Here is a 144179-nt window from a genome sequence, read left to right as displayed (position 1 = left end):
TCCTAGTTTTTCTTACTTTGTACGAGTTTCAGTACCTTTTCGGTGTGGAGTCAGCTACCTTCAACATGCTGTTGTGTAACAGGTGTGACCAACACATGTCCAGGATGGCTAGATCCCTGTTAGATTTTCCGAACAATTACATAAGACAAATTGACATTTACATAGTACATACATAGTAGGTATTATATACAGTACATAGTACTTATAGTACATACTAGGTATTTGTCGAGTAAATCAGGCAAGCAGGCAGTTCTCCAGGACCTGTGGTGAAATCCCTGTTCTAAATGCACTCTTTTGTAGTACATTCTGTAGAGCTCCAAACTGGGTAATAGAGGTGCCCACATCCAAGGCCGGACTGGCCGTACCGGGCACAGGATTTTCCCCGAGAGGCTGGAAGGGTGGGGGGAGGGGCACTTTGGTTACTTGGGGCCGGTTTTGTAGCAGTGCAGCAGTTTTATAAACACTTCATAGTTCCTTGTATATCCAACGGTATTTAGGCCAAAATAAAAGTGCCAAGATAACTCTGGTGATTTAATGTACCTGCTGCAGAGAGATCAGAGGTTGGTCAATTGGCAGTTCTGAGTCATCTAAGGTAGCGCAGAGGGTTCATAAGCCTCTTGCAAAGAATGTGTATTATACAGATCACAGAACAGTATTTAATGTGCAATGCTGAGTAGGAAACTGCTTTTGTCGTAGAGCTCCTTTGGTACTGTGCACTTCATAAGTTACAACCATAATTTAGCACAGTGAGCTATGAACTGCCATGAAAGAGCTGCGTGCAAACTGTGAGGTACAAGTTAGAAAGTTATGTTTTTACTGGTCTTTGATTATCCTAATTTTGCTAAAAAGAATTTGTTTGGTTAGAAATTAATTATTAGTAAAAGTCAAACCTAGCCTCTGTGTTATGTGCTGAATCTTGAGATTTATGCTTCTCCAGACCAAGTACTCTTAAAAAAATGCCTACGACTATGGATGACATGTGAATCCTACACCTTGTAGTCCTCTTTGTCTTATGTAACATATCCTATACACTGATTTACAGGCATATGAGTCATTGTCTCTGTATTTGTGTGTGAAGTAAAGTGCTCCAACACTAAAAACATGGTAAGAGAGGCGCTATAAAAAAAACATGCAATTCGTGGTTGGGAGTGGGGCTATAAAGAGATGAGAGGCTCTGTTAGAGGGCAATGGCGAGGGAATCATTGAAGAGCCCCAATAAAGACTGCTGTATTCTGGTGCACTGTAAGATCATCATTTACTATGCTTTAACAACTAATACAATTGAATATATAATGAAACATGTGTTGTAGAATGCAGTTTTGCCATTTATTACCAAATTTTCTTGGAGGGGGAGTGAGCCCCCTATGCCCTATTGTAGTGATCAGGCATGCTTGCTATGCACCCAATGAGGGCTGGTGTGAGAAAATTTGCCAGGGTTTCTTTGGGTTCCCAGTCCTGCCCTGCATACATTACTTGGCTGATAGTGACATGCGCACGGTCTACTCCGCTCTACGCCAAAGGCGAGGGTGAGGAATGTGATAAGATCCTACCACAGAAGGATGCACCTAAGCAATGTCATAGTGTCACTCCTTGTTGGCAGACTTGGGATCGATTTGATGGAAATCTTCAACAAGTACTAATAATTGCCATTTATTTTTGCGTTTGGATCTATGTTTCTTCACCATGTAACAAGCAGAGGTGTGTTGGCAGATGTTTAGTGCATTTGCGAATAATTTTAGTGTCACATGTATACACATCGATTAATAGCCAGATATTTATAATGACCAATAATCCACCTTCAGAACTGACTTTCGTGGTATATCTGGGAAAATCAAAGCACAGCGTAGAGAATTTTCATGATCCCATTGGGTGAAATGTGATGATGTTCTCCTTAGTTTTCTTTTCCTGCCCTGTTCCTCTTCTCTTCTTGCGATGTGGACACTTCTCTGATTGGAGCAGACGTCTCCAGTGAGTAGCTCATGAGCTACCAGCAGCTCTCAAGCTCCCTGTGAGTAGCTTTCCTGTGTGCAGCCCTACTATTACAAAAAAAATATATATCGATGTTTGAGGGATTTATTATTCACATTAATATCTTGGTGACAGGGTTATGCAGAAAAAAATAAAAAATAAATAAAATATATATATATATATATATATATATATATATATATATATATATATATATAAGTTTGAGAGATTTATTATTCACATTAATATCTTGGTGCCAGGCTTATGCAAAAAAAACACACATATATATATATTTATTTGTTTGAGATTTATTATTCACATTAATATCTTGGTGCCAGGGTGTTGCAGCTACGGCTATTATGTATCACCTATTTGGAGGCAGTCAAGCTTTCCTAATGCACTGTTGCGATCACTACTTCATCACTAATATTAGCAGCTCAGGAGGATTTTCATTGAACATAAGTAGCTCTTGTTACAGAAAAGCTTGGGACCTCTGGACTAGAGAGTGTCCTCTTACTTTGCTGAGTAAGAAACACGATGAGCGGGGAAAGGCAGGAGATGAAGAGAGAGGTTAAAAGAACAGTACAGCAAGAGGGTGAAAGGAGAGGAAGACGGCTGGTGGAGAGATAAGGGAGGTATGGAGTGACCTAAGGTGAAGCGAGAAAGGTGGCATAGCCAGAAACAACAGTATAGAGGCGAGGAAAGACAAATCAGTAGGTAGAAAAACAGGTGTAATTGTTTGGGGAGGCAGGGCCAGAGAGAGGTGGTGGTGGACCAGTAGACAGATGCGGTGGTGAGAGAAGTTTATAGAAAGCAGTGAGGTAGCGAGAGCTGGGTATAGAAAGGCATGTCATGTTACTAGACCAGTAATGCAGAGCGAGAGGTATCGAGAAAGCAGTGAATGGTAGAAAGACCAATGAGTTGTAGTGGGAAAAAAGGTGAGGTACAGAGGCCGGGAAGAGGCAGAGCATGGGTACTCCCAAATATTTTCCCAGTGGGAAACAAGTTTGGTCTGTGATGTACCTGAGGGCCGCATTGATGCCAGCGGAATGGTGGTTGTGAGAGGGGGTTGGGGGGATTGGTGGTTAGGTATGGGTAGAAGTGAAGGATGTACATCTTGTGGTTGAATTAAGCAATATGAAACCAGAAAACCTGGGATTAATCTCGTCTTCCCCACTTTTCCAAATTGCGTGATCCTAGGCAATTGCTTAATTTCACTTTCTCTCTTTTTTCTTCATTATCACATATGAGGACAGCGAAATTTCAGGGTCTGCACTGTACACATCTGCTCCTGTGTTTGATTTAATAAACTATAATGTTGTTCATTTATCCCCCAGGCCGTTCAAAAAGTGCACATAACATCTGACTTGCCTCTTTAATTAATTATTGGCGTATTTGTCAGGGTAGGGGTAAGAATTAAGGTTTCTATATTCTGTTTGAAAACTATCAATTTTAAATCAATACTTCTCATTGCACTGAAATAATAAATGATAGTAAGGTGAAAAGGTTCCGCAATGGAACTCATTACACTTTTTGAATTTTGAAGCAACTGATATATTTTTACACTTTTTCTGCAAGATGTCTTAAAAAATGAATGTGTTTCTAAAGTGAAGTTCAGGACTCCCTAGTGACTTCCTTTCCTTAACACCAGTTGACCTTGAAATAAAGGATTGCCTCTCTAGTTAACATATTTTTATTGTTAGAGCATTCGTCCCCCGGGCCGTACTTTGAGTACCCATGAGGTAGAGCGGTGAGAATGGTACAGAGGGACAGAGGAGAGTTTTGTTAACATATGCTTTTCAGAATAAGTAAGCCAAACCTACAGCATTTCTTGTAACTCCTAATAATAAACAGACCAGATCCACTGCATCTGACATAACTTTCCCAGTGAATCAATCGGGTCTATTGCCTTGACCATCAGCTTGTTACCCTAACCCACCCAGGACTAGGCATACACTTTCCAACAAGGCAAGGCGTCTATTACAAGCACTATCTTATGGAGGAAGCACACACCTTCTACCCAACCAAAAGCAGGTAGAGGAGATCAGTATGCGGACAAAGCATAAGCCCCTCCCTCAGTGCTGCTTCATAAACCTCTTCTTCTGGTCATCACATAAGGTGATGCAACCACTGCACTGTTCAGCCAGACCTAAAAGTCAGAGAAAGGGATAGAGGTGGGGAGAATGAAGGCAGGTAGAGAGGTGAGGCAGAGGGAACAGAGGTAGAAAGAGAGGAAGCGGAGGAGAGCAGAATTCCTGAACCAATGGTGAAGTAAACGGAGACGCTTTGGAGGGTGTGAGCGACTGGCAGTATACAAAGAGCTAAGGTAGGGTGAACATTGTGAGGTGGGGAGAGGGGAGAGGTAGAGAGAAGGCTGATAGAGACGTTATGTAAAGAGAGAGCTAAGACTGAGAGTGAGGTGAAGCAGATGGAGGGGAGATACAGGGCGCTCAATCGAAAAAAGTGTAGTGAGGCACAGAGAGAAGGTTGACGCAGAGAGAGTGGAGGTAGAGGGAGGTAATAAAGAGGCAGCAATGTTGCGAGAGGCCCAGAGACTGAAACAGAGGTAGGTGGAGCACAGAAAAGTGTACTGAGAGAGAAAGTTGAGATAGACATAGGTGAGATAGAAAGCTGAGACAGAGAAGATGTACCCAGAAGTACTGAGATAGGCCAGGAGGCAAATAGATAAATAGAAAAGGTTGAGATGGAAGAAGGGAGGCAAAGGAAGGCAAGAAACATGAGCCAGAAAGTGTGTTCCTTAAATCAAATGGCCATCAACTGCCTCAGAGGGCGAAGTTTGAGGTTGGCAGCTGTTCTTTGAAGGATGCATGCCTAACAGTCAAATTTAAAAAAACTATTGTTTTTTCTGCACACCACTATTACAATTACAACAGTACTTAAGAGCATTTGCTCATCCCGAACAAACACTCACTAAAGTTGAGTTTTAATTGAGTCCGACCAGCCCAGCACCCATTAAGCCTCACCAGCGAATCCATCTACAAATAAGCTCTAAATCAGTACTCAACTGCACTACACAACATCTTGATCTTTGCAGTTAAAAGATCACAAAGAACCATAGTGTAGAAAATGAGGTTACGTTGGGGGTTTAAAAAAGTCCTCAAGTCAAGTACCCTGAGAATATCAGTGGGATTTACAATGCCTGTAGAGGTAGGAGCCTACACCAGGGACTGGATACTTAGTGTCAGTGCTTAATTTGTCAATTAAAACGTGCCAGTGCTCTAAACCCTTCTATTAAACATGCGGCTGCTGCAATGAAATGTGGGACCACGGAATACTGAGGCAGCGTAATCCTGAAGCCATCTCAGGCCGCTTCAATCCATTTAAAGCCACTCCCTGCCCCTTCAGCTCACTCTTGCAGCTTTCTGCATTCTCCCATTGTAACGCTTTTTAGTTTTTCTCTTCCTCCGTCTTTCCCATATGTGTCTTTTTCTCACAGCAAATGCTTGAGGCAGAAGAATAAGCCCCGGCCCTCTAAAATAAGTGCCGGTGCTCAGCACCGGAAACAGCAAGCACAAATTAAGCACTGCTTGCTGTCCTATGACAATGATCACTTACTGTCCTAGAAGAGGGCAGGAAGAGGTGCAGTATTACGACAGACTGGCCACAAAGTTCTACGAGTGGAGGTAATTTCCTCCACAATTTATTCATTTAGGATTTAGTTATAATTCAGACACCTGTTTTCTGTGATATGTCTAACACATGTGTTACCACTGGTGTAATGTGGAAATAAAGGAACTTGGCAGAGATGTACAACTTGCTGGGATCAAATGCGTACAGAGTACTCATTTAACACTTTTGTTGGAGTAACTCATTCACTTTCCATAAATAATACAGAAAAGCACTTTGGGGCATCGCATGGGGTATCTAAGCTCTATGGAAATATCTATACAATACAATACTTGGGCCTTATAAGTGGTAGGAAAACGCTATATAAAAACCAACAGAATATAATATAATCCTTGCTGATTTTGAATGAGCCTGCATCAAATACAGTATTAGGAGGTGAGGTATTTCTGTGTTCACACTGAATGGCCCCACATTACTCATGCCATGCATGCTCTTAGTGAAATTCATTGAAAATCCTTTTGCAGTCTAATTGTTCCATTAGGCCTGGGAGACTCTCTAGCCCACACACTCAAAGTTTCCATCTACACCAGTAGGAACACTTTTGACCTATTTCGCCCTAATTATCCTGATGCATTCTTTTATGTTGCAGAAAAGGGAGAGACATTTCAATCTGTGAATCAAAGAAAAAAATGTGCTGTCTTGAAAGAGAGAAAGAGAGTTCAAGATGACACTGTTCACTCACTCTGAAAGGTCCAATAATGTCTTGTTCCATGATAAGTGCAGCCGCTGTTTATCGGAGACAGGCGCCCCACACGTGTTATGCTTCAGGCGCTGTGGAGGGTCCCCAGTGCACACGCCTAATAATGTGACTGCAGATGCATATGCTGTGCACAGTACAATTTATGTAATTTTTAAATTTATGTAACTTTTGAATTGTTTGAGTTAGAAACATTTTTTGGGGTTAAAATCTGCAAATTTTTTATTGAGGGAGATTATGCCTCTTTCACCTTTCCATAGGAAGTCAGATATCAAAGATTCTATGTTTTTGAAGAAGTTGGTTCAGGGTTAGAGAAGTAGCATGGGGGGTCATGAAATCAATTTGGGATGCGATCATCATTTTGATACATTCTCCTCGTCCCTACCAGGTCATCAATTTAGGCCTCCACATAGAGAGCAGTTCTTTGACTTTTTGGAGGAGCCTAACTTCAGCTTGTTTTCTTGTGTTTTCCAGATTGTTTTTGAATTGTATCCTTCGGTATTTTATTTGGGACAAATTACAGCATAGTTTCATATTATTTAATAAAGAGGGTACAGATAAGTTAAGTGGGAAAGGTTGCATTTGTCAAGGTTTAAAGAGTATCTTGATACTTGTGCATATAATTTAATTTCGTCCAGTATTGCCGCAATATCAATCTCTGCTGCTTGTGAAGATATAAGTATGTCCTCTGCGTTCGCAGCGGATTTGCATGTGTTGTTCTCACAGTGTATTCCTTTTTGGGTTGGACCTGACTCCTGTGAGGAGGGTTTCAATGGGTATCAGAAAAAGTAAAGGGGATAGTGGGCAACCTTGTCTTGTCCCTTCTGAAAGGTGTATTTTGTCTGAGAAATAAACGTTAACTCGAATGCAGGCAGAGGGTTGTGTGTAAAGGGCAAAGACCAAGCTGATAAAATTCTCACCTAGATTTAGTTTGGACATCATTGAGTGTAAGAAGGGCCAGGAGACTTTATCAAAGGCCCTCTCTGCATCTAAGGCCATGGTAATAGTAGGGCATGATAGTATTTTTGCCCTTTTTTGCAGTACAGTATAACATTGTCAGATGCTAGTCTGTCCTTGACAGATTAAGTTTGTGTTTGGTATATGAGCAGGGGCAGGACTTTGTCCAGTCTAGCGCTTAAGGTTTTGCGTAAATTTTACAGTTGAAATTAATCAGGGAGAAGGGTCTGTACTTTTTGACTTCTAGAGGGTTTTTCCATCTTTATGGATATCTGCAATCATGACTTCTGAGGCCATGTCTATGTAGGCTTATAGGTTCTCCTGGAAGTTTCACAGGCTTGACAGAGTTGATTCTCCTTTTAATTTCTGTGGTGTGGTGGAGATGGGTTTATTGAGTATTATGTTACTGGAGTCATTGAGGGTTGGTAGTTGTAGTTTGTCAAGGTATCTTTGACAATTACTAGGTGAGGATGTTGATTCTGGGTTGTATAATTCTTTGTAGTACTTATTAAAGGACTTGACATTTTTTATTGGATCAAGGACTGTATCTCCTGATTTAGTCTTAATTGCAGTAATGAGAGTATTGTTGTTTTAAAATTTTAAGTTGTTTGCTAGATTTCTACCTGCTTTATTAGATTCTTTAAATGTTTTAATCCTATTATTTTGGAGACAAGCGTGTGTCAGGGTGCTGATTATTTAACTGTATTTATATTTCACGGATTTCAGTTGGGATAGGATCTCAGGATTTCTTAATTCAATAACTCGAAGAATTTAATAACTTGAAGGCTGCCTAAATATCTCCAACTTCCACAAAAGCCAACTGGCCTTTTCAATTAGACAAGCTGCATGTTGGTCTCAACCCTATGCTGACGATAAACCCCTATGGCTACACATCGAATAATATCTCACAAAACCATTCTCTCTATTGTCAGTACTAACAATGAAAATCCGTAACACACATCGCCCCAATATCTTTATCAAGGACACCATCTCAGCCCTCAAAACCCTTAACAAAAAACTCTCCAGCAAAATCCAGTAATTGGAATACACCTCTCTGTAAAGCAACACAAAAAACAAAATAGAAGCAAAGTCCCCCATCTGGGTGAATTGAGCAATCAACAGCATCCTATATATCAAGGACCTTGGTTCCTCTGATAAGCCCAAAATATTTACAGAATACAGGCCACCCATAACCTAAACAACATTAACTTCTACAACTTCCTAGAGCTTAAGGTATCCCGAAATAAATGTAATAAACCACGTAAATCAGACCTCATCAACCTCCTTACAAAGCTTTCCAGCCTACCACAGGCAGCAGCCAAAAGGTACAAGACCTTAAATATCAGCAATGCTAATAGTAGGTCAACAACAGAGATCCAAAACAAATGAATAAGTCCCTATACAACAACCTGTCCCAGGGCTGTAACTGAAGACTCCTGGAGGAAGGTCAGGAACTTCTCCAAAAGGAATAAGATACCTCCCATCCTCTCCCACTGCAAAGTTTGGACTCTACGTTAGGCCCACTGGAGAGCTGAAAAACGTTTTAAGATTTTAAGATGGGCCTCCTAGATTCAGGCGAATGCTGGAACTGCCACGAAGCACCAGGCTCTCTCAATCAGATGCTATTTCACTGTAAGAAGTAGAGAACATTCTGGGAATCCAAAACATAACAAAATAAATCTCCGACATGGAGATATCTCTCTACTTCCACGCAGTGACTTTAAGCCTACGGCCCCAAGCACCTGCTCAGAAAGTGAACCCCCAAGACAAGAATCTTTTAGACCATCTATTAATGATAGTAATCAAAAATATTCTGTGTGAGTGGAAATCATTTCTAAATCTATCCCCCCAAACATGGTGGGCGTAGGTTTGTTTTGTAATAAGTGCAGACAGCTCACTACCCAACAATCACTGTAACACCCACGACACACACAAACTATGTAATGAACTTGATTTATATATTTAAAAAGTAAACCTACCATAAACAAACATCCTAGCCACCACCTTAACACCTCCTTCCTTCAAATGAGCATTAACAAGTAAGATTGCAATAAGCGATATAATACAAGGAGGGGTGAGGAAGGTCTCGACACACGCACATTTTAAGCTTGCACACTATAATGTGATTCATCTAACTTATCTCACACTGCAGCAACTGTGGATACACCCCACAAAAAGGGCAGAATGCCTGTGATGCGGATACACGCCGACAGACTTCATCCATATGATATGAACCTGTCCACCCATTAGAGACTACTCTTAAAGCAATCTCGGGCCTCTTCAATCCATATAAAGCCACTCCCTGCCCTTCAGCTCACTCTTGCAGCTTTCTACTTTCTCTTATTGTGACACTTTTTCGTTTTTCCCCTTCCTCCGTCTGTCCCATATGTGTCTTTTGCTTGCAGCAAATGCTTGAGGCAGAAGAATAAGCCCCGGCCCTCAAAAATAAGTGCTGGTGCTCAGCACTGGAAACAACAAGCACAAATTAAGCACTGCCCTGGGCAAGAGACAATAGTCATTAAGTGAGTAATTGGCTATGGGATATGACAGAATGGGCCGGGCAGAGGAGGTCCACATGAAAACAGTCAGACGTGAGGATAAACTTTACAGTTAATATGTTTACATATATTTCCACAAGGTTCGCCATGAATGTCACAATGTTTTTTTCCTTTCAACGAATAATGAGTGTGACTGTAATATTACTTCACATTCTCTAATGTATTGCTAACTGCAATCTAGACGTCAACAAAATAAACATACAAAAACATTGCCCACATGCCACACCAAACCAATTATTGCCACCTCTCGTTCACGTTGCTGAGCACAACTCATTCCGCACGTCCATTGCCTCCTTCCCCCACACCAATCTTTTTCTTTTTTCTATAATCTATTACATTCTAATTACAATCAACAATGCTTTGTCCAAGATCTTACATACTTATGTCACACCTTTGAGACTGATTAAAATGCCTACTTTTTCTTGCATAAGATTTAAGCCAGAGGTTTTCAATCTGTGGGGCGCTACCCCCAGGCGGGCGTGGAATCATGGGAAGGGGGTTGCACATTCCCTAGCCTTACTGTCAGCACAAAAAGGATTTATGGAAAACTGTTCTCCTACTTTCTGTAAAACAACCGACAGGGTGCGATTAATTCCAATATTGTAAATGCTTCTGCTGAAGTGTCATTCAGGGAGTGTCCTGCGTATGAAACCAAAGCCTGGCAGAAAGATAAACAACTTCCTGCCCGGGTGCCTGCTGACTGAAAGAAATTGAAATGTGCACTAAGAATTAGTCTGCAAATATAAAGGGTGTTTGGGAGACAGGACTAGATTTAATTGATCAAATCTTCGTGATAACAAAAATGTATTGAGTGGCATTGCAGTTAACAACTGAGCTGTGATGTAAGTGCTTTTAATTGTAATTGCATTTACATAGAGCTTACTACCATGCGTAGGTGTTGAAGGGGCAGGTATGTAAGAAAAATTGCATTACAGAGTCTGGGAATTATTAAAATCTATATTTTGGAAGCACTAATTTATTGTAAAACTTTGAATGCATTTTGTAGCTGTAGCTTTCATACTGTGTGTAATGCACGTTTAAAATAATAACTTGCATATTCACAGTGCTTTCTGTCACAGGTTGTGACCTCGTAGCACTAAAAATACACAAGTCACTATGTTCCACTGCAGCAACTAAGATTTAATTGTGTGGCTCTCTGGTTACACACAGGCCTTTGCAGTGTATTAACTAATAAAGGTTTCATAACGTACTATTGAGCATTTCCCAATAAGCAACTTTTTAAATGTAATTTCCTTTTAGGCTGTGTGTTATTTTATATGTGGCTACCTGATAGTGAGAGACCTAAAAAACGTACAGAATAATTTGTTTTTGGCCACACCTTTGACCCCGCCCCCACACTCACTGATATCACCCCTATCGCATGCAGCATCTCAGTTCCCATACTTTGTTATAATGCACTCTGACAGCTGGTTGACCTGGCTGCCCATTCCTGTGCGGATGGTGGGAGGTTGACAAGCATTGGAGCACTGCACTGCACACAGCACTGACACCTCAGTGAGTACACTTGACTCATCACAATATAACTGGCATTGGTCGAGCTGGCTGCAGCACTCTGACCACAGCTGAGACTCACTCAGCCAGGACAGCAAGCAGCAGTTATGTTTCTTTTTCGCACTGCTGCCTGTGCCTCCAGTTTGGTGTTTGCCTCATTGACAATGTGCAACCACTGACTTAATTTTGGGCTAAGTTGAACCCTGTATATGTGTTTTTGGAATGTGAAGAGCACTTCAAGTCGTGCAGACTTGCACTGTCCTACAGTACTGTGCTAGCTGCTGCCACAGCTGCTTTCCCGCCCAGGCAGTGCCTGGCTCAGCATCTGGCTGCACCCCTGCACCTAGGCCAACTCTCACTCCCGGGCAACAGCAGAAAAAGAAAACAGTGTGTCGCAGGTGCAGACATTAATTAAGTCCTATATTGCATGGGGGCATAGGAAGTTATACCACTGGGTCGGGAAGCACTATCACATGGTTCTTCGTGCTCAGACTCTCATGGCCCTCCAGCCTCCCCCCCAAACATGACTGAAGCCAACAACAGCAGCAAACTAACATAACTAGGAGTAAGCTACAAAACATTGGTTTGCTAAACACTGACTAATATTATTTCTCTACTGTAAAAATGATTTGCTGAGGGAATTGGAGGCATTTACTGTTGTCGATGACAAGGAGTACCAGGTTCAATAATTTTTTGTCACAAGGGGGTCCTTACGCCTAAAATTTTTTGACAGGGAGGTCTCTGCATCAAAAAGATTGAAGACCTTTGATTTAAGCATTATATACATTCTGAATGTTTTTATATCCTTGAAAAGTCACAACAAATTATTATGTTCCAGATGATGGATTATGTGGCAAATCCATGCTTATGCATAACTTGCCATAGACTCTCATAATTCCAGTGGCACTTACACCTATTGCTTCCTCATACCAGTGATGTAACAAGGGTGCCTGTTATAAACATGGAAAATGGAGACACGCCATCGACTGGTTGAATAGTAAAATGAAGTCATAACTTGGTTGCAGTGGGGCCCAAACACCCGCCGCTAATGTCACTGCACCTTTTGCATTATTGTTAGTAGGCCCCTGCCTTGTAGGTCGCTCACATACTCCGCGCCCCGTTATAAGCCAAGCTGCTTCTGTCCACTGATAATACCAGAAGGTAAGTCTCCGTACAGCAGGCGAGGTCAGCTCGCACTGTAAAATGAAAAATCCGTTTCTCACGTCAACCTTTTACCAGAAACCATTCTCCCGAAAAATTTCGGTTGTTTTTCACAAATTAAATGTTCCTACTTACTGTAGACAGGAGGGCAAAAGCTGCAGAAAATACGTAAAACCTTGGTCGCCTGGTGTGGACAAATAAGTCGGCAATTTCTATAAATGCAGATGTTTTGTTCCAGAAATAAATCAGTAATAGCAGGCAGGAAATTGCTAGGATGCGGCTCACACAACAATGATAAACCACGGGTCTTTGATACGCTCGTGCTGACAGCGTGTTGCACAACGTGACTGAGCTGAGAGGCCTGCTGCCATCTAGTGGTGGGAGGAGAGGCTGCAGTGCAGAGCTACTGCTGAGTTCAGCGTCACATCTGAACAGCTTCCTCCCTGGCCTCGATAATGTGCTTCGACCGAACGATGTCCTTTAACCAAATGTCAGGCTAAATCCTGCTGTTCCTGCTGGTTGCAATCATAAAATATCCTGCTCAGACTGTAGACGGCTAGCACTGAAAACGTGAAATAAAAAATGGGCTGACACGTTAAGCTGCTGCAAATGTTAGCGGTGGAATAGCTTCTGATGGGTGTTTGGAGAGTGACACCCACCAAACAAATGTATTCTTAGCTGACTAGTTGAGCCTGGGGCCCCAGGATCGGGTCTGCTTTGTCTGTATTGTTTTACTTCTCATTTTACTAAGAGTTTTTTTTATTTTTGTATTTGTTTTGTAGTGGGAACTCATAAATGTATATATCAGGGGCAGTTCCTCCGCTAGGACGGAGGAGCATTGCAACCCCCCCACCCCACCCAGCAGCAGCAGCTGCAAACCCTTTAATACAAAACGATAATCAACTATGTTTATTATCGTTTTGTATTAAAAGGGGCGGGGTCATGGACTGTGATGAGCACTGAGGGGAGTGCACTGTGCAGTCCCCTCGGAGTGCATGTGTGTTTGGCCGGTCGCCCTGGGCCGGCCAAACACACATGCGCAGTGTGCTCTCTCCAGCCTGGCACCGTGTTGCCGGGCTGGAGAAAAAAGCATGCATAGGGTCCCAGTCTGGCTGGGCGCTCCTAGCCAATCCTAACGCTGCTCTAAGCAGCGTCAGGATTGGCCACAGGGCAGGCTGGAAGCCTGTGCCTGCTGCAGTCCACTTGAGGACGGAGAAGCGGAGCAGCACGGCGCGAAATTAAGGTACTTTTTTTCCTTTTTATTATTTTCTTTTATCTCGCTCCCCACCACTTTTACCTCCTACAAGCCGCCACTGAGGTACATATATATAGTGAACTGGTTTACCCAAAAAGTGGTAAATCTGATCTGCTCCCATAGAAGTATTTGTTAAATGCCTAAAGATGTATTCATTTTTTTAAATTCACAAACATTGACAGTAGTAGGCTCGAAAAGCTAGCCATGCCATTCTTAGGTTTCCAGGCACACGGTTGGTAATCAAACACCCAAAAGTGATGGGATGAATGCTTGGAGATCGTCTAACCACTGGCAATCGCTGGGGACAGTATTCAACCCAGGGGCGGCACCTCTGCTATGGCAGAGGAGTGTCACTCGCCCGCCGGCAGCAACTGCAGCAAAACCTTTACAAGAAAAGAATAATAAACTATGTTTATTATTCTTTTCTTGTAAAAGGGGCAGGGCCACAGGCTGTGATGAGCGCGGAGGGGGAGTGCACAGCACTCCCTCTCAGTGCTCATGTATTTTTAACTTGCCGTCGACGGGCCGGACAAACATAGATGCACACTAGGGCTGCATTGCTGGGTTGGAGACAGCAGGCAGAGACTTTCAGTCTGCCTCGGACTGCCCTGGCTGGGCGCACAGTCCAATCCTAATGCTGATTTAATGTTGCCAGCAGCATGGAAGCAGCATTAGGATTGGATGCAGGGCAGGCAGGGAGCCTGTGCTTGCAGTGGAAGAGAGGAGCGGCGCAGATCAGAGCGGCGAGTAAGGAAAGTATTTTTTTAAAAATATTATATTTTTTTTGCTACCCTACGCCGCCACACACTGTGCTACCCCTTTTTCCTCCCGCAAGCTGCCACTGTTCCAACCCATCATTTTCTTCCCACTGCACTACTCTAGACAGAGGCCCACCAAAAATAAATTGGTACTGACACTGTTCCTTATAGGAATAGTCCATCCCGAAACTTGATCATCTCACCTGTCCACCCTCAGGGTACTGTTTTTTATCTGGGAAATTTGAGATCCCCATCCAGGGGCGTAGCTTCAGAGGGGGTGTTTGAGGTGTTACACCTCCCTAATAAATGTATTCTCTGATGAGCAGTTGAGTACAGACACCTTCAATTTGCTTGAGATAATTTTCGTTGCAGTCACCCGGCGGGCTGGACTTTACATGATAGCTGCATATTATTTTAAAGTTTTACTCCATCTGTGGGGATGACAAGAGAGTTGTACAGGTTCATCCAACACAATGTGTCAATGCCCACAATATAGAAAAAAAGAAACACTATAAGTTACGTAGTGTCTTTATCTTTAAAACACTGATGCTGCATTGAATTAAGAAGTATTCTTCATGCAGTTTGTGTGTTTCAAGTATCTCTTATGCAAGTATTTTACCTGCTGTGTGCCAGAGGCCTTTTTTCCAGGTCAATCAGCCCAACTTCTTCATCCCAGACACAATTACACACACGGAGACGCAGTCTGACACACACACAATATCTCAAACACAGCGCCATGCCAGTAGACTGCCCCAGACTGTATCATGACCCAGGTGTGTGTGTGTGGGAGTGTGTGTGTGTGTGCATGTCCGTGCGTGCGTGAATGCGGGTGTGTGTTGCGTGTTGTATGTGTGTGCATGTATGGATGTGTGAGTGCGTGTATGTTGTGATTTGTGAATGCGTGTGTGTTTGTATTTATGTAAGTGTGTGTGGATGTGTGTGTGAATGGATGTCTGCATGCGTGGTTAAATGTGGGAATGAATGTGTGAATGCGTGTGTGAATGAATGTGCATGAGTGAAGAGGGATCTGGATGGGGGTGGGGGGAAACCAGGGGAGGGGGAGGGGGAATGGGAAGGGAAGACCCCTATCAGTGGCAGGGAAGTGATTCCCTCTCACTGATAGTGCCTACCGTTATGGTTTTCGTGCCGGTAAGGAAAAAACGAACACCATGGCGGTAGGCAAGGTCATAATCCCGCAGGCGGCCTAATGATGGCCGCCGGGCTGGAGACTGAAGTCTCCAGCCCGGCGGTTGTTACATCGTGGCAGTTGGTGTGGTACATTGGCAGTTTGGCTTGAGCCAAACCGCCAATGTCATATTATGGAGAAAAATACCACCAGCCTGTTGGCAGTACTTTTCACCATTTTACTGCCATCCGCCGGGGTCATAATGACCCCCATGTTCTTTAAAGGGAGGACATTTTGAAGTGGCTTTCCTTTACAGACAAATTAATTCCCTTCAGACTTGTTGTGAGATGAGAAACTCCTGAGGATATTCGGAACAGGAATTGATGGAAATACACCCATGCTCCTACAGTCAGTGTTAAGAGGTGGGGATATGTCATGCGTTCATGGGTGAAATTAACTCCCCACAAACCTCCAGGAAAACATCCATGAAACAACCAAAGGGAACAAAAGAAAGAAAGTCCGGCAGTAGCAAGAGTGAGGCAAAAAGTATATAACAACAGGCAAAGGAGTGAAAAGAAAAGGGTAGGGGATTACTGTTATGACAGAGAAGCTGACTGCATTCCTAAAATGTTTTCAGGATTATCAATGGGATAAAGGGAAACCTTTTGTCAACTACTTTACTGTGAAAGTAGTCTGTATGTCAGACAGTCGACTCTACATATCCAGCAGAAAATGAACAATGACTGCTTACTGGGAAAAAACAACCAATGCACCTTTAACAAACAGTCACAAGAGATCACTCAAGGAATGAAGAAAATGTAGATGGCCAAGATTCCCTAATACAGAAACCACAGGATAATAGTCAAAGACCACAAGTTCCTGGTGGGATAGATAGGGCAGGAGAAGAAAAGATGGTAAGGTGAAAAACATAGGACATTGAGCATCAGTGCAAGCTGCAGGAGGAGGACAGGACACCAGGAGCAGCAAAGGGACAGCGGAAGGTATGTCATAGCAGCAAAAGCACCTAAACATATTCTGAGCAGGTGGAAATTATCAGGGCATAGGCGAAACTGAAAGAAAATTGCTGAATAAAAATGTTACTCTGAAAGGCATGTCTCTGGGAGTAAAACCTAGCTGAGCGTGTGTCAGATGATCCTCCCCCCTCCCTCTCTGGGTCTTGGTAAACATAAGGGAGGTAGAATAACACCTGAATGCAGTAGCAGCAATGTAAATTCTGACTTGTAAATAAACTAGACGATCCATATTCCTCCAAGACTAATTTCCAGAAATCCTAAGAACTCATGACAGTTAACCGTCAGACAGACAGGGAGGGGAGGGGTGTGCAGGAAGAAGACTCGCTTTCAGTTGTACTATAGAGGACCACAATTTTGTAGAGCCAAAATATTGTGCCAAAAACAATGAGGACCAAAATATTGAGAGGGTAAGTGCATACAGGTAAATTCAGATTTGCTATTCTAAACACCACATCAAGGTACTTTGAAGACATATAAATCATCAAGGAACATATATGTGAAGTTATGTATAAAACACCTATGCTCACCTATATAAACTTAACTGCACAATCTTTTGGTCCTTGGTAATCTTACCATGACTTTTTGGCCTTATGTTATTTTGTAGTTGATATTTTAGTCTATCAAACTGCTTGCAATGAAGTTATGCCTCTGAAAGGGCCTCTGGACTGACAAGAGAGCCTTTGTTGAAATGATCAATGGAACAATTGAGAAGAGTATATGGGTTGGAGAAGGATGACATTCCTAGGAAGTGCCTTTGATCAGCCCACAGAACAGTGTACGTATATTGTCAGAATGTGTCTCCTGCTATCAGCCGTTGGCTTAGTTACCAATGGCACCGACATATGGAGATATCAATTTCCATTCAGTATCTGGGGTGTTAGGCATTGAGAGTGATGGAATGTTGCCTGTTTGCTTTCATGTCCACTTCCGGTAGCGAAAAACAGAGGCGAAGAAGTAAAAAAGAAGTCCTACAAGGTGCCCCCACCTTCCGTCCAGAGGGCCGCTGTCAAATGCCTCTGCACACCAAGGTGTGCCCCATGGTGCCAGGACCTCTGCACCCGAGGTTGCCAGTCTGATACCCAGTCAAGAGATCTACACATGCTTTGTCTGAGATACACACTCGTCTGAATATCCACCTGCTCCATAGCTCCCAGAAAGACTAATTCTGGTTTCACTTTAAGTCCAAGTGAAACCATAGCTCGTCTAACTGACATCCACAAGGTGATCACACCGTGGGAGTCAGTGTTACATTTTTTCTTGTGTTGTCTCTTTTCATGTGACTAGACATTGAAATGGAGGGACTCCCTGTGGAGCGCCTCAGGAGAGGGCGTATGTTCCTGAACAGCAGGGCTGATGAAAGTAGCGAGGCTGCCCCAAGTGGCGTCAATGTTTTTTCTGCCTGGTATGCATGGCAGTCAAGGGGTGTAGGGTTGGTTTCAACCTCTATGCATTGTAACTGACTACCGATGTACCCCTTTGTTTTAGGAAAATCTGTAGAGGAAAGCTTGTGTACCCCTGAGTCTACCATCACCTCCCGCACTCCACATAGTCTCACCGGTGATGGTTTGCCCAGTTCCCTGGCTAGAGCCCGGTGATGGTTCACCTCTGTCTTTGAAGTGGCAGGTTAGGCCAGTGTTCATGTGTGCCACAGAGGATGCTTTGGAAATCTAAAGTGAACACTTTTCTTTTATATCACTTCTTTCCTATGAACCCAGGAAGGCTCTTCCGCATATACTGCAAAAATTAACCTGGGACTGCCTAGTGATCACATCAACATTGGTGAACCTTGATACCTTGAGGAGGCTCTTCCAACAATGAAAATTATCTATTCGGTACTTCACATGATCCTGATTCCCATAGTATGACAGCATCAGGCCACTACATGATAAAATCCACTAGAATGCACTATCGCCCTTATTTATTACTCCGTGTGTAACACTGTATTAAAATATATGGTCAATCACCTTCATCAGCACAGAGGATCTTTGAGAAGCCTCAGTGTGCATCATGTCTGACACCGTAATCTGGTGCCCTCACTGCCAAAAGAGGAGAGCGACAGCCTAGCATGCACCAAATATGTCTAGAACTGCTTCGCAATGGAACAATAGTTTTGTAAATAATATTTAAGCTACAATACTGTAGTATTATTAACATTCTGACAAGCAATCGCACACACAGAAAGCACATACATTCGTGCTTGCTTGTGTATGAGTGTATGTTTTACCTCTGTGTGTTCTCGGTGCATATTTATTAAATATGGATGAAAAATGTACATAGTCTATTGTGGCTCTTCATAAACTCTTTTGTGAGGGACCTGTTGCTGATGATCCATCACTCTCTAACCTGAAGTCTAACTTCTCCTACATGCTCTTCTACTTGTGGTCTACCCACCTCCTGTGCTGCCCTATTTATAAGTAAAGGTCAGCATGAATGTCAGATCAACTGGCAGTAGTTAACTAATATGTCTGTAAACAACATTTAGGATGCTATATTTTGTGAGTTGATATTTACACAATATTCTAGTACCACACGGTGTGTGCATGTACGCATGATGTCTTGGGCCAGTTTGTGCCTGGGCATCTGTTACTTTTGTACATATTCTATGTGCCTATTAATCTTCCTGAATCATTTATGGTTTCTGCATGAAAATGTGTGTCTGGATCCCCAATTTAGACAGACCTATTCTAATGATGACTCATATTTTTAAAAAATACAGGGATTATAATAATTTTTATATAGCATGTCTACCTTTTCTAAGCACTGTAAGTAACAGTTGTAATTAGTACTGAATTTAATGGCACTCAGGTTACTGAATTGCAGAAGACTATGAGGCCCTCATTACGACCCTGGCTGGCAGGGGAGAAGTGGCGGTAATTCCGCCAACAGGCCGGCAGGAAAAATAATGGAATTATGACCATGGCGGTTACCGCCATGGTCATCCGCCACTTCTCCACTCCGACCGCCAGGGCGGTGATGACCGCTTGGCTGGAGACTTCGGTCTCCAGCCCAGCAGCTGTCACCAAACCGCCGGCAGTATCAGGACCCTGCATACCGCCATGGATTTCGGGTGGTTTGGAACCGCCACGAAATCCATGGCGGTAGGCACTATCAGTGCCAGGGTATTCCTTCCCTGTCACTGATAGGGGTATCCCCCCCCCACCCACCCTGAGTCCTCCCCCCATAACCCGACCCCCCTATCACACCCCAAAGGTGGCAGGACCCCCCTCCCCACCCACAGCATCAACATACACACACCCCTCCCCACCCCACTCCCAACATACACCCCCCCTACACACACACATACACTACAACAACACATACCCGCACACATACAGACATGCAAACCGACCGACCCGCACACATTTTCCAGACACACAACACGCATGCATACACACACTCACACCCCCTCTACACACTCACATGCACACACCCATGCATGCACACAACACCCCCCCACCTCCCTCCCCTAACGGATGATCACCTTACCTTGTCTGGTGATCCTCCGGGAGGGACAGGATCCAGGGGGGCTGCTCCGCTGCCAGCTCTCTGTCACCAGAACATCGCCACACCGAATCCTGGGTTGGGATCCGGTGGGCGGTGTTCTGATGACGGGGCGGTGAAAGTGGAGCAGCCTCCTCTTCCCCGCCGACACCCAGTATGGCTGCTGGCGGCTCTCCGTCCGAAAAAGGATGGAGGGCTGCCAGCAGTCATGATTCGCTGCGCGGAAAAGCGCCTGCACTGGCAGTCTTCAGCACAGCGGTACCTCAGCGGTCTTGGAAAAAGACCAATGAGGTTGTAATGAGGGCCTGAATCTTTATTACCAGGATTTGGACCTGTGACCTAAAGATCACGTATATTTCAGTGGGGTATGCTTATCTTACTGAGCAAGCATTGAGGAAGCCCCAATCGCCCTGGCATTTTAGCAGGCCAGTACTACTGTAAGTACCAATAGTCAGTTCCCTACATGAGCACAGACACCAAATACGATCTGCCAAACTCCCTGGAAAAGTGTTGGAATAATTCTGGATGGATCTCAAACAGGATAAACATCTTCAAATTCCTTCCCGGAGAGGATAAACCCCAGTGAAATTTACTCCCAGTCAGCATGTCGCCATACAACATACACATCCACACCGGAAAAATATTAATTCTGGCACTATTAGCAATTACACGTTTAGGGTGTTGTTTAGGGTGTAGATCAGAAACTGCAAAATCACTCTAGACTTTTGGGGAATTTACTTATGAGGACGGCATAGGGTGTGAGATCTAATGGTCCCCAATAATCCACTAGGCTACAGTCCCTCACCAGCAAAACAAATCGGCACTGTCACATGCTAGGCAGTGCAGGCCAATGAGTTGACTCTGAAGAAACAGCCCTAACATTCTTCCAGTAATTCGAGCAGGGAAGTGGGCAGAGGCACACACACACATATGCACAGTCACTGACTCACACCCACATATTCACACACATACACACCAATGCACAGCACACCCTCACAAACACATGGACATTCGTACATACAACTCTACATGCATGCATCAGACATTAAAACCGGGCAACAGAGGTGGTCTTAGAGGGAAGCCTTGGTGGTTCCTGATGATTGGGACTGCCACTTCTTATTGGCTGATCTTGTTATTGGCCAGGCAACGAGAGAAGGCAGTTGTCCCTTACTCATCATAGAGTAAGGTGGGGTCAGTGAGACTGCAGATCCCAAGCCACTCTATTATGGTGGTCACTGATGGACACCTGGACCTGGGCACTTTAGGGATTAAAATGGAAGCACACAGGTTCGAGGCTATCAGTGACACTCCCCCTTGCCATGAGGGGGAGGTCCACCAGGCTCTTTTCTGGGCTGAGGAGGTCAAGCACACAGGGCTGTGACATCTTCAGCCCAGCTCCGGCAGACAGGCACCTGTGCATTTAGAGCATTTAAAGGTCATCTTGACAGAAGAGTGTCAAGATGACCTTTGCTCAGCCTGACAAACATTCTTTACGTTGGGAAAAGGGTGGGCGCAGAGTCTGTCCGTCATTAAGGACTGGCTGCCTCTGCATTCTTCCCTAGTGAAACCTACTACAAATGGGCTGTCAAATTCTTACTTGAGGATATTTCCAAGCAGGATAAGCAAGTACCTATAGAGGACATAGCTAGTGGTTGGAGTTGCACACTGGTCACAGGTCTGTCCTAACACTCCTCAGTGTATCATGGTAAATGCTATTCAATGCAGTCCATAGCTTCTATTTTTTCTTGTAGTCACTTGAGTGTTGAAGCACAACCAGTGTTGTCAATCCTTGACATCAGCCTTTCATTCTTTTAAACTCTTCAGGTGGGCAAAGGCCCTTGGGAAAATGACCTACCAGCTGCTTAAAGTCTGGATCAGCACATTGGGAAGAGAATCATCTACTATTTGCACACCATAGGTGCAGCAGGTGCAGTGGCATAGGCATAAAGCCGACTGGCTGGTCCCAAACCCGAGGAGACCCTTGCTAAGCTTTTGGTTGCAGGCAAACTTTGGGCACCCCCATACACCCACCTGGGGAACTACACACATTCTGAGCATTGCAACTGCTAGGCCCCAGTTGCGCAATCCCTACTGTCCCTACACAAAGTGCGTCATGGGCCCTAGTTCAAGGAAGGAAATGGGCCACCCGGCCGCAGTTTAAACTGTGAAATAAAGTAATAATCAGGGTTCAGTGCCCCTCCTAGGCCTCTGGGCCCCGGTGCCACTGCACCTGCTGCACCAATGGAAGCTGCATGCCAGAATCCAGCCTCACTAGGCCGCCAGCAGCACTGCCACCTGCGGTGACCCTCCCGGGAAGGAGGTGCGAGCCATGGATTGAACCGAGCACTAGAGCGCGTGGTTTGAGAGACACCTGATGTACAACAGTTTGGCAGGCTGCCTGCATGTCTGTGGGGGAAGTTGATTTGGATCCGGGAAGGTTACCCAAGGTGCTTTTGGGAAATGATAATGGCAGCGAAAAGCCACTTTTTGCTGTCAGACTAAACCCTGAGGTAAAAGACGGAGCACCATTAGCTCAGGGTTTGTCTAGTTAAAGACCACGATTAGGGTTATAATACATACAAGTCATTTTCGGTCAGACTTGGGCAATTGTTTTGTCAGTTATAATTGATCTAATTTTTGCAACAAAGAAGTGACCTGAAATGCTTCAGGCCTGTCTGGCTGGCAGCGTTTGGCGGGCAACAAATAAGGAGAATGGGAAATAATTAGCAATATTCTGTGGCTTATGGGCGGAAAGCTGGTAAGTGCTGTTGTCCTGCACTGCCCTACAAACAGCTCTGGCTTATTGAGTCCTCCAAAGGAGACTGCAAGCCCTGTCATATCAGGCCACAGATGTCAGAATATCCTTACAAGAATCTCAGCTGAGCCAGGACAAGAGACAAGGGCAAGGAGGGGTTACCTCACTGCGAGGTGCCACTGACTCTGCCCCACCCCACAGGCAGCAAGAGCTGCTCTCAGACACTGCAGGCCCAGCCTCACTTTTGCCTGCTTTTCTCCACCCTCCCACTAGGGGCATAGCTTCTGGGGGAAATAGGGGGGGGAGTAGTGTTTGGGGTGTTATCTTCCCATTAAACATGTTTTCTGATAAATAGTTGGGTACAGGTGCTCTGAGTCGTGTATGGTGAGATGTCTGTCGGATTTCACCAGAAATGTTTACATGCGCACAGACAAAACCGCGCACACTCTCTCCCTCTCTGTATTGGAAGTCCTGAAAAATGTTGGTTAATTTGCAAATTACTGTGTTTCTCTCTCTTAGCACACCTACAAATCTGCATTCCTGTCCCTTGTCATTGTCTCCAAGGCCACTCTTGTGCACCCTGCTTGTCCTATATTGTATTTTAACATTACATGCCAACATGGATGTTGGAAAATATGAAGCTATTACACCCCCCCCAGTCCTACTGACCAAGCTACGCCCATGCCTCCCACTAGAGGGCATGGTATGAGCAACCAAGCAAGTCTACATAAACTCTCCTTAGAGAACAGTGGTTCCCTTTGTTGATGGGAGGGTCGTGGCAGGTGTATATTTTTTCTTTACTAACCCTCCCTCGCCCAACCTCACATCTTAGATGTGAAATTTTCAAGCTCTAATATTTAACTAAATGAAGAAGCATTCATGTGTGAAGGGAGAGATGCAGAAGAAAATGAAAAGGAAAAGCCATGAAATATGGAAAGGGAAAAGGGTCAATAAATAATTTTGTACGGTAACATTCTGAGCAGGTCAGGCTCCCTTTGTCCATGGATATTTGCATGCCCTGAATTTACATCTTATAGGCTTCCAAAGAAGAAAGATGGCACAAATTATAGACCATGGCTACAAATAGAGCATTTAGGGAGCTATATAACAGTGAGAGCAGATGGTCTGTGTTCATCAGTGCCAACTTTATTTCTGGCAGGAAGGCTTTAACACCAGTGGTGGCTGGCACTGAACGGTGGTGTCGGGTTGGAACAGGGCGCGTAGGGATGGGTGAGGGGTGCTTAAAAAAATTAAATAAAAAAAACAAATACACCTTTGAGAGGAGACGCGTTTGTCTCCCCCACGGTCTTCTTCCTCTTCCCGGCTGCACGTGCTCCCAGCCAATCACTCTGCTGCTGACAGCAGCGTCATGATTGGTCTGAGCGGCCTTCTTCGCCGCTCAGACTGGGAATAGGAGCCGGTGCATGTTCTCTTCCCAGCTGTGCTATACAGCCAGGTAGAGAACATGCAAAGTGTGCATGTCTTTTTGACCGGTACTACAAAAGTTGTTTGTGAATAGGCCCCCAGGGGTTCTTACCAGTTTTAAACTTAAGGAATGAACCCTGCATTGATGTAATTGAAAGCAGACAAGAGCTATGCAAAAGCAAGTATCTGAAATACATGGCAAAATGGAAGGAGTCATAGAGTGGCATCCAACAGCAGAGAAAATACCTTATTTAGAGTTTTGTGGACAAGACCACCATCACAACCATGGCAGGTGTCCTGTATGTCAAACTACAAGTGGCATTGACTACAGTGCACTTGTAACATGTCTGTCCGCCATATTCTGAAGGTCCCCAGATCTTAATCTGCAGAAGTAAAATGAGCGAATGCTGGAGACGCACGCCAGATGTTCAGAGCAGAGTAACACTTAGTACGAGTTAGCAGAAATCACTTAAATGTAGTGAAACATTTTTCTGGCAACAAACAAACATAGATGTATTTCTCTATGTTAAAAATCAGCAGCAAAGTCAAGGGAAAGATGTTTCTCATCTACAAACGTTTGCTCTTCAATAAGATTTGTGCCCCATGCCAAGCCTGTACAAGTAGCTGCAATACTTGGTGGGGACAAAGCACACTCCTTTCAGAAGAAACTCGTTTGGTTCCCCTTCAGGGGTGCCCGGATGCAATCATGCTACATCAGGAAGTACAAAAGGAGAAAATAAATAATCACTATGAAAACTAAATTCATGTATAATAAATCCAAGCCATCTTTTTAGTGAATTTTGATGCTAACTCCAAGAGGGAGTGGGGAGGGCTGGTCCACTACTGTCACTCCAGGTCTGCGATTGATTCAGAATGTGTAGAAGCACACCAATGTATTTAAAATGTTACATCCTTGCTTGTAATGCATGGATGACACAGATATTTTTTCCTTGAAGTAAATCATTCAAGATATGGCACAAATGCAAATTCTTCAAGAAAGTAGACTGTGGCCCTCATATCATCTGTTTAGAAAGACTGGTTTTGTCAACCAAACTGAGCAACAATTTGTAAGAAATTGGACTCTAAGTTGAGGGTTGCGAGAGCCCCACTTAAATAATAAACACAATCCTTGTCACAGTGAACCACAAAAGTCACTAAAGAAACCTTTACTTAACCCTCTCGTAGCTTACAACAAAAGCAGTCATGTTGGACTTAGAGACACTGTATAACATGTTTAAGCAGCACTCAAACAATAATAAAGTGACAACAGAACACCAGAAAATTTCCAAACCAATTTGGAACAATAGAGTGAATCATATAAATCAAATGACACAAAATGACAGAAATCTAATTGCTAGAACTGAAGATTTGATTTTTAAAATGTTCAGGTTAAAATACAGTAGTGTCAAGAAGCATGAAGCTCCAATCTCACTTATTTGGTCTCACTGGACTGGGCTGAAGTCAAAAGTTTAGGCCAACAACAATGGAGTGGGCGTCGCATAGAGGGACTAGGTTTGTCCCAGTGAAGAGTTTACCTTCTCAGTCTGTCAAGTCTGTCAAGTTCCACAGGGGAGCCTCAGCCGGAGCTTTGCTTTGGCGGGTGGTGCAAGGAGATCACTGGCGACATGAAGAGGATCTCACCGTCGAAGCTTTGCATTGAGGGGAGACGTGGGCGGTCTTTGTTAATGTGAAGAGTGGGTCACCTTCAGAGCTTCGCGTTGGTGGAAGACATAGGCAGTCGATTCTGAAGCTAAGAGCACATAACCTCTGTATTGCACCAGTCCTTGCAGTTTGCAGGTTGGAGAAGTATACTCTGACACTAGCCAGGGGTCCAGAACCCGGGGAAGCAACCCTTGGGTGCCAGGACTCACTCCAGCAGAGGCCAGCAGCAGGGCCCAGACTGGTCCAGTTGGAGCTATTCTGCAGGGAAGCACCCGGGAAGCTTGTTGTGTCCCTGTAGCTTTAACAGGAGGTTAGCCCACTGACCCCTGGACTCACTTCTGGGTTCTATGGCTCAAGGCAAGCAGGTTCAGACTTCCTTCTTCAGACAGATGGCAGTCATCCTAAACCTTCCACAGGTCCAGACGTCTTCTAATGAGAGGGTCTGAAGTTGCCACTTGTATACCCACTGTCAGCCTGTGTGTGTCTGCCCCTTTGTCTAAGCCTAACTGGTTCTGGTCAGTTCTTCCGCTTCCCATAGTCTGGATCCCCTTTGTCTAGGGTAACAAAGAGCAGGCAGACCCAATTATGGGCTGCATTTGCCAGTGAGAGGACAGTCCTTCCCCACATCCAAGGCAATGTTGTCCCCTGTCTGGAAGGAATACACAGCACAGCTCAGCAGAGCCATTATCAATGATGTGACTCTGGACACTAGCAAAAAGGCACATTTGGTTTAGGCAGAGAAATGCCAGCTTTCTAAAAGTGTAATTTCCAGAAAAGCTACTTAAATTCTGACTTTACCATTAAAAAGATTTTAAATTACAATTCAAATGAGTGGAAGACGTACTCCTCTAGCTACCCTCAAACTGAAGATATCATGTATTAAGTGTAATAAGGTAACCAAGTGTTAGTCTACGAAGAGTTAGCTTTGCTACAGTGAAAAACAACTTTGGGAATTTTTCACTGCCAAGACATGTAAAACTTAAATACACATATCTGACTTTTTAAATAGTATACCTCCTGCCCTATCAGCCTATAGGGGCCTACATTAGGGGTGAAATATGAGTATTAAAAAGAAAGGTTGAGACATTGCAAAAGTGACAGGTGAAATGGCAGGTTCAAACTGCACTATAGACTGTACTGGGAGGCCTGGGAGATGTTCTACAGCGCTACATTAGTAAGTGGCACAGTGAGTATTGCAGCACACTGGAGCATTTAATTTACAGGCATTGGGTGCATATGTTACAATTAACTAGGGGGTTAAAGTAAACGTATCAGTTCAGTGTATACCGATGTTGCCATGTTTGAAAGGGAGCGCACAAGCACTATAGCACTAGTTAGGAGTCCGAATGCCCACAAAAATGGGTTCAGCAAAATTAGAGCAGGGAAGGCAAAAATCTGGGAAAATACCACTCAGTGGTTCAACACATTTGTTCCAGATTTATATTTTCCAGACTCTCAGAAGATATTGCAGCATGGATTGGCAAATTTTGTAGTACCAAAAGTGGAACTTTTTTGGCATACAATTGTGTTTTGGTGAAATTTTGTGGCACTTTGGTGACCCAAATCTGGTTGTCCTATTCAGAGAAACACAGAGGATCGAGTTAATCAACTTTATACATCTATCCCCGTATTTCCCACGTGTAAGTGTAGCAGTAAGCACACCAGTAGGCATAAAAGCAGCTGTAGATCCAAAGTGTACAGAAGAGGCCAGTGAGAAAGTGATGAGGATGGAGACACAAGCACTTCAGTCAGGCTTCTCACTGCCAGCTCTGCAACTCATGTTGGAATGGGAGCAGGGTAGGAGGGACACATTTCATCCTAATTATTGCTGATTTTTAATATCGACCCAAGGGCCAGGGCTATGATTTTCATGCTTGGAGGAATTTCCATCGGACCTTGCTATTCCACTGACTGTGACTAGAATTGGTGAAAAAAAGACCCAAACACAAGCAGCATTCGCTGTTACAGTTCTGTCATTTCTTCCCTCCCCTGTCAAATTTTTCCTTTTTCTTCCAACTGTGTTTCTTGTTTACCTGTGGCATCCCACCCTGCATCCTTCACTATCCTTTTATGTGTAAGCCACCGCCACACTCCCTGTGCCTCTGTCCCCTTTCATTATGCCACCCTTCCCTATTACCAGTGCTTCAATTTCAATTCAATTTCAATTACATGTTTCCTAAACCCCTCACTTTCCCACCCGCCTCCCTCACTCCTGTCTGCCCTGACAGATTTCTGATACATGTGCCGGACTGAGCTTCTCTCGCGCCCCTCCAACTGCAGGCCTCTGAGTAAGGGGTACAGTGCATTCTGTGTGACAACTCAAACATCGTAGGTCGAATCAGGGCATGCAGGCTATTAGACCAGGACTCCTCTCCTCGAAGATTAGAGCACATCCTGGGTATGCGCAGGAGAGAGGAGGCGGTCAAATACGACTTCTCTGGCGAGTAGCCACATTATTTTGTATTACTGCTACATGTGGCAGCTGTAGCTTAATTTGTGCCAGTGGTTGCAACTGGTGGGTACTGGCACTTATTTCTAGAGACCAAGGCTTGGTTTTTATCATAAGACTGACCCGGAACCACAGAGGGAAAGGCAGAAAATGGAGAAGGAAGGGGAGGAGAAAGATAGGAAAACCAAGCCAAGACAAGGGGAGAAACCAAGGACTTAAAAGAACACGTAGAGTAAGGAAATGTGGGCGGTGGAAGAAAGTGATGTGATGTGGCATCAACTAGGCTGCTTTGTTATTTGGCAGTGTAGGTCGTGAATGCATGAGACAAATATTGGACTTCAGCACTGTTTGAATTAATCATTGGACAGCGATGATTGTTAGGATCAATGTGTGCATCCAGTGTTGCTCCTCTCCGCCACATTCAGTGCCTCCCTGCTCTTGACTCCACTTCAGCGTGTGGGACATGATGACCCTCAGATAAAACACAAAGGGGGTCATTACAACATTGGCGGTAAAAGCCGCTTACCGCCGTGCAGAAGACTACCATTACACCGCCGCAGCCGGTGAATTCCGCCACAGCTATTATGACACACATCTTGGAATCCGCCGAAATCCAGACACCCACACAAGTCCGCCACACCAAAGGTCAGTGATAAACTGGCAAAAACAATTCCTCCACCGTCACGCCAACAGAAACACGCCCATGCTATCACGACCCACGAATCCACGCAGCGGTCTTTCAACTGCAGTATTCCATTGGCGGTACACACCGCCGCGCTCAAAATACACATACATCTCCAAAACACCGCCACATTGGACAATTCCAAATACACACACCTGATACACATACAAACAACACTCCCACACACCCAACACTATATAAAACACACACCCACATCACCCACAAACCCCTACAACCAGAAATCTTGAGGAAGCCGAGAGACAGAGAGCACAGCAATTGAGAACCCCACCACACAGAGGCACACAACACCATCACCCATACAACATTCCACGCACAAAACACCACACACCACTACACATCACCACACACATCAACACATACACCACCCGACACATCACCCACACCACCCCATGTCACGCCAAAGACACCCCAGGTTTTCCGAGGAGGAGCTCAGGGTCATGGTGGAGGAAATCCTACGGGTAGAGCCACAGCTATTTGGCTCACAGGTGCAGCACACCTCCATAGCCAAGAAGATGGAGCTATGGCGCAGAATCGTGGACAGGGTCAACGCTGTGGGACAGCATCCAAGATATCGGGAGGAGACCAGGAAGAGGTTGAACGACCTACGGGGGAAGGTGCGTTCTGTGGTCTCCAGGCACAACATCGCGGTACAGCGGACTGGCGGCGGACCCCCACCTCCTCCCCCACAACTAACAACATGGGAGGAGCAAGTCTTGACCATCATGCATCCAGAGGGCCTCGGAGGAGTCGGTGGAGGAATGGACACTGGTAAGTCAAATCTTAACTATCATATCCCCCACCCTACCTGCATGCTATCACACACCCCCACCCTCACCCCCTCCCCTATCACTCCAACTCCTCATTAATGTACTAATAACACAAACCACACATCCCAACACCAAGCCCTGAATGACACAACTAAGCATGGTCACCCCTCACTAAAGCATGCTCACTGCACATACCAATAACAACCCCCTAAACCATCATCACACAAACCCCCACACAGGAATGCTTGCACTGGGGTACACGCACACCCACCCATTGCACACCATGACACACACACATGCAATAATCCTGCTCTTATACCCATGCAGGACCACTACAGAACGTCACCACACAGGAGGGTCCAGACATCTCCACTCCACCCACAGAAGAGGCCCACAGTGACGACAGCAGCTCTGGCCAACTGGATCCAGATGACCAGCCCGGACCATCGTGGGCCTCGGGACAGTCGGTTCCCCTTGCACAGGCACAGCCCAACACTGACCTTCCATCCTCTGGTAACACCAGCACAGCACCCCCCCAGCGGGCCCATACCTCCGTACCCAGGACACGTCAATCAGCGGTGTGTCCACCACTACAGGGAACCCAGGATAACTCACCACCCCAACAACAGGGACCTGGGGGCAGTGGTAGTGGGCACACGGTCCAGGGGACGGAGGCACAGGAACACAGGGGAACTGGGAGGGCTGCTGTGCGACAGGGGGCGGACAGGCCAAGGGAACCCACTCACCACGAGGCCCTCTCCTCCATCATGGGAGCAAACCACCACTCCCAGGAGACGATGGCGACGGTCCTGGCCAAGTTTCAGGAGACCCAGCGCCTGCAGGAGGAGCAGTATTTGGGGTTCAGGGAGGAGCTCAGAACCATCAGCTCCGCCCTGGGCACCATCGTAGGGGTGCTGAAGGACATACAAAAGACCATGAGGGACACCGTGGCACTCCAAGGGGCCCCTGACACTAGCATGGACGATGAACTGCCCACCACCTCTGCTGGCGCTAGTGGACAGGACGTCCCGCCACAGGACCACCACACCAGCACCCCACCCCCTGCAGACGGACAACCACCCCGCAAGCGGTCCCTGAGATCCAGGAACAGGACAGAGCAAGATGGCAAGACCCCGCCAGGAAATGAGACCACCCTGATTGTCCTCCCACTGTCCCACTTTGTTACCCTGTCCACATTGGACCTGCCCCAGCTCAACTTCCTATGCCCATATGGGCAAAGCACCTGTGAGACGAATAGACTGGACTCTGCCATGGACATTCCTCTACCATCAACCATCACCATTTTACAACCCCCCCTCCATTTTTGTGCACTTAAATAAACACCCTTGAAGCACAAAACAATCTGGAGTCAGTCTGTGATTTGGTAAATTTGTATTATCAATGACAGTGTCAAAATGCGTTTTCAATTGTAATGTCAACATACCTATGTCACACATCACAAGTCCATGAAGGATGCAAGCAGATGACACACGTTGGTAACCACACCTGTGAAACCGTAATGGAAAGGTACAACTCAGTTACCAAATACTGCTACTAAATGACAGACAGGATAGAGGTAGAAGTGTGAAAGTGAATGTAATAGTAAAAAAAAATATTCTCACCTGTGTGTCACTGGAAATATTGCTGTATGACTGACTCCCTGTTGTCTATGTCTTCTTCCTCAGCTTCCTCCTCATCACTGTCCACAGGCTCCACAGCTGCCACAACACCGCCATCTGGACCATCCTCCTGCAGAAAAGGCACCTGGCGTCGCAAAGCAAGATTGTGAAGCATCGAGCAGGCGATGATGATCTGGCACACCTTCTTTGGTGAGTAGAATAGGGATCCACCTGTCATATGGAGGCACCTGAACCTGGCCTTCAGGAGGCCGAAGGTGCGCTCGATCACCCTCCTAGTCCGCCCATGGGCCTCATTGTAGCGTTCCTCTGCCCTGGTCCTGGGATTCATCACTGGGGTCAATAGCCATGACAGGTTGGGGTAACCAGAGTCCCCTAATAGCCACACACGGTGCCTCTGGAGTTGACCCATCACATACGGGATGCTGCTATTCCACAGGATGTAGGCGTCATGCACTGGGCCAGGGAACATAGCATTTACCTGGGAGATGTACTGGTCTGCCAAACAGACCATCTGTACATTCATCGAATGATAACTCTTCCGGTTCCTGTACACCTGTCACTCCTGCGGGCGGGACCAGAGCTACATGGGTCCCATCAATAGCACTTATGATGCTGGGGATATGTCCAAGGGCATAGAAGTCACCTTTCACTGTAGCCAAATCCTCCACCTGTGGGAAAACGATGTAGCTCCTTACATGTTTCAGCAGGGCAGACAACACTCTGAACAACACGTTGGAAAACATAGGCTGGGACATCCCTGATGCCTTGGCCACAGTTGTTTGAAATGACCCACTTGCAAGGAAATGGAGCACTGATAGCACCTGCACATCAGGGGGGATTCCTGTGGGATGGCAGATTGGTGAGATCAGGTCTGGCTCCAACTGGGTACACAGTTCCTGGATTGTGGCACGGTCAAACCTGTAGGTGATGATTAAATGTCGCTCCTCCATTGTCAACAGGTCCACCAATGGTCGGTACACCGGAGGATTCCGCCATCTCCTCACATGTCCCAGCTGACGGTGCCTAGGAAGGACAACAGCGACCACAGAGTCAACAAATTCCCAGGTATGTACCCACAGCTACACAGAACACGACACCAAATACAAACCTCTTCCTGTATGTGTGTTGAGTGTAGGCCTAGGTATGTGTGACGCAGTAGAAAATGAAGCCATGTGGGCCCCTGAAATGGCAGCTGCCTGACCTCTAAAGTGGGACAATGGGATGTGAGGTATCTGCGCTGGCGTTGTACACCGTCGCGGTAGGCGGTCGTAGGCCGCAGCGCAGTGCTGCATTGGTTAACATTGGACCCTATGGGTCCCAGGAGCCAATGATGAAGTGCGCCGGCGGTGATGATACGCACCGCCGCGGACGTCACCGCCGCGGACGTGACTGCCATTTTCTATCTGTTCAATCACTCGATACCTGACCTTCGACAGCAGAGGACCTACACTGCAAGTGCTGCTGTGACCTCGGTCTGGAAGAGACAATGGCTGCTGCGTCTGGGGAAAGGGCCCCTGCCTTCACTGCTCAGGAGTTGGAGAAGCTCGTGGACGGGGGCCTCCCCCAGTACACGCTACTCTACGGTCCTCCAGACCAACAGGTAAGTACACAGGGAGCACGTTGTATGGGGTATGCCTGGGTGGAGAGGGCTGGATGTCAGTAGGAAGGGGGCAGAGTTCAGGGAACATGGAGGACTGTGAATGCATGTGCCACATGGCAAGGGTAGGGATGGGGGCCACCCACTTCGACGGTGCTGTTGTTAATGACTTCTCTTCTTCCCCTGTACATGTCATGTAGGTCAGCGCCCACCAGAAGAAGGACATTTGGCGTGCCATCGCCAAGGACGTCCGGACCCTGGGGGTCCACCAGAGACGGGGCACCCACTGCTGTAAAAGATGGGAGGACATTCGCCGCTGGAGCAAGAAGACGGCAGAGGCTCAGCTGGGGATGGCCTCCCAAAGTGGGAGGGGTGCCCGTCGCACCATGACCCCCCTGATGTTGCGGATCCTGGCGGTGGCCTACCCTGAGTTGGATGGGCGCTTGAGGGCATCACAGCAGACACAAGGGGGTGAGTACACTCTCATTCTGCGGACTTTGCGCGCAGTGGAGGGGTCTGGGTGGGGGAGGAGGGCTGTGGGTTTCCCTAGGCCAGGGCAAGTTCTGTAGGCTAGGCCCCTCCATAATGCAGGCCATGTGCCACTCCACCCCACCTCTGTAGAGTGCCAAGTACAGGTAGACATGCCCCTGTGTCATCTATGTGTGCAGATGACCACCATAGCCATGTAGGCCAGATCCCAGGAATTGCATCTGTAGAGGCCAAGAGCACGGCGTAGTGCAGGGGGCTGCTGTGTCTGTATTGTCCGCAACGGTAGCGGTAAGCCAGGCACTCAACCTGAGTTTTCTTCTGTCGCCCCCCCCCCCTTTTTGTGCTCTCCCTGTTCTTGTGTGCATCCGCATCATCAGGCGGAGGTACAGTGGCACGGGAGCACGAGGGAGCTGCACCCCACATGGCCATGGAGGGCCACACCACAGACTCTGAATACACCAGTGGGACGGAGGGCGAGGGGAGCTTCACGTCGGTCACCGGATCACCAAACAGCGACATGGACTCGTCCGCCGATGGGAGCTCCCTTGTGGTGGTGGCACCATCTGTGCCCCCCACTTCTACAGGTACAGCCGCCACCTCCCCTACCAGCACGTCCTCCCAGCAGCCCCTAAGCCTTCGACCCGTGCCCGCTCACCCAGGAGGGTGGGCATCACCTTCGCCCCAGACACCTCAGCCCCTGCCCCAGTCACCTCTGCTGCCCTCAGTGAGGAGGCCCTTGGCCTCCTCAGGTCACTCACTGTTGGGCATTCTACCATTGTGAATGCCATCCAGGGTGTAGAAAGGGAGTTGCAACACGGTAATGCATTCCTGGAGGGCATTCATTCTGGTCAGGCTGCCCTTCATCGAACCCTGCAATCTCTGGCCTCAGCACTGATGGCAGCCATTGTCCCTGTGTCTAGCCTCCCCCCTCCAACTTCCTCCACCCAGACCCAGTCCCCTGTACCCCAGCCTATCCCAAGCACACCATCAGACAAGCATGCATACACCTCAACACACAAAAGTAGCTCAGGCAAACAGAAGCACCACACAACCCACAGGCACTCAAACAAGCATCACCCACATACAGACACAACAACATCCACTGCCTCCACTGTGTCCCCCTCCTCGTCATCTCCCTCCTCCCTCCCAGTGTCGTCTACACTCTCACCTGCATGCACTACATCTACAGCCACTAGGACTCGCACCAGAACACCCAGCACCACACCCCGCTCACCTGCACTCACCACCCCCACTACCATTTACACGTCCCCTGTGTCCACTCCCAGTGTGTCTGTGACGCCCCCTCCCAAAGTACACAAACGCGGGCACCCACACACCCAACATCCATCCACCTCACAACAGCCTCCAGTACCTGCACCTGCACCCAAATCACCTAAAGTTACACCTCCTACAACCACCTCCTCTTCCTCCACTCCCAGACCCCCTCCAGCTACCCATCCCAGTCTTCGTCAGCAACTCTTCCTCAGCAACGTTGACCTCTTTGCCACCACCCCCACCCCTCCAATTCATAGGTCCCGTAGTAGCACCTCAGCCAAAAAAAAGTCCAGTACCAGTGGTGCGTGTTAAAGGTGTGTGGAGTGCACCGGCCACCAGGGCAGCCAGTGTGACACAGAGCCAAAGCACAGCCAGTCCACCCCCTGTAAAGCACCTTAAGTTGGAACGTGGCCGACGGGACAGGGTTAAGACTCCTGGTGGCAAAACTGCTCACAAGGGTCCCAGGGGGAGTGCCGAGTCAGCTGTGACTCCTCCAAAGGTGGTGAAGGGCCAGAAGAAGTCTGTACAGTCTGGGAAGAGCAGCACGGCGGAGAAGGGCACCATCCCCCCGGCGGCCGGGACGCCACCGCTAGCACAATCGGCACTGGTCAGGAGACCACCACCAGAGTCATTGCCCAGGAGGGCAGCACAATCGTCACTGATCAGGAGACCACCGCCGGAGTCATTCCCCCTGAGGGCAGCACAATCGTCACTGGTCAGGAGACCACCGCCGGAGTCATTGCCCAGGAGGGCAGCACAATCGTCACTGGTCAGGAGACCACCGCCGGAGTCATTGCCCAGGAGGGCAGCACAGTCGTCACTGGTCAGGAGAGCACCGCCGGAGTCAGTGCCCAGTAGGGCAGCACAATCGTCACTGGTCAGGAGATCACCGCCAGAGTCATTGCCCTGGAGGGCAGCACTGTAGTCACTGGTCCGGAGAGCACCGCCAGCGTCAGTGCCCTGGAGGGCCCCGGCAGCCACAGCCCCGCTGGGCAATGAGGGACCGTCATGCCACACACCAATGCACAGGTCAGACAGCAAAGTCAAGCACCGCTGAACAGGGCACAGACCGCCATGGCAAAGCACCGCTGAACAGGTCAGAAACTGCAGTCAAGCACCGCTGAACAGGGCACAGACCGCCATGGCAAAGCACCGCTGAACAGGTCAGAAACTGCAAAGTCAAGCACCGCTGAACAGGACAAAGACCGCCATGGTGAAGACCGCTGAACAGGGCAATGCAGCCCTGAACAGGTCAGAAACTGCAAAGTCAAGCACTGCTGAACAGGGCACAGACTGCCATGGCAAAGCACCGCTGAACAGGGAAAAGACCGCCATGGTGAAGACCGCTGAACAGGGCAAAGCACCGCTGAACAGGTCAGAAACTGCAAAGTCAAGCACCGCTGAACAGGGCAAAGACCGCCATGGTGAAGACTGCTGAACAGGGCAATGCAGCGCTGAACAGGTCAGAAACTGCTACGTCAAGCACTGCTGAACCGGGCACAGACCGCCATGGCAAAGCACCGCTGAACAGGTCAGTGTAGGAGGCTAGCCTGGTTTGTAGTGGTACCAAGGGGTACTTACACTCTGCATTAGGTCCAGTTATCCCTTATTAGTGTAGAAGAGGTGTCTAGCAGCTTAGGCTGATAGAAAATGGTAGCTTTGCAGAGCAGCTTAGGCTGAACTAGGAGACATGCAAAGCTCCCACTATACCACTGGTGTCATATGCACAATATCATAAGAAAACACAATACACAGATGTACTAAAAATAAAGGTACTTTATTTTTATGACAATATGCCAAAAGTATCTCAGTGAGTACCCTCAGTATGAGGATAGCAAATATACACAAGGTATATGTACACAATACCAAAATTATGCAGTAATAGCAATAGAAAACAGTGCAAGCAATGTATAGTCACAATAGATTGCAATGGGAGCACATAGGTATAGGGGCAACACAAACCATATACTCTAGAGGTGGAATGCGAACCACGAATGGACCCAAAACCTATGTGAGCTTGTAGAGGGTCGCTGGGACTGTAAGAAAACAGTGAGGGTTAGAAAAATAGCCCACCCCAAGACCCTGGAAAGTGGGTGCAAAGTGCACTTAAGTTCCCCAGAGAGCACAGAAGTCGTGATAGGGGAATTCTGCAAGGAAGACCAACACCAGCAATGCAACAACAATGGATTTCCAGACGAGAGGACCTGTGGAACAAGGGGACCAAGTCCAAGAGTCACAATCAAGTCGGGAGTGGCCAGATGCCCAGGAAATGCCAGCTGTGGGTGCAAAGAAGCTGCCACCGGATGGTAGAAGCTGTGGATTCTGCAAGAACGAAGAGGGCTAGAAACTTACCCTTTGGAGGATGTATGTCCCACGTCGTGAAGAGTCGTGCAGAAGTATTTTCCTGCAGAAAGACCGCAAACAAGCCTTGCTAGCTGCAAGGGTTGCGGTTAGGGTTTTTGGATGCTGCTGTGGCCCAGGAGGGACCAGGATGTTGCCAATTGCGTGAGGAGACAGAGGGGGCGCCCTGCAAGACAAGGAGCCCACTCAGAAGCAAGCAGCACCCGCAGAAGTGCCAGAACAGGCACTACAAAGAAGAGTGAACAGGAGCTCACCCGAAGTCACAAAGGAAGGTCCCACGATGCCGGAGGACAAATCAGGAGGTAGTGCACTGCAGGTTAGAGTGTCGGGGACCCAGGCTTGGCGATGCACAAAGTAAATCATGGAAGAGTGCACAGGAGCCGGGGCAGCTGCAAATCATGCGGTACCCAGCAATGCAGTCTGGCGTGGGGAGGCAAGGACTTACCTCCACCAAACATGGACTGAAGAGTCACTGGACTGTGGGAGTCACTTAGACAGAGTTGCTGAGTTCCAGGGACCACGCTCGTCGTGCTGAGAGGGGACCCAGAGGACCGGTGATGCAGTCTTTTGGTGCCTGCGGTTGCAGGGGGAAGATTCCGTCGACCCACTGGAGATTTCTTCAGAGCTTCTAGTGCAGAGAGGAGGCAGACTACCCCCACAGCATGCACCACCAGGAAAACAGTCGAGAAGGCGGCAGGATCAGCGATACAAGGTTGCAGTAGTCGTCTTTGCTACTTTGTTGCGGTTTTGCAGGCTTCCAGCGCAGTCAGCAGTCGATTCCTTGGCAGAAGGTGAAGAGAGAGATGCAGAGGAACTCTGATGAGCTCTTGCATTCCTTATCTAAAGAATTCCCCAAAGCAGAGACCCTAAATAGCCAGAAAAGGAGGTTTGGCTACCTAGGAAGGAGGATAGGCTAGCAACACAGGTAAGAGCCTATCAGAAGGAGTCTCTGACGTCACCTGCTGGCCCTGGCCACTCAGAGCAGTCCAGTGTGCCAGCAGCACCTCTGTTTCCAAGATGGCAGAGGTCTGGAGCACACTGGAGGAGCTCTGGGCACCTCCCAGGGGAGGTGCAGGTCAGGGGAGTGGTCACTCCCCTTTCCTTTGTCCAGTTTCGCACCAGAGCAGGGCTGGGGGATCCCTGAACCGGTGTAGACTGGCTTATGCAGAGATGGGCACCATCTGTGCCCATCAAAGCATTTCCAGAGGCTGGGGGAGGCTACTCCTCCCAAGCCCTGACACCTTTTTCCAAAGGGAGAGGGTGTAACACCCTCTCTCTTAGGAAGTCCTTTGTTCTGCCTTCCTGGGCCAGGCCTGGCTGGACCCCAGGAGGGCAGAAACCTGTCTGAGGGGTTGGCAGCAGCAGCAGCTGCAGTGAAACACCGGGAAAGTGATGATCCCCCGGGTCTGTGCTAGAGACCCGGGGGATCATGGGATTGTCTCACCAATGCCAGGATGACATTGGGGGGGCAATTCCATGATCTTAGACATGTTACATGGCCATGTTCGGAGTTACCATTGTGAAGCTATACATAGGTAGTGACCTATGTATAGTGCACGTGTGTAATGGTGTCCCCGCACTCACAAAGTCCGGGGAATTTACCCTGAACAATGTGGGGGTACCTTGGCTAGTGCCAGGGTGCCCACACACTAAGGCCCTCATTCCAAACCTGGCGGTCTCTGACCGCCAGGGCGGAGGGCAGCGGAAGCACCGCCAACAGGCTGGCGGTGCTTCCTGGGCTATTCTGACCGCGGCGGTAAAGCCGCGGTCAGAAAAGGGGAACCGGCGGTTTCCCGCCGGTTTTCCCCTGGCCCAGGGAATCCTCCATGGCGGCGCTGCTTGCAGCGCCGCCATGGGGATTCCGACCCCCTTCCGGCCAGCCTGTTTCTGGCGGTTTTCTCCGCCAGAACCCGGCTGGCGGGAACGGGTGTCGTGGGGCCCCTGGGGGCCCCTGCACTGCCCATGCCACTGGCATGGGCAGTGCAGGGGCCCCCTAACAGGGCCCCACAAAGATTTTCACTGTCTGCTTAGCAGACAGTGAAAATCGCGACGGGTGCCACTGCACCCGTCGCACCCCTGCAACTCCACCGGCTCCATTCGGAGCCGGCTTCCTCGTTGCAGGGGCTTTCCCGTGGGGCTGGCGGGCGGCCTTTTGGCGGTCGCCCGCAGGCCCAGCGGGAAAGTTGGAATGGCCGCCGCGGTCTTTTGACCGCGGGCGGTCATTCGGCGGTGACTGCATGGCGGGCGGCGACTGCCACCCGCCGCGGTCAGAATGACCGCCTAAGTAACTTGGCACCCAACCTTCACCAGGTGAAGGTTAGACATATAAGTTACTTAAGTGCAGTGTAAAATGGCTGTGAAATAATGTGGGCATTATTTCACTCAGGCTGCAGTGGCAGGCCTGTGTAAGAATTGTCAGAGCTCCCTATGGGTGGCAAAAGAAATGCTGCAGCCCATAGGGATCTCCTGGAACCCCAATACCCTGGGTACCTCAGTACCATATACTAGGGAATTATAAGGGTGTTCCAGTATGCCAATGTAAATTGGTGAAAATGATCACTAGCCTGTTCGTGACAATTTTGAAAGAAATGATAGAGCATAACCACTGAGGTTCTGGTTAGCAGAGCCTCAGTGAGACAGTTAGGCATCACACAGGGAACACATACATATAGGCCACAAACTTATGAGCACTGGGGTCCTGACTAGCAGGGTCCCAGTGACACATAACAAACATACTGAAAACATAGGGTTTTCACTATGAGCACTGGGCCCTGGCTAGCAGGATCCCAGTGAGACAGTGAAAACACCCTGACATACACTCACAAACAGGCCAAAAGTGGGGGTAACAAGGCTAGAAAGAGGCTACTCTCTCACAGTCAGAAACTGCAAAGTCAAGCACCGCTGAACCGGGCACAGACCACCATGGCAAAGCACCGCTGAACTGGTCAGAAACTGCAAAGTCAAGCACCGACAGTGCAAAGACCGACACGGCAAAGCACCGCTGGGCAGGGAAAAGACTGCCAAATCAAGCATCGTTAGCCCATGTGCAGCTGGGACAGTGACGGAACAGGAACCGTCACGGGGAGCCTGATGCAGTCTGGGCACCAGTCCCCCTCCAGAACCAGTGGAGAGTGATATCCACTTCAGAGACTGTGGCTTTGCACTCCCCAGGATGGTACAGTGGGCAAACCACCCACTGTAGAGACTTGAGAGACTGTGGCTTTGCACTCCCCAGGATGGTACAGTGGGCAAACCACCCACTGTAGAGACTTGTGAGACTGTGGCTTTGCACTCCCCAGGATGGTCCAGTGGGCAAGCCACCCACTGTAGAGACTTGAGAGACTGTGGCTTTGCACTCCCCAGGATGGTCCAGTGGGCAAGCCACCCACTGTAGAGACTTGGGAGACTGTGGCTTTGCACTCCCCAGGATGGTCCAGTGGGCAAACCACCCACTGTAGAGACTTGTGAGACTGTGGCTTTGCACTCCCCAGGATGGTCCAGTGGGGAAGCCACCCACTGTAGAGACTTGTGAGACTGTGGCTTTGCACTCCCCAGGATGGTCCAGTGGGCAAGCCACCCACTGTAGAGACTTGAGAGACTGTGGCTTTGCACTCCCCAGGATGGTCCAGTGGGCAAGCCACCCACTGTAGAGACTTGAGAGACTGTGGCTTTGCACTCCCCAAGATGGTCAAGTGGGCAAACCACCCACTGTAGAGACTTGAGAGACTCTGGCTTTGCACTCCCCTTGATACATCAATGGGCATGGAGCCCCGTCGTGGATCTGGCGTGGTGCTGTAATCCGGCTGAGGTCCCCCCCCTTCCGTTCCCCCCGAGGTGCCTGTTGTATTTCTATCTGATGCCCCTGCAGTGTTCTCTCCGTTTGTGGACAGGTATCTAGTGTGGGCCTCGCCCATGCAATTTGGGCCCAGTGGTGCACGGACATTGATATGTACATACCTGCACTACTAATCGTCATGTATCAATTCTGGAATGTGTAAATATATCTGTATATAATAGCTTACTGTATTTTGATACATTACAATGTTTGACCTGATTTCCTTTTGTCTTTGCATTCTTCTGGGGGAGGGGGGTGGATGGGGGTTGTTAGTGTGCTGTTTGGACATGCATTGGTGTGTGTGTTGTAGTGGGTGAGGGTCGGGGTGGGGGTGTTGCGTGTGTGTCCCCCTGACTTTTACCTCCCCCCTCCCCTATGTCATAGGTGCAGTACTCACCGCTGTCTTCGGCGCCTACGTAGATGGTGATCGTAGAGCAGCAGAAAGACAAGCGCAGGGAGTATTTGTAGTTCGGGCTCCATGGTGGCCTCCTTCGTCGTGGAGTGTGTTAAGGTGAGCGTTTTCCCATTGCAAAAGCTGTTTCCGCCGTGTTTTTATCCACGGTGAATCCGCCCCGGAAAAGGTGGGTTGGCGGGTTGTGATACTGTGGGCAGTACTTTGTCTTCCGCCTGTCTGTTGGCGGTGACCGCTGCGCTGTTTGTCTGTACCGCCGTGGCGGTCGGAGTGTTCAAGTGGCTGTCTATGTTGCCGGTTTCCGCCACGGTCATAATTCCCTTTTTTTTTCCCCCGGCCTGTTGGCGGTATTACCGCAGCTTTAACACCGTCCGCCAGGGTTGTAATGACCACCAAAATCAGTTCACCATTTTCATTAACTACACTTTTTGGGCAATGCATGCAGTATACCTACCACTAGCCGGCCTTGAGAGCTACGAGGAAATTTCTCAAATTGACCATTGGGTAGGCATTGATTACTTTTCGTAGTGTTACAAACATACATGTTTCCAACCAAAGACAATTTGTTAATTTATAATTAGATTTGCTTAACAAGTAAAGGCTCACCTAAGCCCATCTTACCAGCCCTTCAAACTATTCCTGTCCATTTTTGTTGGTAACAGACACTGAGGGTTCCATTATGACTTTGGCGAACAGAAAAGGCCGTCCACCAAAGTCCCGATGGGCAGTTTTCCGCTGGGTCAGAGTTTCCACCCACTGGCCCAGCGGGAAACGGCCGACATCATTGTCTCTGGTTCATAATAGAGCCGGTGGCAATGCTGTAGTGCGTAGGGTGCACCAACACCCGTTGCAATGTTCACTGTCTGCAAAGCAAACAGTGAACATCGCGACAGGCCTTGCTAGAGGGGCCCCTGGACTGCCCATGCCAATTGCATGGGCGTGCAGGGACTCCCCTGGGGATCCCTGCACTCTGTCGTCACCAGCTGTTTCTTGGCAGTGCCTCGTGGATTAGGAGCGCCAGCATCGCCAGTCCATCCTGTGGCGGCAGAGTGGCGGTCCGACCATGGCACCACCGCTGCTGTCATAATGTGGCTATCGTACCACACATTGGTGGTGGTCCAACCGCCACCGTAACCCTGGCTATCTTAAGACCGCCAGAGTAGTAACGAGGGCCTGGGTCACATTACTAAACAAAAATACACACTACTTAATTTAGAAATGTGAAGCCTATTTTGGATGCGAGCATGGAATAGGATATATGCATTCACAGAAAATTATTTCATTGTGAGTGCTTGCACGTCAGATGATTTATGAATAGACGTTTATGTTTTATCGGCGCTGCATATCCCAGTGGGTCGACAAAAAAGGCTGCACAGATTAAAAGTGAACAGATAATTAACAAGCATTGGCCAAGCCATTAGGTTTCACCTTTGTTTTTTCTTTTGCATTCTATCTTACTAACTGGATTATAAATATTTGGAAAAGGTTATAGTAATGTTTGTTTTAAATTAGATAAACCGTTAATAGTTGTTTATGTTGTGATGTGTTCCAAACTTGTAATTTGTACCTTATTTATTAGTTCATTGTATTAGAGTATAGTAATGTGTGGTTAGTGAAGTGCCCCTGCGCCATTCAAATCATGCCCCTTTTAACTGCAAGGGACCCACAATTGTGACTGCCTGCTTAGTAGTAAAGTAGAGCACTATTTGGTGTTTAGAGGCGCTATGATAACTTTTGGCCCCAGTGCCACTGCACTTGCTTCACCATTCAAATCATGCCCCTTTTAACTGCAAGGTACCCACAATTGTGTCTGCCTGTTTAGTAGTAAAGTAGAGCACTATTTGGTGTTTAGAGGGGCCATGACAACTTTTGGCCCCAGTGCCACTGCACCTGCTGCACCATTCAAATCATGACCCTAATGCCTGCAATATAGCTGCACTTGTGACTGCCTGTTTAGTAGTAACGTATAGACATATTTGGTGTTTACAGGGGTTCCTAGAACTTTTGGCCCCGGTGTCACTGCACCTGCTGCACCACTAAAATTATGACCCTAGTGCCTGCAAGGTAACAGCACTCGTGAGTGCCTGCTTAGTAGTAAAATTTAGCAATCATCTGTGTTTAGAGGAGTTCTGACACCTTGTGGCACTGGTGCCACTGCACCTGCTGCACCATTAAAACCATGTTCCTAATGCCTGCAAGATAACTGCAATTGTGACTGCCTGTTCAGTAGTAAAATATTTCAACAATTGGGTGCTTAGAGGAGTTATGATAACTTTTGGCTCCAGTGCCACTGCACCTGCTGCACCATTCATATCATGACCCCAGTGCCTGCAAGATAATTGCACTTGTGACCAATGTTCACTCTAACTTTTTTTGTCTGTGTGTGAAAGTGTGAAATCTCTGTGCACTGCAACCAAGGCTATGTGTACCAGGAAATGATCATACATACAAGAGGTATCTGGGGTTCCACTTTAGGCCAAACAGTCATGTACTCATGTTTCTTTATTAGTATTTGTTACGCTAAACAGGTTTATAAACCCACATTGTGGGCTACTTCTTCTGTGATATAGCTTTTACCTGGCATTTATGCTGCACGAGAGGTAGAGCTATGCAAGCCTGGAAATTCATAGGGAGGATTGAGCCAGATGCAATCCTTTAGAATATAATGCATGAAATGATACAGCAAGTGGCATGCAAGAAATATGGCCATGACTTTTTCAAATTAAAAAAAAGGTTACTTCGTTAATAGTTGCATTTCAATTTATTTGTAGTACAATAGATGACAGCACAGCAAATTGAGAATGCAGGGTTTGAAACTAGAGGAATTCGGCAGCAGACTGCCACAAAAACATAACATCAGACTGTTTCATTACTCTGAATATGCAGCATCAGATTGTAACCCCAAGAACCATTCTTCAAACTCACACCAGGTTCCTGAGACCATAGTGAAAGAATAGAGTATGTGGTGTACCACAAATGTACTTTCCCACCATCAGTATCTAGGGGGAGTGTATGAACGTGTCTCCCTGGCCCTATGTGCATAGGCAGTGGAGTTGAGGAGGATACAGGCAACATGATGGTGCCCTTCAGAGGGAGTCCTTACAGTATTGCACATATGCAGTAGTACTTTAGATGGACTGAACCTGGTGAGGAATCTCTAAAAGGGGCATGGCAAAAGAAGTGTAACTAAGCATCCGTTACAAGAGATTATGGCTGAAAACTTGTGAACCAGAATCCTGAGCTTTACCCTGCAGCAAATTTAACAAGAAGATGGGTGCCTTTGGGATTTTTCTGCTACTACATCCAGGCATAACACAGCATTGGACCTGCTCCTAAAACAAGCCAGACCCATTGCTTTGCCAAAGCATGTTAGCTGTATCACACAAATGAGTAACAATGATTTTATTGAGATACAGTGAACTGATAATGTCTGGCCTTCACACCAGTGTTCTCTTCAGTCTCTCACGTTGTTAGACACCCTTTTCTCCCTATGCTTTCTGAAATCCTCAATATGCATATCTCACACGTCATCTCTTTCCTCTTGTACACCATTTTTTCACTCTCCGCTGAACATACTTCATTTCACCTCCTCTGTTTCAAAACCTCTTCCCCCCCCCCACTCACCACTCACCCACTTACCTGCTGAAAGCGCTGCATTTTGTTTCTTTTTGGTGGTCATATTTGGGAAGTTGCGTTACTCTTCCAACCATTTTTCCACAGTTAGTTAGCCTACATATAAGCATCGCTCTCTACGGTTTGCAGAGAGGCCAACATTGGAGGTACTTGTAGTCTGAACAACTTTAGAACTCACAGACGGGCACTGTGAGAAACTGTCACTGCATCCTGCCTGAACTACAGAGCTTTCAATCACATCCCATCATAATCACACATCCACAGCTTCTACTCAGTAAGACACATGGATGTGACTCAGTTCACAGTGTGCACCGTACAAGAGTCACATATATTGCATTAAAAACTGCAAATGCATAAAAATGTGTAAAACCTCATCCTCTCAGGTAATGCACAATGGAATTGTACATGAAGCATTCATGCATCAAAGCGTATTTTATTTAAAATGGGAAGGTAATGGACTAAGGGGGTCATTCTGACCCCGGCGGTCTCAGACCGCCGGGGCCAGGGTCGACAGGAGCACCGCCGACAGACCGGCGGTGCCCCGCAGGGCATTCTGACCGCGGCGGTTCGGCCGCGGTCAGACAAGGAAAACCGGCGGTCTCCCGCCGGTTTTCCGCTGCCCTTGGAATCCCCCATGGCGGCGCAGCTTGCTGCGCCGCCATGGGGGATTCTGACACCCCCTACCGCCATCCTGTTCCTGGCGGTTCGCCCGCCAGGAACAGGATGGTGGTAGGGGGTGCCGCGGGGCCCCTGGGGGCCCCTGCAGTGCCCATGCCAATGGCATGGGCACTGCAGGGGCCCCCGTAAGAGGGCCCCACTGTGTATTTCAGTGTCTGCAATGCAGACACTGAAATACGCGACGGGTGCAAACTGCACCCGTCGCACCCCTGCAACTACGCCGGCTCAATTCTGAGCCGGCGTCCTCGTTGCAGGGACATTTACTCTGGGCCGGCGGGCGCTCTTTTGGAGAGTGCCCGCCGGCCCAGAGGAAATGTCTGAATGGCCGCCGCGGTCTTTTGACCGCGGTGCGGTCATTTGGCGGCTCCCTCCAGGCGGGCGGCTCCCGCCGCCCGCCGGGCTCAGAATGAGCCCCTAACTGTTGATGTAAGAATGCTTGTGGTGTGTATTTCCAAAACACTTGGATTGATTACTGTATGTACTGTACTGTGATTATTATGAGTGCAACATTTATAAAATCAAACTGTGGTTGTCAGTGAAACAAACGGAAAACTTTATTTTAGGTTGAAGGGAAGCCAGCATGAACCAAGAAGAGGTAGGCAAACATTTCCTACCTGCTCAGACAGAGGTGCTGCAGTTATACATAATGTTATTGTTATCTGTGCGAGGTCCTGAGCAAATTCACTTTCCAGTCAAAAAGTACCATCCTCCATCATTGCTAGCAGTGGCACTTAGCTCAGGTGTATGCATATTGTGAAAAGACCAGGTAGTAGGAAGTAGCTTAGCAATTCCATGATCTTTGGAGCAAGGAAGGAGAGTGGCCCCTTTAACCGCTGTTAGGATAGGAAAATATGGAAGTTTACATTGTTTAATGGTCTCTGGTGCCACTGCACCTGCTGCACTAATGTGTAGTTACTCCCCTGGTAATAACGACAGCTCATGCACTACATAGAAATAGTGAGCTGGTGCCCCTAAAAGAAAATACTACATTTAGGTGGTCATTCTGACCTCGGCGGTCTTTTCTCCAGACCGCCGAGGCCGGGGGAGACAGAATACCGCCATTGCCGGCGGTATTCATGCCTCTCTATTCCGACATTTCCGCTGGGCCAGCGGAAATGGCACATCAACATTGCCGCCGGCTCATAATAGAGCCGGCGGCAATGTTGATGTGCAGCGGGTGCAGTAGCACCCGTCGCGCATTTCACTGCCCGAAATTCGGGCAGTGAAATGCGCGATGGGGCTATGCCTGGGGGCCCCTGCACTGCCCATGCCAAGTGCATGGGCAGTGCAGGGGCCCCCAGGGGCACCCCCAGTCCCCTTACCGCCAGCCTTTCAATGGCGGTGTTTACCGCCACGGACAGGCTGGCTGTCGGGGACTCATAATCCCCAGGGCAGCGGTGCTTGCACCGCTGCCCTGGGGATTATGCCCGCCAGGCGGAAGCCTGGCGGGAAAGTGGAGGGGCCGGCGGTATGACCGTGGCTTTTCCGCCACGGTCAGAATTGCTGGTGGAACACTGCCAGCCTGTTGGCGGTGTTACCGCCAACATACCGCCGGCCGCCAGGGTCGGAATGACCCCCTTAGTGTTCTGCAGATGCATAGCTTCCATTTATGCAGCAGGTGCAGCGACACCTGGGTCCAGGGCTAGACGTTTCAGCTCGCCAGCCGGCCTGGTCACTGTTGCACAAAGAATGATCAGGCTGATCTTTATCCATGAGTGGAATGGCTGGGACAAGAACAGCAGAAGCCCTCACTGCAGGAGCATCAGCTGTCACTTTAAGCAAAACATTATTACCAGGCCTTAGAGTCATGCCCTCGGATGCCAGCAATGCCAATGTGTCCAAAATACATTAATCAGAGATTCCACTGCTGCCTGTATTTCCCTGTAGCCGCTCCCACATCACCGAAACTAATGAAGCAAGTGACGTGCCCGGAAGCCAGTTGCTGCGCACCTTGTGACTCTGCAGCCCCCGGCACTTCTCTGCCACAGTGAAATTCTCCTCCACACTAGATTGCATCCACTCCTCTCTGTGGTTATCGAACACCCAAGTGACCTATGTTTTCGTGCTTCTCGCATTTGTGAAAGCAGCTGAAAATTGTATTTTGCAAGGTTTGTGAAGTGTGCGCACTTTCCAATCTAGACTGCGCCTCGGAAAAGTAAAGGTGCGCCGGCGCTCATGCGCGCACCTTAAAGGGAACACTGCTTGTGGCTGTCTGTTTAGTAGTAAAATATTGCAGTATTTGATGCTTAGAGGAGTTATGACAGCTTTTGGCTCCCGCGCCACTGCACCAGCTGCACCATTCAAATCAAGGCCCTATTGCCTGCAGGGTAACTGCACTTGTGACTGCCTGTTTAATAGTATATTTTGTGTATTGAGGGGTTCCTAGAGCTTTTGGACCTGGTGTCACTGCACTTGCTGCACCACTAAAATCATGACCCAAGTGCCTGCTAGATAGCTGCACTTGTGACAGCCTGTTTAGTTGTAAAATGTAGAAATAATCTGCGTTTAGAGGGGTTCTAAAACTCTGTGGCCCCGGTGCTACTGCACCTGCTACACCATTCAAATCCTGACCCCAATGTCTGCAAGGTAACTGCACTTGGGACTACCTGTTTAGTAGTAAAATATAGCAATATCTGGTGTTTAGAGGTGTTCTGACAACTTTTGGCCCTGGTGCCACTGCACCTCCTGCACCATTCAAATCACGACCCTATTGCCTGCAACATAACTGCACTTGTGACTGGCTGTTAATAAGTCACTGAGAGAATAACAATTTTCAATAAAACACGTACATTTTCGTAAAATGGTAGTTGTATTATACACCCTTTCGTATTAGCAAAACGTTCCATCTGTGTCAAAGGAATATTTCAGGTGTAAGCATAGTATGGGAGACTGGCTACACGTATGATTTCCCTGCCCTACACTAGTAGATTTTTGGGAGAATGTTTTTCAGTGGATTAGTGCTAAACTCCAGGTATATATATCTTCAGACTCCCTGGGGGCTCTTTTTTAGAATCCCAAGCTGCGAAAACCTTTCTGTACGACATAAACACCTTTTTTCATAGCATCCCTAATAGCAAAGTCATTCATATTACAACAATGAAGAACGGTAATATCCCCATTATATGAGCTTTGGGAACATCAGATTAAACAAGTACAGTTAAGAGCAGAATTTTATGCACATAGAACAGGGGTAATCTGGAAATTTCGGAACATCTGGGAGGATGGGTTGAATCTGCAAAACCTAGAAGAGACAATGGGCCATATGTACGAACACATTTTCCCATTGACACAGAATGGGAAAAACCCTTTGCTACATCTGGCCCAATATGAACTAATTGAGGACTCCCTGTATTATTTTGTTTGTACTATGTGAGTATAATGAATTATGAAGCGAGGATGGGTTGAATCTGTAAGTACTAGAGGAGACAATATGAAGAAATTCGATACTTCAGGTAATATTTTGTCTGTACTATGTGAGTATAATGAATTATGATGTTATAGATCCTTTCTACCTGGGTATTTCAATAAAAAACTAAATTTTTTAAAAAAGTTAGTTTAATTATGCACCCATTCCAGGACTTTAAAAATATTGCAGGAAATGTGTGAATAGTGAAATCTCAATATAATACAGGGCCTGATTTTTGGTTACATGTAATAGACTGTTTCTATGTTCTTCAGTTTACAAACCAACTTTAGAGAATTAGCTGTAATCCACCATCAACAAATGCAGCTCTAAAAAAATAAGTAACTTCTTGGTGAAGGTCAATCAGTTTTTAAATTCTTGCCCACCCCAATACTTGGATTCAAAATATGTAGGTATTCTTACAGTTAAACAGAATGTGAACACAAGTGGCCTCTTCAGCTTAAGGTGTGTATAATGATTAGACGTTTCTATGTAAGGTGTACTTTCAGGATGTGTGGTGGCAGAGCGCCCAGAAAATGCATTTATGGCTTCACAGTTGGGTGTGGGAAGTAGAGATGGTAGTGTAAGTGCCTGTTTGGTTTCTCATTGGATCAATAGCGTATGATACACAAACACATGTCAAACAGAACACTGGAGGTGTTAATTTGACCAACTCCACCTCCTCTGCTGATACTTACAATTGGGCGGAGAAAACAAAGGCGGTCATTCTGACCGCGGCGGTCGCTGCCCGCCAAGCGGTTCCCGCCGAAAGACCGCAGCGGCCATTCTGGCTTTCCCGCGGGGCCGGCAGGCGACCGCCAGAAGACCGCCGGCCGGCCCAGCGGGAAAGCCCCTTCAACAATGAAGCCGGCTCGGAATGGAGCCGGTGGAGTTGCAGGGGTGCGACGGGTGCAGTGGCACCCGTCGCGATTTTCACCTTCTGCAAAGCAGACAGTGAAAATCTTTGTGGGGCCCTGTTAGGGGGCCCCTGCACTGCCCATGCCAGTGGCATGGGCGGTGCAGGGGCCCCCAGGGGCCCCACGGCACCCGTTCCCGCCATTCTGGTTCTGGTGGTGGACACCGCCAGAAACAGGCTGGCGGGAAGGCGGTCGGAATCCCCATGGCGGTGCTGCAAGCAGCGCCGCCATGGCGGATACCCTGGGCCAGTGGGAAACCGGCGGGAAACCGCCGGCTCCCCTTTTCTGAATGCGGCTTTACCGCCGCGGTCAGAATCGCCCAGGAAGCACCGCCAGCCTGTTGGCGGTGCTTCCGCCGCCCTCCGCCATGGCGGTCATGGACCGCCAGGGTCAGACTGACCCCCAAAGAGTTTGATAAATTGTCAATGGGCCCTATTCAGATGTTCTTATGTTTTTCGGGAAGGTATAGTTGGAAAGTACAATAAAAGTGCACAACAACTAAAGCCTTACCACAACTGATGCCACTATTCCACCATCAACTATCCTGAATGCGCTGATGGATGCACAAATCTATGTAGACTACCAGATCACCAGTGGAAGGAGGGAGGCCTCTCCTGCTAAACACTGAGAGGTGTTCAATGCCTGTTTCCTAAGGATTGTTGATGATATTGAGTGTCATGAGTGGCCAGCAGAGGCCAGACCTTCACCTCACCCTCCATTTTAGACTCTGGCTGACCAGCTGTTCCCAGAGAGAACTGAGCACTAGAGAAAGTTAACTGCATGGACCCCCAACTAAATCCTCATGCCGTGCATCAAGGGCGGCTGGTCAGTCAGGAGGCTCCAACCGATGTACATGCAAGCGAAGGAACAGGCCATCTTTTCTCTCAGAAGCATTCCCCATTTCTCTCACACACCCCTGTAAAAATGTGCACACATACAAGCATCATCAATTTTACTATGACATGATCGGGCCATGTTTTAGGAACTCGCAGCCTCTCCTAACTCTATCCACACAGGTCGTACTGCAATCACACACCTCTCCAATGAATCATACAGGCAGGAGCATATTTACCATTTGATACAGCAGAGGCACCAGGACCAGAACCCTGAGAGGTCAATTGAACCCTGACAATTGCTGTATTTTACTACCCCAACACAAGTTCAAGGGTCCATTTTCCTTCAGACGCTTGAGGGTCCATGGCACTCTTGCTATTCTACTGCATACAGATCTACTTATACTGCTGCAGACTGTGAGAGAGCTAAGATTTCATACTAGAGCTAGTTGTGTGCTATGCAAATACTATATCACATAATGCACCATATGAAGCATAGGTCTATTGCTTTAAGTAGTCGTTGTTTAATCTGCCTCTTAAAACATGTACCTAAAGTTACCAATGGGGGGCTGAAGGTCTATATATCATTGCTTCCTGCTTCCTACGAGACCATCACAAAGCACCAAATGTGACACTGGAACTAGGCCTGTATCTGTTCACTGTCCTATGGGAGGAAGGTAGCCTTTTGGCTACTGTTTTTCAAAAAATATTGCATTGTTTCAGCTAGGACAGCAGGATGGCACCAATTTGGTAGTTCATATTTTGTTCAATCTAAGTCCAGCTCTTCTTTGACCTGTGAGCCTTGCAAATACATTTTATCTATGTTTCTACAAATTAACTTTGCTAAAGAGTTGTCACACACTGGTCAGAGCTGTGTCTCAGTCCTCCCCATTGCATCACGGTAAATGCAGTCAAGACAGTCAATAACTTACAGTTTTTCTAATGGCCCTTTAGGGGGGACTATGACGTGCTGTTTACTGTCTGTGGTTAATGCCAAACAGTTCCCCGCTACTGACTTCAGGCTCTCAAGGCAAGCATAAGCTCTGCCAAGGGACAGGATCCAGTATCTAGATTGCTACGTGTGGAATCGCTCACTGGTCACAGGTCTGCCCGGGTCTTCCGCAGTTCATCATAGTAAATGCAGTTCAAGGCAGACCATACTTTATAATTTTTATGAGAGTCATTTGAGTGTTGAAGCGCAGCCAGTGTTAGCTCTTGACACCAATTTTTGTTTATTATGACATTTCAGAAGGTAAAACAATCCTTTGTTTGGAACTTGACCTGCTGCTTAGTGTCTGTTGATGAGTGCCAAACAGCAGAACAAACAAGTGCAAATTTCTGACTCTGGAAACCGATCAACAGCCCGCATAAGACGCAGGAGCTTGTATATACATTTCTAGGGGTGAAGCTGTACATAGGTCACAGATATGCCCCAGTCCTTCCCATTGCAACTTGGTAAATGCAGTTTAAGCAGTCCATAACTTACAATTGTTTGTGATCAGTTGAGTGTTGAAGCACAGCTAGTGCTGGTAATCCTTGGCACCAGTGTTTTGTTCTTCTGCAATCTTCAGAAAGACAAAGAGTCCTCAGACCTACATCTACCATGTCCCACTGGGGTGCACTGGAGCAGACCTGTGAACAATATGCAGTCCCATCCTTGTCAGTCCCTGTTTCAATCTCCCATGTCTGGTCCCTTTCCAAGCTCACCCCTCTCCATTGCCCTCCCTACCTCCATTACCTTTACTCTCACCTCGAGCAAGAACCCTTTGAACTAAAACAATAGTAGCCAATAATAGTGGCAACAACAGTCTCCTTTGCTTTCATAGACAACACCTAATTCAACCTCTTGGAATACGAGCCGGTCGGCAAAGTGTGTTGCTTGAGTACACTACGTGCAGTTTAGGTCCGCGTTGGGACAGCAGAGCCTGCAGAATCCTAGGCAGTCTGTTGTGTCCTGCTATACAGTTACCTTTGTGAAGATATGCCCTGCATTCTGCCTACAATGACATTATAAGAACGTGTATGCCAACCCTTGCCACCTGTGAGAAATCAGATTCTTCCTACTATTTTAAGTCTTTTTACAATGTCTCAGGTGGGCCTTCATGATTTCTGGATGCTTGGTCTCATCCCACTGACACTTTCCATTTCAGAGAAATGACCTGCAATCTGCCTTTCTCTACATCAGAAGATGAAAGTATGCCAAGAAGTGCCAGCCACTGAAAAGTTACCAACCCCCAGAAAGGTGGTAGCTCATTCAATACAGGGAATGTGTCCCTTTGGACCCTTTCCACTATTTGACTTCTGGAACATTTTCTGTGGTGTATGGTAGGCAGTGGTTTAGGAGACCACTGCCAAATCTCATATACAATTAGAAATAGAACCTTTTTCTGTTTCCTATAGGGAAATTGGGCTGCATTTCAAAAAAGTTTATTTCTCTTAAAGCATTCACAGATATGGTGGCCTGCTGACCCTTATAAGTCACAATCCCTGTGACTGTACACAATAGGTGTGAGTCGAAATTATGTAGATCAGAATGTGAATCACCCCAATTTCAAATTTTATGAACTGACTCATGAGTATATAGGTTGCTTCACAAAATTCCATACTGGTCACAGACATATTGGCTTCAAATTGTGACACTTTTGTTTATGACCAGTATAATGCTACAACTGATCTTAAGTTCTGTTCATGATTAGTTTTCACAGTTTCCTTATACTATGTACGCCATAACAAGCAAAATAAGTTGCATTTATTTTTTAACAATGGTTATTAACTCCTCAAATCTCCCACATCCCAGTACCTGCTAACTGAGGTGTGCCCACTTATTTTTACCTCAGACTCCGAGCCCAGAACTGACCAGTCCACCCTTGGACATGTAACCAATTAAATTAACAAAAATATAAATAAAAAGAAATGATAGGCAAAGAAACCTGGCCCAGCCAGATTCACGCATCTGTGTCTGCAGAAATCTAACAGCAGGGCCATTTGAGGGGGTTCAATTCCTTTATGGCCCTCTTTTATTAGCATTTTCTGAAGTAAACACATCTGGCATAGAAACACAACACATCTTAATAAAGAGTCAGGTATGGTAAGCAATATGGCCACACATGGCGTGCATAGTACCACAGATGCAGGTGAGCTGTCTCCGCTTTGTGTATTGTGCTCTCCAACCCATATTTGTTGCTGTGTGCTGTCTGACTCTGAGAAGACTACGTAGTGAAGGAAACGAGCAACTAGCTGAGCTAATCAAAGGTATGCGTCCATAGGTCAGAGTCAGGGGAGAATACCCCAGCTCCTATGCGGGATGGGGTCCCGGGTCATGGAGGAGAGACCTCACAGGGTGTTTGGGGTAGGCAGGAGAAGGGAGAAAGAAGGAGGGGGCGTGGAGGAGCAGAGGCGTGTACCTCCTGGATGGAGAAGGCAGGCTCTCCTTGCAGGGTGGGAGCATAGATCAGAGGAACGGGAAGTGCCCCCTGGTGTTCCCAATGGCTGGTGAAAAGCGTGAGCATGTACCATGTACTTAGGACTTCAGGTTGGCCTCTTCACTGATTTGGCCTCCATTGTCTCTTCCTCAAACTTGATAAAATTGGCTTAAACCTGATTGCCCTAATAAATGTATTATAAGTCCCAAGTAAAGTGGTTAACATATACCCAGGGCTGGTAAGCTAAGTGAGACTTATTGTGCCACTGACTTAAGTAGACTTTTAAACATGTCTCAGGTCTGCCATTTGCAGCCTGCAGTGAATTTTTTAAACTCCAAATTGACTTGGCAAGAAAACTCCTTTACAAAGTACGAAACTTCATTTGTAATACATATAAGTCCCCCCTAGGATAGGCCCTAAACAGCTCATAGGGCAGGGTGCAGTGAATTTAAAAGGTTGGTCATGTACTTTTAAGTTTTACATGTCCTCGTAATGAAAAACTCCTAAATTTGTTTTTCTGTACTGTGAGGTCTTCCTCTCCTATAGGATAACATTAGGTTACCTTTATACATTTAACAAGTATTAACGTTTGTTTGGGAACAGGTACAAATGTAATTTTTGGAGTCTAAAGAATTGTAGTTTAAAAACCTCTTTAATGGCAAAGTTGGATTTTAAGTCACAATTCTGAAGATACAACTTTTAGAAAGTTGGCATTTTCTTGTCCTAACCATTTTGAGCCTGCAGGATGTTCCTGGGTCACATGACACGGTGTAATTGGCAGTTGGCCTTTGTGTATTCCTCCCAGACAACCATGCAATAGAGAAACTGGGTACTCTTGCAGGATGGGATGTGGGGTCAAGTTGTGCATAGCCCCACACACAAATTACTTCACAACAGTCTATTGTGACTCCAGGAACCTGGGACAAGGACAGGGAGGCAGGATATTCCAGACACTTCTGTGGGGGAAACCTCCAGAAGTTTGCCCCACTTCAATGCTGACACCAGGTATAAAAATAGGACCCTTAGATCCACTCTTCAGTTCATTCCTGGTCCTGCGGAGGACACTTATATGACTGCCTATGATCTGCTGTGTACTTTAGAGGACTGCTGTGCTGCTCCTAGAGTACTGCCCTGCTTCCTGAAGCCCGCCCTGTCCCCTCAGAGGACTGACCTGTGGCTTGAGATATGCTGTTCTCCTTGAACCCAGTACTTCTAGAGAGACTCCAGGGGCTAGCTGGATAGTCTCCTGATGAGACGCTCATGGACAGAAAAGGCTCAAACCATCTTGAACCTGCACTTGAACTCAACCTGAGTGAGTCATGACCTTCCAAGTGGTGCTCCTCCAGGCCTTGACCCTTGGAATGGGTGCTAAAGGTGCCCAGATAGGCCAAATCAAAAACTTAGGGCAAAAGGTGCCCTGATAACCAGGAGAAGACTGAGGCCCAAATGCTCGCCCATCCACCCAAGGTGCATCCCCTCACCTCATCCTCAAACACCACTGGCTGCCTTGCTCGGCTGAACTTCACTGTCTCAGACATTTGTTTCATCAAACATTCATCTAAGTACAAAGGTAAGCTGAGACCAAGCGTTATCTACTCTATGTATCAGAACAGGGCGTAATTGAGGATGGCCTTAATATTCGACTTTGCCCTGGTCTTACACAGCCAGCTACCGTGGTTGGCGCTTTACTTTTTGGTGCTATTTTTCACTGAAAACTTTAAAATTCCATAAGCCTGGTTCTACAGATTGGACATTTGTCGTTTTGGTGTCAAATAATTTATTAAAATGTACTTTATTTTTCTAAATTTGTGTGGGATTTTTCTTATGCTGTGTTTTCAGTTCATTAGTGTTTGACTGCTGCATAAACACTTTACACATTGCCTCTAAGTTAAGCCTGACTGCTTTTGTGCCAAGCTACCAGAGGGTTAAGCACATGTTAATCTTATGACTTTTGTTGTTCACCCTGACAAGGACAGTGGCTGTTGCTTGAGAAGGGCTCACCTCCCCCCCAACCAACAACCTAATTTCTTACACTCTTGTTACATGAGGAGCCTTAGGGGATGGTAAGCGTGAGTGGAAGGAAGCATGTTTCAATTTTTGATGGGTGATGTAGTGTCTGCTGGTAGGAGGTAGAGGTAGCTCAGTTGGTAAATACTTGGGAAAAGAAGGATACAATATGCGTTATGTTTAACAAAGGGTCTTGCTAAACCCTTTTCCTAAGGCACAGATAATTCACTCTCTGTGAGGGATGTTGGACGATGGGTGCTTAAGTCAAGTATTACCTACTTTTTACAATTTCAAGTTACTCACTTTTATGCATCTATGTTGATGACTGAGTATAGCATTGCTCATTCACAGCCTGAAGTTTAAAAGCATATAGGTAAAGATAAATGAGATCTTTTGTATTTGCAAACTGCTTGATTTGCAGTATACAGTTGTTTGCAAGCACAAATAGACTTTTTATTAGGTATGGAACCCAAATTGCAATTGAGTAACATGTTACCAAATCACAATTTTGGTTTGCAACAAAATACCGACTTGGTATTTGGAACAGGTGTGTTTAGGGTATCCCTTCGAAATACCAAATCGAATAGAATGTAGTAATGTTTTGTGACCAAACTCCTGTTTCAAAACATTAATACTTTACCAACTACTTAAAAATAAATGTGAGGCATTTGCAAATGGAAAGTGGTCTTTAAGTGACCTATAGGAATATGAGGGGATAAGGGGCAACTGCCTACTTTATGAAGTGTGTGCAGTGGTCCTCAGGACCAATGTCTACTCTTAAAAATGTTAGTGATGTTAGTAACATTTTTATATTTCTTAAAACACATCCTGTTTCCCTTTAAGGAAAATTGGCTACACTTAAAAAATGCACTATTTAAAAGCAATCCAATACATGGTGCTCTATTGGTCTTTCGTTGATGGCTGGGATTCCTAGTGGACCTACCTCATTCATATTCATGAGGCAGGTCAAATTGTAACCCACTTGGAATTGGTATTTGCAGACCGGCCTATTGTATATAGGTTGGTTTGCAGAATACCACACTGGCCCAAAGAGAGTGCTCGCACATTGCGGCCAGTATTTTTTTAGCAGTGCTGCATACATCTGGCTCACATCTTGAGATGTTGAAACAATAATGGGATGCATTTGATTACAGTATTTTGGCCACCATACAGTAATCTGGTGGGGTGTACTTCTGTCTTCCGACAGAACCAGTCGTGGCTCTCTGGAGGGGAAAGAGGCGGCACAGCACATGGCGGAGTACGACAAAAAATATATAATCATTTTTAAAACGTACCTTTTCCCCGATCCGATCCGCTCTGCTCCGGTCTTGCATTGCAGGCACAGGCTCCGAGCCTGCCCTGCGTCCAGTCCTACCACCGCTTTCATGCTATTGGCAGAATGAACTCAGACTTAGGAATGGACGCAGCTCCTTGCCAGGACGCTCTGAGGCAGAGTGGGATTCTCTGCCTGCTCTCTCCAACCCGGCACTGAGTTGAGCCTAGTGTACATGTATGTTTGGCCGGCTTAGACAGCTGGCCAAACATACATGCGCACTGCCGGGGAGTGCTTGTGCACTTCCCCTCTGTCCCTGTCACGCACATGGCCCCACCCCTGCTACAGTAAAAACATAATAAACATAGTTTATTATGTTTTTACTCAAAAAGTTAGGCGGATGCTGCTGCTGGCAGGGGGACGGCACACCTCCATCATAGCGGGGGAGCCTACCCTGGACATAACATATATTGTTATAATCATTGGCAACGCCCTCCCATAAAAACGCATGTATAGCCTCCAAAAACGCATGTGAAATAAATAAGCCAAATACCTCGCATGTAGTTCAACAATTATTTCACAATCTATTTTGTTCGTTTTGGCTTTGGTACAAAAATAATTTTGTTGCAGTTTCAGGAGCAAAATCTATTTTCACTATTTCCTATTTCCTAAGCAGCAAAAAAGGTGCTGAAGAGCAATTGGGCCATGTTTGCTCTCTGCAATGTTTATATAAAATGTACTTAGTGCACCTCAAGTACTCTCTGAAGATCTGCAAATAACACTGGCCAACAGCAGAGGGCAGTGCAATTCTTCTACGCGAATAATTTAGCACGGTACTGCTAATGTAGAACACATGCGTTCCGGGAAAGTAAACTGACGTCAGCGGTAAGGAAAATGTACAATCGTTAGAAATGAGCCAACAAGATAGCAGAGCCGGGGTCTGGCTTTACTGTAAGAGCCCCAGCACGAGACAAGCCCTGAAAATCTCAGCCATGCAAATAGTTAAACAAACTCAGTTCAAAACGATGATAAAAAGTCTTCAAACCTGAAACAATAGTATTTCTTTAAAACGAGGGATAATTTCACCTTAGTCCTTTAGATTATATCACTGCCTTCAGAAGCACTAGCTTGTAAACATTGATTTAGAAACATTCATGCCCGGCGCCTCTCTGACGGCAATCCTTTTACAGAAATTAAGTCAGTTCTATTGGCAAGTGCACGCTATCTGTGGCCTATATTCGTTTTATACATGGACCAACTTTATAATTTTAGTATATCGACTCAAACACGAGAGTGTTTAGTACAGCACACATCCTAGGCCCAAGGTGAAAGTGCTCTCATATGTGGTCTTGAACAAAAACAGAAGTCTCGCAACAAACGTCAGTTCGTTTTTTGGCAGAGAGAGAGAGATTTGCCAGGATTCACAGGATGCTGAGCAGCAGCTGGGATTCAAATTGAGTCCCGCAAATTATTTTTGTCGGCATCTGTAGACAACGGGCCGAATAACTTCCGTGAAAACGAGGCTTGATTTGGGCGTGGCGCCCGAAAAGGACCTCGCAGTGAGCCGTAGCCAAGCGCCTAGCATGTACCAGGCTCGAGCTTTCTGCTGCGCGCGCCCCCCCCCCCTTTATCTTTATGTTTAAGGCACTATGCCAAAGTTACTACAAAATATTTTTTTCACTAACTGATTTTTGCTTCATAAGTAAGTATAAAACACTATAAAAGCCAAATTGTTTCATCAGTATTTTATATAGCACAGGATCATATCGATATTTATTTTGATCTATTTTTCTTTAGATTTAGATATTTTAGAAACTGCACTACAAACACTTCGCAATACCTGCAACCCCCACAAACAGTCTTGAATGTTACACCTTCCATAGATCCAACAGCAATTTACACTTTGGGATAACATTTACAAGAATACAAGTGGTGCTTTGTTGGCTGGTCTTCTGCCATCTGGGTGAGTGTTTATTCTTTTTATTGTGAGGTCAGGTAGCTGTGGTATGACACATTTAACGCTTGAGTTACTCAATGACCAGAGACCCCCTAAAAACATTTCTGAATATCGCTTTCTTGATCCTGAATAGGATCTAGTGGGGAGTTGCTTTTTTAAATCAATTACTTGGGGTCAGAAAAGGCTTTGTGCCCATTAATACTTAATTTGTCTAAAATAAGTGCCGGAGCTCAAAGATTTTAATAGGAACAAGCACTTGTCATTTCCAAAAGAAGATTTTACCAAATACCAAGCTTCCTTAGTCTTGGGTCAACCTCATGTCTCTTTCTTCCACACTACATTTCCGGTCTCTTTATCTCACTTTGCAACATTGATTTCAGCTTTATTTTTGTCTCCTTGTCACTGTTTTCCTATTTTTCTCTTTCCCTGTCCTTCTCATTTTTCTGTCATTCTGTCCCTATGTGAAAGTCTGATGATGAAAAAATAAGTTCTGAAACCCACCGACACCCACAATAAGTGCTAACTGGGGCAGTGGGAGCAGCTGACTCCCCTTTGGCCCCCAAGGAAATGAAAGATATAGATTTCCAGTGTGGGCACCTGGACACCCAAAAAAATGAATAAGAAATTAGAGTCTTGAGCCTCTCATTTAATATTCACTGCTCTGGCATGGAACGCCCCATAATACTGTAGTAGTGGGAGTAGCACCACAAAGCATTTTTTGTATTGTTGTGGGAGGCTGCAGGGTGTGCAGCAGCTCCCCAGCACTGTTAAAAAAACAGTAAGTTTCCTAAGTCATTAAATCCTTGACCCAATAAGAGCTTACCATATTTTTTAAAAGTACCCCACGCTGGAGCTATATGCTCTTCAGCTGGAGTGCTGTGACCTCTAGTAGCTGGTTCTATTGTTGTACTTTGTGTCTTGAAAATGTTAAAAGAAAGACTCAGAGTAATGTGTTCTTTTAGAAAAAGGATCTATTAAAGTATTTTACCTTGTTGGTAATCGTCATTACTTTAAATCCTACTTTTACTCGTCACTTACTTAGGAGGTGGACTCCACATCTGAGACAGCAACGCCCCCGTTCGTGCAGTGCTAAGGGTGCAAGCTCCACGCATTCATACTGTGCTCCATAAGTTGGGCTCGCATTCCCAGCATCCTCCGGCCCTTGGCAGATCGGAAGACCCTACAGTAGACTGTGACAAAGAAGAAGAGGACCGAGGACTAGTGCTTAATCTGTGCTTGTTGTTTCCGGTGCTGAGCACAAGCACTTATTTTTGAAGGCCGGCGCGTACTTTTCAGCCTCAAGCATTTACTGCGAGTAAAAGACACATATGGGAAAAACGGAGGAAGAAGAAAACTAAAAAGCGTCACAAAGGGCGAAAGCAGAAAGCTGCAAGAGTGAGCTGAAGGGGGCAGGAAGTGGCTTTAAATGGATTGAGGAGGCCCGGGATGGCTTCAGGATTACTCTGCCTCAGCATTCCGTGTTCGCACATTTAATTGCAGCAGCCACGTGTTTAAGAGGAGGGCTTTGGGCACCGGCATGTTTTAATTCACAAATTAAGCACTGCTAAGGACCTGATTTAAATGGTGACGGAGAGGGAACATGTCACAACGGCCATGAAGTTCCCACCCATCCAATATTATTGTCCGCCCACCCGATTTAGATTCTGGCGGGTCATAGGTTTTACAACAGCGGAGACTACTCCATCCCGCTGTGGTCAAACCCCTCTGACAGAGGTTTGGCTGTATGTCCACCCGCCTAATTTATAATGGCGGACATATAGCCGATTTACAGTGCTCGTCACCACCAGAAAAAACATGACAGTAAGGAGCATTGAAAAGTGCTCAATGGCCTCTTCATCACTGCAGAAAACTCCCATGGCAAAGAGGGCATTATTTTTTCAGTTTTCAAAAAGAAAATCCTGCTTTGGGATTTTCTTTATGGAAATAAATAATATATTGGAAGTTTACCGTATGGCTCCGTCGTGTTGACGGAGACGTCCGACAAACTTACATTACACTGTCAGGAAATGCAATGATAGCAATTCCTGTACATGCTAGAAATGCTCACCAGGCCAGCAGACATTCCTAAATTTGCCAGGCAGCATCTCTATTAGGGCGATGAAGTAACTGACTTTGTCACTCTGGTGGAAAAATGAACTGCCCACCAATATATAAATCGGGCCTTAAGTGTAATAAAGATTGCCAGTAAATATACAGTTCATTACTTCTATGTCCTTCTGTCTTGTCCCAGTATTTACGCATGAGGCACCAGAGTGCACCAAAGAGCCTATAGAAAGTCTATAACCACACCAGAGTTCCAGAACTGCAGCTTGGGGACATAATGCGGGATGCCAGCACCCTTCAGTGGATAAGCAAAGAGAAGATGCCCAAGCATGAAACCAAAAACAGCACCAACAAGCAAGACCTCACTAGTTTTACTGAGATGCAATAAGAATTACCACTTCCAACCACAGAATAAAAAATGAAGTACTGCTAGCAGAAACTAGTGCCAACGCAGTGAATGTTGAGTCTGAAAGAGCACAGAAAGCTGCAACACCTAGAATGAGCCCAGAGAAAACACGTCACACAAAAGCAGAACCATGAGGAAGAAGGACAAATAGGATCAATGGAACCGAATAACCATGGAGTGGGAAAGATAACCAAAGTGGCAGGGAGCAGTGGTGCAGTGCTCCAAGGGTGGCCACATGGGAATCTATAGGTCAAAACAGGAGCGGCAGACCTGCAGAACAGAAAGCAGAAGGAAGGCTTCACAAGAAAGAATAACAAAAGAGTCAAGTAGTAAAAAGGAAGTAAGGAACATTCCATGGATAGAATGAAACAGATTATGGCTCCGCTAATGAGCTCTGGACTACCATAATCTAGCAACCACATATATGAGTGCAGCATGCTCTAGGTCAGAGGTCTTCAAACTGGGGGTCAGGCCCCCCTAGGGGGGCCTCAAGTGATCCCAGGGGGGGGCCCAGACTCTGGCCAAAATAAATATTATACAGATAACAGGCCTTTGTTTTAAGCAGAAGCATGTTACTGCAGGGTTAAAAAGGTAACAGTAATTAACTGCAATGTTTAAATAGGTTTAGACATATTTAAACATTGCCATGTTTATAAAATAATTGTGAAAAATTCTGAGGGGGGGCCCAATGATTTTTATTTTTCAACTGGGGGGGCACGGCATTAAAATGTTTGGAGACCTCTGCTCTAGGGACATAGCAGAAGGAATCACGAGCAGACAAACCCTCAGTGTAAAGAAAGGCTGGCGTGCAGGCCGGAGCAAACCAGACCACAAGAGAGGAGGACGCAGGCACTGACAACCAACACTTACACCACTCAGCCAAAATCCCCCACACGCACAGGCAAAAGAAGACCAACCATTGCCAATGCTTGAATAGCAAAAACTATAGCACAATCAAGAAACAGCCAAACTCATGGAATGGACCCTACCTGTACAAACTCAAAGCCAGGAACAAATCCAAAGGAACACTAACAGAGCTTATGGGGCGAATTGTCTACCATGAGGTATAAACAAATCTAGCATCCCAGAAGAAGCAGGATTCTAAGAGTCCCAAAGACTGCAGAAATCAAGACCCAGAAAAGAGTGCCAGAAAAGGGTACAAGAGATGGGTAACCCACGTAGCATCCCATAGAAAGGGATGGACCAAATGGAGTCCGACCATTACTAAGAGGAACCCAGCAAAATACTCAGTATGGACCAATGTTCACAGATACAGGAATTATAGCCCAACAAGAGGCATCCATATTAGCAGAAGAGGATGCCAAAAAGAAGGCATATGAAACCCAGTGAAGGAGGGGGCCAAAGCAGTAGAAGGGTGGCTCAAACTAGTGGTGACAGGCCAAAAGATACAACAATAGTAGTGAATAACATATCAGGCTAAAAATGACATTGTGTTGAAAGCAGACATACCTTGCTCCCACACTTTTTCCTAAGACACAATCAAGGCACAGATTTGATAGTTAACATTTGTCCAATCTTAGCCAAGCTTTTCTGGAATTGTATAAAATTCCATTGTGGTTTTAAATATTACATTCCTACTTTGGTTAGGGATATTTTACTCCCTGGTTTCTAATTTTGCTCTAATTTTTCATTTGATATATGTGTGTATATGAGTAGGGAGTTGTAGTTAGGACCTAGTTTCCATAGGAAAAGCGTTTTTTGACTTGCCTGTATCTGTGGCACCATTTGGCAAATCTTCACAAAATAGTCCAAAAGAGGTTCCCTCTAGGGTCTTGTTGTGCATGAAAAGCTTAGGGGTGATCTGTTAAGAGACAGCAGAGAAAAAGGGAAGGTCAAAAAAAGTGTGCTTCTTATGGTAATTCCTATAATGTCTTTAGACATGCCTAGAACCGCAGGACAGAATTAAACCATATTTGGCAGAAATGCAGCTCTTGTAATTTGGTGTAAATCCGTTCAGTTGTTTTCAAGATATTGAATGGATAAGAAAAATAGTTATCTAGAGTCTCGGACCCCGGAGATCTGGTGCTGAGGTCTGATTGGCTGCCAACACTTCAACCAGGAAATGTTGGCAGCCATTGTGGGACTCAGCTTCAGGCAAGCAGCAGCTGAAAACAAGGAGGCAGCAGGCATGCACAAATCGGGGATGAGAGCGAGGAGAAAGCAGTGAGAAGGAGGGAAAGGTAAGTTGCACGCATTCACAAAACAGGGGAGAGAGCGAGGAAAAAGCAGTGGAAAGAAAGATAAGCAGAAGGCACACACAAAACAAGGCTGAGAACGAAGGGAAAGCAGTGAGAAGGACGGAGGCAAGCAGCAGGCATGTATAAAACAGGACTTAGTGGGAGCAGACAGCATAGAGATGGAGTGTAAAACAAATAGCAGGCATGCAAAAAAATGGTGAGTTGGAGCAAAGACAAAACAGGGAGCAGGAGTGAAAGGCATGCAGCAGGCACACACAAAATGGGGCTGATACTGAGGAGAAATTAATGAGAAGGAGGAAAGGCAAGCAACAGACATGCACAAAACGTGACAGAGCGTGAGGAGAAAGTGAGGGAGAAGGAGCAAAAGACAAGCAGCAGGCACACAAAAACTGGGAGGAGAAAGCAGTGAGAAGGAGGGAAAGGCAAGCAGCAGGCACGCACAAACAGGGCTGAGAGTGAGGAGAAAGTAGTGAGAAGAAACAAAAGGCAAATTGCAGGCACACAAAAACGTGAGGCTGAGAGTGAGGAGAGACCAGTGAGAAGGAGGGAAGAGCAAGTAACAGGCACACATAAAATGTGGGGGAATCAAGGAAGAAGCAGTAGATAGGAAGGAAAGGCAAGCAGCAGGCACGCACAAAATGGGGCTGAGATCAAGGAGAAAGCAGTGAGTAGAAGGGAACATCAAGCAGCAGGAATGCAAGGGGCTGATAGCAAGGAGAAAGCAGTGCGAAGCAGGGATAGGCAAGAAGGAGGCACGCTAATATTGAAGGGGGAAAACAAGGAGAAGGCAGTGACAAGGAGCAAAAGGCAAACAGCAGCCACGCACAAAACAGGGCTGAGAGAAAGAAGAAAGCAGTGAGAAGGAGAGAAAGTCAAGCAGCAGGCATGTTCAAAATGTGGCTGATAGTGAGGAGAAAGCTATGATAAGAAGGGAAAGGCAAGCTGCAGGCATGGACAAAAGGGCGCAGAGAGTGAGAAGTAAGCAGTGAAAAGAAGGGAAAGGCAAGTAGCAGGCACTCATAAAATATGGGGGGGAGAAAGCAGTGAGAAGGAGCAAAAGACAAGCAGCAGGCATGTAGAAAACGGGGCAGAGAGAGAGGAGAAAGCAGTGAGAAGTTGTGAAATGCAAGTAGCAGGCACTCATAAAACCTGGGGGGGAGAAAGCAGTGAGAAAGAGGGAAAGGCAAGCAGCAGGCACACATAAAACATGGCTGAGAGAGGAGAAAGCAGTGACAACGAGTGAAAGGCAAACAGCAGGCACGCATAAAACATGGCTGAGAGAGGAGAAAGCAGTGACAACGAGTAAAAAGCAAGCAGCAGGCACACACAAAACAGGGCTGAGAGCAAGGAGAAAGCAGTGACAACGAGTGAAAGGCAAGCAGCACAGTGTGGTGGTGGAATGCTACGAGGGGTAGATATGACGACTACACTTTCACATTTAGTCAAATTCTCCTATGGCTCCCATTTCTAAGTGCAATTTTAACACATAAATTGAAGGTCCTGTGTATCTTCTCAACCTGGTGTTTGAGTTTGTGTTTTATGTAAAATACTAAGGATCATAAAAGCATATTGATTTTTTATGAGATCAGTTGGTCTGTATTGAGATAAAAGTGGAAATTCTCCCTTTCAAATTCTCTATTAACGAATTTGATGGCATCCTCACTGGCAACATGTGCAGTGAAAAGAATCTCAACCCCTTAGATTAATGGTTTGGAAGCAACATAACAGCCTCCTGGGAAAATTCACTTCACCTCAAAATGCCCTGTGACAGCAAAAGTGACCCTTTCCCACTACATTACAGTAATTCTTCCTTAGCAATCACTGGGGTTACTGACATCAATATGTCATTTCACACAATCTATAATCACCCAATCACAGTCGTTGTCCACAAAATCCACCGAAAATCTCCTAGTTACCTGTACCTGTCAGTTCCTTTGCATACCCAGATGGACATAGTGGGTTAACTCTACCAACCTAGTTCAGGTAAAAGTCAAACAAATAAGCCTGCCTCACTAGAAGAATATGCCATCATCATGCCAATTGCATCTCATTTTCAAGATCCCTTGGTCAAAATCATCACACTTCTTAGTTTACCCCACAAATGTATATTGACAGTAGAAAGTATACATTTCATTGCACACTTCCTCATAAACCACACTCCCACCTCATCGTAAGGAATAGGCTCTCAAACATTTTCAAGGTTCTTTTAGCTTCCCTTCAACCTTAATAAACAAGCCACTGGCCCATTCTCAAATCCATAAAAAAAGTTATGTTCCTAAAATAACGCAACAATAAATTCTAGAAACTATTGTATTACATCTCGTTTTGGTAAAAACCTTATTCAGTGGATAATGTCGATATTGTTCTTGAAGTGCGACTCCCACACAAGTGTAGGAAATGTAATTAAAGCCTCCTCTTCCTTAATCAAGCGATATTTAAATTAACCACTCATAATTAGACAGAAAGCAAAAGCAACTGTGAACTTCTGTCCTGTCACCTCAGTAAGTAGGGTGTTGTTTATGTGGTGTTGATATTATGAGCTATGTGATCAAATCCATCCAAGGGTAGGCATCGTCATCTGCTGAAATTCAGTCTCACAGGCCACACCACAGATCAGTCTTTTATTCCAGACCCTGCCTGCAACACATCATCACTAATATGAAGTGGGATAATATACCATTAGTAAGTTAACAGAGTAACTGAATTTAATTTACAATAAACAAGTATCACACTTAAGAAGCTGCCAGGGACAGATGTATCAAAGGGTTTTAACCATTCTGTGTTAATGGGAAAATGCTTTGGTACATATGGCCCCCAGTGTCAACACCATCTGTAATCACATTGGGCTTTTTATCAGTGAAATCACCAAGTCACTGGGATGCAGAACACAGCAATGAGGATTTGCACTTGCATCAAAACAAAAAAGACACAAAAATTCCTTATATATTTGCGTGTCACCCTATCGAGGTCAACATAAAATTGCATCCACTATACCAAACTGCAAGATACGTTTATATTTAACATTCTTAGCTCCACCTATACCCTTCATGGGATTATTGACATGGCACGGGATTTAGTGTTCCTCCAACCCAATACGGTACTTATAGTCAAAACGTTTTGTGAATCTGTACTGCTATTGGTAGGTGGATGTTAGTACCTTCGAGTGTTTTCATTATTCAATTAAGAGAGTCCTATAAGTTTTGTGACTCCTTATCTGTTTGTTCCAAAGTATGCTCTTTCTGTGGAAAATTGTCTTAATTTTCCAAAATAAGGGGGGTGGTGCCTTCTCCAAATGTTTTAATGGAGAAACAGACTTTTCTCATTTGGGGTTCATCTACAAATATAATCTGTTAATGATGCTAAAATTGGAAGCAGTGTGAAGGTTATATCTTTGCTGAGGTGATAAAACCTAATTTAGAAAAAAGGGGTGCTGGTTGACAAGGATTTACGGAGAGGCGCCGCCACAGATGCAAGGTTGTAAAGCAAAACTGTCACGGACAGAAATGGCTTTGATAGTGAAACAGAGATAGGGAATGAGCACAGAATGTTTTTGGTAAACAATAGGGTAAAGGAATAAGGAGACAATGATGACAAGATGTTCTGGGAAGTCTTAATAATTTTTAAGAGCCCAAGTCAGAGTGTGGTCTTTTACTTCTTACCCTTTGTTTTGCATATTTACATAACTGAATTTGAGACTTTTTCTTAAGAGCATCAGCAGATTTTTCAAGCGATTATCCTTTCGTAAGAGATTCAAGAAATTACATATGCTATTTAGGAGGTTATTTAGAATTTCAATGTTTGGGCTTGCACCCTAAATAGGGTGGACAGGTCATCCACAAATATTTGGCAGATCTCTCGCCTCCACCAAGCCTAAATGACCCCCTTAGAATTAATTTCAATAGAGCTATGCATTAGCTTTGACATGTAGAGACTATTTCAATGTGTACATGAGTGCAGCATTAAAATAAAGGTCACCACACTTCCATGCCCACTTTAATATGCACTTAAACTATCTGCACGTTCTAGTTTCATATGTAGTAATTTACCCAACCGCCCCCGCCCCAAGCCTTGGATATATTTTTTTCTTATTTTATGCAGACTTTCCTTTGTAACCAATATTGTATGACATTGCATCTCGTGAAGAGTTCTGCCATCCTCTGGGTCTGGTCTGCCTCATATAAACCTGAAAATAAAGAATTCGATAATTATTAGTTGGTGATCTGGCAACATTAAAAGGTGTTTAAGTTACAGGCAAAGATGGGGGTGTTGGTAAGGCAAGCGAGACAGGGACAGTTTCAAGGTTGGAGGTCCTGCAACTATACAGTTGTGCATTTTATTTATTTATTTATTTATGTAACTAGTTTTCTAAGGCGCTGGCTAGCCCGAGGGTATCAGAGTGCTTTACAGAATCATAAGTCATTCCACAACAGTCATTCACAAAACAGTATGATTTTAGTTTCAGGAGCCCAATCATTTTATCAGTCAAAAAGAAACAATACAGTACAATTGTAGCGACGAGTGTTTAGACATGTAAGCTTGGGAGAGAAATTTGCATAATGTGGTCGCTTTCCAGTATGAGTTAGGGGGTTATATTCTGGAGGGTTAAGGTGCTGATTGATGGGGACCACATCTGCATACATGCTCCGAAGTTGGGGCTGATGACCTGAAATGGTCAGTTTGTAGGCATGTATTGAGGTTATTTGAAAGGCAGGTTATGGCTGTACACTAGGCCAATATTCACAGTATTGGCAATTTGCAAACTTGCGGAACCTATAATCAGACAGTGTAGTTTGCGTTATTATATTATAATGCGGTGTTATTGTGCATCTATCTGTGGTTTGGTTTAAGGTTTGTATGAGTGTTGTGGGAGTTGCTATGTCTGAAATGGTGGTACCTGTGTGGATTGTAGAACTTGGCTTTTGAATATAGATTGTAATATGTCCCAGATCTGTGTTTTGAATTTGTAAAGTAAAGATTATTAATGATTGATAGTGAATATGGAGGTGAGTGGCACAATTTTGTGGTATGTGTGAGGTGTACTTTCTGTGCTAAGGGTGATCTACTGTATCTGTGTGTATTGCGCATGCTGGTGAGAATGTCTGTGTATGTCTGTATATGTGTGTGCAGGTGTCTCTGTTTTGTGTGGTTTCTGATTGTCAATCAATCAATCAGTGATTGGTATAGTGCTGCTTATCACCCATGGGTTCTCAAAGCACTGTCGGAAGGGTGCCGATGAGTCAAAGAGCCAGGTCTTGAGGTCCTTCTTGAACTGATTCAGTGAGGGGGCCTGCTTGATATGGGTAGGTAGCGTGTTGCAGGTCTGTACTGCAAGGAAGGAGAAGGATTTGCCTCCCCCTGTGCTCTTCCTGATTCTAGGGGTTGCTGCAGCAAGGGCAAGTTGAGGAGATTAGAGTTGTCTGGCAGGGGTGTAGAAAGATAGGTGGTGGTTGAGATACGCTGGCCTGATATTGTGCAGGGCCTTGTAGGCGTGTGTCAGGATTTTGAAGGTGATGCATTTGTTGATGGGGAGCCAGTTCAGGTCTCTTATGTGGGTGGAGATGTGGCTGCAGTGGGAGATGTCTGAGGTGAGTCTGGCTGCTGAGTTCTGAATTATCCGGAGTCTTCCTTTGAGCTTCTTCGTGATTCTGGCATAGAGAGTGTTGCCATAGTCGAGTCTGATGCTGACAAGTATGTGGGTGACCGTCCTTCTTGCCTTGGTGGGGTTGAACTTGAATATCTTCCAGAGGAGGCAGAGAGTGTGGAAGTATGACGATGAGGCAGCGTTGAATTGGCGGGTCATGGAAAGCGGGGAGTCCAGGATGATGCCCAGGTTGCATGCGTGGTCGGTGGGAGAAAGGGAAATTCCAAGGGCAGCTGGCTACCAGGAGTCATCCCAGGCAGAGGGAGAGTGATCCAGGATGAGGATCTCTGTCTTGTCTGCATTAAGCTTGAGGCAGATGTTTTTCATCCAGTCAGCGACTGCTCTCATTTCGTGTGGAAGTTGCTCTTGGCTGTTGATGGTTCATCTGTGAGGGAGAGAATTAGCTGTGTGTCGTCAGCATAGGAGACTAAGTTGAGGTCGTGCTGTCTGATGATTTTGGTGAGCGGAGCCATGTAGATATTGAAGAGGGTAGGGCTCAGAAATATTCCACAGCAGGTTTCTGTAGGTTCTCAGAGGAACGGCGGGAGTCTGACTCTCTGGGTCGTTCCGGTGAGGAAGGAGCAGATCCACTCGGGGCCTTGCCGCGGATGCCTGCATTGTGAAGTCTGGTGCATAGGGTGGTGTGGGATACGATGTCGAAAGCGGCGGAGAGGTCGAGGAGGATGAGGGCAGCCATGTCTCCGTGGTCCAGTATGGAGTGAATGACATCCGTGTCTGTGAGGAGGGCAGTTTCGGTGCTGTGGTTGCTCCTGACCACAGATTGGGAAGGGTCCAGGATGTGGTTTGACTTAAGGAATTCCGTGAGCTGCATGTTGATGGCTTTTTCGGTTTCCTTGGCTGGGAAGGCGAGAAGAGAGATGGGTCTGTAGTTTTTCATATCTCTAGGATCAGCAGAGGGATTCTTTAGTAGCAGTTTGATCTCTGCGTGCTTCCAGTCATTTGGGAAGGTGGCAATTTCGATGGAGCAGTTGATTGTCCTTCATAGTTCTGGGGCGATGGTGGCACTGGCTTGGTTGAAGATGTGGTGTGGGCATGGGTCAGAGGGTGCAACAGAGTGGATAGAGTTCATGAGCTTTCGGATGTCTTCCATGAAAATGGGGGTCCATTGGCTCCACAAAGGCTGATGGGAGGGATCGGTGGTGGTGCTTGAGAGCGGTGGAGGTGGGATTTGGCTCTCGAACCCTTCATATATATCCTGGATTTTCTGGTGCAAAAAGGTAGCAAGGTATTTGCAGAGGTTTTGACAGAGGGGATGTTTGTTATGTTCGTCCTGGGGTTTGTGAATTGCTTGACTATGTTAAAAAGCTCCTTGCTGTTGTGCGCGATGGTGCTGATGCATTCTTGGATGGCGTCCTATCTGGAGGCTCTGATGCGTTGGTGGTTGTGAATGTGTGAACGTGTCTGATCGTCTGTGCACAGTGGTGGAATGCTTTCAGAAATATTTCCTGCCTGAGGGTGTTTCACTGGAAACAATTTTTTTTTTTTAATTGAGATGGTGTGACCAAATAAAATGCGGAGTATGCACAAGCTAAAGGTTACCCAAGTAGGATCTATGCCTATACATGCACAGGCTATATATGATACAGTTTATTGTGCACACAGTAAAATCCTATGGCTATATGCTACTTTCTTATAACGTCACGTAGGTCCCTTAGGATGGAAGGTGTTTTTAGAACAACAGACATTTAAATGCCTTTTAAAGAAATCATAAGAAGGCACTGACCCGATTGCTGGAGGACTAGAGTTCTCACTCTTGGACACTTCAGGAGAAGGACTGCTTTAGTGTTTTTGACTGTTTGGTTGATGGGGCCAACATCGGCATATATGCTCCAAAGTTGGGGCTGATGGCCTGAACTGGTCAGTTTCTAGGCTAGATGGAATGGGAAGTTGGAGTGTTCACTCTTAAGTGTAATGCCTCAGAAAAGTTTGAGTTGATGCTGTGCTACTTTAGCCAGTGATTTTATTTGTGTTTGCAGTTTCATCTTAATCTCCGGGACGAAGTCTTGGAATCTTGCATATTCCACGGCGATTCGGTCATCTGTACAGGTAAAACTCAGACTGCCCCACCACCTGAGCTTTTCCTTTAAAACTAAAATGCATAACTTAGTTTTATTGCACCTTTAGTAAAAGGTTACAGAATTCTCACATCAGTGCAAGTACAGTACACCGATTCTTCTCCTTGGAAACTCTGGCCCTCAGATGAGCTGCTTGGAGAGGTATTCCAGAGGACTGGAAATCCAAGCCCAGAGACACCGGACCAAGAGTCTTGTGTGGTGCCATGGGGTGGCGGCACCCTTCCCTTTCCTGCTCCCCTTCTGCCCAGCCAGGAGACAGGATAATCCTCCCATTTCCTTACCCACCCCTACTCCTACTTCTCGTGCGCCGACCCTCACCCGTGAACTCTTGTCCTCCGCTGAGATCTTCCTCCTTCTCCAAGCTGGCTGAAAATACCAGTGGATTTGTCCATGGAATCCTCTGGAATTGGCAAAAGAACAGCAAAAAAAAACCTGTCTTTCTAGGAACTTCTGGGTGGTCTCCATTTGAGGACAAAATATGCATTTGCTTGATTATGGTGCATGGATACTGAAATGCCCGCACCAAAATCTGCCCATCTGGTAATGAGGGCCAATATGAATTAGGATGGCTCCATTACCCGGCTGTTTCAATTCGTTTTCTAACCTAACATTGATCTAAAACATGTGGTGACCGTCTGGCCATACCACGCCCCCCCCCCCACTCAGCTACCCGAGAAGAGCAATTCACTCCCAGCAGACAAACAACTGAAGCTACAATTATAAGTAATACTCTGAGGCTCTGCAAAAGCTCAAGTGATCTCCAGCAACCTTAATCACCTTCCCTCTGAGAATGCAGGGATGGCACAAAAAGGCATCTCTTGAGTACTTTTGAGGCCAAGACTCTGACGAGGGGTACAAAGTGCATGTTTTATCATTTTTCTTGAGTTTAATAAGTATTCTTTGAATTTTATCAAACAAAAAATCAATATATAGTACAGAGCTACAATTATACGTAGTAATTATAAAAATTGCATACGGCATTTGAGATTGGAGTACACTGTAGAGTAAGGAAAAAATGGACTAGAAACAGATCGCAAGAACCTAAAGAAAGGCGTGAAAAAGAAAGAAAAAGTAAAATAATATATCTAAGATAGAGATAAGGGATAAATGTGAATTGAGTGAGAAAAACAGAAATGTGCAAGAGGTAACCAAAATAAATCATATTTAATCCTTTGTTGAAGATAAAAATAGGAAAGAATCTATTCTGTGATTATCACCATATTTGATAATTTGACAAGCTATGGGGCATGTTTGCAGTCAATTGTAGTATATGTTTATTATTGTCTTTCTAGTATTGCCATCAATTAAGGCTCACAATATTGCTCACTGGTCTTCCCTTCCACATACAGAATGGCCACAACATTGGTAGATTTCCGTGTGGGCCAATTACCTCCTGTCTGTTGTGTTCATTATTTACTCTGTCTGATCTCTTGCCACGCTGTGTGAGCACAAGAAGTGAGCAGAAAGGTGAGCTGGCCTACAGGTAAATCCTTTATCAGTTTGCTGTGGATATTTTAATCCACGATTCTAGTAAGAATGAGAACCACTTAGCTGTTAATCTTTTCATAAAACTTTGGAAAAATAATATTGGCATAGCTTTATCTTGTGAAAATTAACTGATACCGAGATGCTAATGGTGTGTAAGAACTGAATTAGAACGAAATTACCTTTAACCCATATCTATATGTATGACTTAGGTAATACATTCAATCACGGGAATATAGATAGATGAAAGGAGATAATGTAAAAATGTTATTTTGACTAACGATTTCCTAGCTTAGCTCTTGATGAAGACGTGGTGTTGAAAAAGCATTTGGCATGACAGCCTACCACGTGATCTTGGATATAGCATCATGTGATTGGAGACGTCTAAGGGCCTTATTCAGAGTTTAGAGGAGCCACAGCAGAGTTTGGAGGGGATACAACACGGCTGTAAATCAGCAATGCACCCGTCCCGCCAAATTCATAGGTCTTTAAAAGAAAGCAAAATACCTAATAAGCAAAGAAAGTTATGTACGATAGTGACTTCTACTACTAAAATGGAGCATATAAAAACATATATATTTACATGTATACACATATATATATATATATATATATATATATATACACACACACACACACACACACATATATAAATATGTATACACACATATGATGTGAAATGTGAAGCTAAAGGGCAGATGTTAGAACTTCTGGGTAACAATTCATGCAAATTTAAAAGTAAAGGATGCAGAAACATTTTGGAAAATATAATAGGATTGGACGGCCAGGAGAAATCTGTGAATATCAACAGTATAACTGCTTTGGGGTATTTATCCCACATAAGTTTGCTCTACGCAAGGCTTTTGATATTCTCTCAAGGGCAAGTAGGAAATCAATTTTTATTTCCTCTGATATTCCAAACTCTTCAACCCATCAAGTTGTTTTGTTTAGCTCCCTCGAAACAATCTCCAGAAGGTAGCTGCAATGGATGAAGAAACCTTTCTTATTCCTGGCCCAGTCAGAAAAAGAAGCCAACGAACTGCAGAAACCCATAGCTTGGGCACACATTCCATTAAAATTGGGCCCTGCAATAGAACCTTATCTTTGTATTGTAACAATTCCTTGGCACCGGTTTGTACTCACTAGATTTAGGATGAACTTGCTGCATTGGTTCTTAGCGGACCCGCCAGGTCGGAATGTGTCTTCCAAATTGGGCCGTTGTAGTTAGCTGTGACAACTTCTCGCCACAAGATACTATGCACTTTGTAATGTTTTGTGACCATTATAGCTCTTTGAGACAAAAATATTGTTCCATTATTAAGAGGATTGGGTTTTGTGCAGGCTAGGCTAGCATTTTTATTTTAAAAGTTGTTAACAAGTGCTAGAGTTTGTTTCAATGTAGCCAGCTTTCAAGTAGGAGCCTTGAAATCAAGTAAGAAACGCATAGCCACATTGGATTCTGAGCCCTAAAAACTGGTATTATATTGGACACACGGTGCACTTTTTATTCCTCTATCTTATATTTGTTTAACTGGAATGGTTTTATGGGTTATCAATTTCATGGTGACCGATTGTTTTCTTAGATTTTTAATGCGTTATGTACATATCTCTTTTATGATTTTAAGTAATTGAATAAAGAATATTTTACTGACTGATTCACAATCAATAATCAATCAATCAACTTCATTGGGCTAGCAAAGCAGTCATAAAAGCACAATTCAGAAAACATACAATAAAACCCAATTCTGTTAATAAAACATCAAAAAACACATACAAAATAAATAAGAAAAATGATACAATGTACAATTTCTAGAGAACAGCAGAATTGTCCTCGACCATTTACAGAGCACAACTGCAAAATGTAACATTCTTTACGTGCATAAAGCTCGTCAATACCTCTTCCTAGTGACTAAAGCACTTTTAATAAAGTCAATCACTGCATAACAAATTTGAGAGGTATCTAGTTTTTGCAGAAAAAAAGAGCTGGCCTATTATGTCTACAAGTTAGCAGCGCAGGGTACCAGGACCAGAAAGCACTTCATGTGTACTGTATAAAATACAGAACAAGATGAAGTTCAGAGTGCTTTGTTTTGTTTCATAATCGCAAAAGACAATTCAAGAGATTGGTAAACCAGGTACTCTGACTGGGGTATGCTACAAGGAATGAACATAACCTGGTGAGATAAAATCTGTACCTTTCGTTTTGTATCAGAGACAACTAATACTCCAGACCTACTGAAGATCTAATAGATACATAGGGGCATATTTACAATCTTTTGAGGCAGGGCAGCACCTCAAGCCTTCTTGTTGCACTGCCCTGCGTCAAAAGAAAAGGACAGGAATGTGCAGTATCCACACAATACAGTGCATTCCTGTTATTTTCCCCTGTGCTGGTGCACAACGGGCTGCACTAACACAGGCACCCTTGCTCTATGGTGCAAGGGCGTCTGCCTTGCGGGGATGATTGTTTTTGTGCAGGAAGGGACACCTTCCTGCACAAAAACAATCATGAGAGGCCTTTCCCTCTTTCTATGTGTGCTGCAGAATGTCCTCTAAATAATTTACACCAAGCTCCAGATCACATAAAGAAATGGACAGGGATTGTGGTACAGCCATCAATCTACGCAAAACTTTTTTTCCAATTTCTGGAGAGTTTCCTAATTTTTGTAGCCCCACACCTCTGATCCATAGGAGGCAAACGCCACACATTTACTATTGTAAATTGTGGTAAATTCCTTCAAGATTTGTGGCCCAATCTTCTTGCAAAATGAAATAAAAAATCGATAGATCTCTGATGACGGTAGTGCATGTGGTCTAAATAAGAGGTCCCACCTCATCTTTGAATCAAACTCAATGCCTAAGTATGTAAAGTCTTTCACTTTGACAATCCACGTGTGCCCTAATTTGAATTTCATTGTTTTGGTAGCTTTAGGCCAAACAAATCCATAACATTTTTAAACCCATCTGGGTGAATTTGCTGCCCCCTGGCCATTCACGCAATCAGCACAGCGTCATCTGCATAAAACAGAACTGGGATTGAGGTATCCTTTATCTGGGGCATGTCTTTCCCTACACAATTTAAGGATTCCTCTAGACCATTGATATACAATATTAACAGCCTTGATGCAAACCCATCCTTGACCTAATGTCCAGTGAAAGCTCCCCATTTGTCCCATAACAAATTTTCATCACCATGTCCGAATGCATTCTGTACAACAGGTTAATCAGTGGTTTGTCAAACCCTCGTTTTGTCCGTAGTGGACCACAATTTGGGATGATTTACCATGTCAAATGCGTTAGAGAGATCCATAAATGCAAGATGTATGGACCCTCCTTAGCTCAGACATATTTACCTGGGACAAGCTCAAGGTGAAGGTTTAGGCACTGATCAATAGTGCCCAAACCTTAACGGACCCCATATTGCGCCCTAGAAAGTATCTGCTTCTCCTCTAACCAGGCCTCCAATTTGCAGCAATAACTCTATCCAAGAGCTTACAAGAGCTGGCTAGTAAGAAGATATGGTGGTAACAACTGGGTACATTTGTCCCATCCAAGTCCCCCAGACCACAGGGGCTAGTAGTACTGTTATTACAAAGATGTAGATTGATATCGCCCACCCACATAACAAGAACTTCCTTATTATTCCCGTGCTGTAAATTTACTATGTCTTCCTCTAGATCATCAATGATTCTTGTTGAATTAGGATCAAATACATTACAATAAGAATTAATCAAAATGATATCAAGCGGGTCAGGCAGAATCATTAACACCATCTGACAACAGAAACAGGTAAAATTAACTTCCCTTATTTTAAGCTTCGACAATTTTGTTTAAAAAAAAGTGGACAAACCACCTTTGGGTCTTCCTGAATGTGAAAGAGTAGCTCAAAGTTTTTCACAACAAAATCTATCCGCGGAAAGACTCTTCCGCTGCCCAAATTTCCTATAAACAGATTATATTGTGCCTGCTAATGAATGATACCAACATTCAAAGACAGTATTCTGATACTGTCTCGCTTAGTGGGATTAACTGTGTGTTGGACTGCCAAAACATAGATTGGGGGGCAAGATCAATGGACTCCCCTTGTGCGCCCTCATTGCAGATAGTACTAATATTGTTATAAACAGATGCACAAGTACTCCTTAATGGAAAATTTAACATGTCTCCCTTTTGATGCTCATGAGTACATGGATTTTCTTGCTGGTTGTCCGCCCTTCCAAAATGCAGTCAATCCTGGGCAGACAGAGTTGACAGAAATTCAAAGCTGTTCTTGATGGGGACATTAAAGAGTTGTGGACCAGGATGGACAGGCATTAAACCGACACAGATTGAGCTTCCTTTGGTGTCTTCAAAGAGGCCTGTAAAAATATCCTAGGGGCCGGGTCTTATTTGCACTCTCAGCCACTACCATCCGAGTAGGGTTGTGGAGAAGATATTTAACAACTTGAGATTCTTAAAGTTAATAATCGTACAATCCCCATGGGATTCCTTAGGATGGATACCCAACCAAGTAGTTCTCCTAACAAAAAGACTTCCTTCAATAAATCCTGTGACCACTGTGAATTGGATTTCAGCCAAATGATTGTTTTATTTTTCTAGGCCATATAGTCCTCCTCTCTTCAGGATGATAGCCATAGGATGTCCTTTAAGATGATAAAATAAGGTGTACCTGATGAATCACTTAATGAAAGAATGAGTTGTTATTTGTGACTTTGCTGAATTGATGCCCTTTTTTCTGAACATATGTACAAATAATTTTGCCTCTTGAAATGAATACGAACTGTAGAAGTTGTATTTATAATTGTAGATTATATATCGCTTACTACCCCTGACGAGGCATTGAAGTGCTTTTCAGTGACTAGCATGCTACTCTGGAACCCAAAAAGGATAGTGGTTGATTAGTATAGAGAAATATGAGCTAATATGAGCGCTTTCTGTTAGTTGAATTGAATTAGATAATGGATGGATAGAAGACGGAAAAGTCTAGAAAGTGTTATTTGGGGAATTATAGTAGTAAGATGAGGTATGTTATGAGGGAAATGGGAGATGGAGGAGGGAAGAGTCTGTAGAAATGGATTAGGGAGATTGTACTAGTAAAATGAGGTTTGAGATGAGTCAAAGGAATGATGCATGTAAGAAGAATTTAGAAAAGGGTGTTTGGGAGATCATAGTAGTAAAATGAGGTTTGGAGTGATCGAAGGAGGGAAGAGTCTAGAAAGGGTTATTTTGGATATCATAGTAGTGGAATGAGGTTTGGGATGAGTCAGAGAGTGGCGACAGAGGACATATTGAGAGAGGAATAGGGTGAGACATAGAGTAGTGGACTGGATATAATCAAATGTCTTTTTTCTTCTACAGTAGGAGTAAAGTAATAAGCATAGAGATACATAACTACAATAAGACAATATACATGTATAAGGAAGAGAATAGATTGTGATTTTAATTAGCATTTTATAAACTCAGAATTTCAAGTGTTGCTGAATTTTACGCTAATTTAATTGTGAATTTTTATAAGTAATATTTTCGTTATTTTATATTTCCCGCAATATTTACATTGTGAAGCACTTGTAGAAAAATAGTTATGATACTATTTACATATTGTGATAAATAGAACAGAGACTCATAAGCATCTATTCAAATAATTTATATTAAGACTTTGCAGTGACCTATGTAAATGCTAAGCATAGAATAATATATAAATATATCTATAAATAAATAATTAACCATGAGCAATATATACATTTGTTAAGTAGTCCTGAAGAGTATCTACATATTCTAAAAATCTATAATTATTATACATATTTATACCACGAAATACACATATCTAGATACATTTATATAATCAGATTATAAATGTTTATATACACAGGGGTATGCTGTACTTTAACATTTGAGTACGTTGGTTAAATAGGAAAGAGCCAATTCTTGAGTAGTCTTCTGAAGATATGATAGTTATCAGTGGATCTTAAGTTTTGGTGTATGGAGTGCCATTGTTTGGCTACTTGGATGGAAAGGATGTGCCACCTATGTTTTTTTCTTGTATGGTGGGATTTAGAGGTGAGGTGTCAATCTGCTTTTTGTTGAATATATTTGGTGATTTCATTCCTGATGAAAAGCGGTCCTGTTCCCTGTATTGCCTTGTGGGTAATACAAAGCAGCCTGAAGGTGGATCTTCTGGCAACCGGTAACCAATGTAGGGCCCTTAAGGCAGGGGAGATGTGGGATTGTGGCTTTACATGTAGGAGTAGTCTGGCAGCAGAGTTTTGAATCCGTTGTAGTCTTTTCATAGTTGTTGAAGATAATCAGTAGTAGAAGCCATTGGCGTAACCCAGTTTAGACAGTAGAAGAGAGATAGTAGCCTGGACCTTGTGTGGAAATTACAGGTGGGGGAAGATGTGTCACTGAGTTTATATAGTGATGAAGCTTGATGTTGCTAATTTGCCCACTTGGGCTTTCATTGATAACTTGGAGTCAAAGGTAATTCCATGTTTTCTTTCATCCTTAGTTATTTTAGAAAGCTTGCTAGATCATCAAGCCAGGCACAGAGTGGGTCATATTTCCAATCCCCACGTGTGAGCATTTCAGTTTTGGAAGCATTCAGTTTGAGATGGCTCCATGTCATCCACTGATCAACGTCTCTGAGGCAACTGAAGATTTTTGAGTTTCCAATGTCTTTGGGGCTTTCCAGGTCAAGGAGTATTATTGTGTCATCGGCATAGTTACAGCATGTGAGCTGAAATTCATTGATCATTGTCGTAATGACAATGTAGATGTTGAAAAGCATGAGTGAGATGATAGAGCCTTGAGGAACCCCTGCTTTTGTGAAGTACAGTTTGTTATTATAAAGGGAGAGTATAGATGACATTTGTGCTGTTTTGAAGGTAGGATGTGATCCAGTTGAGAGCATTCCCCTCTATGCTGGCTTCGTACAGTTGTTGTATGAGAGTATAATTGTCAACTGTGTAGCCTACTCTTGGAGGGGATTTTCAGAAATGGGTTGGTGCTGTTGGTTTTCCATTGTTTTAAATAGGAGTCCAATATGTCTGCTTAGGTTGTGTAATGATTTTCTAGTTTGTCAGTGAATTCTTCAGGCATGTGATGTGTTCCTTCTGTGCATTTTGGTTTATGATCTTTATTTGCACATTTAGGGGGTCATTACGACCCTGGCGGCCGGCGGTAAGCTGGCGGTAACACCGGCAACAGGCTGGCGGTGTTCCGCCAGCAATTATGACCGTGGCGCAAAAGCCACGGCCATACCGCCGGCCCCTCCACTTTACCGCCAGGTTTCCGCCGCTGCCCTGGGGATTATGAGTCGCCGACCGCCAGCCTGTCCGTGGCGGTACACACCGCCATGGAACGGCTGGCGGTAAGGGGACTTGGGGTGCCCCTGGGGGCCCCTGCACTGCCCATGCACTTGGCAAATTTCGGGCAGTGAAATGCGCGATGGGTGCTACTGCACCCGCTGCACATCAGCATTGCCGCCAGCTCTATTACGAGCCGGCAGGAATGTTGATGTTACATTTCCGCTGGGCCAGCGGACGGTAACACTGTTACCGTCTGCTGGGCCAGCGGAAATGTCATAATAGGGAGCCAGGAATACTGCCGGCAATGGCGGTATTCTGTCTCCCGCGGCCTCGGCGGTCTTTTTGCAAGACCGCCGAGGTCGTAAAGACCCTCTTAGTATTTTGAATTCTGTCTGAATAGTGCTTTTATTAGAGTTTTTGATTGTCGGATTGTGTAGTCTGTTAAGTTTCTGTAGGTGAAGTTAGTCTTGATTGCTGTTTCTTTTGAGCCAGCTGCACTGCAGCTTACTAATTTCTTGTTTTATCTTTTAGTTCTGTATTTCTCCAAGGTGCTTGTTTTCTTTTGTCCTATTTTGTAGTGGTATTAGGATATTGAAAGCTTCCTCACTCAAAGCTTTTGAACAGAATTTATTGTGTCTAGTTCTGTGTTGAATGTTAGCTGTGTTTCTAAGTATTCAAAATTGAGTTTGTTCCACAGAAGATAGGTGAATGCATGTAAGGTGTGTTGATTTGTGGTGTTTTATTTTGGAAAGCTAGTGAATGGTGATCTGACCATGTCATGGACATAATCCTTTGAAAGAAATCTAGTTCTAGATTAGCAAAAGTTACATCTAGGATCTATGCAGTGATGTGTGTGGGGTTGTTTACGATCTGATGTAGGTTCATTGTGACTATGCCTGTGATGATGGTTTTTGGTTGGAGCATATTGGGTTTATCAAACCAAATGTTTAGGTCGCCAAGAATTAATAGGTTACAGTGTAGTGTTATAAGGTTTGAAACTGTGTCTTAGAAATGTGTCTGGGAATGTTACATTGCTACGTGATGGTCTGTAAAGGAGAAGGAAACTACAGGAGGAATTGGGGTAGGGTTGCATCTGGTGATGAGGGTCTCACAACCCTGTGTGGTAACTTCATCAGCTTTGCTGAGATTTATTGTTTGCTTGAATATAACACCTAATCCACATCATCTTTTGCGAATATGATTTTGTGGGATAGTCTGATAGCCTGGAGGAATGATTCACGCAATACTGTGGCCATGTCATCTCCCAACCATGATTCAGTTATGAAGAGTTAGTCAGATTGTGTGTCAGTGAGTATGACATAGTTGTGATGCTTGTTTTTGGAGAGTTATCAAGCATTTATTAGTAAGCAGTTTAGAGATTATGTTTTGGTGTTGTGAGTTTATTTTGTAGAAGAGTGAGCATTATCTTGTGAACTTGTAGCAGGAGTGTAATTAGTGCTGGTAATAGCTGTATGAGAATAGCAATGGTTTTGTTTTTCTATATCATATTCCTCATCCAGCAGGCTTAGAAGGCACTTTGAAGGGTCTGCATGTGCAGATGGTGAAGATGGTGGTTGAGAGTGAGTTGGTGAGCTGTGTTGTTTTGTAGAGTAGCATTGTTAGGTAATAGAAATGGGGATGTGAAGTTGTGAGGAGTGACATATTGTTTATTTTGTTTGTGTCTGTTTAGCGAGGAACGTGTATGAGTTAGGAGTGGTGCTGAAGCATGTGGGTCATGTTTAAAGGCTCTAAATTGTATAATTGATGAGAGCGGGTGAATGAGAGTTGTTAAGTTGGTGCATTTGTGTTAGGTGTTGGTGAAGTGAGAACATTTGCGAGTAAAGATAGTTCAGGATGTGTCTTATTTGTGTGGTCAGGAGAGTGGGGTGGGTTTATGTTTCTAATTTGTGACGGAATGTATTATGAAATTGTGTATGTGTGAGATTTGTTGTTTTGTGGGGTAGTGAGAGGAAAGATTTGTATGTAAAGTACTGTTGGTGAATGGAAGATGAATGGTGAAGGGGTTGTGATGTGTTTTGCAGAAGAGTATATGTAGTGTGTGTGAGAGGGGATGGATAAGAGTTATGAGTGTTTGTGTTTGATCTCATAGCGGTAAGAGGTAGCATGTGTAGTGGATTGGAGTGTAAGAATCGTTTGGTTGTTTGTTTTTGGTAAAAAGAGGAACAGGGTGTTGGTGGAGGATATGATAGAAGGCTGAGTATAGGTTTATTGGTGACAAAAATGGGTTTGCTAGGAGCAAGTAGTGTGTAGAGCTGGTGTTTGCATGAACAGGGAGTGTGTGGTGGGATGCGTTAAAGTTATGTATAATGTGGCTTTGTGTTGTGTTGGTGATGTGTGGATTTGTTAGTGGTATGGGACAGAGTGGTGTTTTGTGTGAGAGTGAAAGTGCCATTGTATGCTAGTTGGGGTAAAAGGGAGTATAGTTGTTGTTTGTGGGGTTTTGTATTGGTTGTTGGAACATTGAAAAGTGGACAAGGTTTGTTTGTAGTAAATGAGTAGCTTGCATTTGTTGAGAGTGTGTTATTATGTTTGAGGGTCTTGATGAGTTACTGAGAGGCTGGTGAATGGTGCAAAGGGCAGCATTTCTGGCTCTAGGCCTGACCTGCCCTGAACAGGCAACTACCCTTGTCCTCCACCGTTAGCCTCAGTGCCCGGGCTGAGATGCCCTGAGCCCCAAGGTTAAATAGCCCTAGGTCAGGTGACACCCTTGGCCAGTGGGAACTCTAGCGCTAACCCTGACCAATCAGAACCCTAGCCCTAAGCCCCAGGGCCAATGGGAGACCTGACCTTTCAACCAATCACAGCCCTAGCCCTACCAACCAATCCAAAGCTAAACGCTAAGTCCTAAGTCCGAAAGAAACCCTAGCCTTAGGAACCAATCAGAGCACAGATGCAACAACCAGTAAGAAACATATGTAAAGGGCACATGACCATAAGCACAGGCTGGTGGGCAGGGTTCAGGAAGCTAGTTTGTAAGTTAGAATCTCCTTGGATACAGACAGGCTCAATCCACACTTTGAACGTCCTGGTCATTCTTGCTGGTAAGGCCAAAATCTAATGCCACAAAAAATATTGTTTTCATGCACTTAAACAAAACACTTTTTCTAGCCAAAAATGACTGTTGCATAAACTTTCCAAACACAGTTTAAACCATAAAGCAGATTAAGCAGTCTCTGAACACACTTTGCTTAGCCTCCGTGATTTAGTTTGCCTTTTTACCTTTTAAAGACACAAGAAGACTTGGCACAGTGCAAAGGAAGACTAACGGAGAGATGTAAACAGTTGCGAGTAGAAAAAAACAGCAGTTTTAGCAGTACAAATTGCACAGAAGCCAAGAGTTCATTTTAAACAGTCCCAAGTGGAGAAAAAAGCAGGATTAAAGTTTCAGGAATACACAGCAAAAGTCTGTGTTCATACTGCCATCTTTGTCCTTTTGTTCACTAGTCTGTTTAGGGCACAGATAAGCTTGGGCTACATAATGGAGGTGGTTGTCTTGGACTTTCCTCCACAAACTTAAAGGGCCTGGGCAGGTATAAGAGAAGGGCTCAGGTTTGCTTGGGAGCTAGAGGCCCAATCAGGAAAGCCAGGATGGTGGGCATGGAGCTGCTTTGCAAGCCAGAATCTCCTTGGATACAGACAGGCTCAATCCACACTTTGGAGGATCTGGTCAGCCTTGCAGGTAAGGCCCAGAACTAAAGCCACTAAAAATGCTGCTTTTGTGCACTTAAACAAAGCGCTTTTTTTAGCCAAAAATGAGTGCTAAATACACTATACAAACAAGGTTTGAATCATAAAGGGGATTAATCAGTCTCTTAAACACACTCACACACACTGTTTAGCCTCCGAGATTTCCTTTGCCTTTTTGCGTTTTAAAAACACAAGCCTTGGCACAGTAAAGGGGAAAACTAGGAGAAAGATTTAAACAGCCACGGGTAGAAAAACAAACGGTAGTTTTAATAGTACAAATTGTCCAGAAACTAAGAGTCACAGGTGGAGGAAAAAGCAGGTTTAAAGTGTCGAGAATACACATCACAAGTCTATGTTCTTACCACCTTCTTTGTCGTTTTGCTCACTGAGCTGTTTAGTGCATATAGAAGCTTGGGCTACAAAATGGAGGTGGCTGTTTTGGGGTTCTCCCCACACATGTAAAGGGACTGGGCAGGTGTGAGAGGAGAGCTCAGGGATGCTTGGGGACTAGAGGGCCAATCAGTTCCTTCTTGTACAAAACTTATTGGTTAAGGTTGTATTATTATAAATGAAAATGATAGGTAAAAAAAATGTTTTATTATTTGGAGATGAAATTAAGAAGTCATATGAACTTAGACCTTTTCTTTGGATGCACCACTATACTTGTAATGTTATGCTTGCCTGCAATGCAGGGGTATCAGTGAGTGGTAAATAATATCTAGGGAGTGCACCAAGATTACAACTCAGGAGGTCTGAGAGGTGCAAGGTGGTTTACCTACCCGCTGTTTGTAGTTGACCTATCTTATTGTATGTTCACAATTTATATTTATTGCATACATTTGGTTTACAAAAAAGTTGATCACTGGAAATGGAATATGAAACCTTCACATTTTCTCTGACGACTGAGATAAAGTTTCAGTTTTTTGCTGGATTGACAAGCTGTTAAAAGACTAAAGAGAAATAAATATACATTGGGCACATTTAATGAATAAGACCATAGCCATATTTAATGACTGGCTTACATAAAGGGATCTGGCATAAATGTTTGATAATTTATTTTATGTGCAGCCCAATCCTGGAATGTGGGCAACAATTGCTATGGAACAGATAATTGATTTGTAGATTCTGTGGATACACGTTAGAGTCTTTGAACCATGTATTTCGCATTTGCCCAGGTATTCTACAGGTGAAATGGCACCCACTGTTTAGAGCAGTGAGCACTTGAAATGTAAAGGAGCTGTAACACATGTAATGAGAGATGATAATGGTCGGCTTGTTGCTAGAACCATGACACTAGCAGAAGACAGAAACAGACAAAGATATAATTATGTCTGTTGTATATGCTTTTTATGCTCAAATATGAATACAGCAAATGTAATTATAAGCCTGCAAAACATTTTAAGATGAGTTTGTAATTTTAAATTGCATCTGTTTTTACTGTAAAGGTTTTAATTAAATCCATACATATATAGTTATAGACTGTATATACATTTCTTTCATCAATGTAAATGTGTGGCATCTAACATTTATTTGGAGAATCACCATCCTCCGCCATAGTGTAAGACAGTGAATCAGCCAGAGAAAGGCAGGGTTGAAAAATGAAGTGGGAAAAATATGCTATATGCATTTAAAAAAATGATAGGTCACGTGACAAACCATAACCTGATATTGTGGAGTAACTGTAAAACATATAGGCCCTCATTACAACATTGGCAGGCGGCAACTGCCGCCCGCCAAGCTGTAACCGCTGTGCGGCCGCCAATGCAGCCGCACTCCCACGGTGCCCATTATGACATCGTCGCTGGGCCGCAACATGGGAGCCGGCTCCAAATGGAGCTGGTGGTGTTGCGGCCGTGCGACGGGTGAAGTTGCACCCGTCGCGCTTTTCACTGTCTGCAGAGCAGACAGTGAAAAGCCGCATGGGGCCTGTCAGGGGGCCCATGCCCGTGGCAGGAAAATTCTACTGGAAATGTTTTTCATAATTTTTTTATGAAAGCTTTTTTGGGACCCTAAAACTTTTCAGCAACCCAACAAGTATTGCAATATCTCACAAGCAGGTCCTTGTGGTCGCTCCCGCTCTCTCTCTGCTTGTTTCCCTTGTCTTCCACTGTTGCTCTTTTACTCTATATCTGTCTCTCCTCTGTCATTCACTGCTGTTCATTTACTCTCTGTTTCCCTTCCTCCATTCCCCTTTCCATACTCTGTTTGTCATCCACTGTTTGTCATTTTACCTTTAGGCTTGTGTGTTCCCACGGTCCCGCATACTGCCGTCTGCGCCCCGCCTTTCCCTAGTACCTACTTAATGGAGGCTGCAGAATAACCCCATTGCATAACCCAATTGAACAGGTCCTTGTGCCAGCTCCTCCTTGCATAGTCTCTGGCCCAGCTGTTTCCCTTCTCATCCACTGTTGCTCTATTACAGTTTGTCTGGCTCCCCTCTGTCATTCACTGCTGTTCAAGTACTGTCTGTTTCCCCTTTTTCATTCTCTTGTTCATACTGTTTGTCATCTACTGTTTGTCATTTTACTGTTAGGTTTGTGCACTCATTCCTTGTTGTCTGTCACCCACTGGAACGACCTGCCTCTACCTACGAACCTTACTGTCTCTGAATGACTTCAGGAAAACGCTTAAGACCTGGCTATTTGACTGAGACCCTGCAGAATCAGTGCCCAGCTACACTCAGGGTGACAGTGCTGCTCTATAAAAATACATGTGGATTGATTGATTGATAAGTGATTCTTCAGAAGTGATGAAGTTGTAGCCAACTTTTATCAAGTGTTACTTTACTACATCGGTGAGAAAGAAACAAAAAATAAGGTGGACACCATCGAAAATGCTGTGCAAAGCCAATGTTGCCGAACTGCTGCAACTGACCACCAACCAGGTTGCCTGTGCCACCAGCTAAGCCCAAGGCCTCCATAAGGCGAAGACTGAGGACCCGATTCACAAACGACCACTGCTGTCACAGCGGAGGTCTGGCAGTCAGGACGGGGGCCTCACACTTGTGGCAGGGCCTCTGCAATGGGAAAACGCTGTATGGAGGTCCCGCCACGAGAGTGGGACCCCAGCCGCCACTGCAAGGTCTCCTCCGCGACTGCAGAGAAAAAAGAAGAAAATTGGCTCTTAATCATATGATGAACACTCTAGCTGACATAGACATTTGGTCTGGCGCTCTGAAATCTCATGCACCGTCCTGGCACCAGATGGTACTTGGAAGTAGCCAGGGTGAGGGTTGAGGTGAGCCAACCTCACAGGCATCTCAAACATCCATCTGCACCTCTAACCCATTAACATTTACCGGAGAGAGTCTCTTAGAGCGATATTAGGCAATACCAACAATCCCTTTTATGTAGCCTTGAAGCAATCCCAATTTGGGGCACTGAGAATAAATACCTCTCTATGTGAACAATACATTTCATAGAAAAACGTGTATCTAATACACCCGACTAGAGTTGCAAATCTCGTAACAGATTACCTAGTGTTGACAAATCAGTTTAATTAAAGGGGCTTGCAGTTTTTGCAATAACCTTTTGCGCAGAACAGCCTTATTCAAACATAAATTCAAAAACACTACAATTTCTGTTGGAAATACAAAATTGATACAAAAAACAATACTATGACAAATGATGAAAACAAACTTTTATGTATTATATTCTCTGAATTATTCATTATGCATTTTGTATTATGTGTTATGTATTTATGGATACAAAATGTGCTATAAATTCATAACAGAACCCTGCCTGGATGAGGCATTTGTTGCACGCTTGGTTTCTATGCGTTTGTTTATCACAGATAGGTTTTAATGGTCTAAGAGTACAAGTGTGGTTGAGTGTTTTATGGAAAACGTAGTGAATAAGGGTTTAGGAGGAGAGTGTAAGGGATGCTAATAACATTGGAAGGTATTTGTTCTTAATTTCCTATAGTAATGTGCCTCTATCTCCCTCTTAATAAGTTTAAAAAGGCCCATCCGTTTCGTATTTTTCACTTAGGGTCCAATCTTATTTTACCATACAAATGACCACTTCAGTACAACAGGCTCAGTCAATTAGGCCAAGGTGCTTTAGTTTAAAGTTCAAGTTGGACCAGCATTTCATTACAGTGGAATGTTAAAACTTTGACAGGGTGAGTGAATGCTCCTAACATCCCTGGAACTGAACTTTCACTACAGAAGGCAAAATTATTAGCTTTGCCAATGTATCCATGTTTCTTGTGAGGATAATTTTCCGTATATAGCAGATCTGTACCGTGCTTTTTGGCTATTGGCTGTACACGCAGCAGGTCATAACGTGCCTCTGAATCAGCTGTATTGCCAAGGGAGCCATCCACGTCCTATGAGGTTGTGGCAAAGGGTATGCCAGGAAGCAGTCTTGTAGAAATCATTGGTGAGCGAGCTCTCTGGTGTCAGGGTATCACTGGTGCTGTGTTTGGGTGTCTTCTCACCCTTAAGGGACATGTGGGGCCGCACTGCACTCCAGTCACTTGCTTCCTCTGGCTGCACCTGCGCCCGACAGCCTCTGTTTGCATTTGTTTCTTCCAGACTGTGCTGAACCAGGCTCTTGCCCTCCCTAATAGCACATATTACAATGATTAGCAATCATAGACGGTTTAAAACAAGCATTGGCAATGCAAATAGGTCTCACCTCTGAATGCACTGTCAAGCCAGACCTAAAAATCCACATACGTCAATGACTGCCATCCTCTTCTCATCTGTGCTGCTGCAAGATTGAAATGGCATAATTTAACTAGTTGTCTAAGCCACTTTGATAGCATTGCAATGGCATGTGTGTGTCCCTAAAAGTTCAAGCACAAGCAGCTGACTAAATAAGCAAAATGATCACAGCTTTGTGGAGGGTGAGCATGTTTTTTGTCGAAGCATACACCTTCTGCCCAAGCAAAACATGCCGTCCGAGCACCCAGCGTGTGGGTGCAGCCACAGCCCCTCTCCTGGAGATATTCACATAATTGTCTGACGACAGCTACATTGTCAAGCCAGACCATAAAAAGAGCTAACATGTTACTTCAGAGAAACCCGAGCTCCAGGGTAATTCTTCTCAGCAAGGGATTCAGGGATTGTATGCCCTCCATGCAGAACTGCAACCCCTAGAAGAACCTTTTAGGAAATAAAATATGCCATCCGATTGAGTTCACTATGAGGATTGTTTGCCATCCAAAGCAAAGTGGCCTTTTCCCATGGTATACATAAAAAATAAAAAAAATCTGCTGCATAGAAATTGGCACCAACCACATATGTGACAGTAAGTCTATTCTAGGTTACTCAATTAGTCACAAAGAGGCTGCATTTTAAAATAATTTACAAGGTAAAGATATTTACTGCCAAGATCATTGTGTGCCCAGCAATTTTGAGGGGACGATAATAGTGGTATTCTTGAAACTGCTGCGGGTGGGCAGTCTGCCATTGGCGTCCTCTTGGTGGACCCTGTTATTTGCAGACTTTTCAGAATGCTTTCTTCTCTTGGCAGGTTGAGACAAGCTACACTACGAACCTGACCCGAAGGTTTTGGGGCCAGTTTCATTACACATGGTCACTTTGTTTTTGTTTTTTTCCTATTAAACACTGATTGAGCTACTTAGTGTTCTGAAGCTTTTCTGCTACATTGAATACCTCACATAAGGTGCTGTGAGCTTGGACGGTGGAAAGTCAATTTTATTTTGTGCGCATCTTGGTGTATGTGCTGTGGATCAAGAGCCTGTTCCAATCCTGTGAGTGTTAAGGGCCTGTGCTCAGTTACCCCATAACGGCTCATCTTCTCTCAAGCCACCCAACAAGTGCTTGTGGGATTAAATTAAGCTGGTTGCCACCAACAAGACCCAAAGGTATTGGACAGTTTTACATAAGCACCGGTTACATTACAGAAGATACTTTAATTTTTTGGTGGACATGGGGATGTTAGGGGGGTCATTACAACCCTGGCGGACGGTGTTAAAGCGGCAGTAAGACCGCCAACAGGCTGGTGGTCTTTTTTTTAGTATCATGACCATGGCGGTTACCGCCATGGTCATCCGCCGCTTCACCGTTCCACCCGCCAGGGCGGAGACGACCGCTGGGCTGGAGACCTGGGTCTCTAGCTCGGCGGCCGCCACAATACCGCCGCCGGTATTTCAACCCGGCTTACCGCCGTGGATTTTCAGCGGTAGGAACCGCCATGAAATCCATGGCGGTAAGCCCTATCAGTGCCAGGGAATTCCTTCCCTGGCACTGATAGGGGTCTCCCTCACCCCCCACCCCGACTCCCTCCCCTACACCCCCCACCACCCCTGCCACCCCCCAAAGGTGGCAGGGCCCCCCTCCCCACCCCGACCCCCTACATCACATAACTCACACACAACACGCACGCAGGCACCACCAACACACATACACGCACACACACCAACATACATCTCTACATCCACACACTCAGTCAGACACGCACACCCATATACAGACATACACGCACACATCCATACAGACATCCATACAGACATACATACAGACATACACACACTCATTCCCAACACACGCAACACACCGCAAGCATACACGCACTCACACCCCCCCTCTACATACACAGACGCACACCCCCATGCACCCACACAACACACAACACCCCCCCACCCCCCTCCCCTAACGGACGATCGACTTACCTTGTCCATCGATCCTCCGGGAGGGGACGGGAGCCATGGGGGCTGCTCCGCTGACACCACGCCGCCAACAGAACACCGCCGCGCCGAATCACAGGACATGATTCGGTGGGCGGTGTTCTGTTGCCGTGGCGGTGGAGGTGGGGCAACCTCCACTTCCCCGCCGCCCGCCAGTATGGCTGTTGGCGGCTCTCCGTCATAAAAAGGACGGAGAGCAGCCAACAGTCATAATACGCCGAACGGCAAACCGCCACTACTGGCGGTCTTCCGCATGGCGGTCCCTCGGCGGTCTTGTTAAAAGACCACTGAGGTTGTAATGACCCCCTAAGTGATTTGCCCAGCATCACAGGATGCTAAGCCAACGCTTGAACCTGGTTTACCAATTCCATAGTCTGCAGCTTTGGCAATTACCCCACAACTGCCCTTCTTCTCTTAAGCCACCCAACACGTGCTTCAGGGATTAAATTAAGCTGGTTGCCACCGTCTACCTCTCAATTATGTTTTCCAGATCTATCCTTCACTTATCATTTCCTTTTTCATCTCCTATTTTTAAAACACATATACTTTTCCACGTTGGGCTAACTGCGAGGTTCTCCACTCGACTGCTTCTACCAGAGGGACACACATGAATGAAAGCTGAGGTTGTTGAAGGCATGAGAAACAATAGGCAGAGCACAAATGGCGAAAGCAGATGTGTGAGCACTACAGTGGGAACTAGGCTTGGAGTAAATAGATGTCAATATGGATCAGACGTCCTCCCACTCTCTGTTGTTGTACCCCCTCCCACTGCCTTTTGTTTAACCCACTCCCTGTTTCAGCCACCTTCTGCACCCTCTCTCGTGTCCCCCAGCCTCCTCCCTCGTGTCTATTTTATCTCCATTCAGGTCCTTTAACTTATTTATTTATTTTTTTGCAGTTTTATATAGCACATACTCGACCCAAAGGTATTGCAGTGCTTTGCAGGAGCACTAGTTACATTACACATGGACACTTTCATTTTGGGATTCTTTTCTATTGGACATGGGGAGATTAGGGGATTTGCCTAGAGCTGAGCCAATGCCAAGCCTCGAACCCAGTTCTCCAATTGCAAGATTGGCTGCTCTGACCACAGTGCCACATCTTTTCACCTTTTTATTTCCATTGCCTTTTAAAGAGAAATAAATTCTGGCATTTGAAATTGTTTTATTGTTGTAGTGTTCTTTGTTTAATCACATAGCAGATTAAATGGCAGTAGGCTGTGATACACAATGTCGAATGGGTGACACAATACGATTAGAGTTCACATAAATTCAGTGTTCACTGTGGTGACGGGGGACATGACACACAGAATAAATGTGCACGTAAGATTCCACATTATTAGGCAATGTTTTCATTTATTCTGGCATACCACTTCTCCACCAAATACATCCATCCCCTTTTTATGTGTGCACATATTAGAGCGGGCTCTCCTCCTCAACCCGGAGCAGGCGGCCCTAAGGATACCAAGCTGTCAGTACCTCAGACAAGTCAGTATATTTGGGACAGTCACTCTAATATATTTTGGGGCATATTTATGATGCCCCTAGCACCACCTTGCGCAACATTTGCATAATTTTTTTTACGCAAATGTGGTGTTAAGGTGGCACTTCCCATGCGCCATATTTACAAAGTGGTGCAATGCAAGCATTCCACCATTTTGTAAACCCTTGCACCACATTATGCCTGAGCCATGTATAATGTATGCAAAGGGGGCATTCCCACGTAGGGAAGCCCAGAAAAATGGTGCAGTGAAATTTACTAGATTTCACTGCGCTATTTTTAGCTTCATTATTAACGCCTGCCTAAGGCAGGCATTAAGATGACACTCCCATTGAAAACAATGGGCCTCCCTGTGCTTTGCCGCAAAGCACCACATTATAAATTATGATGCTAATGTGGACACGACCGCCATGGTGCGCCATATTGTAAATACAGCGCACACATGTTGTCGTTAGGGGGACGCAATGGGGCACTATAGAAGTGGCGAACGATGCGCCACTTTTTCATAAATATGCCCCTTTGATTCCTGTTTGTGACTGCCAGGAAGAGCCTGGTGTTCTCAAATAGAAGAAAAGAACAAGCTTTGGCAAAGCCAATATGTTTCGCCTGTGTGAAATCTATTAGCTTAGTAAATGTTTTTTTACATGTTGCATGAGAGTTGGGCTGCTGTGCAACCTGGCTTAAAGTAAAAAATGTGCTATGATGTAGCCAGCTTTGACCACATCAAATTGTTTTTATGTAGTTTAAGCCATTTCCACAGCAGCTCAACTGTTGTGCAATATCTAAAAAAACATTGGCAAAACTAATAGGTTTTGCGTAGGAGAAACCTATTGGCTTTGTGATGCTTGTTTGTAATTGATCCTATTCACGGACTTTGATACCACTCAAAATTCCACACAAAATATGGCAAAAAAACGAAAATCCTATACAACGCTACATATTGAGTATGAATATGCATATGATTCTGGTACTGGGTTTCTTATACTATATAATATACATGCAACAAAAATAGTATCTCTGAAAACTCAGTTGCAAAGAGATGGAGAGATGAACCAATGGACAGAGCTGCTGACGGGGAACTGGCAAATCAGGTTCTAGTTCTGGCAGTGGCTCAACACAGTGTGATTCTGGGCAAATTGCTTAAGCTCCCTGTGCCTAAAAAAAACAATAAAAATGTGTAATGTAATCTGGTACTCATGCAAAGCACTCTAATGCCCTTGAGGAAAGTTCGTGCTATGAAAAGAACTTCTAGAAAATATCTCTCTGTGTGCATCGAGCCTTTCACATCTGCAGAAAGACACAAATGTATGTATTTTCAAAATGTAAAAGTGATGAATGGGTTTATGGAACAGGTTTTCGGTTTAACGATGGAGTTCTGAAAACTTTGTTCATGTTTGTTTTTCGTAATTCTTCATTGTGATTGTTTCCCTTCCTGGGTTCTTTGTTACTATGTTGCTATTCGTGAAATTGTGAAAGTCAGGGTGTTGTCCCGGGGAATGTCATACTTTCACGACTGTCGGGCTTTCTCTTGATAATGTTATTTTAAACCCAAATGAAAACAAACTAAAAGTGCCCAGTATGATGGCACGCCTAGTAAGATTTTATCTAAAGATTTTAATAACTAATTTTTGTTTGTGACTCAAGCAGCAAAGCCTATTGCTTTAAAAAAAAATATATAATTTATTATTTTTGGTCTTCAGTAGCACTGTTACATACAAGGATAAGGCACGCTATGGATGATTGCACATACATTGCAGCCTACATCGCAGTATGGTGCACTCCCAACAAGGGGCAGCAGTGGTAATGGCATTAAGTAATCAAGAGAAAACTGGAAAAGTGAAAGAGAAACAGCATAGCGATAGAAAGTGCCTGGCCTTACTGTGTTATTACACACTGTCCCTCCAGCAGCCATCCTGCGGGTTCAAGCCATCGTCCTGAATGCTCAGCTTGGGGGCGGCGCCTGTGCTGCTACCCTCCACACGCATGAGTGTTGCAGTGTCATGTTGTGTGACCATTGAAAGTTTCAGTGAGCTTGTTCTAGACGAAAGCTATTGGATGTTTGCAAAGTCCCATATGTTCTCAAGCTTGAAGGGCGTTACCTTCACCTTTACTCCAGGGGCAGCTCTTTCACAATGGTGAAAAAGCGTCGCCCCCCGGCTATGCCAGGAGCTGAAAAATACATCAAAATGTAATTATCATTTTATCTTTCGCCTGCTGGCTCGGCCAGCAGCATGTTCAGGGAGGGGTGGGCTGGGCTATGGGAGCTGTGGTTGGGGGGGATGAGGAGTGTCTTATCCAGGTGACTGGTTGACACCTGTTCGGTATAAGTCAATAAGGATGCTAAATGAAGGACCACACACCAATTATAAATACAATTTAGCTTTACTAGATTTTCAGGTAAATGTAGGCATTTAGCACATTAACAATAGTAGAATAAGAATAGCAATGAAAAGCATCTATTTATATATAGGTACACTACAAAGAGCATCTGTGAATATATATATAAGCAAAGAGTTCATTGATAGATATAAGTTTTGATTAACTGTATACTAAAATGCATCACACTACGATGTTCAGGAAGCAGAATATAAATGAGTTAAATACTTCAGTTAAGCTTTGATTTACTGCACACCAAAATGCATGTTTCAATTACTGCAGCAGGCTTACACTACGAGGCTTAGAAAGCAAAATATAAACGAGCTGAATACTTCAGGTTATAAACACAGTGCAAGCATAAATAATCAATCATAATAATAGAGCAGAGAAACAAAGGCCTTTCATCCCTGTGTGGAACTTAACATAGTCCACGAAATGCTGGGAAGCCCTCTACCGCCTGCTTGGACCTCTCTCCCCCTCAAGCATCACGGTCAGCAAAATAGGGAGGCAGCGCTGGGCCATGGCAGCTTTCACAACTCCATCTGCGAGCTTCAGTTCCCTCGCCCGCCTTTCAGTGTTTAAGTAACCTGAAGCTTGGATTCTATCCCCTTCCAGTATTTTCTAGCTATGTTATCAGTACATGTCTCTTGGCTGCCTTGCCATTCCCTGGCCATTGTTTTCATTCCATCTTTTACTGTGGTCTCGTTCTCAAGGTTGAGACTGAATCTCCTTCACAGCCTGTTTCTCACACATGCAGGTGCGAATAAGTTTATCTACGGAATGTCAAAAGAAAACAAGCTTGAAAGCGAACATCATGAATTTCTTCCACGTTGCTCTGGCTTCGGCAGGCATCACGCTCATCTACACTGTTCACGCTAGTTAACCCTTCGCGTCACAATGTCTTCCGCACCTTTCCCTATACTGATCAAGGACAGAGTGCACCTAAGTGCGCATGTGTGTTTGGCCGATCGTCTCAGGACAGCCAAACACACATGAGCACTTAGGTTTCTCCAGCCCGGCTGTGTTGAACAGCCAGGTTGGAGAAACTGCACAGACCAGAGGGTTGCGTCTGAGCAGCAGCCCAAGCAGCTCAGACCATTCCTGACGCTGCTTTTGTGCTAACTTTAGCATGAAAGAAGCGCCAGGACTGCTGGGGAGCCTGTGTTGGTGTCCCAGTAAATTCTGGGACACCACATCGAGGGAAGGAAGAGGAGCAACGGGCAGGAGGCGGCACCGATGGCAAAAGGTATGTTTTAATTTATTTTTTTATTCCCCCATCCAACCCCTCGCCTGCCCCTCCCCCATGAGATTTAAGGCAGCCGACACTGCTTTCCCCCACCTAACCTCAGCCTTACAACAACAGTGAGTGGGCACTACTGTGGACTTACATAGCATCACTAGGACCCAGAGTGCCAGCACTAGTCTGTAAACTTGCCCCGTCCCATACCAGAGTGGAGGCCCTGACACAGACCCAGCAGGCAGGCCGCCATAGGCAGTGCAGGAGGTGCCCCCACCCCCTTCCACAGCACTGCCGCAGCCTCCCTCCAGAACCCAGCCACCGATGGGCATGTCCAAGTCATATGTAAGAAGTCAGTGTTCGGCATGTGGTATCGAGATTTATGTTGTCTACTGTTGTGAAGATGGTATTCAACCAATGGGGCGTACAATAAGTGGTGTGCAAGTAATTGAACACGAAGCCTATAGGTATGACTGATACCTACTGAGTCTATATTTTGTGTAGGCGATGAGTGAGTGGGTGGAATCTTGAATGGGTTGATGAACAAATGCATGAGCATCGGAATGAGTAACTGACTGCATGGACGAATATATGGATGATTGTTGGAAGCACCCACAGACTTTCAGTTAAATGCCAGACCTATTGGTTTGACAATGATTGTTTCTTTTAAGGACTGTTTTCCAGGATTCCAGTAACAAAGCAATCTGCTGTGCGCTTGTCTTGGGTCATGGTCCTGGCATTCACAGCCAAATGTGAGCAGCGGATTTGATTAATTCAAATTAAAGTAACCACAACAACACAGACTTTATAACCAAGAATACCAGACATTGAGTAATAGTGATATCTGTTATTTTCAGCTTTTAGAAATGTTTAAAATTGTTATGAAGCAGTGTATAAGATATGAATAAAAAGCTTGTAGTCAATAAGAAAGCATGGGGAAGGCCACCAGCTCGGACATTTAAGGAGAAATAGTCCAAAGCGAGAGATGAAATGTCAGATGTGTAGGGTCTTCTCTTGCTGCTCCCGTTCCTGATTTTCATGGATCTGAGAAAGGACACTTAGGGGGTCATTCCGACCGGGACCGCGGATGCACAGCCAACAGGCTGGCGGTGCATCCAGGCCAATTCTGATCGCGGCGGTAAAGCTGCGGTCAGAAAAGGGAAACCGGCGGTTTCCCGCCGGTTTTCCCCTGGCCTGAGGAATCCTCCATGGCGGCGCTGCAGGCAGCGCCGCCATGGGGATTCCGACCCCCTTACCGCCAGCCTGGTTCTGGCAGTTTTGACGGTAACGTGGTTGGCGGTAACGGGTGTCGTGGGGCCCCTGGGGGCCCCTGCAGTGCCCATGCCAATGGCATGGGCACTGCAGGGGCCCCCTAACAGGGCCCCACCAAGATTTTCAGTGTCTGCATTGCAGACACTGAAAATCGCGACGGGTGCAACTGCACCCGTCGCACCCTTTCCACTCCGCCGGCTCTATTCGCAGCCGGCATCCTCGTGGAAGGGGGTTTCCCGCTGGGCGGGCAGGCGGCCTTCTGGCGGTCGCCCGCCCAGCGGGAAACTCAGAATTACCGCAGCGGTCTTTTGACCGCGCAGCGGTATTCTGATGGCGGTACTTTGGCGGGCGGTCTCCGCCGCCCGCCAAAGTCAGAATGACCCCCTTATTCTCCTTCCATATCTTGAAGTGGACCAGGATGCAGAGAGATGCAGAGGGGAACATGGATCAGTTTCATTGCTAAGTTTTCTATGAGAGGTGCACCATGTAACTGTCCCAAGCCTTCCGATAGCTCACAGCAGTAGCTCTTGAACCTCGATTCTCCAGCTGGAAGCTATGGCACAGTGACCGGAATTATGAGTGAATAGTAAGCGGGCAAAATAGGCAGGAATCCGTGAACATAAGAAGCATCATAGCTTACTTTGCATTTAATTTGAGTTTGCATACCCTGTATCCAGTATACAGACACTTATGTACTGATAGCATATTTATAGACAGTGTTTATAATTTGATGTGTGCATTAGATGCTACAATATCACATTTTTCAAGACCAGAAACCTGTTGCTGCGCTTTAGGTTTGATCCTAAAATAGACCTGATTATGAGTGAATCTGAAGGAGTTGAGGTATTTACGGGGCCTATTCCAAAATTTCTCTTGGAATTTGGAGACTGACACGCAATTTGATGCAGCCAGCACAACATTCCGGGTGTGCTTGTATTTACTGTACATTTTCACCTAATACATTTTACCAGTTTTGACGTGCCATAACTACACACTGGAATTCTCCATCTCACTCCTCAGGCCTAAGAAATCACAGAGCTAGGTAAAATGGTGGCAGGACATGTGCAGGGAGAGCAGAAGAAGAATGCAGTCCATTTGTTTCTAAAAAACATGTCAATGGTAATCAAGATAAGGTTATTCTATCACCTGTCTCGTGGCTTGTGGTGGTTTTTTCAGTGATGTCTGAAGGCATGGTTTCCCCGGCCTACGAAGACCGGCCTCTAACGCTGCCTGTACTGTGCCTGTTCTGTTTGTTGGCAGAGCCTGTAGCCATCTTCTCTATGTCCTTTATGTCCTTTATTTTCTGGGCAACGGAAGCTGCTACTGCTATCATGGGTTCACAATGTTATTAAAAACCTACTTGTACAAGAGACGAGATGGTTCAAAAATGCACTTGTCTGGTAAATAATCCACTTGTCCCATTTGGTGCAATGCATTTAGGTGACACAATATTGCAGCATTCTTATTGTATAAGAGCTTTGGTAGAAGTCTCTCTGGTTATAATAGCACTAATGTTGGGCCAGGGTTTGAATTCTGACACGGCTCTGATTTTGCCACTTCCTCATTATACCGGACTCCGAATTTATTACAGAACTGTTTAAATAACATCTTATTCATAGGCTCTGGGTGTGAAAAGGTTCTGTTTATGAATGGGATCAGTTTAGACCAGTTTTCTGATCATGGTACAGCCCTGACTATGCCAGCACTTTCATTATGCCAGAGTTCAAATTACAGCAGAAACCAGGCTACTCCATTGTTATAATTGTATTATAACGCTCTTTCTCACTTTTTTGTCTGATTTTGAATTGTTCTGACAAATTTACTTTCACGAAAATGCTCAATTTAAATAATCCCTGGTTATACTTGCAGTCCAGTGCCCAGGTTGCCAGGTCGAAATCAAGAATCCCTCTCACAGTCTGCCCTCATGCACTTGACCGTATTGTGCAAACTCTTGTGCAAATTACTTTTTATCACTCTGCCTCAGTTCCGTTTTTTGCCAATCTCTTTTTTAATCGTTCGATATTTACATTTTACAACGACGATGTACCATGTAAGGTCTTGTTAGACTCAAAATGTGACAGGCCCAATTTTTTAAGCTTTTTCCATGTGCAAGTTTGGCTTACATTTTTAAAAGTTGGGTTTTCACTCATAAAAGGATTTACCCACGTGTAAAGGTTAATGTAAGGAAACCTGCTGAGGTGGGACGTTTTCGTTTCACGGTAGAATGCACAGTGACTAAGCACAAACAATCACTTACATTAAAAATTAAAAGTCTTACCACAGTGCCGAAGGTTAAACGTTTACTCCTGACAAACATTTGCAAGGAAAGGAGTTTCTCCATGGTGGCAAATATTTTTTCCAGCAGTTTTAGCCAACTATACAGTTGTCAATTTACTCGCACAAAAATGGAATTCACAGTTGTTTGCTCAGATTATTCCTGGAAACCCACAATTACTGAACATTTCCAGGCCTATCTCTGAAAACTATAATGAAGCCTGAAAGTTGTAAATCTGCATAGACATGAAGGTGTACTTTTGTGACTTTTTGTAATAACGAGAAACATGATTACATGTTTTACATATTGCCTAAAATGACTTTAAAGTGTTAACAGTTTTTATTAAATTATTACTTTAAGAAAGATATTTGAAGTTGCCTTTAAAAAAACGAGCAATATTTTATGAAAACTGTCTCTAACCTTTGTGTAATTTTTTTGAAATTGGAAATATGTTTGGGTTCACTTTATTTCGAAAACAAGTTGCACCATAGTTTAGCAATACTGTATACAAACGGAGGTTTACTTTCAAAGTGCAAATATGTTTTGAATACATTTTATATGGAAAGCAAGCAATTATCAGTTTCACTGCTTGTATTTGCATATTATAAAGTGGTGTTTTAGTTGTACTATGAATAACCACAATAACCACAAATTGATAGAATTTGCAAACTTGCATAAATCTTTATATTGAGACCACTGTCACTAAAGCAAGTTGCAATTAAGGCTCACTATATTCCTTAAAGCGATCGATATAACAGGAAAGGCTTTACATTCGAAGAACTCTATATACAGTTGGTACATCTTATACTTAATGGTACACATCTCCCTTTTAAAGATGACAATACTCTATTCTGCCTTCGTAGTGTAGCTTGACAGTCAAAGGGCTTGTATGGAGGACAAAACATGTCATAGAACCTAAACGTGTTGTCCTAGGTGTCGGGTGATAGGAATTCTGTACCTCCAATTATGCAGTAAGTCATTTCTGCTGAAAAAGGTTGACTTTCATTATTATTTGTCTCCTTTATTAACCAGCATTGACAAAGTCGATAGGACTCGCCAGTACAAGAGCTATTAGCTTTGGCAATGTATTTTCCCATGTTGTACACCGGTGCTGCTGCTGTCCAGCATGGCTAAAAGCTAGTGGCGTGGAGTGTCAGAGTGAAGTGTGGGAGTAGAGTGTCATAGAGTGGATTTTGTGGAATGTCATTGAGTGGAGTAGTAGGTGTAGAGTGTCGTAGATTTGAGTGGGGGAGTAGAGTTCAGTGGTTCAGTGGCAGAGAGTGTCGTAGAGTGGAGTGGGTTGGAATAGGCTGGAGTGGGTTGGAGTGGATTGGGGTAGAGTGGGGTGGATTGAGTGGAGTGGATTGGTGTTGGGGTGGTTAGGATTAGAGTGGGAAAGACTGAAATGGGGTGAGGTAGATGGGACTGGGGTGGGTTCAAGGGAGTTTGATTAGATAGGATTGAGGTGGGTGGTTTGAATTTGAGTGTTATGGCTGGGGTGAGGTGGGTTGGATTGGAGTGGAGTGGATTAGATTGAATTGGATTGGGGTGGATTGGATTACAGTGGGGTGAATTAGATTCACTGGATTGGAGTGAGTGGATTGGACTGGAGTGGGGTGGGGTGGATAGGATTAGAGTGGGGTGGATTGGATTGGAGTAGGGTGGATTGGGATGGATTGGAGTGGGGTGGATTGGATTGAGGTGGGCTGGATGGATTGGAGTGGGATATGCTGGATGGATTGGAATCGGGTGGACCGAAATGGGATGGGGTGAAGTGGATTGCATTGGGATAGAGTGGGTGGATTAGAGCAGCATGTGGTAGATTAGAGTGAGTAGGGTGGGTTAGAGTGAGTGGGGTGGACTGGAGTGGGTTGGATTGAAATGGGATGGATTGGATTGTAGCATGGTGGGCAGCAGTGGTATGGATTTGGTGGGGTGGATTGAATTGAGGTGGGGTGTGTTGCATTGGATTTGGGTGGATTGGATCGGGTGGACTGCAGTGGGGTGGATTGGAGTGGAGTGGATTGCATTGAGGTGCGGTGGATTGGAGTACAGTGGGTGGATGGATTGGACTGCTGTGGGGTGGATAGAATTGGGGTGGGGTGGACTGGATTAGGGTGGTGTGGACTGTAGTGGGGTGGATAGGAGCAAATTGGATTAGAGTGGGGTGGATTGGAGTGGGGTAGGCTGGGTAGACTGGATTGTAGTTCAGTGGAATGAAGTGGGATGGGGTGGATTGAATTGGGGTAGGATGGTGTGGATTGGAGTAGAGTGGATTGGATTGGAGTGGGGTGGAGTGGAGTTGGGTAGATTGGAGTGGGGTGGAGTGGATTGAAATGAGGGTGGATTGGGGTGTGGTGGACTGGAGGGGTGAGATGGAATTGGAGTGGGGTGGATTGGAGTGGGGTGGGTTGTATTGAGGTGAGGTGGTTTGGATTGGTCTGAGTTGAATTGGATTAGAGTAGGGTAGATTGAAGTGGGGTGTACTGGGGTGGGGTGGACTAGATTAGGGTTGACTTGATTGGGCTGGGCTTGACTGGGGTGGACTTTATTGGGGTCTATTGATTGGGGTGGATCGGACTGAGGTGGGGCAGACTGGAGTGGTGTGGATTGGAGTGATTCGGATTGGATTGAGTGGGGTGGATTATGTTGTGGTGTATTACTTTTGAGGTGGGGTGGAATGGATAGAGTGTGGTGGATTGGATTGAGGTTGATTGGATGGATGGGGTGGATTGGATTGGGGTTATGTAGATTAGAGTGGGGTGGAGTGCTTTTGAGTGTAGTGGATTGTGATGGATTGGACTGGAGTGAGATGGATTAGAGTGGTTTGGATTGGATTGGATTGAGGTGGATTGGGTTGGTATGGGGTGGATTGGATTGGGGTGGGGTGGATTGTAGTGGGGTGGATTGGGGATTGGATTAGAGTGGGGTGAATTTGAGTGGGGTAGGCTGGGTGGATTAGATTGTAGTGCAGTGGAATGAACTAGGATGGGGTGGGGTGTTCGAATTGTGGTAGAGTGGGGTGGATTGGAGTAGGGTGGAGTAGATTGATTGATGTGGGTGGAATGAGTGGGCTAGGGTGGATTGGATTGAAATGAAGTGCGGTGAATTTGGGTGTGGTGGAGTGGAGGGGTGGATTGGATTGGGGTGTGGTGTGGTGGAATTGGAGTGGGTGGATTGTATTGAGGTGAGGTGGATTGGATTGGCGTGGGGTGAATTGGATTGAGTGGGGTGGATTGAAGTGGGGTGTCCTGGGTTGGGGTGGTCTGGATTGGGGTGGACTTTATTGGGTGGATTAGATTGGGGTGGATCAAACTGAGGTGGGGCGAACTGGAGTGGAGTGGATTGGAGATAGTTGGATTGGATTGAGTGGGGTGGATTAGGGTGGGGTGGATACATTTTGTGGTGAGGTGGAATGGATAGAGTGTGGTGGATTGGATTGAAGTAGATTGGATAGGGGTGGGGTGGATTGGATTGGGGTTGGGTAGATTGGAGTGGGTGGAGTGGTTTGGAGTATAGCAGATTGTGGTTGATTGGACTGGAGTGAGGTGGATTGCAGTGGTTTGTATTGGAGGTAGGTGGATTGGATTGGTGTGGAGTGGATTGGATTGGTATGGGGTGGATTGATTGAAGAAGGTTGACTGAATTGAAATGGAGTAGATTAAGGTGGTATGGAGTGGCGTGCATTGGACTGGAGTAGGGTAAATTAATGGTGACTGGATTGGACTGGAGTGGGGTGGGGTGGATTAAATTGATTGCATTGAGTGGAGCAGATTGAAATGGATTGGAGTGGGGCAGGTGGCTTAGGTTGAAGTAGGGCAGATTGGAGGGGGCAGATTCTTTTTGATTAGAGTGGGGCAGATTAGAGAGGGTCCTATTGTTCTAGGTTGGAGTGTGGCAGATTGTTTTGGATAGGAGTGGGGCAGATTGGAGGAGGACAAATTGTTTTGGATTGAAATGGGGCAGTGTGGAGTGGGATGGAGTTTTGGATTGGAGTGGGTTAGACTGGAGTGGGGCAGATTGTTTTGGATTGGAGTGGGGCAGACTGGAGTAGGGCAGATTGTATTAGAGTTGTATTGGAGTGGGGGGAATTGGGGTGGAGTAGGGTGGATTGGATTGGAGCTGGGCGCATTGTTTTGGATTGGAGTGAGGCAGATTAGAGTGGGCAGATTGCAGTGGGCAAAGAGAAGTGGAACAGATTGTTTTGGATTGGAGTGTGGCAGACTGAAGTGGGCAAATTTGAGTGGGACAGATTGTTTTAGATTAGAATGGGACACATGGGAGTGGGGTGGATTGTTTTGGTTTGTAGTGAGGCAGATTAGAGAGGGGAGATTGTTTTGGATTGGATTGGAGTGGAGTAGATTGCAGTGGGGCAGATTGTTTTGGTTTGGGGCAGATTGTTTTGGATTGAAGTGGGGCATATCGTTCTTGACTGGAGTGGGGCAGACCGGAGTGGGAAAGATTGTTTTGGATTGGAGTGGAGCAGATTGTTTAGAGTGGCGCAGATTGTATTGGATTGAAGTGGATCGAATTGGAGTTGCGCAGATTAGATTGGGGTGGGGTGGGAGGTACTGGAGTGAGTTAGGAGGAAGTGGATTGGATTGGGTGAGTGGTTTGGAGTGGACTGGAGTGGAGTAGGGTGGGCTGGTGTGGGGTTAGGTGGGGTGGATTGTAGTGGGGCGGATTGGAGTAGGTTGGATTAGGTATACTGCGTGATTATGTGTTAAAACATAATTTCAGAAATTACAAATAATGAAGCAACAATGTCGCTTTGCAATATTTCTAACAAGATAATCGTCATCTTTTGCGCAGAGAGCCCACAAGCAAAAAGAAAAGAAAACATGACTGGAAAGACGACTTGGCAAAATAAAAAAAAGTTACCTTTAAAAAAATAAAACTGGTCATTTTGTTTGTCGTGCTGGGCACGTTTTTACCAGATACAAGCCTTCTGTTAGCGGGGCACTAGAAGTTAAAAAAGAATATAAATGTACCTCAATCATGTCGGGAGCAGCAGGGGGACACTGATTAAGTGGAATCAATCAGTGCTTGGTCCCGCTCCACACAGAGAAACGGAAATGATGCTTGCCCTTTGGTGACGAATCATGAGGCTGTAAAGGAGAGTGCGATGCAAGTCAACAAATGGTAAGTGACAGACGGGCTCCAAGACCTTTACCGTATACAACAGCAATACACAACTAGTACATGCACTCGCAGACTCGACCTTAAAAATACAGGTTCTAATGTGCCCCAGTATGTTACCGGGCTGAACCTGTGAGATCTGTGAAACTTGTTTGGTGATTATTTGTATGAATTCAAAGACTGCAAGATTATTGTAGCCTAAAGGATATGCTGGATAAGACCTGTGTACCATGTAGGTCAATGCTACTGTCTCACAAATGAGCCTGTTCAATCTTTGTAACCAGGGGGGCCTATTACATCTCTATAACCTGAGCCTATAGGAAACGAGTACATTAAGGCATAGCATTGGTGCCCCAAACCTACATTTACGAGTTTTTGAGTAATCTGATGGATATTTCTTCTCACTGAGACCAAGCCTGTAAGATTTCTAGCCAGGGGCATAGGTTTGCAGCCTAAACGCTTGAGATCTGTGTCCCGTTGAATAGCTCCACTCTACTCTATGAAATCTTGTGTCTGTCGAATAAAGGCAACTGCTCTAAAACCTAATAGTGATATAGTGAGGAAGCAAAGGGCCCTAATCCAAACAGGAAATATGCCCATGTATGTACTCACTTTCTGTTCTCGTGCATTTGCAGTTACATTTTTACAGTCAACATGCATATTCACAGTAATGTTTTGATGTATACACGCGTAAATACATGTAGTGGCATTATTTCTTGAATTTCGTTTTACAAGCATAATGTCAGTTATTCAAATTATGCCAGGCATAATTTAAATTGAGTTCAGGCCTAGTAAATATACATGTGAGCAATTATGCACATGTATACTTACTTTGTGAATAGTCCCCAGAGCGCCTGGCTTCCTTCTGGGCTTGCAGTAGCCTAGAACTGCTGCAAACTTCAAACTTTGGTTCTAAAAAACATTCCTTCATATTTTAGTGATAGAAAATTCTGGAAATTATGCCGAACAACAAACATCCCACCAACCTGTGTTGCCATGCTTCTACTGATAAAACAGCACCTTGTGTCAATGGCGAATGTAGCCAGGAACAGGTCAAAACTGCACACATGTGGGAAACCTTTGCCATTTGCCAGAAGTTCTTGAGTTTTCTGTCACCAAAAAGTAAAGAAACTAAGAAAACCTTTAAAATTTGCAGAGCACTTGCATAACCAAACAAGCTGGGATTCGCACAAACCATTTCACCACAGGTTTCCTAGGTTCTCTGCTTAGAAAACCCATACGTGCCTGACACATCAACGCTCAGAAGACCCAGAAGAACAAAGTTGGTGCTCAAGCCTTTGCAGGGATATGTTGCTGCACTAGGGTGACTAGGGGAAATTACAGTGATTGTCAAAAATATACCAAAAGTCTGCAACACGTCATTTTCAGCGAGATCTCCTCCCCAGTAGATCATGATGAGGGAGGTCCAGAAATCAGCAATAGAAATCTTAGATGTTAAAAATATATGGCTATGGTATGTTTCCGTGTAGCCCAGGGATGCTGCTTGTGAGCTAAGGACAGGAGGTCTACACAGCCATTTCCTCTTCCAGTTTCTTTCCAAATTTCAGAAGCACATCACACCCATGGGTGACCCAAACACATCTAGGACCTTGACACTCAGGAGACCTAGAAGACTGCAGAGGGGGCTCTAACTTTGGAAGCGTTAAGTCCCTGAAGGAGGTAGAGTGAAGGCAATGTCCCTGTTTTAGAAACAATGTGTAAAACTCTAATAAATATCAGATGAAGCGAGATCTGCCTTGCACCAGTAGATTCCTTAGGGTCGTACGGAATTAGAAAATATATCATTTACATTTTCAAATAGTGCTGAGTTTGATATCTGTTGCTAAAAGGACCTTGTCCAAAAAAAGTGATTTGGTCAGAAATGTGTGATCTGCACTAACATTAAATAATTCATTATTTGGTTTTGACTGATTACAGTCTTTCAGGGCAGCATTCTTTTGGTTGGTTGTCTGAGGTTTACGTCTGTCCATTTCACAAATGCAATAAAATAGTGAGCAGTTTTTTGGGATTTTTTTTTTTTTTTAAATCTCCACGTTTTCATTACATTTTTCAGCCTGCAATGAGACATTAATGCTTGGGTTGTAACTATACATCCATATAAAGTAGACATTTTTTCAGCACGTTCATGGCAATGTATTAAGAAATAAAAACTAGTGCATATGTTTAAACAACCTGGCTCCATTTTTTTTAATTTAGAACTGGCGCAAAGGTGTGCAATGAACGCGTAAACTCACACAATTCTAGGATTCTTTTACATTAAGGAACATTTCTGTCCAGCATATTCAATTTAACTCTGAACCCTTTAGGCTGTGCGAACCAAGGTGTGGGTCTGCCCCTAGCACACATACTTGTACTCGCTGAGTCACATATTTTCTACCGCTCATTAACACGGTTTACCCAACAGGCAGTATCAGACTGTGCCATTAAAAAAGCTGATCGCCATACACCTCCGCGAGGACAGAAGCGCTCTTAGAGCAATGCGGCAGAACTGGTCACACTGCCCGTGTCCCTGCCCTCACCTGCAAAGTCGGTATCGACACAGAATTTGTGAAAAAGAGTCACCGAGAAGCTGCTTTATTGCAATGCAGCCGAGCTACAGCAAATGTTGAAAATTAAATTATCCACAACTTGCTCTCAGTGTCCCTTCTCTTGTCTATTCAACTTGGTCCCTGCTTCATTTATTTGTCAAACTTGATTTGGAATATTTGTAGTGGTAAAGTTTAAAGTAAAAATCTCCGCCCCGTTCTAGCGCTAAACCTTGAAAAAAAAATGTTTTCTGTTATCATTTTTTGGCAACAAACCGCTTATTCAGGCGGAACATGTCCCTGGCTGGTATTGGTATGCACGGAATGTGTTTTCCCAGATGAACCTACAGGCTTATACGACCTTTACATTTTTTCTAGTGGTGGGGCAGCCGGCGAGACGGACCCCTGTCGTTTATTTCTCATAGCATACACTGAAATTCCTGGAAAAAAGATTCACAAGCCAGAACTTTGGGAAACCCCACGCTCTAGTAATAAAACTATGGGAACAGCCAGGTACAGTCGGTCAGGAGCAGGTGTGCTCTCAATCACATCCAGTACGAAGGATGAAAAAGGCACATATCCAAAGCTGTGAGCTGACCTCAAGAGGGTACCTTTCAGCCAGTCCTGGTGTTTTAAACAACAGCACTTAGCATTCTGGGACTTGTGGTTTCACTTTTACCATCATTAGTATGGGCTAGCAGTTCCAGTGTATTAGTTATTTTCGGTGATTGTGGACAAGGCCGGCTCAAGGTCATCCTTATGAAGGGGTCCCTAAACTGGGGCTCTGTGTTACCATTGTTGGAAAACTCTAAGTTTGGGTGAAATTGTGGATAAATATGTGAATAATTAATTAATTTTGTAATAACAATTAAAGAACTAGTGAATAAACTATGGACGAAGGTTTTTTAAATATTGTAAAGAAAAACAAAAAACCCTTGAAATATTGGAGGAAATTTGGTTCATCAATGCCATGACGGGCATAATATTCAGGAGTTATCAAATGCCTGTTTCGTTTACCTTTTTGTAAGCTCGTATTTCAGGTTTTTAGTTGCATCTCTGTGTGTTTCCATTGGTGACACATAGACAAGTCCTGTGTCGCCAAAAGAAAAAGAGGAGCACAGCGTCCATTGTTTCTGGAAGCTGATAGCTGGAGCTGCCAGAGGATACTGCCAAGTGTATCTCATAATTCTCCAAGTTTTTAGACTGTTTTGTGATATCTGGCATACCAGATTATTTGAAAAGTTTTTTTTATTGTGATGGTAAATGTGAGTTCCAGTCGTTTTAACGCTTGAGCACCATTTTGTAGATTTTAAATCTTTGTGTAGTTTTGTAATTTGTCTTTTTATGGAAAGCATCACTGTTTTTGATTATCTAAATTCCCATATAGCAATATTTCTGTACAGCTGGTGAAGACTGAAAATGTTTAATCATATAAAAAGAAGGAAGACCAGTGAATAAATATACAGTGTAAGTCAATTAAAATTATCAAAATGTATCCAAGTCTGGTAGGCGCAAAGGAAGAAGAAAAGTGACTTGCATTAAAACAGTTGACCTTTGACAATGACAAAATTATGAAAGCCAAGTAGAAGTAAAGCAAGACTCAGGTGAACTTCAGATTTAGGCCCTCTTTACAACTTTGCGGATGGTGGTGTTTTGGAGAAAGGTACTGCCAACAGGCTGGCGGTACCTTTCCCCAAAATATGACATTGGCGGTTTGGCTGAAGCCAAACCGCCAATGTACCACTCCGTCCACCAGGACAGTAACAGCCGCCGGGCTGGAGACTTCAGTCTTCAGCCAGGCGGCCATCACTGTCCCACCCGCGGCATTATGGACCCTCTTACTGCCATGGTTTTTGTGGCTTCCTCACCGCCACGAAAACCATGGCAGTAGGCACTATCAGTGCCAGGGAATTACTTCCCTGACACTGATAGGGGTCTCCCCCGTCCACCTCCCCAAAGTCCTTCCTCACCCTCCCCTCCCCCTCACGACCCACTCACGACATACACGTGCATTGACGCAGCAACATACACATGCATACACACACTCATACCCACAATTACCCATGCATGCATACATACATTCACACACACATCTACACACACTGACATACATACAAGCACACACGCATTGACACAACACAACATACACGTACACTCACACCCATTCATGCAGACACGCATTCCACATGCCACACTCCCAAGTGCATGTACAAAGACAAATGCACCCACACCCCCACACACACACACTACACCCCCACCCCTCTCCCCTGTCGGAGCACCCGACTTACCTGCGGCAGGAGATGGGACGTGGCGCTGCTGCCAGCAGCAGTGTCCGCCAGCAGAACATCGCCAGGCCGTATCATGGATCATGATACGGTCTGCGGCGGTCTACTGGTGTGGCGCTGCTGCACCTTACTGCCGTCTGCCGCCATGACCGTAACCGGAATTCCGCCTGCCATCTGTCATAAAATGGCGGACAGTAGGTAGCCGCGGCGATGGTGTTTTGGTGGCCATCGCCGCAGAAGTAGGCGGTCATTACCGCCATTGACATAATGAGGGCCTTAGTGTGCTGTTATAGGATTTGTTTACAAATTACTACTTTTTAAAACCTTGCAAAATAACAACAAGGTTATCCATTATCATAAGCCACAAAACAGCATGTTCCATGTCATTTACTATGTCAGGTGCCATGGACACCTGCCCCTCCCACCAGCTGATGAACAGATTGCTGTTGCCTGGAGCGCAACAGGTAACCATTGCGCTATTGCATGTTTATTTGCATAGAATATCATCAAACATGAAAATGAAAGGTTGTTAAGGCAGAATGCCATCATGTCACTAGTCACATCTGTATGTGACAAGTAACAGAGTGATCTAGCTCTTAAGAAATGTTTTTAGGCTTTTATGACATGGTTAATGTTGGTGTAAAGTGAAGGGCCATTAAATGTCATTAAAAATAGTCACTTTCCCACATTATTTCATCTGGTCTAGTCATAAAATCTTTGGTATATTATATAGAATGGTAAGGCCATGACAAACAATCTTAAAAATATGTTAATTTATCTGGAAGTTTTATCAAGGAGATTCACCCTGGGAGACACAATCGGTCTTCCATGATGGTTCTCCCCATTCTTGTGTACTTTGAGCCAACCAAGGCTCTGGAACACCCATCCTTTACATGCTGCCCAAGATTGGCAAGGATCAATTAAAAAAGATTGGTGGTCTAGAGTTTGTGGACTGTGAGGGACAGACCTTGCATGGTTGGAGAGCTGGAAGAGTTTGTCTGCAATGTCTAGTCAGCATGGAGGGCAGAGGCAAGCGCATTCTGACCTTCAGGCAATTTTGTTATATGTCCAGTCTTTACATAAAAATGCCTTATGTATTTTCGATTTACTCAGCAATCAACAGATGTACTATTCTTAATTGAGACCTTGACTAACGCTACGTCTGCCCCGGATATTGCTCTGCCTTACCATCTAACTACTCTATGGTTCACCTCAACAGAGTAAGTAGTGGGGGGGTGTAGCTATTGTATTTAAGAATAGTTTTAAGTGCTCAGCCTTTCCCCTTCTCCACCTTATAGGCACTAAGGCCTTACGGTTTTGCATCTCTAGCTCAGCACAACTATAACTTGCAGGGCCCTTGGTCTAACAGACCTCGGTGGTACCCGGAAGACTTTCTTAAGTCTCTTGACTTTCTTAAGTCTCATTGCGAATCACCTAGTGCAGTTCTAGAATTTCACTCTCCTCAGGGACTTTAACATACACATCTATATTGCTACAGATGTACAAGTGACTACTTTGCTTGAAAAGGTTTCATCCCTGAATTTGAGCCACTTTTTTAAGTGTCCGACTTATCAGGCTGAGCACATCCTTGACCTCATTTTCTCGAAAACGGAAGTTATTGTTTGAAAAGTAGAAGTTCTTCCATGGTCAGGCCAATCTCTAATCTACTTTGCTTGGTTTATGGATATGGCTCTCAAGGAAAGAGATGTTATAGGGATTGGCAAAGGCTATGGTGGACGAAATGGAGTCATTATTAAGGAGTTCGAAGCCCACATTAAGTGGAGACGTGGAGGCTGATACTTCAGCCTCAAATACGTGGTTTCTAAAGATGGCAAACAAGGTGGCCCCCTGAAAACATATTCGCCAACTGAGACATCTTCCTGTCCCCTGGTTTTCTTCGGACACACTGTGTAAGGACCTCTCAAATTATTTTGAGGAGAAGACTGTCAAAATTGTGACCAATCTAAAACTAAATAGGGCTCCACGAGACATTGAGATAGCCTGTACAGGCAACATGCAGATTATGACGGATAAGCTGTGTGAATGCTCTCAGATTTCTCTCCAGCAATCTCAGCTAGCCATTCTGACATGGAAGTCAGGCTCACTAGAGGATCCTTCGCCTCCTCAGACTCTGACTGCTAATCCTTTAACGTTTAGAGGACATTGGTGTGATTATCTCTGCCTTGGCGTGGTTCCACTCATTTCTGGAGAATCGTAGTCAAGCAGTTTGGCTGGCTCTATATTCCTCTGTATCAAAGACATTCAAATGTGGCTTGACACAGGGCTTGGCCCTAAGCCATATTCTTTTTATTAGTTTATGCAGATGCTACTCAACTTCTTCTTTCAATAGACAAGGATACCCCGGAGCCCTGTGAAGCTTGTAAGAATTGTTTGGCAGCTGTTTTTAAGTGGATGGAGGTCAGCAATGACCGGTGTAACACTGGAACAGAAATCCTGCTATTTGGGTGTTCCATGCTGAGTTGGGACCAGAAATTGGGTCGACCACCTCCTCCCACCACCACTCTGGCATAGAATCTAGGGGTTAATTTTGATTCCAACCTCTCTGTGCTTTTGCAGATCTCTTCTGTAGGCAGGTCATGCTTTGGCTTATTAAGATTGCTAAAAAGGTTTTTGAAACCTCTCCCTTTCCATGTACGGAGGACATCCATGCAAAATTATGTCACATATGGATTATGCTTATATCTTGTACCTGGGTCTGCCTGACGGCCTGCTTCCAGTGATTGTAGATTGTTCAGAACGTAGCAGCTAGACTACCCTTAAAAGTGCTTACACATCTGTCAATTGCACCCCCTCTGAGGGAGCTCAATTGGCTAACTGTTAGGAAGAGAATTCTATTTTAGGCACTAGTCTTGGCTGACAGAGCTTTCCATGGCATAGGTCCTTGCTGTCTTTTGCTACAGCATTGTCATGCTCCCAGAGTCCTCCATTCATCTGACCCAGCTTATTATTGGTGCTAAGGATCAGATGTAACAAATGGGGAGGTGCCTCACTCCCCTATCTTGCTGCTTAAGCATGAACCCACTCAATTGCTGCAAGATTGTGGTGGTGGTGGAGGGGGGGGGAATGTCTGTTTAGGAAAGCTGTGAAAACCTGGCTATTCGATCTGGCTTTTTGAGATCTCGGTGGATGAATTGTTGCAGTTTATTTAGCCCTCAGACTCTCTTATGAGTAGTTGTTTAGCTTTAGAAATTATTGATTGCTTGACTTGAGGAGTATCTAGTTGCCATTTCATGTATTTTTAAGGTTTTGCCCAGGAAAAACATCAAGCTGATAACCATAAAAAAGGTGGACTCTTTGAAGATACTCCCATATGGGACAACATTGAGTGATCTATTTTAGCTAATATACACATATGGATAATGCTAATCGATGAATATTCAACATCCTTAATATATGAGTCAGGGACCAAAAACGTTTATGTGATGAAATACATTTCTGTATAACGTCTGTTAATGGCTTACACACATCTTTGTTGATTTATTTGCACATTTTTTCCTGTTTCTGTTGTCTGCCAAATATGAATAACAGTCTCTAGTTGTGCATTTGGGAAGGCTAAATGATGTAATTTTAGTGGGACTCACACAGTGTGCCTCAGCAACTTGATGAACAAAGTTGTAATGGTTTACAAAATAATTTGTAATTCATGGTGAGTGAAGAAGCATTATATTGAAATAATTATATTTAGTCCCTTGCCGCAAATCTCCTGGTTAGGATCCACACCCACCCTTTTGAAACGCCACTGGCCTTACCTTTATAGAAGGCATTAGCAATGAAAAGCAATTGTGCAGAATCATAGCATCAAAACGGTCTCTCGATCCATCACCTAAGACTTTAGGGGGAATGTGTCTGATCCATATACAAGCTCAGTTAACCTAAGTGTTTACTCTGCCTGATGACCATTCTCATTCTTTGTATAAACGTTTTGCTTTGTTTGTTTGCCTTTGTGGGACCCCCCTTCTGCTTTCCCATTATCCACTAGCCTACATCTGACCTGGCCTGTCCACAGGACCATCACCGCCCTCGTCTGTGTCATAAAAAGTCTCCTCTAGACTTAGTAAGGAAGGTGCTCGACCCTCTATGTGCTGAGCAGAGATCCAAAACCCAGCATGCTTTTACTCCAGAGGCTCCACAACCTCAAAGAAGTCCTGTGTCATTGCTGAGTCAGACGACACATACTTTCTATATAGGTCCAGGCCACTGTCTCCCACTGCCTCTCAAGTGGTAGGATCTAAGGATGTGCTGCCATTGACCTAGTGTTGATAGCACCTTAGAGGTTCCTTAGAAGGTATCCAAATTCCAGTGTTCTGGCAAATCCCAGCTCTAAAGTGGGATACACACCAAACTCTCCCACCCAAACCTATTATCTGTGAACACCAAGTTTCACTCACAGTGACTTAAACCTATTTTCTTTCTGCACAGGTTACATTGTAAATAGTGTCTACTGAGTGTGAGTTCCCTTGTGATTTCTACCAAGTGATAGTGATTATAATGTACTTTTTATGGCACGACAATCACAATATTCTGTGTTAACCAATAATTATGAATAGCGAGTGCTTGCAATCACAGATCTAAATATATATATATATATTTATATGCAAAAAACATATATATATAGTGTGATGTGAGAAACCAGTGATTCAAGTGTGTGCGTGTTTCTTTTGTGATGTTGTTGCTTTAATTGTGTGTGTGATTTCCACTGTGGATTCTCCTTTTTATTGCGTACATGTTTTAAAGTTTGTTCCTATGACTGTTTTTATACAAAATACCAACTCTGTATTTATTGTATTTGTTCAAACCAGATTACGCCATATCTAGTCTTCTTTGAGCTAGGTGTTGAATGCTCAACTACGCTGGTCCGGAGCGTCAAGGAGGTCTTTGGAGGAAACTTTCCATGTCAGATCAAATATCTACAGTTCTCATTTAGTCAGTAAGCTTACAGTGTTCTCTTTGATATTGCTGTGTGGCACCAGCAAGAACAAGAGATCGGGGAAAATGCCTGAGAGTGTTTGGCACTTCTTTTTACCTTCTTCACTTACAGTTGTACTGGTTTTCATTAGATCATGAGTACACAAGATCTCTGCTTCTCCAAAGAAGAAGAAAAGAGGAAGTGATGGGTCACTATGCACTATGGCCCTCATTATGACATTGGAGGTCTTTCCGGAAGACTGCTGTGCTGCCGGCTGCCAAAAGACTGCAGTGGCGGTGGTAATCTGCCCGTCCGATTATGACACACAAAAACAAAATCGCCAGAACACAGCCACAAAACTGACACTGTCAGGACGAACGAGGGAGGCAGACACACGGTCCCACCCCACCTCGGCAGAACAAGACCATGCCCCCTAATACGACCCACAAATCAGCAAAGTGGTCATGGTGCGACTGTAATCCATTGGCAGTTGGTACTGCAGCAGCCAAAATGGAACCTCCACTGCAACACAACACCACATAGGACAATTCGAATACCCCACACCTGAAACACATGCACACACCACACCCCCCAGAAAACACACACACCCCACAACCCCTTGCCACGACAAAAAACTGACATTCATTGGACGTCCATGCTGAAGATCGCACTGCACACAGACATCAGTGACACCTGCACACCTCTCACGCATCACACTTCACCTAAATATTTTACACTCACACACACATCACACTCACCATGTCCCGACAAAAGCACCCCCGTTTCATCGATGACGAATTAAGGACCATGGTGGACGAAATTATCATGGTAGAGCCACAGCTGTTGGGGGCACAAGTCCAGTAAAGGGCAATGGCAAAGAAGATGGAGCTATGGTGGAGGATCATTGACAGGGTGAGCTCAGTGGGAAGCCACCTACGTACAAAGGATGACATACGCAAGAGGTGGAATGACCTGAGGGGGAAAGTCCGCTTCATGGCGTCCAGACACAAATCGCCCTCATGAAGACTGGGGGTGGGCCCCTAGCACCTCCCCTGGAACTCACATCATGGGAGGAGAAGGTCTTGGTGATCCTGCACCTTGACAGTCTCACTGGAATCCCCAAAGGACTGGAAACTGGTAAGTCACTTGTAGTCCCCTTGCATGAAGTATACCTGTAATGCATGCATCCCCATCCTCTGCTTGCACACCCTACCCCACTAACATCAATCATAAAGTCCACACTCCCAAATGCACCCAATGCATGTACAGCATGAAGCACTATGACTCCCACAATGCATCACCCTGTAGCCACCTAATAATGCACATTCCCGTTGCATAACTACACCTGAGTCCCGAAGCATGACACATAGCACTCATCTCGCAGCCCCTGTAAAGTACATCAGGCAGATGTGAATAACAATCCCTGCCACCCACAGGTGCCACTGAGAATGTCGTCAGACAACCAGTGCCTCTTACAGCCGGTCCCCGACCTAATGAAGACCCCAGTGATGACAGCGACACAGGATTTCTGCTACAGGAAGACCTACCTGGCCCATCCGGGCTCTCTGAGCAGTCCACCTCCACCAGCCTCATACAGGACACCATGGAGCCCCCCACAACCTCTGCCACCATGACACCTGTCATCCAACGCCCCCACACCAGTGTCTCAAGGCCACGTCACTCCATAGTGTGCCCACATGTACAGGGACCTGAGTCAGCCCCCATCACACAAGACAATGAAGGTTCTGGTGTAAGTAGGAGTGGGCACACTGTGCCGGAGACACAGGTAAAGGGGACTAGGGCCAGTGGGGGTGCACGTAGGAGTCACAGGGCAGGGCAATCCAGAGAGCGACCTGCCCATGAGGCTATAGTACAAGTCCTGGGAGCATACAACCATTCCCAGGACAAGATGGGCCAGTTAATAGGCCCGCCAGGGGAATACCTGAGCCAGCAGAAGGAGTACCACCAGGAGGCCATGCAGGAATGGCATGGCCTCAGTGCCACCATGGCCTCCACGAAAGGCTTGATGCAGGAGCTCTTCATAAAATGCATGAGTCCTCCACCTACCACCAGGCCCCTTCCACTAGCCAACGTACTAACCAGCCCTCCGCATCTGCTGCAGCTATTGGGATGGTGGCCATGCCTGAGGACTTACTAGCCACCACTGAGCCACCCCCTGTTGCTGAGGAACTGCCACCCAAACGTGGTTGCAGACCCAGACATCCTGTAGGGACAGAAGCCAAGACCAACCCTACTGCCAGGAAATGAGCCTCTCAAGAACTGTCTCCCTTGTGTGCCACTGAGACATCTTGCTGCCTTCCCATTGCCATAGCCCCGTCTTCAAATGCCACATGGATAGTGGACTTGTACTACCCACTGCTGGGCCTTACAGACTGATGGAATCAATCACCATGGTCTCACTGCTTTGCACCCTATCCACCCTTTGTTATACACAATAAATGCACTTACATACAAGTTTTGGTGTTATGCGTTTACCCAATGTAATAGTGCAACAAATGTGTGAAATGTCACAGAAATTGAGTCATGAAACACAGTGAAGATGAGTATGTATCATCCTGTCATCTGGCTTCCTGCAGCAAAGTCAGTGTCCACACAACCTTGGGTCCTCAGGTAGTAGACTGGGAAGTGTGGTGAAACATCATCCATGGTACATCTGCAATGGATAACACAGAATGTACATCACACATTATTTTCACTGTTGCCAACAGTATGTAATTGCACATCATGATGGTTAAACGTTTTACACTGTAGTTCCACATACTGATAGACAATCCAATGCTATTGCACACATGATCATAACCCTGTTCAGGTACAATGAGATAAGTTCATTGTTGCATCTGACAGTAATGACCTGAGTAATAGACACTCATTGTAGTTGTACTACACAGCTCACACCCTTCCATGCCAAGTATTAACAGCACTAGAAGTCACAAGAAGCAGCTGACGATGCCAATGAACATGTGATTCCAGAATGGAGAAGTCACAAATGTGTGAAAAAGTAGATAGGATGTCAGAACTATATGTGATCCAGACAGATGGACCATCTACCGTCACAGTGGCACCGTAGACCTACTTGTCAGACCACTCCTGTATACACTCATCTGAAACCCAAATTGGGTCAACACCTAATGATATCAGGGATGGATAATGAAGTACAACCAATCTGTATACCAACATGTGACATGTCAATAGTAGAGAAGTGCCTACCAGAAGCTTAGCTGAAATACTGCTGGATGAGATCTGTCCTTGTGCCTATATCTTCCGCATTCCCATCTTCGTCACTCATGTTTCCTCCATCTTCTGCCACCGGATTGTCCCCTAGTCCTACCTCCTCCAGCAATGGGATGTTCCTCTTTAGTGGCAGATTGTGGAGCATGCAGCAGGACACCACAATCTGGCACACCTTCTGTGGTGAGTACTGCAGGTAACCACCAGAGATCTTCAGACATCTGAACCTTGCCTTCAAGAGACTGAGGGGGTCATTACGACCTCGGCGGTAAGACCGCTGAGGCCGCGGGAGACAGAATACCGCCATTGCCGGCGGTATTCCTGTCTCCCTATTTTGACATTTCTGCTGGGCCAGCAGACGGTAACAGTGTTACCGTCCGCTGGCCCAGCGGAAATGTCACATCAACATTGCAGCCGGCTCGTAATAGAGCCGGCGGCAATGCTGATGTGCAGCGGGTGCAGTAGCACCCGTCGCGCATTTCTCGGGCAGTGAAATGCGCGATGGGGCTATGCCTGGGGGCCCCTGCACTGCCCATGCCAAGTGCATGGGCAGTGCAGGGGCCCCCAGGGGCACCCCCAGTCCCCTTACCGCCAGCCTTTCAATGGCGGTGTTTACCGCCACGGACAGGCTGGCGGTCGGGGACTCATAATCCCCAGGGCAGCGGTGCTTGCACCGCTGCCCTGGGGATTATGCCCACCAGGCGGAAACCTGGCAGGAAAGTGGAGGGGCCAGCGGTATGACCGTGGCTTTTCCGCCACAGTCATAATTGCTGGCGGAACACCGCCAGCCTGTTGGCGGTGTTACCGCCAACATACCGCTGGCCGCCAGGGTCGTAATGACCCCCTGAATGTCCTTTCAAACACCCTTCTTGTCCTCCCATGAGCCTCATTGTACAGTTCTTCAGCCCTGGACCTTGGATTCCTCACCGGTGTCAGTAGCCAGGAGAGATTGCGATAACCTGACTTACCTGTGGATAGGGTAAACCAACATTTACATTTCACTATGTCACCTACAGACTGAGCAGTAAGGCTGGGGTACCAGTAATTCCATATAAACTCATCATACTCACTGATGAGGTAGGCCCTCACTCTTTGGAGAGGCACCATCAACCGTGGGACACTGCTATTCCTGAGCATGTACGAATCATAGACAGACCCTGGAAACCTTAAGTCACCTAGGAGATGTACTGATCAGCTAAGCAGACCATCTGCACATTCATGGAGTGAAAGCCCTTACGGTTCCTGTACACTTGTTCTTCAGTCCTGGGTGGTATTAATGCAAGGTGGGTGCCATCTATGTCCCCAATCACATGAGGGATATGTCCCAATGCATAGAAATCAGCCTTTCCACTGGCCAAATCTACAGGTTTGGGAAATTGAATGTAGCTGTCCATATGTTTGACTAAGGCGGACAAGACATTCCTTAACACATTGCTGAACATAGGTTGACACCTGCCGGTTGCCATTCCCACTATCCACTGGAATAAGCCAGTTGCCAAGAAATGTAGGATGGATATCACCTGCACAGTTGGAGGTATGGCTGTAGGTTGTTGAATGGCTGGCAGCAGATCACACTCCAACTGGGTACACAGCTCCCTGATTGTAGCACAGTTTAGTCGATAGTGGGAGATGATATGGCGTACTTCCATCATTGCCAAGTCAACCAGGGGCCGGTACACAGGTGCATGCCTCACCCTCCACAGTGGTTGGCATCTACACTTGGCATATAACACAAGTATGTAAATGATTATTATTCATGAATCCTACAGCAGGGTGACAAATAGTGAATCAACATCACATATGCTGCCACTTGTTGCATGCAAAGCAGACTTCAATGTGCTGAGGTGTTGTAATTCCCATGTTAGTTGCACATACATCTAGGATTTACAAAGAATGACAATAGTGAGATGATTTTCTGTCACTGCTAGTGTACAGTCACCATCAATATGTAAGTTTGTTCCCACACTGTCATGTTGTCATTTCCAGAATACGTACACACTCCAAGTTTATGCTGCCTAATTGTAGTTTGCACTGTCCCATGGTGTAACTCATTACATGTCAATGATGGAAATGTGTAGTGATGCAATTATTAATGTAGTTGTTACAGTTGTAGTGCAAAATGGCTGCTGCCTGTCCTGCATCAGGGGACAGATGTCAGTGAGCTCATTCTGCTGACTTATGCCGACATGGCGGTAGGCGGTCAGAACCGCCGTGCAACTCCTCATTGGTTAACATTGATGTCTGTGGCATTCTGGGACCAATGATGACAACTGCTGGTGGTGGCAGTGCTGACCGCTGCAGTCGTGACCGCCGTTTTCTACAGTGTATCCCACTTAACTCTTGAATATCCAGCTAACAAGACCTCCACTGAGTGTGCTGCTGTGTCGTGTGCCTGGGAGCTACGATGGCGCGTGTTACAGGGGATAGGGCCCCCCCTTTCACTTCAGAAGAGCTGGAGAAACTTGTGGATGGGGTCCTACCCCTGTACACAAAGCTGTATGGGCTTCAGAACAGCAGGTATCTATGTTGCTACATGGGTATGTAAGTGTGTTATAGTATGTGTATGCAGGATGCTACAATGGAGAGTGTACCTACGGATATGACTGCTAGGAATGTTGTGGAAATGTGAAGTCGTGTACGATACTGATATGTGTACTGTTAGTAGGCCTATGAATGTCATAGGTTGTTGAGTCTACATTAATGTGCCTTTCCTTCTGTGTCTCCCATGCAGGTCAGCGTCCATCAGCAGAAGAGATTGTGGAAAGCCATCGCCAAGGAAGAGCTAACCTTGGGGGTCCATATCCGGTGGAGCACCCACTGCAGGAAGCGGTGAGAGGACCTGAGATGCTGGGCCCGGAAGACCGCAGAGGACCTGTTGGGGACGGCCTCCCAAAGAGAAAGGGGTGCCCATCAGACCCTGAACACTCTGGTGGCCCTCAAACTGGCAGTGGCCTAACCGGAGTTGGATTGGTGCTTGAGGGCAACACAGCAGCCACAAGGAGGTAAGTGACAGAGTATATGTACTGTACAGTTTGCTATGGACTGGATGAGTGTGTTAGCCATGGGATCAAGGATGTCTACTGTAGGGATGACAGTTAATGTAGGTAGGATACAGTTGTGCTGTGAACAGAAGTAGCTGCATTAGGTGAGCATCTGAGCAACAGGTTTTCATGGCATTTTTACATTGTCAAATTGTAGGATTTGAGATGGACATACAGGATCTTCAGTTGGTACCCATACCTATCTATACATGTCCATTATGCGTAACACGGATATGTATGACAATGTACAAACGTCACTCATTGACAGGGTTCTCACAGTACTGGTCCTGTACACAAGAGCCATAACAGTGTAGAGTAGTACCTGAGTGTAATTGTAGTGGTATCATGATTGCATTCAGGAATGTTCATAGAGTCATGTTGCTGAAATGTACCTATGTGCAATGGAAATTGGTATTGACCCTATGCTTCCATCTTTTTAACCCCCTCCTATATGTACTATCCTATCCTTGTGTGCATTAGCATCAGCAGGTGAAGGAGTAGTGGCACCGGCGTGTGGGGTGGCTGCAGCCAACAGGACCTAGGTGACAGAGACCACTGAAGACAAGGGGACCAGTGGGATGGAGGGTGAGGGGAGTGCCAAAGGGAAGACTGCAGCAGATATCATTGATACAGATTCCTCCTCTGATGGAAGCTCCCTGGTGGTGGGGGCACTTTCTGGGACCATCCCAGCACCAGCCTCATCCGCCACCCCGTTACCAGCACCGCCCTCCAAGTAGCTCCCCACCTAGTTGCCCATGCCCGCTCACCCAGGAAGGTGGGTGTATCCTTCACCACAGCCACCTCTGCCCCTGTCAGCCCTACTGCCCTCAATGCTGAGGCTATTGATCTCCTGAGGTCCATCTCTGTAGGGCAGTCAACCATCGTGAATGCCATCCAGGGCCTGGCGTCTCAGATGCAGCAGACTAATGCCTACCTGGAGGGCATTCATGGTGCCTTGACTGGCCTACAGAGATCTTTTCATGCTATGGCCTCTTCATTAACGGCAGCCAGTGTCCCTAGTACTTCCGTCCTCCCTCCTGCTACCTGTGCCCCATCCCAAAGCCCTCTCCCCTCTCCCAGCCAAGCCACACAGACAGACAAGCACTCACCAAAATCAACAGACAAGGTACGCAAAGACAAACACAGGCACCACAAATCGCATCACAAGCATGCACACACTCAACACACAAAAGCAGACACAACATCAGCCACTACCTCCCCTGTCTCCCCCAGCACCTCCTCCCTTGCTGTCACATCACCACTCACACCTGCCAGCACTGCGTCCTCACTCGCAGTCCCTGTCACCACTTTGCCCTTAGTCATCACAAAAGCAGACACACATACATGCACTCCATGCACCACATGTGCCCTCACAACAACCACCATCACTCACACATGCAGCGCACCCACATTACATACAGACACCACCCCAACATTCATCCACATATCCCGTCTGACACTCCCACCCTCTCTTCCCCCCTCCTCCGAGGACACATAAACACCCATACTCAGACACTCAACATTTCTCCACCTCACACATACATACTCTGCGTACATCTGTACCCATATCCAGCCCGCCTACATGTCCTACAATCACTCCCTCTGCCTCCACTCCCAACCCTGTTTCCTAATCCATATCCCTTGTTCAGAAGAAGCTTTTCCTTGCCCACCTTGACCTGTTCTCTTACCCTGTCCCACCCAGTGTTGCCCCTCGCCCTCATGGTTCCCTCCCCAAACCAAGTCCCTCCAACTTCAAGTCCCCCCGTAACCCCCTTCTACCTCTGCTGCCCCTCCACCCGCAAAAAAGCCATTCCCCGTCCCCAAAAAGAAAACTCCCCCAAAACATGGATCCAAGGCCCATGCCCCTCTGTCCAGAGTAAGGCTGAACCCCCCACCCCTTGCCAAGCCAAAGACATTCCTCCCAAACCCAATCCCCCACCCCCAGACCCTTGAGGTGCCTGTCTGCCCCATTGATGCCCCTACCTTGTGGAGGCAATTAGGCTGTCAGGAGTCAAGTTGGGGCCTTTCACAGGCACGGTTGTGCCCACTGGACTTTGGACTGGACTACGAGCCTTGGTGCTTTATGTACTAGTTTACCTTGCATTTGGCATTGATATGTTTACAATACAGGATTTCTTGTATTTGGGCATTGTAGCGTCTTTGTATTGGTTTGTGTCTCTGCTTGTTGGTGCTATTGGTGTGGTTGTTTAGTTGTGATCCGGGGTGTGTATGTGACGTGTGTATTTGGCGTGGCTGTGTTTTGAGTGTGTCTGTCTCGGTGCGGGTGTTGTGTTGCACGTGTGAAAGTGTGTGCGCGCTGGAGTCTGTGCATGGTGTGTCTGTTGTGTGTGGGTGTGTCACTCTCCCCTTTCCCCTTGTGTGCTCTGCAGGTATACTCACTGATGGCATCGGCAGTAGTCATAGAGAAGAAAGGAGAGGAAGAGCACTGGGAAGATTTCAAGGTGGCGTTCCATGACTTCCACAGAGTTGTCTGTGTCCCTGGAGGTGAGTGGATCCTTTTCTACTCCCTTTTTCTGCCAGGCTTTGGGTGGCAGGCAATCCCGGAAATTGTGGTGGTCTGCAGTGTTGTATTAGGGTGGGTGGGGCGGTCTGGCCCCACTGGCGGTACTGTCGGCAAACCTGCTTGGTTTCAGTGGGTTGACTGCTGTGGTCGTAATGTGGCGGTCTGCACCACCGGCTTGCCGGCGGAGCGACCGCCATCGCCGGCGTGGCAGAACCGTTTCCGCCATTGTCATAATGGGGGCCCTATGTCTCTTTTGTTCAAGAGTGCTGCTGGCCATCAATGAGGTGCACTGGTAGAGCTGTGATTGAGCCTCAGTACAATAATGTAAGCAACTGTTCCATGCTGGGAAGGGAGGGAACTGTCCTAGCTGTACAGTACATGAATAGCGGGGAGTGCTGTATGTCAAGACAGGTGTGCATTGGAAGAGATGTGTGAGATTGCCAGTCCTGTAGTAGCTGGGGGCTGCAGGGCTGAAGTGCACTGGCAGTGCCATGAGGTGGCCCTTATTTAAGACTAGTAGGGTTTTCTGTGAGGTGGGTTAAGGTGAAGCTGCGGCTCAGTTTGAGAGTCTTAATACTATCATAAAAAGATGCCCCATCCCTTCTCCAATTTAGGTAAGAGCTAATAACATACCTAAAGAACACAACATTACAATGCATTAATAAGTCCACTTCTGCTTTCAGAACCCTGCATCCCTCAAAGCACTTGTTAACTGTATCTTTGCCTTTGACTCCATACTGCTGTTTTTGATTAGGTTTGTGATGTAAAAATATCAGAAACCTACATAGTTGTTTGTAAAGTTCCACTATAATAATAGCAGATTGCACTTCATGTCAGGACTGACCTTAGGGAGTAGAATCAGTTGACTTATTGAAAACAAGCATCTGGTTGCAGAAGTCAACAGTGGTCTCTTTTCAGAAAATGGCAAGCTGATATTTGGAGACAAAATTAGTTAAAGTATGTATGTATGTTTGTGGGGTTTGTACAGTGCCAAGTCAGTCAAAGGCCGAGGAGTGCTCTACAGGGATAGGATAAGTGCAACCAGATCTATGAGAGATAACAGTTTGTGGACTGTTCCAGAATCAGAGTTTATTGTTTTTAAAGAGGCATATCTTCAACTTTTCCTGAAATGGATCAGGGATGGGGTATTCTTCATGGATACATGGGTGGTACTCCAGATCTGTGAGCATAAATTGAAAATACTTCTTAATATCAAATAAATAACACATATTGGAAAAGCCATTCAGTCTAGCATTGGACGCTGACCTTTTGGCAATTTTTGTTTTCTTCTGTCATAGATTTTGCAAAACTTTAATGTTGAAGAAGCCGCAGGGACCGCAGCACTCTTAGAAAAACATTGGCTTCAAGCTAAATAACACACATTACTAATGTAGCTCCTTGCACTAAAGAGAACCACATTAGATTTGCTGCTTATGTGAGATTAGTATGCTATAACTCAGAGTGAAGGGTTGAAGTTAGTTTGGAGGGTTTCCAAAAAAAAATAGATAGATAGATAGATAGATAGATAGATAGATAGATAGATAGATAGATAGATAGATAGATAGATAGATAGATAGATAGATAGATTTAAAAGACACAGCTTCAATTTGTAATCCAATAGTTACATCTACATAAGCATGACATACAAAAGCGCCAAAATCAAACAAGAAAATCAAGCAAGCAGGACTTACAGACTAAGCTGGTTTACAGGTGTAACTGCAGTACTCAATTAAAAGAGACACCACCATGACATACAGGATTGCAGTTATAAATGCACCTCATCACACGCAGAATAAAAAGTGAACGACTTTATAAATAATAGTTTCAAATGGACAGAATCTGGTATGTTGTTAAATAACAGCAGTCTGGTGAACAAAACCACTTCAAAAGGAATTTACAACTGCATTAGCAGAGACAACAACTTATGAAGCTGGAGAATGCTATGTGCTCACATGAAAAACAATGTGAAGAGCTTGTAGAAAGCATCATGCTGTCACCTAATGATCCAAACACAAAGGCTACACTAAGTAATATCAAATTAACAAAACACTAGGGCACTGAAGGGAACTAACGTGTGTTGCTATGCTCCTTGTGAAAGAGCAAAATGTAGTCACTCAAACTGAAGTTAGCCAGTGGGTGAATTAGACTGACTCATTGCTCCCTGCTGTATGCTGGAGTGGGCGGATTCAAACTGTGGATGACACAACGACAGACCCATGGCTGAAGAGAAATGCCTGACCCTCTTTTGTAACTGCATTAAACATACATTTAGTAAAACTACAAGGTCTCGGCTAATATTTGGGTGTTTGGGATTGTTTAAAAAGATGTTTAGAAAATGATGAGATAAAGTTTAGGGACAACATTTATTTATTTTTAAAATAGGTAATGCAGACATATGACTTAAATAAATTCTGAGTGAAATAAATACTGAGTGGGGCAACTATTGCTGATGTTATGGAATCATTTCCATGTTGGCGGGGGGAATTAGCTTGGTGTACTGGTGATAGAGGAGTAGCCTGAAATCAAATAATCCCCATTTTATACCCTACCCCAAATGGCACTGACCGACTTAGGCATGCAGCCTGACAAAAATTTGGTGGTCGCTTCTTCCGATGGAATTCTGAAAAAAGGTGGCCAAGCGGTGTATTTTACACCTCAGTTATCAAAGAATGTGACTTACACATTTGAGACTTTCTAGGTGGTTCTTTCTGGGTACTCATGAAATATTCATATTCATCAAGAGCTGCTTATTGTGGCCACTCATCAATCAATACAATAATCCACCCCTTCAACCTCCGTTCTATCCTTTTCTATTCATGTATCATCCATCCTTTTCTCCATCAATTAGGCATTTCCTTTCTTTTCTGTCTGTCTTTTCCCCTCCTTCCTTCTCTCTATTCTTCCATTCATCCATCATTCATCTTTCATTCCTTCTCTCAAATCATCCTTCCTTCTTATTCCTCTGCATCATCCATCCTTCCATATCTGCACCTATCTTTCCTTCCTTCTGTTCATCCATGCATCCTAAATTCTGTCAGTCCACTCACCCATCTCAACCCATCTTTCTATGGTTCCTTCAAGTAATACATCAGTCTCTAAAATATTGCAGTCCTTTCTTCCATCATTCCTTTCCTCCATTCATCCAGCCTTTTCTTCATCCCTTTCCCCATCATCCATCTCTCTCCGTTCATCATTTTTCTCTCATCCATCCATTCAACCACGTTTTTGCATCTACTCACGCTTTTCTCCATCCATCTTTCCCTCCATCCTTCCATCTGCTCCATCAAAGCCCCCATGGTCCTTTCCACCTATGCTTTCCACCATCCCTCCCTACATCCCTTACTCCCTTCCTTTTGTGCCCTCTTGTTCAGGTTGTTCCTCCACCTCATAGCTATACCATGACATTCTTCTACACTGATATTTATGACTGTCTATATAGAGACAACCATCATGAATCAAAGTCAAAGGAGCCAAAAAGAAGAATTCAAAAGTTTTATATTGCATAGAACTACCCAGGCCCAACTCAGCGCTCAAGCTGCTAAAGTGGGGGTTCACAATGCCACTGACTGGCGATTATTGTTTGACTCACATGCAGGGATTTCACCATCTATTTTCAATGAAGCTGTGATTAGGCCATAATGTTGTTGTTTTACTCATGAGCCTGCAAGATCACAGTAAGAGATATGTCTGCTGTCTAAACCTGAAAGAACACCACAAACTACATGGTGACTCTGCCGTGTGAACCTGTGCAATATACCAAACCCCGCCACTGCACACGACTCTGCACCACTGCAATCCACACCACTGCATTTTACACTGCTGCAATGTATGGTGGCAGCAATTGTTAGGTTGTGAGACATGGGGCAGGGTTGGGCATATTGATCTCACCTTGAAGTACCGACACATTTTAAAATACGTATCTTGTTGTGGTGGCCTGCCCTCCAATAGATGCTAATGCTTGCTCCCTTTGCCCGGTACTCTGTGTCCTTCAGTCCTTGGATGAACCCCCCATCAGCTTGAAAGCTCAACAGCTCATATTTTAGCCTGCGAAATGGATATTACATGTGTGGAATTCCTGTCATTTGAAAGAAAGAACAAACTCCGTTCCAGGATCAAACCCAAGGTGGTAGGTAACACTGAGCCCAAATGCAGAAATAAATGTTGAAAATGAGTGAGGTAGGTTTCCATGGTTCTAAGGAAGAATATTACGATTTGTGGTAGTCTCACAATCTGTTCGAATATGAGATAGTCTGTCCTGTTTTATATTTGGGTATTACTTATTTTTTTCTTATTATTCACTCTTACGATGTTGCCCCACTATGTCAGCTAGGAAGTATGCTTGTTCTTTGTAAATAACTCATTGTGTGATTGTTTTAGTCAGAAAACTGACTTAAAAATATAAAGGATACATAAAATGACACAATTGGAATCCTAGGACGTGAATCGCTCGGGTCGACCGCAAAGGGGATATCCTGAATTTACAAAACATGTTTTACGATTTGGAAAAGTTTTTCTGACTCACAAAATAAGTTCTGTAACCCATACCGAATCGAAGTTTAGAAGAGATGCGAAAGTGGTGTTCCTTTTATATTGTACTGGCAGTGTGTTACCACACCATGCATACTCCACTCTACCCACCACACCCCACTCCATGCCACTGTACTCTACTCAACACCATTCCACTTTACACAACTCCACTGCATACCACACCACTGTACGTTACTCCACTCTGCACCTTTCCACTCTACACCACTGCACTTTACGCCACTTCACGCAATGTCCCTCTATTCTACACCACACCTCTCTACTCTATGCCAAAGCACTCCACGCCACTCTACACAACTGCCCTCTTCACAACTGCACTCTACAGCAGTCTAGGACACTCCACTCTACTCTACACAACTCCACTCTGCAACATTGCTCTCTACACCACTGCACTCTATACCAATGCGCTCTACACCAATGTATTCTACTCTGTACCACTTCACTGTATGCACCTACACTCCATGCCAATCCACTGTACGCCACTCTAATCTACTCTGCACCACAGCACTCTGCACCACTTTACTCTATGCCATTACACTCTATGCCACTCTCCTCTACACCACTGCACTCTATTCCATTGCACTCTACGCAATGCATTCTACATTACTGTACTCTATGCCACTGCACTCTATGCCACTGCACTCTACTCTGCAGCACTGCAATTCACACCACTGCATTTTACACTGCTGCTTTGTACATTGCTGCAACTTACACCACTCACTCTATGCCACTATACTTTGCAACACTCTATGCCAATGCACTCTACACTAGTCCAGTCTACTCTGTGGTATGCCACTGCACTCTATGGCACTCTCCTCTGCAACACTGTACTCTCGACCACTCTACTCTGCAGTACTGTACTCTATGCCAATGCACTCAACTCTGCATCACTGCACCCTATGCCACTGTACTCGGAGGTACCTCACTCTATGCCACTGTAATCTATGCCACTGCATTCTACTCTGCACACTCCATACCACTGCACTCTATGCCACCCTACACCACTGACCTCTATGTCATCCAACTCCATCCTACACACTACACTCTATACCACTGTACTCTGTGCCACTGCACTCTACACCACTCTGCTCTGCACCACTCCACTCTATGCCACTGCACTCTACTATGCACCACTTTGATCTATGCTACTGCATTCTTCTATGCTGCATTGTACACAACTGAATTCTATGCTGCTTGAACTCTATTCCACTGCACTCTACTTCACTATACCACGCAGCACTCTATGCCAATTAACTCTACACCAGTCCACTCTATGCCACCCCACACCACTGTCCACCACTGTATGCCACTGCACTCTACGCCACTGTTCTCTACCCCCACTGCACTGTAAGTCGCTGCACTTTATGCCACTGCACTCTACTCTGCACCATTGTACTCACTGCTACTGCACTCTAAGCTAATCTACTCTACACTACTTTACTCTATGCCATGGTACTCCACAGAATGCACTCTACACCACTGCACTCTTCAATACTCTACTCTGCATCACTGCACACTAGGCTATTTAACTTTACACCTCTCTACTCTGTATTGCTGCATTCTATGCCAATGTACTCTATGCCACTGTACTGTATGCCGCTCTTCTCTGCATCACAGCACTGTACGCCACTGCACTCTGCAGCACTCCATTCTGCAGCACTGCACTCAATGCCTCTACACTCTGTGGCACTGCACTAACTCTGTACCATTCTACTCTGCACCACTCTATGCCACTGCACTCTATGCCACTCTACTCTGCATAACTGCACTCTATGCCACTGTACTGTACGAAATTCTACTACACACAACTTCACTCTGCACCAATGGACTCTACGCAACTGCAATCTACTATGCAACACGCTCTAATTTACACCTGTGCATTGCATACTGTTGCATTGTTAGCCTCTGAATTCTATGCCGCTGCAATCTATGCCACTATATTGTGCAACAGTCTATGCCATTACAGTCTACATGTGTCCACTATACGCCACTCCTCTGTCCGCCACTCTACTCAACTACATTTTATGCCACTCCAATACACGATACTCTATGCGACTGCACTCTATGATACTCTACTCTACTATTTGCCATTCCACTATACAACACTTGAGGTCACTAACAAGTAGCCATGCTGAACAGCAGCCACGTTGGTGTACAACATGGCTAAAACACATTGGCAAAGCCAATAGCTCTTGCATTGTCGAGACCCAATTGTCTTTGGCAATGCTTGTCTAAAGCAGAACTGATTCCTTTGAGGAACACCGGTTGTTTAAAAAAAAAAAAAAAACCTTTGTAAATGCAATCACAGGGCTCGTGGTCTGCTGTCCCTTGCAGGCCAACATCCTTGTAATGCCAGCTAATTGTAGGGGGTCGCAAATTATGACCTACCTTATGACTAGTCATTTGCTAGGTGATTTTGCAACCATCTTTGAATAAACAGTTTGAGATGCAACTTATTATTACAAAGGTCGCATTGCAAGAAGCATTACCATTCACAAACCGATGGGTGTGCAAATTTCACAACCCTCGTTTGCGTGTGGAAATGATACATCGGGGCCTAAATTATTTGTGGTTTCGGATTATTTCAGATGATGCAATATTTTTTCCCAATGCCACTCTATCCCAGTTTGTGTGGTACGCATACATGAAATATGAACATATTTCCACAATTATAATTAAATGGTTCTGAGATATAACTTTATCTCGAGCTCATTACTCACCACAGTTTTCTGTAAATAGTATTCTTCAATCCTTAATCTGTGGGTGCAGTCAGGAGACTTCAAAGTATTCAGTATTGCCAAATACACACTGCTGCCTGGTCCGTAGATGCTCTGCCCTGAGAGACTTGCATTGTCAGGCCGGTTTTAATGCAGAAGGTGTGTCGGGTCTAGAAAATCAAAGAAGAAATAAATCCAGTGCAGGTGGTTAGAAACCCCCTTCATTTTGAAATAACTTATTGGGCAGAATTTTCTTGGTCGTCGGTCCCTATTTTGCAACATGTTGCGGCCAGGCTTCAACATAACTTTTATAACTATACCTTCCACATTTATCGTACTTTATACCCTTTGACTTGCCTATCCCATTCCCTGCTGCAATTCCTTTCTTCATACCCATCAATGGTACGTTCTCCCTCTCGTCCCCACGTGCATGTTGGTACATCCCTTCGGTTTAGAACGTTACATTAGGAGACGGTTAATAACGACAACTTATCTGCCATTTCATTTTTATGTAAATAACGCATTTTCATTTGTTAGAAACGAATATTTTCTACTATTCGGATGGGACCAACCTCTTGAAGAGTTTAGGTAGGCCTAAAAATGTTGGAAGCCGAACCAGCAGCACATTATAGGAAGTGGATCTTTTACCAGAAAGTACATTTCATTATGAAAGATATTTTAAATGTTGGAGCTACCTAGAAAACAAACGTAATTGCCCCCTAAAGGGAGTTATTACACCAGGTTAAAGTTTAACCAATGTGTTCTGTGGGCCGTAGCCAAGCCAGTGAAACAATTGAATAGCTGGCTGAGTCCGGGCGGTCTCGTGTGCCAAATTCCTCCATTAACGACACGGTTTAAAACAAAGGCCCTTATCAAGGCAAACATACTTTCTTACGCCACTGACTGAGTGGGGACATGAGGATTAGCTATTAAATTGTGGAGGGGGGTGTTCAGGCCGGGGATGGACGGGAGCTGATTGTTGGGGATAAGAATGAAAGGTCAGAGTTCCCTTGGGAGATTCTGTGTTTGTTTGCAGAGCCAGCTGGGTGCTTTAAAAGGATTAAGACTTCTTGGCTCGTCAAACTTCCCCTAGCAACAATTTCTCCTAGAATTAAAGAGACCACGAGCTTCCAATGTCAGCCCGATTTACAAATAGCTGCATTGCAGATAGCAACTCACCTTATCTACTGTAGATGTTTTTTCGTACTTATTTTTTCAGGAAAAATGCAATATTTTTTCATCGACGGACTCTTTTCCTGATCCCGAAGCCCACCCTACTTCCTGTTAGTGATATAGCTCTTGCACTCGCCGTCGTTCATCTGTTTGCAGCATAGACCCTTTAGGGAGCGCTGGACTACAGGAGGGCAACTAAAATGTCAAATTGTCAAGGAGATGACAAGGCACGATCACTGAAGCGAAATTTAGGTTCAGCTAATCAACAAAGATAAAATGTGAACACTCTGCAGTAAGACAGACTGCTTTCCTTGTCCTTAAATGGCTGTAGAGCGGCATCAAGGGTCGTTCTTAATGTGTACGAGTGGCAGAGACTACAGGTTTCCTTCAATGATCTCATTTGTTGACAAACATATGTGTGCAGTCACTAGCTCTAGTGACATTTGGTGAAGGCAATGCCACTCCCGTCATACGATACAAGAAACAGACAAGAAGCCAGCACTCCAATGGTCCTCACCAAGCAGATAGACCACATTGCATTAGAGGCCTATAGCAGTCCTTTACACCCCTAGTAATGTTTCTATGGAAACGCGCCAACGGCATGGAATGCTCTTCAATCAGATAGGCCCCATCAATCTCACCTTCAAAGAGGACCCCAAAAATCACTTTTCCAAAATACCTTATGTTAGCAACATCCATCGTCCAAACATCTTTTTGAATAGCAAGCATTGATAAAGCCAGTAGGTTTGGGGTTTGCTGCCAGCCTTTTGCATTTGCCCGTGCTTGTTTTGTTTTGTCATGGTTTTTGTAAAACTTTAGTTTTGAAGAGCTGCCGGACACTCATCTACAGGCGCGCGGCTCACGGGCAGGTCTCCGGTTGTATTAAGGAGGAATACAATATTACCTCCTTGAATGTGGCCAGCGCGGTCCTAGGATGCCTGATCTCGAATGTGGGATGGGCGACTGATTGACCAACTGACATAGACAACTTGTCTGCGGTTTGTAAGTGACACTCTAGTAATTTTTGATTTGAATAGGAGAAGTAGTTTTCCGGGTCCTGACGAAGCGTCGCGGGATCATTGATTGACCCATAGAAGACGCGAAACATGTTGACCAAATATTAGCAGGATTAGGCACACTACCTTTCCTTCCCTATAGAGTTCAGTGGGACATTATCCCCACCAACACTCTGGACTATTTTTAATCTTGGCCTGTGCCTCTTCCCTGATTCATTAAAAGTGATGTTAGAGGCACAGAGCTAATTTTATTCTCTCACTCTCTCCTACACACTTACACCCTGTCTATTCACTACGTCAGTATTCGTTTCAGACCTTTTCTGGCAAATTGCCTCCGGTTTAGCACCACCCCCATTGCCGGGGTGGTCCGCCAGACATTGCAGCACCGGTCTGACGAGGAGATAGCCCAGTGATGATACTGGTCACCCTTTGGGTGCTTGAGGGCTCTCCTGATATCATAGACACTCTCTGTCCCTGCATTTACTAATTGTCTTTTTTTGGAACAGTGTACCTTTCTATATAACAGGTTACTTTGGGAGACCGTACACTGGACCAGTAATCTCCCCGTCCCTCTTTTGTATTGAACACTCATCAATATAAACAGTGAATATTGGCTAAAAGCAAAAAAAAAAAAAAAAAAAAAGGCCTTCACGAAGCACATTTTGTCATAGCAGTCTCTGGTCCACTTGGAGATCCTCTTGGAGCAGGTGCGCTCTTTTTGAAAGAACAGAATGCTGTCATTTACAGGAAAGAAAGCCAAAGACTGACGTGGGCTGCACTACTTCCCCATGGTGTATGCGATAGTGGGCAGGAAGACATTTGAATAATACAACAACAGATGAATGGGTGAAACCAGCTAGCTGAAAGCTCATGGAAGTAAGTATGTTGTGAACATAACTTTGGTAAAATGCAGAGGTCTTCCCTAATGCCTGATGTAAAAATACACGCTGAATGCCTTTCCTGTCTGTATTACTAAATTATAATTTCCTGTTGATAAGAAAAATCACTCTACCACCACCTATACATTGAGTAACAGTAGTATGTCTATGTAGCGCTGTCCCACCCTGTGCAATGGGTCTTGAAACCCTATAGTGAGAAATAAACAAAATAAAGAAATACATAACCTTACTTCCAGGATGCGCATACGATCAATTGGTGGTGGATTGGCATCCCTAGTAGATGTCACCATGAGTATTGTATTTCCAGTTCTGGGTTTTTACTTACATGGAACTCCAAGCCAAAGGAAATAGACTCTGCTTAGAATTTATTTTTACAAGGTTTATTATTAAGCTGGAATATTGCCAGGTTAAATCTAATATGGAGGACAAGGACTGGGTTGTCTTTATCTAACCCTTTGAGACCAGTTGTTTGGAAGAAACGCGGACCAAGGAAGAAGTGGCCTAGGATGGTTTTACTTCACATTGTGTTCCAGCAGCCACCTCACTAATGGGCAGACCAGAAGGAGGATTGATTGCATGGATTTAAGTCACATTTGCTGTTAAAGGTTAAATTAACTTAAGAAATTTGTGTGAAAGGGCAAGTTGAAAGCGAGCACTAGCTGTTAATTGCATCACTTTCTATACAGGGCCCAAATCTCATGCACAGCAAAGAGGAGAAACATCTGATGTCTCTCAATATGGCAATAAAGTCCCATTGGGGAAGAATCAGTTGGCAACCAGATACCCTAACCAACCACAATTATAATTCAGAAGAAACCATCAAGGGAATATGTGAAATAACTGTTATTCTAGGGGAAAATCCGATGGATGGAAACAGAAACCTTGCACAGGTTTGAAGTTTTGTTAAGTCTGGATTTCTGATCTAGACAAATGGATACACTTCCCAGAAATGCTGCAAAAACTCACATGAATAATCTGGATTGGTGCAAGGATGAATGCTTAAAGGAGACATAGGTATTGAAGGAAGCCCTGAAAAGAAGGCATTTAAATCTGTCAGAAGAAGAAATGTTCAGAGCCCAAAGGAAAGGCTATACACTTTTACTGAAGTATAAAAACAATTAGCTGCACCATAAAGTATTGAACATGGTAAAGTCTGCCCTAAGAACCAAATACTTAAATCAATTTTGAAATCTAGTAGGATTGCATTGTGAGGGGGCTCCCTCAATTTTGGACAGAGGAGTTGGCCTGAGCAATGGCTGGAACAGTTCTTTTCTTTATACAGGTCTTTATACAGGCCTCAAGGCTGAGCAGCACACCCACAAACAGTGGCTTGAGCCCCTATGGGTGATTAGGCACGCTCTAGAAATCTATGATTGATTGATTGAAGTCATTAGAGACAGAAAATGGGAAAACATCATTAGCATAACACTCTCTAAACGTATGCATGGATTTGAAATTTACCTAAAAAAAAAGACTAAATCAGGCAATTTACAGCAAAATACAAATAAAAGCCTCATGGCCATATAGAATACCCCCATATTCTATTGTAGGCCCCAATTCTAAAAGGGCTTTTAATGCAGTCCTGTAACTTAGGATTTCTGTATCTCATGGAGATCAACACTTACAATCCTAATACAAAAATAGGTTCATGCTCAAATCCTAAAAGATATCATAACATTTCACTACTCAATGGAGCCAGAAATATTTATTGAAAACCTCACCCTAGCCATATCCAGGACAGGATTGAAAGCAATCTGATAATTTCAACCCTCAAAGTGAATGTCACAAAGGGATTTGGGACAATATACCAAGCTATGATACTTTATCTCACATGAATCAAATACACAGAGCTGGGAAAATGCACTTTTTGCTTTCCATTTATAAATCTGAAAATGACATTCGATCCAGGAGACAGAACCCCCTTTGGTCCACCCTGAGGCATCAGGAGATACCAGATAACCTCCTCGGTGCACTGCAACAACTCCATCATGAGACCTCCGCTAAAGCCAGATGTGGAACATAAGGAAGAATGCACGTCACACTTCACAATACAACACGCAGTCCATCAAGGTGGTGTATTAGCACCAACATTATTTAACTTGTAAATTATGTTGGAAGATTCATTTTAGACTTTAACCTAGATGCCCCAGGGGTGGGAGGTGAGAAAGTCCTGCTTCTCCTCTTTGCCTCTGCGTCAGTATTGTTGGCACACACAGAGCTAGCTATGCATTGTATACTGAACACTTTGTAACATGAAAAAATCTTAACATCAATGCTAACAAAACAAGATTTATGCTGCTGTACAAAAAACCTCCCCTGAAGAGAACATTCTATGCCAGAAGAAAAGTCTTGGAAAGAGTCCATGCCTTTGACTATCTAGCCATCTGTTCTGACCTCAAATTATCGTAGATCAAACAATCGGGGAAGAAGGCAACAGAAATTAGCCAGAACACAGATGCAAGAGCAACTTTGGTGGTGAGTAACTAAAAACCATTCTGCAAGTACATAACATGAAAGCAGTAGCTGCAGGTCATTCTGAATTGAGCCAAACTGTGAGGCTACAGATAAGTAACCGAGTTCCAAAAAAAACGAGAGTCTGCGATTCGTTCAAAAACAGTACTTTACACACCTACTGTAAAATATGGCCACATCCTGCTCCACAAACCTATCTAAAACATTTCTTGGGGGCAGGAAAATAAGTGCACATGGAAAATAGAACGATCACTGGTACATTCCAAGCTTAATGGCTAAATTGAGGATGGCAACAGCTACAAAATCATATTGGAAAAATCTTCTTCAAGTATGCCATCAAAGAATTGGCAAGCCTGGTGCTGTAGTACCAGGAAATCAAGTCCTCCAGAACCAATGAACTCTTTTTAGACCAGCTGGAACCAGAGTGAAAAAAAGTCTTTATATAAAATTAAAGCTGGGAACTTTACTTGCTCTATCTTATGTAAAAAAAAAAAATGGCCACAGCTGAAGGCTGCTCTGAATACAGTAACTGTGAAAAAGGTGTCCGAGAGCCATTAACACATTTTATTCTGCTATGTACCAAGTCTTTGTTGTTAAGGAAGGAGTCCCTCTGCCACTTGTACTGGAAGCAGCATTTAAGGTCCTGCAGAAAGCCTATAACTTTGCGTGTAATGAGTGGCTCAGAAAGTATTTTTATTCCATTAGCATCATAAATTATGGGCCTGATTTGGATCCTGATAGAGGGATTACTCCGTCACAAACGTGACGAATATCCCGTCCGCTGTATTATGATCTCCATAGGATATTATGGGTTTGTTAAACAGAGGGCGGGATATCCGTCACGTTTGTGACAAAGTAATTCCCTCCACCAGGATCTAAATAAGGCCCTATGTCAGCATTGAACAGGAATAATACCCTGTACCGTTTTTATTTTATTATTCTTGCTTGATGTTTTTATTTTGTAATTACACTTCAAAAATTAATTACTTAACCATTGGTATTCGTTTATATGGACATATTAATTTATTTTGTATAGCTTATTAGTGGAAACAAATAAATATTAATTGATTGATTGATCACTTACAAATCATTGCTTAGAGAAGTAACTTCAATGGAAGCAAGTCATTGCTACATCACCCAGAATGCATGAGATTGTTATATGAAAAGCTCAGGACAAAAGCAAAGTGACCCTGATAACATGAAATGAGGTGGTCAACCTAAGTGGCTGGATGCAGCCCTAAAGAAATCTAACATTGCCTAACCTTGCTCTACACAATGCAAGATTTTCACTTGACAAGTTCTCTTTATCCTAAAAAAGTCAGTGACTTTCAAGGCTAACTTTGTGCATATTTAGGGTTCCACTGTCCAAGGCATCCATTGCCCTTGGTTATATAAGGCCCATTACTCCAACCACTACACCAGTCTTAACCATGGCTTCTGTTCCAGGGTTCTCTTTATCCCTAGAAAGACTACCAGGTCTTTCATGTCATTATGAAGGCTTCATCTCTAAAGGCTCCTCACTTCATGAAAGGTCCACTCACTAACATAGCAGAATAATACCAATGGGACCCCGCCACACTTATTCTAAAGTACTCTGAGGTTTGGGCCTGTAGGGCTCATATTCAGGTGTATGGGCATCCCGCCATTCTGTTATGTCTGAAGAGGCTATGTCCTCTGATCCCCTGGTAGAGGACTGCCCTCCCAGTCCAGAGATGCCTTTCAGCTACTGGGATCTATAATAAGTTCAGTGCCACTGCTTGTGCATATGGGAAAGTGTGAACTTTGTAGAGCAGACACCATGTTTGTTGTTCCCCCTCTCCAAAGCTTTTTTTCTAGAAACAAACCCTTTGAAGCAGCGTTTTGATGATGAAAGACAAAAAAAACTGCTGGTCCTGACTAACATGGAATTTCCTCTCTTTAAATGGGGGTCAGTAAGTGATTTCCCAGGTCGACCACCATGTCTTACATGGCGGTCCTGAGCATGGAAATCTAGTGACTAACTTCGCACTCTAGGGCAGGATGACCATCATTATGACCAGGAAGCCCAGCGGGTTATAGGCCTCTAGATTGCGGGTTTCTACCTTGGCATTGACTGAGGGTCTGTTGGAGGAAACCCATGGCTTCTTCCACCTCTATGGGGCTACGAGCTTTACTACAAGTTTGGCTATAAGTTTGGTGAGAGAGAAGCACTGCTGATTTACAACGATGATCCTGTTCCACTAAACCCCGGATGACACCACATGTGGTATCTGTAAATAACGACAACTAATATCTGTTCAGTAAATTGCTGACACGCCGTTTTCCTCCCCAGCAGTGGAATATTATGTGTGCATGTTGCAAATGCCTGTTTCACGCTCCACACGCATTCTAGTCGCTATGCTCTTGGTTCACTGATGTAATCCTGATGAGGGTGTTCAGAAAAGCAAGACTGTGGCTTGCTTCTATTCATGTGCTATGTTGACTAATCCCCTACTGTGCCTGTGTGTCAAGCTCTCCATTTTAGATCACCTTTCTGAAGATTTATCCAGCGTTGAGAAGTACTGTTTGTCTTCGTCATACTCTGTTGCTTACCGGAGAATATACTTGCTTTTCTAAAGCTCTCAGTATCTCATGAACAGGGTCCTTCAAGGTGTACTTTAATTTATGTCCCTAGGCTGACGTCGGTGCTTAATTTGTGCAGGTGGTTGCAATGGCGGTCATTTTTTATGAAAATTTGTTTTTTAGCAAAGGATAAAGAAGGAGGCTCCTTAGAAAATCTTTATGGCCCTAATACAAAATAAGCATGGCAATCAGATTGTAATGGCACCGATGAATTCTCTGACCCAAACAAAGATGCAACAAAATTAGAACACAAGACGATGACTATGGCGCATATGATCTCCGTGACCAGCCTAACCCGGAAGTGATGGAATTAAACCAGAATTGATGGTAATCCTATTACATGTATATCTGATTACAGCAGGTAAAACGTGTGAAAACGTCAGTTATAGATAAAACATTTTACGTTAAAGATCTCAACGTTTAGAAGAGATGTGTATGCTGCTCTTGCTTCACAATTCGGCAACCTAATTAACTCCGCAAACACAGGTGAGTGCTTGCAGAGGCTGCTAAGTGCCCGCAGTTTCCGGCGAGGGATGTAAAATGGGAAGAATCCGCCTTTTGTGCCGCAAAACAAACCTCTGCAAAGGAAATCGAATTTTGACCCGGCAGTAGTACAGGCCCTTGGGTGAAAACACCAGAAACAACTACTACCCTGAAGGCAATTTCAGCTGAGTTACTTATTAATTAAACATCTAATATTTACTTCCTTTGGTTTCTTTGTATGTTCATTAAAGTGTCTCCCCTAATTAAACTACGACTTTTCCGCTATCTTACTCAGATGTTTATATTTCGCTGCATGGTAGCAAGCCTTTCATCATCGGACTTTTAATTTCCCGGGTCTATTACAAAGCTGTTTTCCCTACACTTTAAAACGCTTTCAATTTCTACAGAGAAAAGAAGAAAGGAAACAGAACAAGCACTGGCAAAGACAATAGGTCTAGCTTTAGCGTGCCAATCCTTGTAGACACAGACATTCATAAATGCTGTGTGCATGAGCTGCATGCACAAGTACCCTTTATTCCGTTAAAGCCTGTCCGTCTGGCCTTCTCAGTGACCAGACAAAGTAGCCTTAGCGTTGGCAAAGACAATGAATCTGGTGCTGGCCGCCAGCCTTTTAGCTTTGTCAGGGCTTCTTTTGTTTTGTCATGGGCTTTGCAAAACTTTACAGTTGGGATAGCTCCTCGGCCTCATCGATCTAAAACAGTGGTTCGCAACATTTTGACTTCTGTGGACTCCCACTCTATCATTACTGGAGCCCAGGGCCCCCCACTGAATCATTACTGGAATCTGGGGACCCACCACTGAGTCATTACTGGAACCCGGAGACCCAGGCTTAAACATTGTAGATGATTTGAACTGCAAAACAATACACAAAGAATACAGAAACAAGCATTCAAACAAATACACACGACAATACATTTTATTTAATTTGCAAACAAATACAATGAAAAAAGTAAAACTGTAAATAGGAAGCTTTGAACTTTTCTAAATTCAATTGAAGCCACACATCGCCCGTACTATATTATGTTTAATGCACCTGCACTGCTCCAACAAATACATTCGAGGATACAAATGTATTTTTACGCTCCACTTTTAATTTCCTTCTCAGTTACAGTACATTTAAAAAATGTCCATTGTACATTTAGCCACTTTATTTATATACACCTCATTAATCTGTTACTATTAGTTCATTTTCTAAACAGTCACGGACTCCTGGAGGAGGCATCAGGGACCCCCAGGGGTACCCGGACCCCAAGTTGGGAACCAGTGTTCTAAAAGAAAACAAACAGTGATTAAATAGAAAAAAAAATGTTGGTATAAAAAAACACCCATTGCTATAGTTGTCCCTGTCACCAGAGGGAACTACTTTGTGTCTGTGCTCCTGGTGAAAGGGAGGACACCGTCACTCATAGTGAAGCTAGTAAATGAATGACCAAAGTAGGCTGACCCACTGCCCCTGCTGTACCCTTTAGTGGGCGGAAAAAAATGTGAATGATAATAACAGACCAATCGATGAAGTGGGCTGGTTGAATGACCTTGAAAGTAAGTATGTATACATGTAATTGTTGTAAAATCAAATTATCTTAGCTAATGCAGGACCTAAACAAGCACTGGCAAAGCCAGTAGGTCTCAGCAATTTGAGACCTTTAGGTGTTGTCAGTGTGAATGTCTTTTAGCTAAGGATTTTTCACTGGCCCCTGTTTCAAAATGTGTGTTATAAACATGTCACAGAATGCCCCATGGGGGTTATTTCTGCCCAGAGTAAATGCAAATAGCTAGTGGAATGAGAAATAAAATGTACTAGAGGGAAAGAGAAAAAGTTATGTGCACATTGTTTAACTAGAACATAAATCCCACTAAACATGTGATCAGTATAAATTCTGGGAACTTTCCTCTGACTGCCCATTGTGCTTATTTTGTGTTTGTTCTGTTTTTTTCCAATGTGTCCCTACCTGCAACTTGCATATTGTTAATCAGTGAGGGTCGTTACAACTGGACAAGGATACAACTAATGTGTGCTGTGAAACAGCTTCTATGTGATGTGACCCAAACCAGTGGCGGCCTCAGATAATTAACAGCAGCATTAAAAGTTTACCAAAAGATTGTATCACTTGTGTGATCTGTGTGGTTACTGTGTGTGTGTGTGTGCCTGACCAAGTACAGTGTAATTCGACATAGCCTTACAAAGTGCAGGGTAATAAAGGTTTTAAAGAAAAATCTTGAGATAAGTGTCTCATTCATGAAGTGTCACATGTTAACATTACAAATGCCATTAAAATAAAAAAAGCTGTTACAGCGGGCCCCTCTAAATGAGGCTTCACTTGTTAACATCTCAAATGCAAATACAATTACAAACAGCAATGAGGGAAGGGGGTGGCGGGACAGGTCAAGTAACCAAGTGGGAGGGGCCTGGGGGACAGGCAAGCAACACGGGACATTAATTTTTAAAAATCATCTCACTTTGAAGTCAAAGAAAAAAAAGTGAACAGGCACCATTGGAAACAAGCCTCTGACATTTGACCTTGGTCTTTGAAACCGCAGCAAATGCGATAACATAAAAAAAAGATTTGCCTGCCTGTTTACAGGAGCAGAGCAGATATGAGCACTTGTGTGAACTGCTCTTGAACAAAGAAAAAGTAGTTCCTAAAACAGTTCCTAAAATGGGACCAGTGGATGGATAGTAGTAATTGGTCTATGCTCTTGAGGAGGGCTAAACACAGGAAGAGGCATGACGCATGCATGTCATAGATACATTTTGAAGAAAAAGTATATGAAAGCGACGATGAAGCCAGCAAATGAGAAGCCTATGGGCGTGCTGAACTCCACATATTGACTACAACAGTCTCTTCAAGACGGAGCATGCTGTCCAGCTGAAAACTAAAATGGATTGCTTTGTGTATGGAAAGCATAAATAAATAAAGAATTGAATGGAACACACAGATTGATGATGCAGCATACCTTACAGATGTTAAATAGTCCATTGTGCATTCCAATCAAAGCATTTCCTGAAAGAAAGAATGATGCATCAAATAGGCAATAAAATGAATGGTGACAGTAATACTGTTCTGGGCGTAGCCAAACCACACTCCAGGTATATTTAAAGACATTTTTAACAATAAGTCATGTAGACAGCTTTGCTGTCCAGCCAAACCTCAAAATGTCAACAGCAGATATGATGGAATTATGACAGTGCTGGACCATAGAGTACTGGCAGCAATGTCTTGTAAACAATGTTAGAATTGATGGGCAGCGCGGCAGGGTAGGGGTTAGAGGATGGCCTGAGTATTCCATTTGAAACACAATCTCTCGTGTTCACCTCACAATACTCCATGGTGGGGACTCTCAGATAATCTGCTAGGCTAGCACTGTAATGAAGAAGGGATTCTGGTGCATATGGTCGTAGATTGTAAAGTGATACACCCCTTTTTCATCGAATGTGATGGTTGAAATCAAGTTCATTTTTGATGCTGACATTTCATTTATCCCAGTTTTGGACTGGTTTTGGTGGTCCGGCATGGCACCCTTAGTTAAACCATGCCTGAAGATGTGACAATTACACTTCCCACGTTTGTCTACAAGCTTTTGGATAATGTTATAGGTGATGTCTCTGAGATGGGTAATTGGCATGTTTGGTTATAGGTTGACTTCTCGTGTTTTTTCTACAAGTTATATCGGAATGGATGTTTTATCTATTCCTTCCACTTGCATTTGTGTTTTTTTCTTTCTCTGTTAACTTTTTTTATTCTGTTTATTCCCCCTTTCAAGTGCTCTTGTTAACGTCCAATCTTTACTTCAAAATGTATAGATGAGTTTTTCATTTTTACATGGCTACCATATTTCTTCAGTTAAAGGTCAGGTGTATGTTCGCTGGAAGACATACTGTTGTGTCTCATATGACGAATGGCCATGATATTGTGACATTGTTTTTATGTTTAATTTTTATATAACAAAAAAAAATCCAATCCCAACCAAGAGGTCTCACCTTGGCATGTGTTCATTTTTTTGCAAACACATGCACTTTGCAAAAATGGTAGGAATTTAAGCAAATACAAATAAAGTAGCAGCCCAGGTACCTCAACCTTGGTAATGAATAGCATTATTATTTAGGCCACTGTGGGCATGTGATGAAGCAAAATGCTGTCACTCTCAGAGCAGCAGAACCAGTGGTTGAAAGTGGCCGATCCATTCCCCCGTGCTATGCTGCTTGGAAGTAAGATGTGAAAGTCAGTTTAAGAGTGATGACAAAGAATACCTTTCTATATGTAGGTATGCATGCATGTTTTATTGACATCTTTGTTTTTCTACATGAGACTGGCAAGCAACTAAAACCATATCTAGAACAGGGATAAAAACAGGAATTCCACATGAGGAACATCACAGCTCCTTGCTCAACACACATGTCCCTCTTTATGAGCCTAATTGACAAGCATACATCCCGAACAGCCTTCTGAACTAAGAGCGTAAAAGAACATTCCATTCAGGAAGGCTATCTATAACAACAACGCCATCAATGCAAGTATCGCCAGACAGGACATCTGTGGAACATGGGAAGCAGGAATGCTAGGTATCAAACTTAGGCCCATATTTTTACTCTGTTTGCTCTGGATTTGCGTCTTTCTTTTGACGCAAATCCGGC

Source organism: Pleurodeles waltl, chromosome 12 (assembly GCF_031143425.1).
Source record: "Pleurodeles waltl isolate 20211129_DDA chromosome 12, aPleWal1.hap1.20221129, whole genome shotgun sequence".
Taxonomy (NCBI): domain Eukaryota; kingdom Metazoa; phylum Chordata; class Amphibia; order Caudata; family Salamandridae; genus Pleurodeles; species Pleurodeles waltl.
Note: the sequence above shows the minus strand (reverse complement) of the source record.